This window comes from Coffea eugenioides, chromosome 2, assembly GCF_003713205.1.
Source record: "Coffea eugenioides isolate CCC68of chromosome 2, Ceug_1.0, whole genome shotgun sequence".
Classification (NCBI taxonomy): Eukaryota; Viridiplantae; Streptophyta; class Magnoliopsida; order Gentianales; family Rubiaceae; genus Coffea; species Coffea eugenioides.
In genome coordinates, this window is record NC_040036.1 from 635,065 (window position 1) to 761,014 (window position 125,950).

The window sequence follows — 125,950 nt, forward strand, 5'->3', positions numbered from 1 at the left end:
AAAAACTTTTATTTTCTTTTATGGTTAGATTTTAGAACCTATTAAGTATTAGGTCCGGTTGAATGACTCTTAGAATTCTTTCTGCAGTTAAATTCAGAATTCAAATTCAAATTCAAAAAAAAAAAGTTGTGGAGAGGGATGAAAGATGAAGCAAAAAGATACATTTGGATAGCGCAGTAAATTGCACCCGTATACATCAAGCTTAGGCAAATATCTTGAAATATTGCCTATTGAAATGGAGCATCTCTCTATCTTGAAATATTGCACCCGTAAAATAATTATTGAAGCACAAAAATAAATAGATAAATACATCACTAGTCACGAACAAAAGTACATAGATAGATTCATCACTAATCACAAACAATGCCGAGTATACTGATTCTGACCGCAGAGGTTTCACATTGGAGTCAAAAGTATCTCGAGTTGAGCCCTTCAATTGTTGCCTGCCGTATTCTCTTGTGACCCGTTCCCGGGACACGGGTCGAGCGATTGTCAGAAAAATCGTTCGGATCAATTTTGTATAAAATACACAAGATATAATTTACTTTCAATAACTTGTAATTATAAAATAAAATTTTATAAGTCCTATGTATAGTGTAAAAACGATATATAAAATGCAATCTACACTTTATATATATATATTAGCTAAATCTTGACCATGAACCTTCAGGAGGAACGGTTGCTGCCCACAAACCAACCGTTCCTGCCCTCCTCCCTCGTTCACATTCACCGTAAAGTCAGCTTTTTTTTTTCTTAAAAAAAAAAAAAAAAAACAAAGGGCCATGGACGTCGTGGCCAATATTTGCAACAAATAGCACCGTGAAGGGATTTACATGCAATTTTTTGCCTGAATGGCGCGGGTAGGCATTTATAAAAATGATACATAAATAAAAGGGGTTTTCTCACTCGTTGTGCCTGTTAGTCACGGCGGGCACAAGAAATGCCCACAAAATCTCCTCATCTTTTTATTTTGGACAATATTTGAAGAAATTTACCGTCAAGTTTAGCTTAATTTTTTGGAGATATATTTCTAGCAAAACAGAATTGCACCCCTTCTTTCCCCAACAAAAAAAAAAAAAAAGAAGAAAGAACAAAAAACACACACAAAACCAGAGAGAGACATTATTATAATACCTGTATTCCTCTGGAATATCATCTTGACATTTGACCCCTCAGTTTCGTATGGAATGCGTCAAACCCCAGCTCATCAATCGAATCACAATGTCTAGATTTTCCTTTCTTGAATGGAGAATTGAGAAGAAAAAAAAAAAAAAACTGTATCCACTCCGCAGCCCTCATTCTTGACAAAATCGTACACGTAGATACATTATGTGCATTCTCGTAGCTTTTTGATTTGGTGCGGCCATGTATACATAGAAAAGTTTCATTTTACGTTACGACTGTAATTTTAAATATATGACTTGCATTTATTTTTTTGATCTGATGCTTAATCATCCGATCTAATCTTGATGTCCAATTGTCATTCAAAGTAAAAATTTTTAATCAAATTTTATTATTGACAAATTCTTTTTGTAACTAAATTAATTTGACAAAAGAATTACTTTCTCTATATAACTATCTCAAAGCTTGACATGTTATTACCTTTTATTGAATTATATTTGCGAGCATATGATATGGAATCAACTCGTCATTTATCCCATAAGAACATAAAATAAAAAATAAATAAATTAGCTCGACTTTTTTTGTAGAAATTATATAAGAGAAATTTGGAAAAAAAAAAACAAAACACTGACATGAATTCGAGCTCTTGTTTCCTTGTGCCCTAGGACTAGTGAATTGCATGTCCACTTCAGAAAAACATTGGGCCCCATGGGTTTTGCTCCGTCATTCGGCCGACTGGCCCAGGAAGTGGGAGCAGCCATCCCCAAGCATATGGAATTGGACCACGGTCACGGATCTAAACCTCAACGAATTAGTGTAGCCCATACTGTCCTTCTCTAAAACAGACACATCGCAAAGCAAAATGAGGCCAACGGGCTTGATCCTCGATTGTACGGGGGTAAAAACAAAAAAAAAAAAGGCACTATGAGGCCAAGGCCAACTCAATTGATGAAAACGTTTAGTTGATGGTGGCCTAGGCCAACCCAATCGATGAAAACATTAATACTGCAGTTTTTAATTTGACACTCAAATTTTTTTTTCCCTCTCCCTTGTGAGTGTTAGATCGTCCCCATACTACTCTAAAGTCTAAATGAGTAAATATCCACACATCTATACTTAGTTGTTTTTTGGAAAACCAACTAAAACTTGCTTTAACTGTGAGCAACAAATTGCCCCATATTAAATATTTCCCATGATTTCTCATACCAAAATAATAAAAATAAGGAAAATCAAATAGTGTTCAAGTCATTAGAGGGAAAAGAAGAATTAAAAGGAGAGAGGACTGACGACTAAGGACAATAAGACAGCATCACGGGTTCAAGTCATTAATGAGAGTCAATGGGGCAGCTGTGGCGTACTGTGATAGACGGTAAATCAAGAGCAATGTGAATGATGATGATTAGCATAAATGATTAGCCAAGTAGCAGGCCGGCCTCGTCCAGTAAGTAGAAATCAGTAATAGAGAAGAAGTGACTGAGCGTAATTTTGTTAAAGGGCCCAAGTCGGAATGGAGGAAGAGAATTTCCAATTTCTGATCCGTAAGAGAGCCTCTAAAATTTCTGGTGGGCACCTAAAGTCTGAACCACAAAACAACGGAGTCACCCATCCATACCCCGCTCCGTTCATGGCCAACCAATCATCCCTCTGTCAACTTTGTCTCCAACCACCATCTTTACCACCACCGCCGCCGCCTAAACTACTGCTGCTGGCTGTAACTGAGCAATTCAATTGAAAAATTCATTCACATGTCTTCACATCAGTCACCACCACCACCACCATCTTTACCTCAGCCGCACCACCTTCAACTCCAATCTCCTCATCATCTCCCCAAAAAACCCATCACTTCACTCCCAGACTTCATCTTCACCGCCTTCTCCCTCTTCCTTCTCGTCTCTTCTCCCAAATCCCCCACCACCGCTTTCGTCGCCCTCCCCAAAATCTCTTTCCCGCTCAACCCTCGCAGGTTTCTCAGAATCCCCGACATGTCCCTCCCTTCTTCCAAATCCCCCAGCAACCCCAGCTTCCCTACCCCTCAATCCCTCTCCGATTGGCTCAAGCCCCGCTTGCCTTCCGACTCCTTCGCTTCCTGGGGTGTCAAGCCCGGCACCAAAAACGTCCACAATCTCTGGCTCGAGCTCTCCGAGGGCGAAACCTTGCTCGCCGATTCCTCTCCTCCCATTCGATCCCTCCAAGTCGTCGTTGTCAGGGTCATCGGCAAACATAATCGAGTCCTCCTCGAATCCCACCAAGAATTGTCCAACGGCGTCATTCGCCACCGCTGCAGGCCTCTGTCTGAGAAAATGAAGCCCGGGGAATCCGTCGAGGCCGCTGTTTCTCGAGCCGTGACAGAAGAGCTGGGCTCCGCGATTCGTGGAGATTTTGGTGACGAGGGCATTGTTAAGATTGTGCCCGATTCGTATTGCAAGAAGGTGGAGGAGAGGGTTTCTGCGTCTTATCCGGGATTACCAGCTTGCTATGTTCTGCACACGGTGGATGCTGTTGTGGAGGGCTTGCCGGAATGCGAATTTTGCACGGAAGAGGTTGAGGAGTACATAGATTCCGAGATGAAGAGAGTGGCCGAAGGTGCATTTTCGTGTAAAAAGCATTTTTGGAAGTGGGTTGATCCCTGTTCTGTTTAAACTTTAGAATCTTTGATGTGAGAGGTCAGTTTTGAGGTCTCTTGACCGGAGCAAATTTTGGTGCATCTAAGTTCTAATCCTCAAATAGGTTAGTGCTTGCCAGCAGCAGCTGAATGTATAGACACCAGCACTCTTGAATGATGGAACAATGACTGTCCTCCTTCAGCTTATATTCACTTCCTCAAGGATCTTGCTATTGGTATTTTGCTTGTGTCTGTTGTACAGTATAGGTAGATGCTCAATGAAGTCTTGATCGATTTCAAGCTAAACTGATGCTTTTACAAACATTATAGCGTTGAGAATGCTATGCCACGATTACGAACGTTCATTCCCCCTGCCTTAAATTGATTTTTTTAGTTTATGCTTCCTCAATGAGATGTCTGGTTCGTTCAAAAATAAATCAGTATGTTGTAGCTTGTGGCACAACTGTCACTAAGCAGCACAAGTTGCGTCTAACTCTGAAAATGACCCACCTGCCTGGAGGACTCAACCCACAGGGCGGGTAAGGGAAACTGGAGATTTGCTGTAAATGGCCTGAAAAATTGTGTACCACAGTGCTTGTTACATATAGATGCATAGCTAAATTAGATCAAAAAAGTGATTATCATCCTTGTGGATTCTCCAGAGTCTTGATGTTTCAAACATGATTGTTTCTTGATATATTTCCATAGAATTTTTGTGCATTTGGATTGTAGGAGCGAATGTATACAGTCGTCCACGCATGAACCAGCGGAAAATGAAATTTACCAGATTGTTACTTTAAATTGTTACTTGAACCTTTCCCACTTCAGACTTGCCAATTACATTTAATAGCATCTTTATCGTCTCAAGTTGGAATGAGAAAAATTGAGGATGATGAATGATGAGAAAGCCATGTATCTAGTCGATGATGAATGATGAGAAAGCCATGTATCTAGTCTTCGTTTTTCCCTTGTGGTCGTACATAACTGAATAGTGGGACTATTATTTATCAATTCTTACTTTTGCTTCATGTCACACTTAATTCGTAACAAGCAATTATATCCACAAATACTTCAAAGCTATTTACTTACAAAATGCAAACCAAAACTTGAAGCAAGAAAAGTTAAAAGAGTCGGGCACGAGGATGCTCATTGTGCTTCCCAGTAATAGATGACGTAGTCTATTCCATATGAGCTTGAAAAGGAAAACTTTACAGAGTAGGCAGGCAGCAGGCTTGATAGATATGCAGTCCTTGTTCAGAGGGTGATAGAACACTGAGTTCCTTGCTTTGTGCTGAGAGGGCCAGTTGGCAAGGAGGGACCAAAAGGCATGATGGCTATACAATTTACGTTGAAACGATACCTTCCGGAAACCCAAGTTCCAACCCTCCACCGGAGACGGCCATTTGCCTTGAGATTCAGTAGCAGATTCCCAGCAGATTGGTCGCGTCCTACCTCATAGCCAAAAGAAGGAGCCACAGGTAGTCCATTCCCGACCAAAGACGCTGAAAGGAGGTTGCTCTCTTCATGCGCTTGATAGAACGGTGGAAGAGAAGTATCCAGAGTGATTTGTTGGCCCTTGTAGGATGCATACACTTGTAGAATATCGTAGTAAATACCAACTTTTTTGTTGGGATTGTTGGACAGTAAAGTAGCTTGAATGGAAGAGTTGAGAAGGTGTGGACCTGAGAGGTTTAGTTGATAGATATCAGCTTCTTTGAGTGAAAATTGAGGTTTGGAGGGATGCAGAACGAGCCAGACGAGGAAGATGAGCGCTGAAAGAGAGAGCAGGAATGTGGAGAAGGTGTAGAAGAGCTTTTTGTTGAACTTCAATTTGTCAACTGCAAATCCTTGCTTATTAGCACAGTGTTTGGGAGATTTTGCATGGATTTGTGACATTTGCAGCAAGGGAGTAGTGAGGAGGGAGGGAAGCCAACGCCCGGGGGGAAGTTTACAATGCTAAGCAAAGGATAGGTTTGGGGTTTTAATAACACGAGCTTCCGGAGACGGAAAGAAGCAATTATTGTAGCCTTGCTGCTTTTGACCGGCAGCTGCTAGTGAAAATTTTGCCTCTTTTAACTTCTCTCGAATTCAATACTACTACTTTCTAAAATGCTGGGATTTGTCTGTATTATGTCCTATGAATATTGGGGGCGTTTGAGTAATTGTATATATGCTTTCGTGCGTGTTTGTGTGCGTGTGTGTGGTTGCGTGACCCTTTAACATCTGTATTAGCAGTAGTCTCCGGCTCTACGCATCTACGGGCACTTGGTGGTGGATTTGGTAAAGGCGATGCACAATCAAGAAGATATGATTAATCTTTTGCAAAAGCTGAGACTGAGCTATTTATTGTCTCACTTATTGCGCAAGGCATGAGAACTTGGTCATTTTCTGTACCCAGCCTTTTTGTGTCGAAGATCTGGACTTATGGTCCCTAATGCACTTGAATTTGCATTTCACCATGAAACAAACTAAAACTGCTGATGGACTATCAGAAGACAAGTTATAGTTGGCGGTTGGAACTTGTGATCATGCGACTCGCAAGCTGTCTCATAAAGGCTTCCTTGGTTGTTTTAGATGGGGTTTATCTGGAGTACACAGACTACCGTTTTTTACTCCCCCCCCCCCCCCCTCTCCTTTCGACAGCGGGGAGGGGGATCTTGTAATCTGCATTGCTTGGGGATCCACAGCTAAGTTTCAAGAAAATGAAGTGGTTTTGGCAGCACGAGCTATGAACGGGGAAAGCATGTGTGTTACATAAAGATATGCATGACTTTGAACTTTGCTAGCGATTGTTTATTGGTGGCTGAAACCTAAGTAAGAAGGGTTATTTCCCATCGTGAATATGCAATGCACTTTTGCTGAACATGCATGCTTTAGAAATATACCCTAAAATCATAGGACAGTGGTAAATCATACTCTTTATTTTTCTCGCCGTGGACCAAGAGGATTGATCAAAGAGGGATACAGGGGATATCTCTCTTTCAGCAGGAATCTGAGGGGAGCGCTTTCGGAATAATTGCAGAAAAAGTTGAAGCCTTTTTTTTAAAGTGCTAGTGGCAAAGATATGATAGGCTTTCCAATCAATTGGAGTTCAGTGACACTTGGTGCTGTGGTGTCCCCTCCTGTCTAATTTTGGTTAGTAGAATGATGAGTGTTGGAAAATGAACAGGCAGGCATTTCGTTTGGCTTATGGGATAATTTCAGAAAAATCCCTTGGGGGGTTTTTGTTGTCAATTTAACTTAGCACCCCTTAACTTAAAAAAAATGACTTGCCTCTCTTATTTTTAACTTTTTGTAACATTGTCAATCCATTTTAAAATATATTATTTGAAAACTCATTTTTATATAGAGAAGATGTTTTCATTCCAAATGTGCTCTTTGTTGTCTTAATTTTTTCTAAAATTAAAAGCATGTAATAGAATATTGAAAATAAAGACAAATTGTATTAATGTATAACTGTGATGGACACAATGTAACAATAGGTATATTAACGTACAAAAAATTGATTTTAAGAATGTATTCAAAGTGTTTCCAAGCCAAAAAGACTATTCCTTTTATTATGAAGTGTTTTCGGTCAATTTGAGGAGATTTTTAAAAAATTTTAAAATTTTTTGTTTAGATTTATGACTTGAAAATAATTAAAAAAAAAAGACAAAATGATTATATTTACAAACTCATTTGAGGTTTTCTCAACAGCAAAAATTATTTTTTAATTCAAAAGATGCTTATGGATATGTGTCTGTGTGTATATATACACACACATATACACACTTGTTTGAGGTGTTCTAAAGGTTCAAAATAGTGTGTTCCTTGTTGTAAAATTCTTGGATTAACTTTTATTGATTTTCTAAATTATTTAGAATCTCAAAATTTTTATTATATTTATTGTGTAGACTAATGACACAAAAGTTGTTAATAGGTTTTCCAACATTGTTAATTGCTCATCATTTCTAATTAAAAAATTGAATTGGCCAATTTTTTAAAAATTAAAAAAACTAGACTCATTATGAAATCAAAATGGTTCATAAGAAAAGGGCAATATTAGAATGAAAGCATATTCTCTATTCACTAACGAGTATTTCTATAATATATCTTGAAATGGGTTGATAATATTAAAGAAATTAAAAATAAGAAAAGCAAGTGATTTTTTCAAAATTTAAAGGTGCAGAGTAATATTGTTACAAACTTTAAAGAGATTTCTGAAATTGTCCCTTTCTTGCATAATTAACTTATGAAAGCCAAAAAGCAAGTGATTTCAAAATGTGTACTGTGTAGTTAAAAAATTTAGGGTAAAATACCAAAAACTTTATTGCGATTTGTCGAATGTTCAATCCAGGGGCGGAGCCAAAAAAAAATCTTAGTGGGGGCAAAACTAACACTAAAATTTTTTATCCACTCTTTTTCTAATTTTTAAGCAAAAAAAAAATAAATTCACCAACAAGTGCAAATGATATGTATATTACATGAAAAACATAAAAAGACAAACTCAAAATTATTAATGGAATAATAATTTTATTTCAAAAACAATCTAAACTATTTACAATTGTTCACGACGAGTTTTCATATTTTGATAACAGTTTACAACTTTCTCATTTTCAACTTCCCCAAGTAACTTCTTTTATTGTCATTTTTTGCACTTTCATTATCCTTGGCTTCTTCTTTATTAGATGACTCTTTTTCCATTGATTTCCTCTTGAAATATCTCTCCATAGCTAAAGAAATTAAAATCAATATATAAGATACTAATCCAATTAAAATATTAAATGTACAATAAAATCTATCCAAGAACTATTTTACAAGTTAAAGTTATTTATTAAATGACTTATTTATTCATTACTATATCAAATCATTAATCACAACATATGAACCTAATCAAGTTAATTAGACAAAAGGATCCATACAAGAATAATTTAAAAGTTAAAATATATGTCAAATGACCCTCTATTCATCATTACATTATCTCCATATAAGAAACTAATCAAGGAAAATAAAAAATAAATTATAAATCCATAAAATCACCATTTCACAAGTTAAAATATTTATCAAATAACCCATTTATTAGTTATTACATTAACTAATCAATTTTCAAATTTCTCTACAACAGTAATAGTCTCAAGCTCTAGAAATATATTTGCAAACAAATTTAAAATAATAATAATAAGAAGTAGTAATTGTTTAGAACCTGATTTTGATGGTCTTCCAAAATTGGTGAAAAGAGTTGCAAATCAGTGGCGGATCCAGGTCCCAGAAGATCAATTGATTCTGATGCAATTTCTAAATCGAACAAAGTGATCAAGAGAAAGAGTAACAAGTTTCGGTTGTGGAAGAAAAAGTGGCTCTCATATGTTGGGGAGTGGGGACAACCAAGAGCCAGAGGAGGAAAGGGAAATTGGGGAGTGGGGACAAATGAAATAAATGATTAATGATAATTGGATGAAGTGATAAAAAGAAAGAGTAGTTAGTTGGGTGTGGAAGAAGAGGAGCCGTGGGTTGTGAAGTGAAATGGGGGACCACAGGAGTAAAGGGAACTTGGGGAGTGGGGACCAAAAGTAATAACTGATATAATTGGTACTTGGCCTTGTTGGGGGAAAATGGGGACCAGAGGAGGAAAGTGAATGATATAAATTTTGTGACCTATTCTTTCACAATTTTTCTAAAAAAAATTCTGGGGGGCACCTTTAAAATTATGTCAAAATTATAGAAGTATTATAAGAATTTAAGGGGGCCAGTGGGGGCCCGTGCCCCCAGTGCCCCCCCTTTAAATCCACCCCTGGTTCAATCAAAGTCACTTTGATTTGGAAACCTACGTTATAGTGCAAGTTATGTAATTATATCAGTACCAACAAGAGAATGAATTTTCCTTGCAGCTGACATCCTATTTTGATGGAATTCTCCACTAATTCGTGAAAGAATTTGGGAAATTTTGAATTTAGGGTTTTTTTTGTTTGCTTTCACTCTCTCTATCTTTCTCGATTCTTCGGATTGCAAGTCTAAGAATGAAGAAAAATTTTCATGATGTAGTCATTTATAAAAGGATAATATTGATATTTTATGTGCAATCATTAGATTGGATGTTTTTCATGTAATTTTCAAGGAGCTACAGCGTAAATTTTCAAATCAGAGGGAGTTAAATTAAATATTCGGTAAACTACAATGAGCTTTTTTGATGTTTTACCAAAGAATTTGAACGGCGTGCCAGTGTACTCAATGGACCTTTCCCCGTAATTGCTTACATAGCTGAGATGGATTCTCCCTTCATTAGTATAGGATATTATAGGTAATGTCCCTTGTAAACTTTTTTTTTATTTAAAAAAAAAACCAGAATAAAAGAGGCGTAAACAGAAGAAAAGGGGAACTCGACTAGTGCAAAAAGGATATCGGTCTCGATGTCGCAAGTCATCCTTAAATTGATTGAGCAGTGGCCAGTGGGGACGAAGATTTCAAAAGATGGAGAGAAAAGAGAGAGAGGACATGGAAAATATGCGAGAGGAGTTGCTTTTAAGTTAAGAAAACGGCTTTACCGCTTTTACGCCCCCACACGCTTATTTTTTGTTTGTTTGTTTGTTTAGGGAGCCAAAGCTCAGCTTTGATTTAAGCGTTGAAAAGTAGCGAAGTGGTCTTTGCAGTTATTGAGCCCATGAGTCAATGAGGAGTCCAATCCAGGGCTGGGCGTGGCTGGTTGCAGGCCGTCTATTATGCCAGTGATTTCAAGTCATTCTCCATCTCTTTAGTTCTTTCCCCTCTGAGAATCGCAAATTACAAGTCGGGCCGTATGGGCCCTGCCCAACACATGTCCACTTTAGTCAGAGGTGGCGACAAAGTTTAAATCTATTTTTCAAGAAAAAGAAAGTTTAAATATATTTAAAAGTTAAAAAAAAAAAAAAAAAGTTTGTAATGAAGATTTCCGGCCTTTTGCTGATAAAGCAAAAGAAGAATCAGGTTTTCAATGGACGACCCTTCCAACCGCCACCACATTGCATGTTTGAGAGGTGAAAACGAAACAAAAATGGCCAACATAAAAGCAAACACAACTAAAGTTGCCAAGAGACTCTTATCTAGGCAGGAGTGGACTAGCAGTACTACCACATCCGCGTCCAACTTCCAAGCTCCCCACTTCGATGGACAGCGATTCAACAACTGATGTTATATTAAAAGAGGAGGGAGGAGTTTAATCCCCACTCCTCCATCTTAAATCAACATCTTATACCAAGTTTGAATGCCAATGGAGTTGTGCTGATTTTTTTTATGCCCTCCCCATCACTATTGGCCAAAGCAAAAATTGAATGGGACGCAACACTCATAGAGGACCTTTTTCTACTCATTTCACCTGGAAAGGGATCTTGAGACAGTGTCAGCCATTGTCAATTTCTAGTTCTCTAAGATCAAGAAGAACCAACAAGCGATCTCTTAGAGATATTAGCAACCCGCTCTATGCTACGACACGATTTCAACATGGTAACAAGCAGCAACAATAATTTGCAGTGACCAAGTAATCATCATAGCCACTAGACAAGGCTATCTACATATGAACTGGCACATTATGATTCTGCTAAAAACCGGATAACAACAAACTAGTCTTAATCAAATTCTAGTCATTAGCCAAGGAATTTGTAAGTGCCAGCAACTAGCTATCTTCCAAAAAACAAAGCATCTACAAACAGGAGGACAAAGAAAGGTTGGCAAACCCCTCCGAAATATAGAGCATGCCAGGAGGAAAGGATACCAAGAACTACTATGTTACAACAATAGCTTGACATTGAGTTGACTCCGGAAGAACATGTTGCGCTTTGTCATCGATTAACTTCTGGCACCTGTACATAATTTGAACTTCGACAACAAAGGTAAATTGAACTCTGAACTGATAGATCCTAGCCCTCTTCTCTGGTTCTGAATTTGAGGTCCTCCTCCATTTCATCTGACCTTCCATTCAGATGGGTTTACCTACTTATGGGTTTTCAGGTGGAAATTCATTGAGCACTTGGCGAACAAATTGTCCTTTCACCCTTGGACGCTTCTCAGCAAGTTTTTTCCTGCTTTCATATCGCACCTGTAAGAAGCTCAGGAGATAAATTAAAGAGGTGGAGGAGTAAAAAAAAACAGAGAGAGAGAGAAACTATTCTTAAAAAGTAGCTCAAAGTATGAATTTGCAGACTTGTAGAAAATCATTAAAAAGCCAATTCTTGTGATCCCTCTAAACAGCAGATACTGGAGAAACTTATACATGCATTTGGCAGACTACTGTACACAACCATCATATAGGAAAAAAAACGGAAGACTGCCCTGCTTTCTTGAATTTCAAGTCCTGATCCCCACTTTCAAACTGTTTTATTAATTCTTCATACCCACAACCAATCAAGCTTTCAGTTTAAATGATTGTAGCAAAAGTTATAACATATCTACCTTCTTCTCAAAGCATCTTTCCTTCCGTTTCAAGCGAAATTTCGTAAGCGCCGCTTCTCTTTGTATTGATCTGATGGAATTTCCATCCTGAACTCGGAAAGCTTCTTCACTACCGCATTCTGCCGCAGACCTGAAAGGAACTGTATCTATCTTCTCATTGCTTCCACAGCACAGGCTGTGCAGGTGATTTACTGTACCATTGCAGAAACTGCTGTTTGCACTCTGATCAGTGGCAGAAGAAACATGTCCTCGGTCTTCCACTTTATGCCCCTCATTGTTCTCATTTTGATCCGTAGTATCACTGGTGTTTTGAGTCATAAGGCCAGAAAACTGCTGCTGATTTCCTGGTTGATGATTTAGCTGGTAAATTGCATTCACTCCAAAGGAAACTTCTTGATGACTAACTGAACCTGGAGGCTGCACCGATGACAGGCCTGATTGCGTACCAAACGCTTGAGGTATCAACGAACCATAGGAGTTGTTTACCCTATCAAACCTTACACCCCTTACAGGAATTGGGGCAGGTAACGATCTAGGTTGAGGGCAAGAAAATCTAGCATCACTTTCTCCGGATTGACCAATAGCCCAATCGACGTGTTTTTGAGAATTTATCATTGGCCCATGAGTGTCAGAATTATAATCGATGATGTGATTAGATAATTGTTTATCAGAATTGCTTTTCTGTTCTTTCTGTTGATTGCAAGTGCTAGGCGATGTTGAGGGTTGAGGCTGCACGTTCCTGTTAACATACCTGCATATATCAATATTCCCATCAATCAGATCAAACAAGGTTTGCATGGTCAAAGGTTAACATCTCGAGAGCCAATTAACAGAGAAAGACATAAATCAAAATACTCGAGAGATTTCTATTGTTTGTAAAGTTTATACCCAGGAAGAAAAAAATAAAAATCCTTCAAGATCTAATTTTGGTCACAGCTTTTCAATTTTGCTCATCCTCTTGACAAATTATTCCCGATTTTGGAACTTGCTTACATTTCATAGATAAACTTGTTTCCATCGCGCCCAAGGTAATATGATTAACTCAGATTGCATTATTCTCATCATCAGCACAAGAGAAGGGAATGAGAATCAAGAAGAGGCTGACCAGTACCTTTCGTTGAGTATAACTACCCTGGAAGCATGGAGTGGAGAGAGTGATAAGTGATGTAGAAAACCAACCCTTCCTACGTGTGACGTGAGCTTTCCTAATTCATTTTGCAACTCCTCAATGTTTCTTACCCCAAAAAATTTAAATAAGGAAATTCCTCCCTCAGCGGACTCCCCCCCCCCAAAAAAAAAAGACGAGCTCTTTGTTTAGAAGCCCCAAAATGTTGATTGGCCCTCTTGACGTGGATTCTAATTTCTGACTTTTATCTGTCTACCCAACTTGATTTCATTGGAACATAGCTTAGTAATAGTGCATGACACTTGACTTCATTACTGAAGGGTTTTATTTATTTATTTTTCCCTGTAGTAAAAAATAATCCAACTTAGAGTGATTCCTATTGGTTCACATATTTGGATATTCTTTCTACTTAGTTTCGCCAGCTTTCGTCATTTATTGCTTGAATACATATGACAAAACGCAAACTTGGAAAAAAGATGGAAAACACTTTCTAGAAGACAAGAAAAAGATGAACCATTAAACATCACAGGACCCTAACTCCTGGAACTTTTTGCTCGGGAGGCTAACATGGAAGAATTCCCATACGGAATAAAATTAAAATCAGATTCCTTTCAAGAAAGATGCCCAATTCTTTTATGCATTTGTATAACACCTACGCTACAGTTCTGGGGTTCCTGACACTGGTGGTTCCTTCAGTCAAATTGGATTGAGAAATTCAGCAGATAGGAACAGTTATCAGATGACCACTGTGATACAAAACGATATAGTCCAGTGCTCTCTAATATCTTGAAACGTTTACTGAGCTGACAATGTACCATGGTATTGCAAATTTCTAGCTTTCAATCTTATCGCCGCCTCTTTTATCTTACGGACTGCTAGGACTAATAATGCATAAAGCAAAACATGCCTAACAATTAATAAGAAGTACAAAGAATAGGAGACACCGCAAATGGAAACTAACCTTGAAAAGGCTGATGCATCTGAGTGGTTTAATCTATGTCTTTCATCTGCAATTTGATTTACAGAGACACTTGGAAGAGATCTTCTCAAGGAAAGATCCAATTGTGGCAACAAATCAAACTTGTTTGTACCAGCATTTGAACCAATACTTCCGTCAGTGCATTTAAGGTAGTTATCAAAAGCTCCAATTAAGTCAATTGCTTCTCTAGCAGAATCCTTGACGTTATCACGACCATGATAAGTCACATGATAGCGTTCCCAATGGACACCTGAATTAAGATCTTCTCCCCGAGCCATTTTCCCTCCATCTTTGCCACTGGCTTCTTGTGATCCTGTATTTACATTAACGCAACTGTGAATCTAAATACTTTCCTGCTAAAAAGAGAAATTGTCTTTAAAAAGATTAGAAGTAACGGCAATAAGAAGAAGAAAAGAAATTACCCTCAGTCCCATTATCAGATGCTTGCACACTCTTACTCGCATTGTCACATCCTTCTTGTTGCTCTATGTCCAAATTACTTTGCTTGCTCCGTTGCGGATGTGAGAGTCCCTGCATGCATTCCATTTCTGCTCCTTCTGTATCCTGCTCTGGTTTTGTACAAGAGCTCTGCATAACCACAAAAATGGGGAAACTTAGTGTGGAACATCACTTAGGTGCTAAGTTTGATTGCTACAACAATTATCATCTTTGGTTTTAGGGATTATGGACAACATATTGACATTCACCTGATATTAATTGACTTATTTAAAGTGTACTGATGCTAAAGTCCATGAAGCAGCATAAAATATTTGTCATCCATAACAATTTTCTGAGCAAGAGAACGTAGCCCGTCTAATTAAGGTGACGTTTTGAACGCACAAGCATTAATAACTCGCACCCTGCATTGTAAAGAATTTTGACAAATATTTACCTGGGCATCACTTCCTTTCTCAAAGCATTCTCGGTTTTTCTGGATGCAGGCCATGTAATCACTTGAATAATTACTGACAGCGTTATTTTCAGCTGTGGCCTCAACCTTCTGTTGTGCAACACTCTCGTCTGGTGGCCCCTGTCCAGCACTGCTTGCCTGATAGGACACATCGAATCAAGTTAGGATTCTACAAGATTGTTAATCGTGAGTCAAAAAAATGAACTAATTAAGAGGTGAAGTCCTGCAGAGGAGCAATGAATATGCTTACAGCTTGTCTCCTCCAGACATGCTGCCACAAATTTCTCAGCTCATTTTTCCTAACAGGTTTGACAAGAAAGTCGGCAGCGCCTCTCAACATGCATTTGTACACAGTACTAACTGAATCCTGTGAAGACATCACTTCAGAAAGGGAATTGAACATTAAATCACCGTTCAAAATGAGATGCCCAGGAAACTGGCGCAGAGATCAAGAAAATAGCAGAGAAACAAAAATTATTCATACTTATAACTGGTATGTTTTTGCAAATCTCATGCTCCATGATTAATGTGAGGAGAGCAAATCCTGAGATTGATGGCAACTCAACCTCGGTCAATATGAGATCTATGTCATGCGGTCTTCCCTTCAGTACCTCCCATGCTTTCAGGCCATCAGGAACTGCAGCAACTGATCAGGCAAATAGAACGAAAAAGTTACTAATATTTCAATAGACATTTCTATGAGGTAGAGAGGAATTTGTTTCAAATGATCAGATTGTCAGTGAGTGGACATGTTGACAGCTGAGGATGCCAAAATTTATACAAAATGAGGTCATCGGACTGTAAAAAACTGCCACACGATGATATCTAGAGTTATAATAAACATGGAAATCATGTTCTTCCACATCATGAACTTCCGCAGATAAAGCACACTTTAGGAAGCTCAAAATACACGACGCTTGTCATTTTGACTGCACTTGTGATCTGTCCTTGAAACATTTAGTTGAGTATTTGATCTGTCATTTTGACTGCACTTGTGAAACATTTAGTTCACTATTTGCAAAGGATCTCTTTCCAACCGTACCTTCATTATTTGTAAGTGAAGGAAAAAGGATAAGTAAGTGCTAACAAGAAGAAAGGCTTGCCCATTACACATAGATACCAGTTAGTATTAATTTTCTCATGACTGAAGAGAAGAAAATTTGCATAGATTGGAAGAGGCGACATCTCTTTTGATTTCTAAAAATTAGGCAGCACAAAGATCAAAAGCTGCAGCTTGAAAGCCCACTGGCATAGCCGATAAGATCCTAAATTTGCATCTGATGGTCTATTGTTATCCTAGGTTGAGCAACCAAAATCGAAACTGAAACTCAAATCTTGCATAAACAGCAAAAGCTTCCCTGACAATCAGATTACCAAAATATTCAATGCAAAGCCTGAAGTAACTACCGTTTTCACAAGCTCGAGGACTTTATGATCATATAATACGAGCTCCAACAGTTGTGGGCCAGATGTTTTGTCAGAAAGAAACATCCATACTCTCTAGTAGTACCGATCAAGCAGTAGAAGCAGAAAAATAGAGGAAGCAAGAAAAAAGAAATACTCTATCCCGCAAAACCCCCCCCCCCCCCCCCCCCCCCAAAAAAAAAAAAAAGGCATCATCTTAATAAGACCCAAAAACATAAAATTAGGCACCCGGAAGGCAGCAAGCTACCTCTGTAATTGCATTTCCTGAGAAGAGCAGCAATAATCTGTCGAGTGGAATCATCAGCCTCAACCAGCAAGACTCTGAGCACCATTTTGGGGAGAAAGCTTTCCCACCTCACAATGGAAGAAGCAGGTGTCGCTGCAGCCGACGATGCTGAACCGTCAATATTGTCGTTTGTCCTTCCCTTGCCGATTTGTGCAGCAGCACCCTCTGTTTCCTTCACTTGCAATTCCATTGCTCCACCCCCATCATCACTGCTCACCACCACTTCACCCATCCAATCCAGTGCTTACAAGATGTATTAGCACTAAATTTTGTTGAAAGAAAAAGTCTTTACTCTGTCAGATTATTCACCCCAATGAACAGGTTTTTATTGAAACATATAATAAATACTAGTAGAATGTTTGAGGAGGCCAATGGGACGCAGAGAGACTTGTGAGTAGAGGAGCAATAACCAATGAGCATGAAAAACCCAACTTCAGTGGTGATGGTTTGAAAAATATTTAATAAAAATAAAGTTCAACGTTTTGGAACGAAAAATAGTTGGATGTTGGAACAGGTGCTAGTACTGTACTATGGTAGATAGAGCAGCATTCACATTTTGAAGGAAACCTCCTAAAAAATATCTCGTCAAATTTTAAACAACTCTAAAAAGCTCCAACGATGGTAATGATCTATCGGTTCGGTGGTCGCCCTTCGCTCTCATTTAACCGCCTCAAATCTGATGGCTCACATTACTCCTCCTCCTGTGCACGTATGAATTTTTTTTATTGCTAATAAATATAAATAATAAAAAAAAGAGCCAGTGGATTTAGAGATACTGCTGCGCAAATGGGAAGCGGACACAAAATATCCGGAAGAGTCATCCATGTGTATGGCCCAAATTGGCCACGTCGAACCCAACCCCACCCCCCACCCTCTCAAATCAGAGAAAAGTATAAAAAAAAAAAAAAAAAAAGGGGTGAAAGACTTATTTCCGTCCCCCCACTCCCTCTGCCTTTCATTCGCTTGGTGGCGCTCATTTTTTAAACGTCCATCAGCCAATGGGACAGCAGCGAGGTCTGACCAATAGGACGACTACCTCAATACCGAAAATTAGGCTCAGCTCCTCTAAGATTTTCCACTATTAGAGAAACACCTCTCGAGATTTTCTAAAGCTACAATAAACTATTAACGTAATTGTGAGCATGCCTTGATAGAGTCATTTCAAATTTTATTTAGGGTACGTTTGGTTCTACAGAATTAGAATTGAATTAGAATTGAAATTCTATAGAATTGGAATTCTATGAATTGGAATTTCAAGTCATTCCAATTCTTTCGTTTGGGAAATGCATAGAATTAATACAGAATTTATTTGGAATTCCAAATCCTTTGTTTGCATGAGAGAAGAATTCATTACGAATTAGAATTGTTTTCATGAAACATTTGCTTACATAAAATTTTTCTTTTTTTCTTTTTTTATATAATAATTTCTTTTTATCTTACACTTAGCTAATTTTTACTAAAGATTTAAAAGTAAAAACCAATTTGTGCCATTAATAATTTATTTTTTCCCACTCTTATGTCAATTTCTTTGGTGAACATTTCCAGACTTAGGTTGTGCTAAGCACAGCATTAACGAGACGTGTCAACCTGACTGCCTTCTTTTGTTCAACGTATGGTATAGATATTGGCATCCAACCAAAACTGGACCTCACCTCCTTAAAAGTAAACCCCCAATGACACTAGCATATTTCTTAAAACATGGTAGAATACTGGACAGTGAATTAGTCACTAATTAACTCAAATAGTACGTTTGTAAAACAATTTAATTAACATTCTCAACAAATAAATTCAATTTACTATTCGAATTCTGAATCTAACAGTTGATGGTGGAAAAAGGTGTGGAGAAAGGTGGAAGGACCAAAAAAAACAAAAAAATCCAACATGCCTGAGTTATACTGGACACCATTTTTTTTATTGCAGACTGCAGCAGTAATTCAAAAAAATAAGGATCCAATGGCTAGTAAAGGAGCCATTGACTGCATGAAAAAGACGAAGCACTGCAAAGCTTATTTTATCACCCTTTTAATACGTGTTGGTACTCATATGCATACTTACTACTGCTGCTATTTCTGCAGTCCTGCAGTGCACTACACCTCCTCTTCATGTAGGGCAGTGCAGCACTTAGAGGCACGCCACATCCACATATACTCATTCAAAGTTCAAACATCCACCTTGTCAATTGTTTTACAAACATACTATTTGAGAAAGAATGCAAAGGTTCATGCAGCTAAAGGACAAGTCAGGGCATCAAGCCATCAACACAGGCAGCTATGTTAATCTCAATATCTAAAATGCTAGTTCATCAGACAAAAGATCCAATGTTCCATTCTTATCATCTAAAAAACAGATAGAAAATTGCTGAAATACTCCCTAGAATCTTTCTATAATCTTGTTTTGATCCATTACATAAAAAACAAAGAACTCATCAGAATTTAAAAAGTCATGGATACACAATGGAGTAGTAACAACTTCTACTTGCTCTACTTGGGCTTCCAGCAATCAGCTCAACTTTTTCTACAAAAACAACTTCAACTGGAGATTACCAAAAAAAAAATCAATTACCAATGTGCATCAATAGCCAATCCTTTTTTAAGTCATCTTGGAGACCAGAAAAAGTGTCATACTTTGTCCTGTCATTCATAAGTAAATCAATACCCTTCAAAAATTGAAATCTATCCAATTCAATTTTAGATAACTCGTCTTCCACCATTTTAGTTGTAACTTTTGAGCATTCTGAATTTAAGTACTTATCCAGTGAATCTGCCATTCGTCCCAACACTTTGTAAAGTACTTGAGAGCTAGTTAGTTTTCTCTTTGTGCCACGATCATTTGTTGAAGATGAAGCTTTTGATTTTGACCGTTGTCGAGCTAGCAGTGCATTCATAACTTCATCTTCTAAAGATCGTGAATCAGTCTCAAATGATTCCTCTACATTAGCAGACTCTTCAACTTCAGCTTCAGTATTAGCCTCAAAAACAGTTTGGGCACCCTCTCCATTTGCACGATCTTGTGAAAACAGTGTACAGATGTCCTCCCAATTTTCAACCACAATTTTTTTTCTGTAAGGAAGAATTTTTGGATTCTCACTTACTCGAGCATTCCATACATCCTCATCACGAACATCAATTCTACCTCTAGAGTAGTCCCATATTATCGTAGACCCAGAGTTACAGGACTGGAGCAGTGGGTATAAGATGTCATAGTGTTTCTCCCATGTCTTGAAACGAGATATAATATTAGCCTTTGTCACAGATATATTGAGTTTATCGAATAAAGCATTCATTACTGCAGTGTAGGCTACTGTTTTCCATGCACATTTACCATCCAATTTGTTTCCTTGGTTCATTTGGTCAATAAAACAAGTGCCCATTACACGATCCATTTCAGGAGTCCAAGTGAAATACCCTTTGCCTTTCCCTTTTGACTGAGATGTTGCTTCAGATGCCATATCTGAGGCAGATATGCACCAGAAAAACATCACAATGTCATGTTCTTAAGAACATATTTAATAGCTACTGCATTATAGAACTAAAAATGAAAGGCAAATATGCACCTGAAAAATTCATACATATGTTAAATGAAGAAAAATTCGTTCAGTGCCAACAGATATGGCAAGTTATTTCAAAGATCAGAAGTCAATGTACTTAAATTCTGTTAGGATACCTAGTAACTACACCAAATAGCTACATGCAAACTAGAACCAAGTAAAACCCAAATGTCAATAGATAAAAGATGATCTGAAGCCGTTAGCTATAACCATGTGAGTGGAATTATGGGGTGACTTTTTCTTCTTTTCTGTGGGTAGGGGAGTTGGAACTTTATGTTTGTTTATCTTTTTGGCAACGGAGTAAAAAAAATAGTACTCCTAACAATAAAACAAAAGAAAAAAGGGTGTAATCTGCATTCTCTGTGTTTATGTACAAGTCTATGAGAAAACTAATACTTGTTAAAGTGTTCTAAACAATCTGACAGATCTTAAAAAAAAAAACCATTGAGAACGCAAATAATTGTAATATGAATCAATATATGATATTAATTACAACTCATGTACCCCAATACAAATTTGATCCGGCAAACTACATTTTAACATATCCCAATACATGGAAATAATACCTCATTCTCAAGTATCATTATAAAATTCAACCCCACAAACAAGGTCAGTGCATTTCAAAAAGTGGAAAAGAACATGAACTGGATGAATGAAAAACTTAAAATCAGATTAGCAGTTTAAAAGCACATCAATTTGATCTAAAGGAAACTGAAAGGACAGTAGTTTCAATGAACAGCTCACAACACGATAAGAACTGCAAGAAAGGAACAAAATCATACCGTCTTTAAGAGCTAGTGCAAATGCAATAACAATATATATTAAGCTGAATAATGTTGAAAATCCCAACCAAATCCTTAAAGCTGACATATCCACTCCTCTTACTTCACTCTCCCTGTTGCCCCTGAAAATCCCTAAGATGTCCAATTCCCTATTAATTAACCAAACTCTCTTGAAGAAACACATCAAATCACTCTCTTGTACAAAGATTTTGCCAGTCAAAGAAATTCAGAATTCAATATTCAATGCTGCAAAGTTAAAAATCGAAGGCAAAGGAGAGCTTTTAGTTGTTACCTTCCGAACTAATAACCCAGTTCGAGAAAATTAGGCACGGGTAAGTAGAGAGCACTCGGAGCAGTCTTGCGATTGCTGAGGTGATGGGTAAATGCGTGGCAGAGCGATGCCGGAAACGGTGGTGGAAGAGGCAAAATGTTAGGGTGGAGGTGAAGGGGAGGACGCAGAGCAAAAGCACTTGCGGTTGAGGAAAAGTGACTAATTAGATCGCGAGAGAGGCTGCTTACATAGTTGACCCGATTTTAATTTTTTACCCATTAGGATCCGCGTACTAACCCGAATAGGAGGTGAAATTATGGAATTGGAATTGTAATTCTTAGGTCTTACCAAAGAATTGAATTTGTGGAATTGATGGCTCATAGAATTCAAATTGAATTCTAATTCTCTCACATAGATAGCATCCAAACCGAAGATTTGGAATTGATGCTCCAATTCTAATTCTAAGCCTCCAATTCTGTAGGAACCAAACACACCCTTAGAATAATTATTATAATATTTTTTGAGATGTGATGTGTATATCAGATAAAAATATAATAAATTATTATTAAAAAGTGATTGAAAAACATATCTATGGTTCAGACAAACTAATACATATTTTAAAAAAATAATTTATATCCAAACATGCCTTGTTTCTTTACCACATGAATTTCTTTATATAACAACACAACAAGTCACTGTGGAATGAATTCTTTGCTGAGGATTTCTATACATAAAAGCAAACATAAATTTAATTGGGCCAAAAAAAAAAAGGAATGTTGTTTGTTTGAGTGGTAGACGTTTTGATTTGTAAGAGTTAAAAACCTATTTTAAAGCTAGATACATTAATAGGTAAAAAAAAAAGAATGTTGTATTAAACCAATTATTAGGTAGGGATTTTATTTACTCTTATGCATCCTATTTTACCAAAATATAAAGGTTTGAGAAACTAATTAGAAAAGTCGTAATAATTAATGTTTGTATTAAAGCAAAAGTGTGAGGGTGGATGTACGTAGTTTTACTGGAAGTCAGGGACGGGAGTACAATTAGGGCGGATGATATGAGACGCCCGCAGTAGCTAATTAACTGTACCCAGCCTGCCATCATACAGATTAATATCTCGAGATATTTGTGTGGGAAGAGAGTTGTTAAGGTAATGCGCGGGAGGGAATGGGTCCCAGGAAGAAGATATTTTGGAGCGTTAGGGGATCTGGACGCTCAGAAGTCTCATGGACGGAATGTTGCCAAGTGGAGACGCCATTTGGGATCTTTTTTGTTTTGTGGCTGCGAAGGTGTCAAACGCTATCTCTCTTTCCACTGCAGAAACCAAATTACGCGTCCCCAACCTAGTGGCCAGTGCTTGAGCCATATTAAAAAACGCTTCCCTATTGGGTGCAACTCTGCAAATCGGAATCGCACGCTAATAAGCCCAAATCATCAACCAAAAATATAAATAAATAAATAAAGGTCCTCTTTTTGATTCCGAATTAGTGGTGCTGGTTTGGTTTGGTTTGTTGGATGGCCGACTTTTAGTGGAACGCCCTCCTCCTCAGCCTCCTCCCCCACCGCTAATAGGTCCTGTACTTATCAACAAATATCTTTCCTTCTCCTTTTTTCCTATTGGGAGGCTCTCAAACGCCCTCAGGCACAAAAATAGAAAAATATCTCAGAGGTTTCCTTGCTGCTATTGGCCATCTAACGGTGGGCCCAATCGTTAATTTCTCTCCGGCTAGGATTGATTACGCGATCTCATCCTTGCTTGCCTCTTTCTTTATCCACTAAAAAATAAATACTACTACTGTACCATACTAGTCGAGTCACCCATGACTAGTGATCGCAATGAATCAACTTTGCTGAATATTTTAAAACAACTATGGCCTGGCCGTTTGACAACTGAATTTTTTTTAGGTGTTTATCTTAAATTTTATTGTAAAAATTATAAAAAAAATTTTAAAGTATGTAATTTTTTTAATATTTTGAAGCGTATAATTTAAAAATTTTTAAAAATTACTGTAACTAAAATTATTTAAAAACTTATAACAGATAAATTTAACAAAAAAAATCATTCTGCTGCGGCCCCCACACACAATTGTGAACGAAGGAGGATGGATGCGTCGCTCATTGCCGTGCCCCCTATTTCATAGACTTAAGGGTGTAGAATATATCACATGGGTTTTTAAACTCTTTAAATTGTTGCATGCCATTTAGTAATTTTATTTTTTTATTTTCACAAAAAAAGTTTAGATGAATATAGCTCTAATCAGTATCACGAGTCAAAACATGTCTCGAGATTATACGTCGCTTATAGGGTTTTTATATGTAGACATCCACATGTGACCTTTTTTATGAGAACGTGACCTGTCTTTATTAACTAAGCCAATTTGTGTATCCGCATTGCATGCCATTTAGTTATTTCATGTCGCGTGAATGTATATATCGTAGTGACAATTTTGGAAAAGCACGCGAGCCTATTCTTGATTTCTCCTCCATTTTTCTCCACATTGATAATAAGAACTCCATATCTCCATTTTACTTTGAAATAATCTTTTTTTAACAAAAAAGATTCATTCCTTCGGTTTTTTTTCCCCAACTTATAACTCAAAAAAAAAAGGTAGAAAAAAAGCATACATTTCTCTCATTGGGTCAAATTAAGTCTTAAAACGTTATTTGATCGGACACAGCGTTAGCAAATAAAACATTGGAAAATGTAACTAGGTTGAATTTGACCGTGGAATCAGAAGTTGAGTGAAGAAATATCTTACAGGACTAAACTCCAATTTTCTAGAAAATTTACATAAAAGTCAATTTAGACTCGCTTGGGCAAGGAAGTGGAGATTGATGCGGGCCACGCTTAGTGGAGGAAGGTGAGAAGTATAAATACACGCAATGGACTCCTTACCAATTTTTTGACGAACGTAAATCTAAAAGATAGCTTCTTTTTTTTTAATCTGCCATGAGATTTTTTTTTTTGTTTTTGTTTTGGAAGGACTGCCATGAGATTCAAGTAACTTTTGTAAGTGTAGTTTTCCTTCTCAAAAGTTAAAATTGAACTTAGTCACTCCTCCTGTAAAGTGTAGTGCCCAGATACTGCATAGGCATTCTCAAAACTTAAATTAAATTGGCTTCTTTCTTGGATCCTACTTAGTATTGTCCTTCGCTTAAAAATGGGCCTCAACTCCTGGGTTGGAGAAAACGAAAGGAGGCAGAAATAAAGAGTGGCTGGTTTGGGCCGACCACTGTGGGTTGACTGACATCACTGTTTGACATTGAAGATAAAACCCCAATTTTGGGAATGGTGGTGGAGGGGGACGGAAACTCAAAACTTATCCATTGAAACTTGGACACAAAGTGAGAGTGATGGGCAGAGAGGAGAAGGGGTGGGGACCATATTGGATCGGATGTTAGTCCTTGCTGTCACGTGTCCTTGTTCCATGACCCACCCCATCCCCTGCCCAAACCACGTCCGCCTCCTCTTCAACAAACACTCCAATAAATATTATCAGCAGTGTCTCTGTGTGCGAACACTGAACCGCTCCAAAATTTTTTCAAAATAAAAATGGCAAAATCTTGAACCTTACCCAAGCGGACTCTCTCCCTCTTTCTTTCCTGGCACAATTCTGCTCACTCACTGCTAGTAGTGTACTATTACTAAATACTACTCCTGCAGGGGGCTACTCGCCTGTCGCCGTTTTTCCTCATCCCCTCCTCCTCCTCCAAAAAGAAAAACCCAGGACATATTGCAGCATTTTTTTCTTTTAACGAGTAGTATTTTGTTAGCAAGTGGCACCCAGAATTGTATTAAAAAGGAAAAAAAAAGATTAGATTCTTCTTCTTAAGAGCCTTGCCTTTTGTTTGTTTGTGTTTGATCGAGTAATCTTGAAGAATCTGCAGAAATGGCAGCGGTTTCCCCAACTTTACAATCGCCTTTCCGCTCTCCCCACGTCTCCCGCGGTACTATTACTCCTTCTGCCTCGCTTACCACCAGCTCTTCCTCTATGCCTCCACTTCTTTGGTCATTGTCTTCCAGCACCTGTTACAGCTTCTTAAGCTCAAGGTTCAGGACCCTTGACACTATCGCTTTCAAGATTCCCCCTCCTCCCACATCCTTCCCCATCCGGATGTCTTGGGATGGCCCTCTCTCCTCTGTCAAACTAATCATTCAGGGCAAAAACCTTGAGGTATCCAACCCCCTCTTTTGAATCTCTTTTCTTTGGTAAAAATCACCTCTTTTATCTTTTTAATCCAATTGCGTTCCCACCCAACTTTAATATTTTCTTTTGTCTTTGCCCCTTTTGGTCCCAAGGGGGAGATGTGAATCTCACTGGCATTTGCAGTCGAACATTGATAATTTTTTCTCCCTATTTACGTGATAAACATTCAAGATACATTTTCTGTAATTGCAATGTATTCAGTACTGATACTATTGTGCACGCAGCAATTATACGCTTTCCTTCCTTTCGTATGTACAAAGTTATTTAGACGCTGCGTACTTTTACAGTTAGCTCCAGCAGTGAAGAGTCATGTGGAAGAGAAGTTGGGCAAGGCTGTGCAAAAGCACAGCCATCTGGTGAGGGAGGTGGATGTCAGGTTGTCTGTCCGAGGTGGAGAATTTGGAAAAGGCCCCAGAATCCGAAGATGTGAGGTATGCTGCAGCTCATGGGCAAATTTTCAACAAGTTTCTTGATCCCAGGAATTTCTGTGTTTGCTTTACTTAAAGTTGAGATTACGTTGTCAGGTAACCTTGTTTACTAAGAAGCATGGTGTCGTTCGGGCAGAGGAAGATGCAGAGACAGTGTATGGAAGCATAGATTTGGTGGCATCCATCATCCAGAGGAAATTGAGGAAGATCAAAGAGAAAGATTCAGATCACGGTCGTCACATGAAGGGTTTTGACAGACTCAAATTCCGAGATGTTGGCGGTGCACTACCAGCAGCAGCAGTTGAAGAGGGCTTAGAGACGGTTTCCGAGGCACAAGATAAAGATGAGGACATTGCCAATGAGGTTCTCCTCTCTCGTTTATATCGTCGTTGTCTTTACCCTGAGTATTCATGCTTGTTTCATACTATGATTTTACTTAACCGCTTGTTTCTGTTTTTGGTGATTCCAATACGTGCTTTACAAATTTAATCATCGCTGGTAAAGCAAAACACTACTCCAGTTAGAAATGTTTTATCTAGTTTATGAGCATAATAATGGCCAAGTATGTTGGGATTCCAGTTCCGTCCACAAGTAGTAGGTTTAGTGGTGGAGCACACCAAATCTGCCTTAGCTAATGAAAGGTAAGGCAAGTCTGTCTCTTTGATATTTTCTGTTCTTTCTTTCAGAGACAGAAAGAGATAGAAACAGTTATAGCTAATGATGCCTATATTCTACAGCGTTATCATTTTTTTTTCACTTTTATTTTAAGGCTATGCCATCCTGAGGTGCTGCTAAATGGATGGATCTTATTAAATCCATGAATGATAGATGATCGAACCGCCGAATCGGAATTGGGTGCTATCATATAGCTTTGTATTTTCTAAGTTCACGAGTTGGAGATAAGCGGACTCGAACCGCTGACATCCCGCAGGGTATTCATCATAGTTTCAATGCTAGCAATTATCTTTGCCACTTAGATAAGAGCAAACTCAAGTAACAAAAACAATATGCTGCATTACATTCCACGATGGATTGACTAGTATTAGTGAGCTAACTAATCAAGTATTCATGTACTTTCTGAATCTTGGTTGGGTGACTCATCTAGTCAAGAGAGCGTTGATGTGTCTTTACCTCTGCCTGCACCTATCTGATCCAGTAAAGCAGCTTTTTATCTTCAAGCATTTCTCATTATTCCCGACATGATCGATCAGGAGGGATTCTGTTTATTCTTTTTTGGTTCACATGTGTTTGGTTTTTAGCTAATTCACTTGAAAAAGATCTTTGGTTGGTGCTTTACATCTGTTGCTGGATGATAGTTAACGATTTTGCAGCATTGATAGATATTTCCAGTAGTTGAAGAATCCAGCAAATTCGTTTGTCCAACTAAATTGTGGGAGGACATAAACTGATCTTCAAATCTATTTTATGGCAAACCCCATTGCAGTGACTTCTGTTGCATGTGAAACAGTTTTATTATTATTATTTTTTTATCAACATGTTGTTGTCAACTGAGTGCACTAGATTAGGATGCTGTGCTGTGCGACAAATGTAACATATCATGACAGCCTCTCTGTATAAACTGGAAGGACTGTGCTATTGATTTTTTGTTTGGTCGTAATTAGATAACTGTCTTGTTTACTAGTTTGCATGCATTTGTGACTCATCCGTTGCAGACACGATACGAGTAGGTGTCAAATTCAGAGAACATAGAAATATGTTTTCATCAGTAGTATCGTGCGCTTTGAGTTGGTACCTCATTCATCTTGGTACCAACTAAAAATCTGACATCATGGATGACGTGCCATGTAAAGTGTAGCTTCTTGCGTTTTCTCAGAGAGTCTCATGCCTTGTACCGGTTGCAGATTGTTCGTACAAAATACTTTGACATGCCACCTTTGACTGTAAGTGAAGCGATTGAGCAGCTGGAAAATGTGGATCATGACTTCTATGGTTTTCGGAATGAGGAAACTGGTAAAGAATATAGGTTCTATACATTTTATATATGTTTTATTTTAAAATCTTAGCATTATGATGTTCCTCTTGTTTCTGATTGTTGTATCCCTTGTTGCAGGCGAGATTAACATTGTGTACAAAAGAAAAGCTGGAGGATATGGACTGATTATTCCTAAGGGGAATGGTAAAGCAGAGAAATTGGAGCCGCTGACAGTTGAACCAGCTAGAGAACCTTCCATGGCAGAGTAGAGGCATATGCTGTAAGTGATTAAAACCAAAGTATACTTTATAGCAAAGAGTGCAACTCTGAGTAGAGGCATTATTGTAGCTTACGAGAAGGAATTTTCTGCTGCAACTTGAATAGGGCCGTGTAAGATGATCTTGTATATAGACTGAGGAGAAACATTGGGTTAGGCGTCTGCCTTCTTGTACGGTGAGGTGCAGTGTGCCGTTTACTGCTTATGGCTGAAAGCAGGACCGCTTACGAAAAACTGGATTTGTTTCCTTCTGAAATTTTATACAGAAAGATGGATCTGAATTACTACTTTTTCTTCTCTTGATCCAACTTCTTGTACCCTCGTGTTTTCATGCATGCTTTTTATTTTGGTCTACTTTTTAGCATTTTTACCAACATTTTGCTAAAGAAAGTGTAAGAATAATCTTTTTCTGAAAAGCGCAAGTCTGTGGAATTATATAAGCAAAAAAGTAGTTACCAAATCCAAATGGGAAAGTTTTTAAATTCTTAAGAAAGTAAAATTGAATGCTACCCAGGAATTGTACCGAACGTTGTGTTCTTGCTTGCATTCCACGAGATTTTATCCCCGCGGCTACATGTCTACTAACCCTAGGAATGGCTCGGAAAGAAAAGGTCTTTGGAACTTATTCATTTCATTCTAACGTTTGGTATGGTTCGTGGGAAACTTCTTTCCCTTGGAATGTTTGTTGCAATTTTTTTTTCCTGAAATTTCATTCCTCAAAAAAAAAAAAAAACCTTGGGGAAAGTCCTTTCCACCTTCATCCTAGAATACCTAAATAGTAGAATGAAAATCAAATTTGTCCTCGTAAATTTTTACACTGTATCACGATATCTTGGGTTATTTATAAGCTCAATTAATATTTGAATATGATTTTTCATAATAATAAATTTTCCTTATATTTAAAATATTTTTGTTTTATACAAGGAAATAAATGCTTTAAAATACTTTATTCTTTGACTTTTGAACAATTGTGCAAGACTTTTTTTGAATCTTATCAAAATTGAAAATAGATTAAAAATAAATTATAATTGCTTGACTTCTTGTAATTTATATTTTACGTTTTTGGTTTTTTAAATTTTTTGCAAATTATATTATATTGCTAGTAAATACAAAATTTTAACTTAAAAAGCTATACAATAAAATAAATCAAGTATTACAATTGAAGTATTTTGATATGAGTCTTCATTTATTTTTGAAGTAAAAATATTAAAATTTCACGTAAATAGACAATTATTATTATAGAACAAATAAAAAAAAAGTAATAGGACATATATGTCCTATAAACTAATTCAGTTCGTTTGAAACGTAGTTGGCCATAAGCACATAAAAAAGAGCATAGGCTCATAATAAAAATTTTAAATTATTACCAATCCCGAATTGAGGATACTTTAGGGTTTTGCAGGCAGAGTTAAATCGGCGCACCTCTTATTTTATGCCCAAAATGTAGAATCCTTAAGACTTAAACTGAGTTTAAGCATGCAACAAGTAATTTAAGGGCAAATTGAGGGTTAAATAAGTCATTTGAGTTCAACATTTCTTTTGCTCTTGGTTGCGTAGGCGTGTTTTAGGTGGCTATTCTCTTCGGCTAATGCTAACAAGCTGACTTCCTGGAACATATGTGTTCTTTGAACCTGACTAAGAAACAAGATAAAATCAATCAGACAAAAGAATAAAACCTAAAAGCAAGCATGTAGAGAATAACTAATTTTGCATTACCGGAAAAAATGAGTTGATAAATGACACAATTCTTGAAATTTTCATAAGCACATATCAAATGTGATTGTTGCTGTGATAGATCCCGGAAATGTATTTTTAGGTATGCCTGCTACAGCTGCAACATGCTTTACAGGTCCTAGAATGTTTGGTTCAGTGAACATTCAACAACAGAAAGTCAATTATCTATATCTGATTCAAGAATGATTCTGGGGAAAGCGAGAGTCTGATTTCTTTTATCAAATAGGCGATGTAAGAGAATCAAGAGATCAATTAAGAAAATCTAGCAAGTCGAAACTTAAAAGAGTTTTTTCAATTCATCTAGGTACATTTTTCAGTATGAAAACTTGCTTCATCTGCCCTAGGAACTTTCATTGACTTGTGGTGCAGACACTTCAAAAAACAGTGGTATGGATGTTCAGGTTCTAGATAGAACACATCAGTTACACGTACTGGGCTCTAAACTGTGAACATTGTAGTGCAAAAAATGAACAGGCTCTCCTATACATGAAATATTAATTTCGGCCAGGTATAAATTGAACTTGAAACTCTTACTAATCAACAACAATCATGAAGATCTTCAATAAGGGTAAGTCCAATGTTATCCATAAAAAAAGGGCCTTTGGAGGAGACAATTCTCTCTCGCTGAAGAGTAACCATATTCATCATGTCTCAGCGCACCAGCCCAGACATGAAAGGGAACCAGCGTTCTTGTCTATTGGAATTTCCATTTCAAGGAAGCACTAGAAGTTTGAACAGGAGATATACCAATATCTATGTGATATAATCATTACTTCACTTCATGTCATCAATCAATGAAATCGTTTGTATCTTGTTTTTAGTCGAGAATCTAGCAGCTGAGACACTCAATAGCTTGTTGAGGGACATTCCTTCACCTAAACTACTCTTCTTCATTTCATATCTATGTTTAATCCTACCATCAAGCTTATAACCGAGGAATGCAGGAAAAGCCAATAGTTCCCCTACTTCACGACCCATATCCTCAATCAAGTAGTCCAGCTTCTCCTCCAGTGATTCATGGTTGTATTGCAATATCTGAGGATGTTTCTTGCTCATCTCCAGAATATCCTCACAAGTTAATCCATAGTTCAAGAAAACCCCAATCACCTCCTGCAAATTCTTGCAGCTAGTCCGGGTAACAGCACCCATTGCCATAGCCAATTCTCTGGTTCTGTTCTCATAACCAATTTTTACCAAGAAAACCAGCTTGCAAGCAAGATTTTCCTCAAATGACAGACCAATAAACAAAGGGGCTTTGATCAAGAACCGGCATATATCCTGGGAACTCAAACCACATTTTTTCAGAAAGTCAATCCTGGGGTGCAATTTCCTTTTCCTGCTGGCGCTAAACAAATTCGGATAAACAGCAACAATCCTGAATATCTCACTCTCAGTTAACCCGGCAAATGATTTGAGAAACTCAACATGATCGCTCAAGTGATCAAGACTGTAAGCCACAAGAAATGGCAGTTTACGCAACACAGTAGCAGTGGCATCCTCATTGCGCCCACTCAACTCTAAAAGGAACGTGATCCTCGGAATCAATTGGCTGTCCAAATCATAATTAAGGATCGATGGACGTTTAAGAATTAAATCAACCCCACCAAAGCGGTTCAAGAAAGCCAGCGTCCGACCAATTTCATCAACCGACTTAAGGCACAATGCCTTGGTTACGTTAGCTTTGTTGAGAACATGAACAAGCTTTTCTTGGGGAATCCCATGGTGAAGCAGCAGTCTTATTTTGTCTTCAAATCCCAGGAAGAAAGTTGGTTCCGTTGCATTTAGAAGGCGCTCAATCTTTGCAGGCTCTATTTTGCCTCGTATATCCAAATCGTCATTCCGAAGAAAAAAGTGCAATAATGAATCAATTTCTGGAGCGGTTAAAACTTCTGGCCTTTTCAAAATTAATCGAGAAAGGGCAAGGTGGCTTAACCCCAGAGCTTGTAGTGAACGTGCCCGGGATTGAATGGAATCGAAAGGGGTTAATGTGAGAGCAGGATTGCAGTTCAACAGGGCTTCTACATCTCTCTCCCTAAACCCCAATTGCTGGAAGAGGGACGAGAGCATTATTCCTGAGAAGATTGAGCATTATAACGACAAGCTTTGAAGAGCAGCACATTCAGGTGTGAATATGCAGGCAACGTATTCGAAGGTAAGTCTGAAAGAAGGAACGGAGTTACTTACGGCCGTTGGGAAAAGATTCAGTAGAGTTATGGTTGACGACGGCGATAGTGGTGGTGGTGCTGCAGAATCGAGGCAATAGAGTCGTCCGCAAACCCAAGAAGGGTATGGTGCAGTTTGATGATGTTGGTGCGTAGGAGGCACGCGCGCAGCTCTGTGCGGTTGAAATGATGAGTTTAATGGGTAATGATGGTCCTGAAGTAGAGTTGTTCGGTGCCCGGCAATTGTAACGAGAGATGGATGGGGTGGGCAAAGTAGCAAGGAAGTCCGCCATACTCGACTTCTTGTTAGATAGCAACGTTCGCTTTTAACTCTCTTCCCAACGTTCGCTTTTAAGGCCTAGTTTGGGAGTTCAGGACAAAAAGGCAAAAATGAAAAGAAGAGAAAAAATTACTATGAGAGAAGAGGAGACATAGAAGGAGCTTGGGAGTTTTGGAAAGAAGTGAAATGATTTTGGACATATATAGATTATAGGGTAATGAGAATTTGTTCATAAGCTTTTGTAAGAGGCGGGAATGCTTTCCTGTGGAGGATAGCTTTTGAACCCCCACCCCACAGTTTCAATAAATTGGTGGTTTTTTTGGGGGGGGGGGGGGGCGCAGCACAATTTGATGATTGAGATCCTTCGTCGATGACGGTGTCTCCCCTCTGTCTCCCAAGTACAAATGAGACATAAGGCCATGTCAATTTCATCTTTACAGTATCTTTTCATGGTACTTTCTTGGTTGTGCTTCTCACTTAGAAGCCTTCCGGTAGGTTGCAAAATTTGCTACTCTTTTCTTGGTCTATATTTTCCCCTTTTCTATTTTTGGGTTCTTCTATTTTTGTGACTCGTGAACACAAGATAAAAGAGTAATTAGAGGAGTGGGAATAACTATTAGAGTTCTACAGAGCTTGAACTTGAGTGATTGTGTAGCTAAGCATGACTTTAAGTGGAGGAAAATTGCTCTCTAATTCTTGTCAACAATATGCTAATCATAAGCAAGACTTAATCAAGGTAACAAGAAAGACTTATTTGATGCTCAAGTATAAGAATTCTTGTTACTTGGTTGCATATTTCTTAATTTTTTTTTCTTGATCATGTAGCGTGATAGCCCTACAAGTAAAAACAATAGGTTCAACCATGTACAAATGAGAAGACAATAGGCTTCAGGAGGCCATATTTTGTGAGTTCACTTCTTCATTGAAATTAGACAGTTGTGTGATTTCTTGTTATATTTTTTTACTGATTCCACCCAATTCTTGAATCTAATCCTCCCGAATTTACTCTTCAATTGTTTGTTACTGCTGTTATACGAGCCTTCAAATCATGGAAGCAGTCATTGCAAAGAGTTGTACAAGCCTAAAGTTGATGTCTTGTGCATTTACACTTACACCCCCTTACCTTTGTTAAAATAACAATTTATACTTCGATACTAGATTAACCAACAAACATAACATGTGTGAGCGCATTTGTTGAACCACAATCTATTTCCTCTCCTCAAACCAATTTTCTATTGTTTGTTTTCTTGAATGGGGTTGACTTGTTACAAGCTAATTACTTTTAGAGAAGGTATCTGAAATTTTTGCAACCTCGAGGGAGGCCAGTGCAAAACCTAGGAGAGGCTCCTGAAATTATCCCTTTTTGTTAATTTGGTGGTGGCTTGATCAGTGTTGTCGAGAGAGCAGGATGGTGCTGCAGACAAACAAGGAGGGAGTACCTTTTTTCCATTCAGTCACAGATCAGATATTCCCTATTCGGACTAAATTTGTGCTCCATGCTCTTCCCTGCAAGCGTAACCTTCCCAATACATGTGCAGTATCAGTTGGAAAAGAACTAACAAGTAAATATCCTGACCAAGAGAAAAAGGTAAGCCTATATCAATTATTTTCTCATTGCAAATAATAGTTTGCAGGCCAGTCTCAAAATCGGGCATCCATTCTAATATGCAGAATTTACCGATGAAGATTGGAGCTCCACAAGTCATAAGAGTATGCAACGGCAATCAAAATAGCGTGCCACATTGTTGTTATTCGTAGACCACAGAAAATGATACTTGACTCAGAAGTGGCACAGTAAATGGCGTACAGGAATGTGCAGCCTCAGTAATGAATATATGGGTGAACAAAACAATCTGATACCCTTCCCAACCTAACCCTCCGCCTTGTTACAAAAGATGGAGAGAGCGCGCGTGCGTGTAATAAATATATCAAATAAAGAATGGATAAATGGATAAACTGATTCTTTATCTTCTTCACCCCAGAAGGCCTTGCGAGTAGCTCTACTGCCAGAGCAAGGTCTTGTAATCTTCCATCAACCAAATAAGAGATCACAAAACTCGCACCTTCATCCTTGGAACTTATGAACGGCCAGTTTATAGCTTACACTTTGACTTGTCTCTGAGTTGATTTTGGACAACTTCTTGGACTGCTTGTTCCACTTTTCTTACCTGTGGGTATGTTTTTAATAAGAACAACTGATGAGCCCCCATTTTCCAAACTCCTGGGCAAAAAGCAATGCACCCATCAGAGCCATAAGTTCAGCAAACTAAAGTTAATTGATCAAGTGGATGAAAAGCAAAGGTATAAGAAGCCACATGTTCCTTACAAGGTTGATTGCTTCTTTTTCAGAGCCTTGCTAAAGGAATCCGATATCTTTCTGCTGGCTGTCCGTGATTTATCATTCAGATGATATTCCTGCATAAGCCAAAGAGGACACAAGAGGATCATAAACATAGAAACATGCTAACAGAATCCAGTTACAAGCAAGTATTTGTGGGTTCCCATAATCTCACAACAAAACATAGATAAAAATGAAGTCATCATAGCTTTTTGAACCTCTTTTATGGCAACAATTCCACTGGACATCTCATGGAATGCTGTAGAGAAAGCAATTTAAAAAAATCCTACTGGACTGGATAGCTAAGAAACAGAATCCCGCTAGACAAGGAATGCTGTACGTAATTGTGCAAGAACAGAAGAGGTACAAACTAAGTAAACATGTCACGCAGTTGGAAGAGTGATACTATGTGGCACCAAAAGTAAAGCCAAATTTTTAAAACAGGAATAAAGCTGCTGAAACAAGCACAGGGAAGGCACAAGTAAGCACAGACATTAACAAACCACAATCCATGTTTGCAAGCAAGTAAACACAACTCTGAACCGAAAGATGAAGATCTAGGGTGACGAAGCAAGTTTCTACCCAAGAAAATCAAAGTACAAAAACCATAGAAGGATAAGTAAGTCATACAAGCCCATATCACCACATACATTAAAATGTATTGCAACCAACCAGCAGCTTCAAATAAAGTAAAATTGTTAATGCCATCAGATTGATCCAAAAATAGTCATTCATAAACTGCATTTAAGTCGATGAAAATTGATAAAATACAATTCATCAAAACTTTTCACAAACTTTACTAGAATTACCTATCTAAAATATATTGTCTACAGCCACAATAAGAGAAACTCATAGGCAATACTAGAAGGAAATTTTTGCCCAAAAAATGATGGGAATCCAATGGAAGGAATTGAAGATTCATCAAGTAAATATTTATCATGAAGCTGCAGGGCACAAGATCAAGACAAACTATGTATATGATACCTGAACAAACTAGACGTGTGGTATCATGGTCATGCTTACCTCCCCGAAACAAATGAAGCTGTTTGTACAGGCAGCAAAAAGAAAAAAAAAAATTGAAAGCACCGTCTCTTGCCCCAAATTTGAGGCAATTCAAAGTTTTGCCTTTCAAATGCTCAAGATGTTATATGGTTGGCAGCAAGTCATCCAGAAAAAGTGATTGCAAATACAAGGATAACTACCGAAGAGAGTTCTAAGGTCGATAAGCATTCTTACTAATCTGAATCCACTCTCTGGCATGATTCAAGATCTCTATAGAATGTTACGTCCGAAAGCATGCAACATGAGTTCACAAAATTACTGCCAGGCACTCAAAAATGACTGCCTCCGTTGTCTTATTTATATGCTTACCTTAACTTGTCATCTTCTGAAACAATACAAGTTTATAAACCATCTTCTTTTGAACTTGAAAGGCACAAAACCGAAGAGATACAACCACCAAATGTCAGAAACTCATAGAACAAAGCACATTTATAGAAAATCATCAATGGGGCAAAAGAGAAAGTTGAAACATTCATAAGTTTACGATTACCAAATATACCAACTCCACTAACTGACGTTCAACTAACAAAAACACGAGTTATCAAATTTAAAGCTAGCGATAAAGTGCATAACTATGACGTGAAGTAGGAAAAGCAGGGGTAAGAAGCATCCAAACTTACGTCCTTAAATGCTCCATCACTTCCCTTTTTAGATAAACCACGTTGCCCACTAAAAGTCTTTGGCTTCTTGACTCGATGAAGCCCGCCACGAACATTTTCACTATCGACGCTACTCGCTTTCCTCTTTTTCTTCTTCCCAGAACTCATGAATTGACCCCTTTTGTCCCGGACTTTCCAAACATTCTTCTTCCTAAACAACATCTTGTCAAATTTCCAGCTTGCGAAGCTGGTATCAATCACCGTGACCTCAGTCCTGGAAAACCCGGAAAGATTGCCATAACCCATTTCCTCCTCCTCGTCCTCCTCCTCCTCCTCTTCCACCTCCCCTTCTTCAATACAAATGACATTTTCCACCAGCTTGACTTGCTGGTGATCAGCTAATTCCTTCCCCAGGCCTACTCCACTGTTGTCGTCGCTCACGGGAGAAGCGCTGTCGGTTTTGCTGGGCGCTGGCGCATTGTCGCTGATACCACCATAGTTGGCAGTATTATTACTGAAATCTGAAGGAGGATCGGAAGGAAGGCAGAACTTAGGGATGGTCTGTTTGCGGGAGCATTTCTTTCCGGGTTGGATCTTAAGGGAGGAGTCGCCCATGCAGAAGAGCTCAGCCAGCACATTGGTCACTATGGTGAAGAATGGGTTTTGTTGAGTCGGGTTTTGAAGTAATTGATCGGTGGGGTGATGGGTCTGGGGGTGGTTGCTAGGTTCTAGGTTGTCTGGGGGAACAGGGTGGTTGTGGTTTTGGGGGAGAGCGAGAAATTGCTCGAGATCGAGGTCGGTGGAGGAGGGGAAACCTTTAGAAGAACGGAGCTTTTCAAGCCAATTGGAATTGGATCTTCCGGAGGAGGAGGAGGAGGTGGCGGTGGAAGTGGAGGCAGAAATTGAGCAGAGCATTTTTCCTTTTTCCTTTTATTTTTTTTTATTTTTTTTTGGGGTATTATATAATTTGTATTGGAGGGGAGAAATGATGCGGGGAACTGGCGAACGGGGGTTGGTTTTCAGCAATTATACTTTGGAAAATTTGGGGATTGGTAGAGTGGTAGTAGGAGCTAGATGGATGCTGGTTATTGGTAAATGGCGAGAAGAGGCAAAGCAGGACGGACGGACTATATGGGCTTTAATATTTTTGGAGGTCTTTGATATTTTGGCTTCCTGTTGTTCCTACTACCTACTGCACTGCTCTGCTCTACTGACTGGTTAAGTAAGCAACTGCAACACGGAGAGGCTTTCCGTTCCCTTGGGAATTCCGTTTTCACCTTTTCTTTCCTTTCTATATATTTATCTCCCTCAGTTATGGCATACAAATTTATAAGCAAATTAAGGAAAGGGATTTAGAAAAGAACTTAATGGATGAATTTTAGAAAAGAAAAATTATTTTTTGTCAACAAATTAAGTGACTAATTTAAACTAAATTACCTGTGAATTTTAGCATCATTAGCCATTGTAAGCAAAATTAAGGAATGGTGCCGGAGAAAACGATGTACATGTTTCTATATTATGTTCTTCAAACTAGTCAATTTAATTCTATTTTTATACAATTGCAGAGAAGAAGACCAATAAGCAATTCTGGAACTACTATTAAAGTAAGTATAAAGAGAACTTGTACAAACGTATCTACTTAAGTCATTTCTATTTCAAAACCTCCTATAGTTCAGCCTACTACTGTTGTTCAAGTTACTACATCTTTTTCCATTAATACAGTTATAATCATGTACTCTGAAAATATTATAACAACAGCAGTTTTAGTACGTGATTTTAATGCACTTACTGCAATTTTCATTCAATAAAGATAACTTTACCTTATTAGTATGCACTTCTAATTACTTGTAACTAGACTTATCTAATGCTCAATAATTTGTGTTACCCCACAAATAGAGAGTTTTAAAAATGACATGTATTGTTTATAAATTTTGTTGCAATAATCTGGATATATAGTCATTTAACTAACAGTTAGTATCCACAGTTACTACATGTATTGTTGGTAAATTTAATTCAATTGCACTTATACCCCTTGAATTTTACTAATTTTCAATAACTTTTTATATTTTGTCATTCATCTGTTAATACAACTTAACAAGCAGCATGGAAGGCAAATTTGGTACAAATTTCTCAACTCACTTCTAAAATTTTTTAAAAATGGTAGCTTTTCTAGCATGGACCGAATTTGCAACACAAACCTTAAGTTCAAGAGTGATAAGTACTATTTTCTAAATCACAAGGGAGGTAAGTGATAGTGTCATGGGAGGTTTCTGCAATTATCTCTCAAGGAAAAAGTGACATAAGCTTTGGAAGTTAACTTGAATTAACATTAGTGTTTGGTAAGTTTTTATATACATACAACAAAGCAAACATGAGCGCAACAATTAAAATCCAAAAATGATACAAAAAACCTGTGCATAGTGTAGTAGGATTTAGGAAATAAAAGGGGTGGGGGTAAGGCTACAACTCAGTCGATCTTGCGAGTAGATCAGTCAGTTGCTCAACTTGAGCTCGATCAAAGTCAAGTTTAAGTTGAGTTCAAGCTACTCGATTGAGTTCGCGAATCAAACTGGACTAGGGATATTACGTAATGAAGAGCTCGTCGAGCTCTATCGAGTACCTGCTATAATATTTAATTAATATTTTAAAATAACTAAATTATTCCTTCTGTTGAAAATTCTTTGACGAGCTTGAATACTGACTGGATCTCCAACGAGTTGAGCTCGAATATCAAATATATTACTTCAAGTCGAGGTCGAGCGCAATATAACTAACTCGGTCGAACTCGAGCAGCGTGTTTGAGCATTGAACTCGAGTTCAAGTATAAAAATATTCAATTTCGATTCGATATCACCTTAGGTTTTGGAGGGGGGAAGGGGAGGGGGTTGTGTATGGAGCGAAATGTTGGACAAAATTAGCTGGGCCTGGTGCATTATCAGCCCAACCGTAGAAACTGGCGGATTCATCAACATCTTTGTCTTTTGCTGGGAGAGAGCCTACGTCACAACGCTATCCTATATCCTATCCTATCCATCAAGGAGGAGACGGCATCAAGGAGGAGTAGGAGGAGGATAACGATTAACGAGTGAGACGCCGACACCCCGCGGCCACAAAATCCAATGAATGAAACAGCTAACCAATGGCAATCGCAATCAGACGTACGAAAGCAGCCCACTCAGAACTCAGAACAGCCAGTCGTCCTCGCAAGCAAAAAAAAAAATAAAATTACTCCACCAGAGTAACAGCTAACCAACGGTGACCCATCTCTTCTTCCCCAACACTAACTGAAACCCTTCAGCCAATCTATTCTCCCATCTCTTCCTCATTCCTTCAAATTTCATTCATTCATTCCATTCCTCCCCCAACCAAATTACTACCGCCATAACAATACAACTCGGCATTGGCGGTGTGGGACTATTCTTACGTTGCCCATTCACCCCCCTTTTCTTTTTCCCTCTTTTGGGGTGTTTTCTTTGTCTTTTCTTTGCGAGGATCATTCGTACCCTTCTTAGACACGGTTATTATTTTCTGAGAAAGGGGAAAAAAAAGAAGAAGAAAGGGTGGAAATACAACAGAATATCCCCCAAAAAAAAAAAAATAATAATAATGAAATCAAAACTCAGCTTACCCAGAAGAAGAAGAATCTCCTTAAACTTCATTTCAGCCCTTCGTGTCATTTTCATTTTTTTATCACATAAAGTAAAATCTCTCTTGTCTCCTTCTCAGGCCTACAATAAGTACTAGCATCTCTCTCCTATCTTTTCCTCTTCCCCTCTCTCTTTTTCTCTTGATGACTGCTGGATAATCTTTAGCATCGAGAGACAGATCAACTTTTTTCCCTTTTTTTTTTCTTTTTTCTTGTATACTTTGCTTTTTCTTTAATTTTCTGTTTGTATACATGGTAAGTACTGCTACTATATTGTAATACTTCAATTATATATAAAAAAAAAAACAGCTGTTGCGGAGTTATGGCGGTAGCTGATGCATTCTTGGAAATTCTGACGAGACCCACCATGGGGGGAATGGTTGTAGGGGTGATTATGTTGTTGGGTCCGGTTTGGGTAGCTTTTCTTCTTGGTGTAATGCTAGGGTGGGCTTGGAAACCCAGATGGGCCAGCTTGGGCAATTGTAAATTTGATTTTTCAGCGCCTTCTTCCCCTTGTTCTTCTCTTCTTCCTTCCAAAGTTCTGAGTTTTGGTGCCCCTCCCCCTCCAACTTTTGCTTTTTGTTCCCCGGATACCTCTGTGGAGCAGAGACAGGATACTCTCCCCCCACCCACTGATGATGCTATTTCCAGGTAATCTATTGGCGTTTTAATTGCCAGAAATTCTAGCTTCCTCATGCTTATTTTTCCCCCTATTTGAATTTCAGTTCAATACTGATCGAAGAATGTTTAAGCTCGATACCTAATCGCTTTAAATATTGTCATTTCTCGGTTAATTGGCAAAAATGGACCAAAAAAGGCTTGAAGGTAGATAGGATAAAGACATGGTCAATGCAGCATACGAAATCCTAAAGAAACACAAGTTTGTTACGATGCATTTGATGTCCATTATGTTAATTTTGATCCATTCTTCTTTTTTCCTTCTTTTCTTCTATTTTAGTCTGGAGTGCACGAGGCAAATCTGATCATGTGCTTGTGATTTGTACAGTGGTTTCTCACAATTAAAAGAGGAAGTACCTGTAGCAGTTACGAACGAGGATTTGGAACACTTGTGCCATCTGGTTGGGAGGAGAGATGGAGGTCCCCCTTGGAAACATATGATGGAACGTTCTACATCAGAGATGAGCTACCAAGCCTGGCAGAGAGATCCTGAGGTACTCTCACTTGTAAAATCGATCTTATGCAAACAACTGTCTTGTTTTCTTGTTTAAATATAACTGTAGTGGCTATAGGCCTTTGTGTGCTTCTCATTTTCGTTTTTTGACTAATCTCATCTTGGTGGATATGCTAGACTGGTCCTCCTCAATATTGCAGCAGAACAGTTTATGAAGATGCCACACCTGAGCTCTTGAGGGATTTCTTCTGGGATGATGAGTTTCGACTGAAGTGGGATGATATGCTTATACATGCTGAAACCCTGGAAGAATGCCCTACCTCAGGAACTATGATAGTGCACTGGATAAGAAAGGTTAGGAATGCTCTGTTTTATCATTACAGCACAGGCATTATCTTTTCTTGCTGGTACTTATTTTGTTCACATGCTCTTTCTGGCAGTTTCCCTTCTTCTGCAGTGACCGAGAATACATAATTGGCCGTCGAATATGGGAATCAGGAAGATCCTATTACTGTGTCACTAAGGTTTGTGAGAGACTCTTCTTTTTGGTTGGTTTTCTTGCCTATACATTTGTGGAAATGCATGTCAGTCAATACATTTTAAATTTTTTATCTTTTCAATTTTGAAGTAGGAGCTGAAAGATTATTGAACTACTCAAATGAAAAAGAAGTACTTCAAGACGGTTAGGTCCAAGGTCAGGGAAGTATTTGATGGTCAGCTTAGATATTTGTTCTATGAATACATAAATGCAAAAAAATAAAATAAAAAAAAATCAAATAAGTGCTCTATTGGGAGATTTGGTAACCAAAGGATCAGTTGGCAAACATATAAGTGGAAGTAAAGGGACTGCAAAAATAGTAAATGATCTGCCTGTCTTTTTTAAACTAGAGTGACTTTGTTTCTGTCCTTGTTAAAGTTCCTTACAGTCATCTTAGCAACTTGTGCTTGACATGATTGAGGTGATGAAGAATGATGAAGACTATTGCCAAAAATTGTTTTGGCACTGATGCAGAGAGGAAGTGAAGGTGCTGGAAGAATGTTGGAAAGCTACATAATAGAATGTGGCTATCATGTTAAAAAAGATGGCCTTTTCTGGTAGCACCTTGTTGTTCATAATATCATCTGATCAAAATAAGGGACATCACTTCATGTCAAAGATGTACCTTAACGTTCTATAGATGCCTTTAAGAGTACCATGTTGTTGTGACGTTGTGACATATATAGGAGCTTCTTCGATTTTTTTTTTTTTTTTTTTTGTGTGTTGTGTGGGCATAGGTCATATAGGAGTTTCTTCGATTCTCTTTCTTTCTTAGTGAGGTGAAACTGGTCATAAGGGAGGAAATAAAAGCGGTGTTAGTTCTGGTTACTAACAATATTCAAAGCAGGCAGTGTGTACAGATTTTCTATGTTTCCCTACAGTTGCTTTTGTCAACTGTACATCCTCGTGGGTTTTGGATTCTAATGTGATTCCTGTCTTTTTTCCTTCTTCAAATCAGGGAGTGCCTTGTGATTCTATTCCAAGGCGGGGCAAACCAAGACGTGTCGACCTTTATTATTCAAGTTGGTACATACAAGCAGGTAAAAAAGATTTCTTCTTGTTTCCATTGGCAAGCATGCATCCACATAATTAACAGAACCCTTTGATTATAGTTCTGCACTGCTTTCTTTTGCAACGGTCTGATTATTTTCCAAGACAAAAATTACTTCTTTACACATCTTATTGTATGTATGGTAATTAGTGCAAGTGTTTGCTAGTTGCATAACTACTCATGGGTGCATGAAACAGTGGAGTCGAGGAAGGGAAATGGCCAATTAGATGCATGTGAGGTGTTACTCTTCCATCACGAAGATATGGGCATCCCATGGGAAATTGCAAAATTTGGAGTAAGACAGGGTATGTGGGGGACTGTCAGAAAGATTGAGCGTGGTTTTCGATCTTATCAGAGGACAAGAGCATCTGGGGCATTGCTCTCACATGCTGCATTTATGGCTCAAATTAACACAAAGATTGACCCAGACCACCTGAGGTCCTTAGAAAGTAGCGAAGAAGACTCGTCAGAATCTGAGATGCTGGAGTTAACTGAAAAGCCTAGGGGGATGATCATACCAAAGCTTCTAATTTTGGGAGGGGCTGTGGTTGTTGCTTGTAGTGTCGATCATGGACTCTTTACTAAGGCAATCATATTTAGCGTCGCAAAAACGTTTGCAAACATAGGAAGAAGAGCGTGTCCTAGGACATAAGACATATTTGAAAAGTGGTGTATAATTGCACCTGTCACTGCCGTAGCTCTCGGTTGGTGAAATTTTAGCTTTTATCCGGTTTTAGATTCTGTTTTCTTTTTGTTGGCGGGCTCTTCTGTGCGTCTGGCTACAATACTCAAGACATACGCACAAGTTAGAAAGAAGGATGTATAATTGATAGTAATGGCGTTTGTTGCCTCCCTCCTCTTCTGTCACACTCTTTTCTGGACTATTTATGTATGCTTAGGCTTTTATCGCGTGCTCTTTCTGCAATTCAAGGAATTTGGGTTTGATGGTTGTTCCGAGTTTATGTATACCATTTTGAACAAGGTAGCTTCATGCATATGGATGTGTGATACGCCACTTCAATCTGTAATTTTAGGTTAAGCGGGTCTGCCATGCACAGATGCTCTTTCAATCTGTAGTTTTCTGGACCAAAGTACATGGAACTAGCAAAGCTTACAGCCATTCGGAAACGCTGTGTTTATGACTGAATTTCAGGGCTCTATTCCCGGTTCCAGAACTTTCCAGTACAAGCACAAACGTCTTGGACAAATATATTAGCAGTATCATTTTACTAACGCGACAAATTGTGTCATAAAACTTTCAGTAGCACAACGAACTGGGATCACCGTCCTAACAATTTGACTGTAGGTGATAACAGCGAAGCACACTAGCGCTTGATCGCGCCAATCATCTTACTAGCACAAAAAGGAACTTTAGGGGAAAACCACAGAAAACCATGAAGCATTTATTACTAGCTCTTTTGGCTAACGTTTACGAGTATCTACCTATTATATAAGAAGAAAGTGGAGTTACTATAGCAACTCCGATGATTGCCAAGTGAATTCCCTCTCATTTTGACACGTGGTCCATTCCTTTTCTTTTTTTCATTTTGCTTTGTTTTTCTTTTGTTCACTTTATTTCCTTTCTCCTTTTTGATTAAGGATAATTAAACAAATCCTCATGTACACTGCAGGTTTGTTATTTAGTTTCCACTTTGTATTTCATTTTTTTCCCCTATCATCCTAATTAATCATTTATTCTATTTTTTCTCTATTGGATTAGTTGATGCATTTTCTTTCATTTTTGTCCATAATTAACTAAATGAATGATTTCATTATCGGAGATCAAGAATGGGTTTGATATTTCCTTTCTTCCATAGTCCAATAATTATGATTCATGATCTTCTACTTTTAATGTCTCTTTTTGGTATATACTATTTGATATTTTTTTTGTCATTTTTTGCGTCTTGATCAACAACCTTTGCTTATTGCTTTTCTCACCTATTTCTTCTTCATCTGACTTTCTTTTCTACCCAAAATAGGTATGTGATGCTGTGAATATTTTTCCCAAAATCTAAAGAAACATTTTTTTTAGTTTTTTATATTTTATTTATTCTGAAACTACTTTTTGATCTTTTTATTTTTGGAAAAGGCTGACAACAAGACGGGTGGTGATTACATGAAGAATTTTTAGGCTAACAATGAAAGAATTGTAACTACTTTTCCCTGATAAAATAAATAACACCATTATGCAGATTCATTCTAATTCTAATTTTTTATTTATTAAAATTGTTATTTGATAATAGGGTGATGGTACTACAGTAGAGGAGAAAAAAATCTAATAAATGAAAATCCAAGGTAAACGATGATCAGGAAGAAAAAAATGATGCCTATTAAATTAAAAATTAACCAGAATCTCTTAATTTATGGATAGGTAATTATATTTTAATTTATATAAAGTTTATTAATTGTGAAAAGTGCTTATAAACTGGATAAGGTGGATGACAGGTAAAATAATTGTTGGGGCTAGCAATTTAGAATGTGAAGATAATAATTTATATCTCTTCATTCAACATTTTGAATGACTAGCTTGTATCCATAATAGGTAGTTTATTTTCATGGTTTTAATTTTAGCAAATGATAGCTTGGAAATAAAAGAAGTGCAAAATTAGATTTCAAAATCTTTTACTTAAACTGGTTCTATATGACTTTGTACTCTTATCCCTTTTTATTGCCCATAATGATAGATAATGTAATTAGAGTTTGAGATGATTGTTAGGCATAGAACTGGACATATCATTACCATTTGGCTAAAGAAGTTAATAATATTTTGTCGATTTGACTAGCTAAAACAATTGCAGTTTTCAAAGGAATGCATTTGGTGGGAAGTTAGTATTGAGGCTTTTAGCTTAGAGTGTCACTCTACAAAATATTATTAGAAAATTCTATTTTGATTAGGAAGACATATTTGCAATCAAACAAATTGTTGGATTTGAATTTGCATATGTAGATTTACAAATATGGCAATTCATGTTTTTATTTAAACTTGCGGTACGTATTCTATAACTATTTGGTTAGATAATGTTTTCATCTATTTGTAATGCTATTAGAGATGATTTAAATGGATAGATTAACTCGTTCTTTCTCTCAAAAAAGAAAGAAAAATATGCAAGTTTGTATTTTTTTTTTATTGATGTTGAAGATAGTGACAGGTTTTTGTGGCTTTCTATATTTTTTCTAATTATTAAAATGTTAGAAACATTATGACTACTCTTTATTTAATTACAACTAAAACTATGTTGCTATTAAACCAATAATGCACCCATAATGGATTTGCTTTCTTTTCTTTTTTGGTATCATTACGTACACATAATATTGGTTAAAAATTCTTTTTCCAAATCACAATAAATTGGGGTTAACTTTATATATGAAATTTTTTTTCACAGCAAATTTTAATTATTTTTATACTTAATTTTTTTGCTATATTTCTATTCATTATGTACTAAAACATTTGTTACTATATATTTAACTAATGTTCTAGAGGGCCCTGGCTGTGCGTTGCACAGCCGAGGTACCTCTAGTTATTATATCTTATATAACGTTTACGAGTGTCATAATGGGGACTTTGACAAACCCAACCAGCTTTTTAAGGAGATTATGTATCTGCTTTGGGGAATGATGGTGTGTTGGGACGGACCATGGTACCAATAAGATTCAGGAGCAGTCCAACAGAAAGTGAGAAAATAGCGGTAAATAAGCTATAATTAGAAACAACCAGGGCCCCGGCGTGTGGCTCTGCCTTGAAGCCTCCATGCCTCCTGAGGCCTTCAAACAGAGAACCAACTTTACTGGACAGCTACAAATTAATTTAATTATTGACCCACCATCAGGGTTTCAAAACAGTGTAAACCGTCAAATTCAGGTGCAAACTTGGGGATTTGCTGGCCCTTCGGGTTCGGTTCGTGGTTGTAGTCCCAGTTGGGGGAGAGCCACATCCAGGGATCGAGTGGATTTACTTGGTCGGTGATGTTGGGCAGCCTCTTTCGGCCACGCAGTGGGGATTAGTTGGGTCGTACGGTATTACTAGTCCATGGACCCAGATATCCCACTGCGTTGACAAAAAAAAAAAAAAAAACTTGGGGATTTGCTGATTTGACTCAGTCGTCCCTTCATTAACTCGGGTTATACAATTTGCCTTGAGAGTCTGGAGTCTAGTTAATCCATCTCTTACTTCCTCCTGATAAACAAGAGACATGCATACAATGATGATACGTACCCAAACAATGAGCCTAATTAAACAATATGAAACAAAAGGCAGATTCAAATGAGAAGAAACACGGAGGAAGGGATGGATTGGACAGTATGAAAGAAGGAAATGTAAATAAGAGATTTCGAGTTCGAGACCTCCCATTTATATTAAAAAAGAAAAAGAAAAAGAGAAGAAACATGTACTACTATTACTAGGAGGAGAGTACGGTGAATTGTAGGGGCGAAGCCCCGACCTTGGTGATGTTGGCATGGCGAGGGTATCTATCCACGAAATAAAGCCCTGCTGCTGCCGCCGCAACAACAACAGGTGCGGCCACAACCATGGTTCAAAGTATCGGTCGTGATAGCGGTCACGGCCTAGACCGTTCCACATTGGTCTCGGCATATCGGTCGCGGTTTCGTCGAGACGCAAATTTTTGAAATATTTAATATTCTAAAAATTGTAAAAAAAATATGATTAAAAAATTAGCAAAAATAATAAAAATTTGAACTGATTCAAGATGAATCGGGGCAACTCGACCGTTTTTTATATGTTTCGGACGAGTTCTTGACGATTCATTATCTCAAAATCATCTCGTCCCGATATCGGATCGGGAACCCCTATTCCGGTGACGACTCGGCCGAGTCTTTGAACCATGGTCACAGCAGCAATTGCACCCACACAACCCATTTGTTGAACAAGGAGAGGCCAGCTGCCAAACACAGCACAGGATTATTAGTCCTTTAGATTTGGTAGCAAGACGACGATAGAAAGGAGGAGAGGGTAGCACACAAGTTATTTTAATGCTTTAGTGAATGTTCAGATGCCACCGGCTTATTGTTGGAAGTGGGACGCAAGAAGTAAGGAATGAATTTAAAGACAAGTAAAGCCAGCCAAAAAAAAAGAAAGAAAAGAAACCGTCTATTTTTTACTTTTACCACTGTCTAGAAATTTAAAATACTCACAAGTACTACAGGTGAGGGATATACGCCAGTTGAGAGGAAGGAGTAGAAAATATCTTAGGCCTTTTGTTGCTTTTGGATCTCTATGGGTAATTTTGGTTTTTTCTTTCATTGAAATTCGTTTGCTAATTATTCTCCAAATGTTTGCAAGTGCAAAACGCATCCTCCTTATTAGGACTGAGACAACCTTAAATTACTTGCAAATTGAAACATCGATCATTTTTCAAGCTTCCTTCTCTTCGGATGAAAAAAAAGATGACGTCTTGGGCGGGATTGGTTTGGAAAATGGAGAAGGAAAGGATAAGGCTTATTATTATGTTGTCCCCACGTTTCCTCATTAGTGATGATAATGGGTTTTTTTTCTCACGGTACCTCCAACAGACACTCGTTTAAGACATCAATTCCACTCAATTTATTATATATATATATATATATACGCGCGCATAATAATAATAATTATTATTATGCTTCTTTACATTTATACACATTCTTTGATTAATCTCATCTTCCTAACATTTAGTTGATTTTAACGAGTGTCTAATAGATACACTTTATAAGAGCATGTGAAATAATACCTAAAACATGTGTCGAATGCCAACCACACCCACCTCTCCCACATTTATCTCTTCACGGACCAACTTCCAGTTATAAGATGATCAAAGGCAGAAATTTGGGTAGATCTAATTTATTTACGAGATCCATCAACATGGTGCATTGGACGAGATCCATCAAATTTTGAATTACCAACTTCACTGATTCAAGTATTATATGCACAATAAAAATGTGACGAAATTTGGACCGTTAAATCTATTAGAGCAGATCCATCCAAGTTTTTGCTTGCCGTACCCAAATAGAGTACTGTCAATTTCTTTCTTCACTTTATTTTCAGTCTATATCTCTATACATCATCTTGTTGTACTAGTATATCACGTTTTCTCTCCGGCACTCCAATTCTTTTTCCAGGAATAAAGAAGAGATCCCCTGATTTCCACGTGAAAGAAGTTCCTGAATTATTTCGACCTTTAATGTGACGTATCAAATTTCAGATGCCACAACAAAAAAATAATACAAACAAAAATGGAGTTATAATCACTAACTAAAGAGGGCTCTACCCAAGCCAAGGGAGAGGAAGAAAGAAAGAAAGAAAAGAAAGGGGGTTTTGTTTTGGGCTTTCGTCCAGGGGATTATCCTTCCTTCACTCCTCAGGTACAAGCAGTTTAAACGTTTAGTTGGGATGTGTCTTATATATTGCTAAAAGCGATTTACCACCTCTCTTCAGCAAATGTTAAAAGGGTAAGGTTCGATTAGTTGGCTTTGTAGCAGCAACCACAGATGACTTTTTCCTTACAGAAGAGAGAGAGCCTGATATCATCATATGTGAGACTAAAGAAAGCCAACGAGCTTAAAAGGGTAGAGTACTGAGTTTGAGATTCACTCTGGCAACGCAACCCCCTCTAAAGAATTAGCGACCAAACGCATATCAAAAACTCTTAAAAATTACAAAAATAGTTTTTGTGGGTAAGCTTAAGGGTGTCTCCCCTGCTGTTGTATTTTGAACGTCGTGGGTTAATATAAGTTGCTTCTTTCGGCAGTCTCTCATCATATTGGTTCAGGAGCAGCAAAAGAAGATCAGTAATAGTATATGCAACAGTAAAGACAATCCGCAACAGGAAATCGAAGAACGAAAAAACAGCAGCAACTCCATTGATTCTTGAAAAGAAAAGGAAAAACAAAGAATGCTCAGACTAGTGGTATATCAAATTGACAACATCTATACGCACTTAAAATGAAGGGGATCGGATAAAGAATCAAAATCTGTTTCTGCCACTACCACAAAGTAAAATCAATAATCGATTAATAGGGGATGATGGTTTCGAAACAGTGCACCCCATCCAATTCCACGGCGAACCTTGGTCTCCTTTTCTGCTGCAACGGACGATGACGATCACCAGACTTGTTGGCCTCAGGGGATGACGGCATATTTCCTTGTTTGCCTTTGTTCTTGCCGCCAGCATCATCAAGTGACACTAGGCCTGCCGCCTTGCGCTCGGAGGAAAGAACAAGAGGAGACCCTGACCCTGACCCTTCTTCTTGTTGTTGATGGTGGCTTTTAGAAGCACCGGGTGCCCATGACTTTTGGCCGAAGGATTCGGCACAAAGGGCATCAAAAGAACTGAATAAAGACATCAACATGACTTTGATTATGCTTATGCTATCTTCTTCTTGGCAATTTTTTTTTTTTTGGGTTTGGGAGCAAGACTAATAAAAAGAGGACTGCAACAAAGGGAAAGAGCGGAGAGAGAGAGTTTTAATTCTGCTGACTTTGGAGGAATTGGTTTGTGTGTGGATGCGGTTGTGAAGAAAACAGGGGAGAGAGGTGGTTTATATATGCAGACACGGAAAAGGTACTTCAACTGTTAGTGATGAGAGAGAACTATCCGGAACCCTGAACTTAGACCCCCGAGGCGACGAAGAATGGGAAGTTTCTTTGTTCCCAAGTTTGTCTAATGGCAAAGAACTTTGCGCGTGCCAAGTCAAAATTCAATCAACAGCGAGTCTGGAAAGCGCTCCAACCAACTGGAGAACCCTTTGTCATGGTTGTATACTTTCTTTATTTTCTGTTTTGACAGGCGGGACGTGGCTAGTTTTCTTTGGCTGATGTTTTTATTTAAAAATATATATATATATATATATATACATATATATTCAATATTCAGACAGTGGATGAGCAATTTGATTCTTTCCATAATTGTTAGATCCCGATTTACCATCTACAATCCGGATCATGGCTAATGATTCATCAAAAATTAACCTTAAATTAATAAGATCAATAGGATCATGATTCGGATAGTAGAATTCTATGATCCTGAGTCAAAACGGATGCGGGACCTCACCGTGCTTTCCATCGCATCTTCGATGAGTCCGGACTACAACTATTATATTAATTGAATAATTGGATTTGATTTTTACTAGTTTATCTCAAAATTAATACCTGCTCTACTAATAGAAAGAAGAATTATTTATTTAAAATAAACAATCCAACCGACCATTGCCTGGCAGTAGCAAGAAAGGCACCACTTGCAGTAGAAGCACCGAGTCCGAGTCAAACACGGAGGTCAAAGTCGCGTTGTCCGGCCGGCGTTCGTGACCACTCACCACTGACCTGGCCCTCCGTTCCCGCCCCCCCACTTGCTTGCTCTGCACGCAGCCCACTATTTGACGCCACTTGCTAATTTCTGTTCGGAGCGATTTTACATTTTCTTTCAACCATGTTTGCTTAAAATCAAGTCACACTTGCAAATATTTATTTCACTTAAAAAAAAATGAAATACTACTACTACTACTTACTTATATACATTTTTCATTTGGCCTACGAATTGACAACTGCTCCTGTGTTTATGTAATATATACAAACAAAAGCTAACACAAGAAGAGCCCATCCGAATTAGTGGTGGTGATTCACGGGAGGTCATTTTTAGTGGTGACTTACAGCTGAATTACCTCTCTAATTTTTCGCATGGAAAATTCCTGCGAAGGACCCATCCGAATGGATTAGTAGAGTGATTTCACGCAAACCACAGGTTTCTTTTCGCATTATTTTCCTACAGATGGTCCGGAAGTTGAGGTGATAGCGATTCAACACTGGTCCGTCGATCCACAACAAAAGCTTGACAATCCTCTAATATCTACTACTACTATGACAACATTTGGAATCTCAAATCCTCTCTCTCTCTCAACAAGAACATTCGAGGACTCTCCATGGGACACATCTCTCGTCCAAAGTTAAAAGACTGTGTAAAGGTAGCAAGAATAATAATTTCATCACTGCTGCAACTGATCGCTCAAACCCTATAAAACTCGGTTCATTTGGCGATAATTTCATTCTGATACATCCTTCCCAACTACGCAGCGTCTGAAACAACCGACTCTTTTTTCTAACGCAAGGCGCTTACTTAACCAACTTCAAACTCTCATACCTCAGTCGCATTGTGCTTCAGTCAAATCACGGTAGAAATACCGGAAGATATTCAATTATTTTCCAGAAAAACATCGGTCCAGTTGTGCTACAGTTAAACCATGGTTGCAATACAGGAGTTTTTATTTTTTTTTAAAACACGAATAAACCAGAGACACCTGAGAGAAGGGTAGGGTACTTGATGCTTGTTTGGTACAAACATACACAGCGAATCCCTCCTCTCATCAAGTAACGTTGCAAGACGAGACCACCATTACCTGGTGAATCCGATATTCACTGTAAGAAGTTTAGTCTGAGCCCATCTCTTCTTCAGGTACATCCACTTCAATCCCACAATCACCACCACACACAGGCTTTGGCTATTAATACCACAGATTCACAATATGTGCTAAAAATCTCGCTTCTTAAAGAAAACCAATATATTCAGTCTCTTCTCACTAGGTGAAGTTTCAATATGGTGGACTGCGATCAATGAGTTTTCATTTGCCCTAAACATGGCCACAAAACCATGATGATGCCCTTATGCTAAGGTTTTCAGTTTGACAATCATGTAATGACGCTAGTGCAGGCATCTTATCAAGAGAAAGATCTTGGTTAAACGCTATCATACTAGCCCCCACAACTTTCACATAGCCGAAGAAATCCCCTTAAATGACGAAAGGAATGAAACTGCATCTCCTCAAGAAAACCGCAAAGGGGTCACAAAAGCCATCATCAATCACTAAGGAGGGCCAGGAAGAATATAGAATTGAAATAAAAAATCGTAATGAAAAGGTGATCACATCCACTATGTTTGTTTGCTAAACAATAAAAAAAATCAACTAAACCAACAGAATTACTGCAGGGACTTGTCTACTTGGTCCATGCCCAAGTTCAAGTAAACCGTGTTTTATTTCTTGGGAAAGTTCATTTCTGGTCCATTAAATAATGGTTCAATGAAGAGCATAAAACATACTAAAAAAGCAATTTTATAACCCACTTCCCAGGAAAAATGAGCTGCATACAGTTCTAAGCAGCTTGGTAAAAAGTAATAGGGTGGAAAGTTTGCAAAAGAAGCCAGCAAATAATAAAGTCACAATTGCAGATAAACTAAGTCCAACGGTAAAACAAATCCAACGGTAGCATGGGCGTGAAAATCTAGTCCACAATACAAGTGAATTCGGGTAAAACAAAGGCCAATATAATGACAGAATGCGAGAAATAATAAGTGAATTCCGGTAAAACAAATAAAATGACAGAATGCGAGAAAATCATGGGTGTGAAAATCTAGTCCACAATACAAGTCCAACGGTAGCATCACTAAGATGTTGCATAGTTCGACAATTAATCTCAACAACATGGAAGATTAGGAAACTACTTTGAACAGTTGTTTCAGGGCATGATAATAAGTGGAAATAAGTTGCATTTTATGCTATAAGACAAGAAGCAATTAGCAAGAAAGAAGGGAACATTCCACGAGGTCAACACCCAACTGGAACAACGAAAACCATCCCAAATATAATCACAAAAGAAAATGCTTCAATGGATGAAAATATAGAACACTTTTTGCATCATAGTTATCCGATCAGTAACTGACATCATAAAAGTAAATCAGAATCATCTTTAAATAACATAAAAGTATACCAAAAAACTTCCAACTGGTTGATCCTAATTCTTTTCTTCTAAGAGAATAAGCTTGAGAAACACCTAATCAAACAAGCTGAATCCCATATCATCATCACTCTCTTCCTTGGGCTCCTCCTGAAAAAATGACATTTGCCCATTTAATATCGTCAATTTTGCTCCCTATGAGTACGACTACAGTGTACTACTGCTATCGGTTTTGATAAAGTTAAAACTACACATAGGCAACAAATAGTACAAAATAAAGGTACCTTCTTCTCCTCTGCGGCGGGAGCAGCGGCGGCAGGGGCAGCACCACCAGCGCCGGCAGAAGCGGCAACGGCGGCAGGGGCAGCACCACCGCCGCCACAGCCAACGTTGACGATAAGATCATCGATGTTCCTCTTCTCGCAGAGCTTGGCAAAGAGACTAGGCCAGTAGGATTCCACGGTTAAATTCGCAGCCTTCACCAATGTAGCAATCTTCTCTGCCTGTGAAAAAACGCACTAACAATTAAAATAAAGCTCACAGAATAACACATCCGAAAAAAAAACCCGAAAAAACCAATGTCGAATGAAGAGAAGAGAATAAAAGAAAAGAAAGGTTACAGTGACAGGAATGCCATCGTCGTGGAGAATCAAAGAAGCGTAGGTGCAGCCGAGCTCTCCGACCGACATCTTTTTCCCTGATGATAAAATTGATCTGCAGAGAACGTACGAGAATGAAAATTCAAGAATTAATCGAAACAAAACAAACGACCCAAAATGGCGGAAGCAAAGGGTTTATTAATTTTCTCTGCTCACCACCTGACGACTGCGGACGGGGACCGGGGGTTAGGCCGTTGGGTTTAGGTGGTGCGGTGATTCGCCGAGTTCGGGACGTTTATAGTATCGCAATTAGGGCACACCACAATTCAAGAGATGGGCAGTCTTGAGAGATACGGGCTCCTTTTAACCATTGGGCCTACTTCAAAGCGGGCTAACCTTTGTACTCCTTTAACCATGGGCCCATTGCAAAAGAAATAGCTGTGACACACACACACACACTAAAGCACATTAAAAAAATGCAAAAGAATGCTAAAATTCCAAGGGGCAAATGCAAGCGATTAATTATGACAACTGAAGTAAAATATACCTGCAGAACATGACGGCGGAATGGGTATATATATGGCTTATAAGGCCTATCATACACGCAGCAACAAAATCGTTTTCTCATTTTTTTGGATGGAAAACCTACCGAGTACGACCAAGTGGTAATTATTAATCATAAAAGGGATGGCACACAACTAGTAATTATTGAAATAGTAGTAGAAGGCTAACGCAAACACAAAAATAAAGTCAAAGGACCACATATTACCGTCTATATTTCTTGCATGGATATTAAAGCAGGTACCCTATGGGCACCGCTAAAGTATATTTCAGGTGTTAGATTTTTAGAAATATTAGGATTAATTAGGTAAAGCGTATAAATGTGAGAGGATTAATTAGGAAAAGTGTATAGCTGGAAGAAAAAGTAGTAATTGTTGGTATGCGTATATACATGGTAAGTTAAATAGAATGTAAGTATGTTAACAAGTGTTCATAGTGTACCTCTTACAAAAATCCAAAAAAGAAAAAGAAAAAGAAAAAAGAAATAGTCAACCCAGGCCTTTCCATTTGAGTCCACTCCCACATGCATACGTACTTATAAGTTTTGCTAAATAACGCTAAACTGATTCCAAAAGTTTTTTTTTTTTTTTCCTTCAAACGAGCAATCAAACAAGGATATGAGATATTCCGGGAAGGAAATTACGTGGAGATCTAAAATTAAGGATACTGTTTTACTCTACTAAAATAAAAGGTACAGAAAAACATACATTGGCAATAGTTGGTTTATTTGTTCATCAATTCGGTATTTTTTGTTTTTCTTTTTATTTTAAAAATTGCCTTTTGCAAGAGCCTAAATTTTCAGATAGATAAAGAAGCAAACTTTTGAGAGAGATCAAGATTTCCTATGAAAAATCAAGAGATCGTATGAGTGAATAGCTTTTTCTTAAATTCTTTAGGGTCAAGGTATTTTAGGAAGTTAGCTATGAAATTGAGGATGTCTTGGTCATAATTTTTTTTTCCCATTAGGGATGATTTGGTTTTTAAATTGTGCAATAAATTACAAGTTGAACGTAATCAAGTGCTGAATTTTTCTTTGTGAAAAAAAGTGCTAAAACGAATAGCTAAGGTCGCAAAAATATAATACAAGAATAGTTGGGGTGCAAAGTGCAATTAACCCTTTTTTGTTCTTTTTGTTTTAGGGTCATAAAGATAGGTAGAGATACAACCGAGTTAAACCAAACTCAAATACCCATATGCTCAAGCTCGAGTTTGACTCTAAAACTCTCACCATAGACCTGAGCTTGACTCGTGTATGACTCGAGCTCGTACTTGAGCTCAATTGAGCATCCAATTTCTTTTTTTTTCCCCCCTCAAAACTAATGTCAAACCAGTTTCCAAGCTAAATGGAACTCCGATGGAATGATTTCAAATCCAAAACCAAAATCTATGATTTCAAGAATCATAATTCAAAAAATTCATAAAACAAATACCATGAACAGAAATACAACGCAAATATCCAACGCAAATCTGTGAACTATAAAGCAAATAATACAACGCAAATATCCAAAGACAAAACAGAAATCAAATCAAATACGGTCTTCATTCGATGATCCCCAAAACAGCGAAGCTGAAAAAGCAAATAAAGCTTCAATCTTGTAGCCTTCAACAATCAGACTTATCACTTTGGGATACAAGATCCAAGAAACCGAAGTTTTGGGAACTAGCCAAAAAAAAAAAAAAGAATTGATTAAAGAAGCCATCAAACATGAAGATAAAGAATATGGAAAGAAAGAGGGGGCATACGGTCTGCATAAGGGGGAGAAATAGTCAAAGAAGAAAAAGGAGAATTTTTTTTTCTTTTTGTCGTACTCGTGAAGAAGAAATAGTGACAGCAGCAGATGGAAAAAAAGTAGTATTATAAATACAAAAAACATATTTAATATATTTAATACATATGTGCGATTAAGCTTGCATAATTGAGCTTATTATTTTGGAGCTTAGGCTTGACTCAAGTTACTACTCGAGTAGATTACTTGCTAAAATCGAGTTGATTGAATTCGATAAAATCGAGTTGAGCCACTCATTTTTTGAGTAGAGTTTGAGTTACTTGCTATGACTTACAGGCACAGCGCATCAATAACCCGACCGGGCAAGCATGCGAAATGAGCGACCGCGATAAATGTTGTTCGGACTCCAGGCCATAAGTTCTATGGAGGATAAATTTAACAGTCGAAAGGTGCAAAGCATAGTTGATAAAATACGAAACGGATATAATACAAGATATTATATGTACATATATTTACAAATTTTAAGTCTTATCCTTGTGTACAAGACATTACCACTTTTATGTATAAATTTACAAAATTATGTTATATGTCACTAGGCAGATAAGTCATTCTCTCGTTCTCCTACTCAAATTTTAAAATTTTTTTCAAAAATTGAAATATAATCATCCTCGCATATAAGACACTAAATTTATTAAAAATTTTTCACTTTTACACTTGTAAATTTTACAAAGTTAATTGCAACATATGACTATTTTTTAAAATATTTTAAAATGTACAAAATACAATTTCTTTTTGAATTATACATACAAACACGTAGTATTATATGAATATAATACGAGTCTTTGCTCCTTCTTCTTTCGAGAAACGAAAATTTGACTAATTAAACTATAATACGAGTCTTTGCTCACTAGGGTGCAAAGTGCATTACATATTTTTTAAAATTATTATCATCATCAGGTAAGCAAAATCTGGAATAACTTTTTGATTTTTTTTTTTTTTTTGGAGCTGGAAGACTAATTACATAATCACATCCAACATCAGGGCATACACATAACCGCCATTCAACCTCAACATGCAACTCTGACGAGCACCAAGGCGTTCTGCAGAGTGCCCAGAAAGCAGAAACAAGGGAAGTTCAAGAATTTGGACTCTTGCCCCTCTGAACTCTAAAAGCAGCAAAAATTAATATGGCAAAACCATGATGAAAGCTAAACCGACATAAGTAACCCATGATGAAAGCAAAGACACTAAAATTACTAAAAACAGACGCATCATGACTAGTGATTCAACGAGGGCAAGTAGAATAAAACTCATAAAGGAATATCCAAGGAGACATCCAACATTCAAAAACTATCAAATCAACACTACCGAGGACACCAACAGAACCTATGCAGTCATCCTCATATGTCACATCTAAGCACCAAATGCATAAATATTAAATTCTTTCTCAGATGAATATAAAGCATACTTAATAAGACCAACGAAGCCAATGAGACATGAGACATATAGTTTAGTCATTAGAAGGTTTCCTTTGAAGGATGTCATCCACTTTCCTGTCCACTTGAATCCATCTAAGACAAACCTCCACACTCTCCCAGCAAGCAGACTAGCATAGGTGACAATGTAATCAGCCACTACCAGAGCGTGCCTGTCATTGGATGAATTAAAGTTAATTAGATAAAGAAGGGACACTTCTGCTTTAATATTCTACACCAAACTCGAGAATTTTAACCACACAAACCACCAGAGCAACAGATTTGCTCACCGGGTGAGGGGATGCAGACCTTGACCTTGATTTAGCTCTGCAAATTTGAACAAAAATGTTTGCCTGAGTGTCAGTAAACATGAAAAGTAGTGTGGAAGACGGAAACAGCAGATTAGCAGAACAAGCAACACACACCTTGAAGACTTGACAGGAGAAGCAGATCTAGACTTTGATGGCGATCTAGAAGCAGATCGCTCCAGCGATTTGCTGCAGATAGAAACATCTTTATTGAAGGTACGGAAGCACTGGCTAAATAAATCCAAGATAACCACTAAAGTTAATACCTCCTGTTCCTTCTAGGAGACCTGCTTCTACTGCGACTCCTACTTCGGCTTCGTGATGGACTGCCTTTGTACTCCTTTACCTTTATGGAAAAAAATTGGGACGAGAATCCAAAAATATATATTAATGACAGAGAAATAAGGAAACATTCACCATTCAGACATATTAAATCTACATTTTTGCCATTTAATCCACATGACTGCAATCACTCAGGATGAAAAAAATTCACATCCATATTGTCTCATCAAGCAAGCAGCAAGATTACCAAAGCATTTTTTACCAAAAAACCAAATAGCAAAATAGGAAAATACTATATTTACAGGTTTAAGCAGGGTAAGAAATTACAATGAAGAAGGATAAACTACAGATGTGGTAATACTCATACTTCCTTCAAGGAATATAACAAGGTATCTACTGTTAGTGGATTCACACATTACTAGATTAGACTAAAGGTAAGATCCCAATACAGAATAAGGAAAAGAAAACTTGCAAGACAACACATACGCGTGCATGTGCAAGTGTGCTCACATATGTAACATATAAAGCAAGTACAACAAAATCAGTAGTAGTACTAAAATGCTGTCAATAAAACACGAAGAATGCAGACACCTTCATTGCAAACTATGGATGCACATATTATCATATATACCCGGATATAAGTTCTTGTCCAAGGATTTCTGAACTCGCTGTCATCAAGTTTCCGAATCTGGAGGGGAAAAAAATTGAAGTTCCCAAATTAAATCATTTGGAAAAGCATATAAGCACCTATGAGTCATATAATAGCTTACAGCATATTTCATGTCCTCATAATTAGTGTAGTCAACCAAGCCAAAAGTTCCTGCAGGCAACAAAAGTATGCAAAAGAGTAAATTTAATGCCAACTTATACCAAGAGACAAGATGGAAGAGTATATCAAGTAGTACCCTCCCCATCACGAGAAACTTCTGCAAAGCACACATCCCCAGCTTTCCGCATATGATCCTGAAACAATTCCAGGCAGAGTTGCTACCACACCTTCCCAAGCACTAGAACCAACAATTATGAAGTCTGATGCACTTTCTTACCTTCAAATCTTGCCAAGAAGCAGATGATGGAAGCCCACGAACGATAACTGACCAAAGGCAAACAATATTAATGCACAGATTCCACGACATTAAAAGAAGAATTCCACATTGTGCAACCAAAAAAGAACGAAAAATTCATGTAGCAAAAGCACCTCGAAATTCTGAATGCCGAGAAATACCATAGCGACCTCCTCCACCACCACTACCACCACCACCACCACCACCACCACCACCATAGCCACTGCGTCGATCACTTGAAGATGATGGTCCTCTACCCCCATGTGCAAGCTCTACCTATTTTGCGCCCATAACAAGTCAACTACAGAGACGACAATGAACTGCATAAAAAAGTGGTTAAAGAGAACCAACTATTCTTACCCTCAATCTACAGCCGTCAAAGTTATATCCATCTCGACCCCTAATAGCATCTTCTGCATCACGGGCATTCTCAAACTACATCAAATAATTTATCCATGTGAATCACAAAATCCACATAAAACTGCAAGACTAGTAATGTAACCAAGTTAAACATCATAGAGAGAGAGTGACTAAAATAGACAAAAAGTTAATTCATACCTCAACAAAACAGTAGCAAGGAGGACGAGGTGGAATCTTCAATTCAATATCTAATATGCGGCCATACTGCAGAAATAAAGCAGAAAATGCACTAGGTGATCAAGCAGCATTTCAAGCCTTACAGCACATAGGAGACATTTGAAAATTGAACCGATTAAAACGAAACTCCCATTTGATCTTACCTTCAAAAGTGAGAGCATGAAGAGAGTAAGCATAAAAATAAGCATGCCAAAGGCTAAGGAAAGTAGTAACATAGATTGAGTGGCGTCAGGCACATTTGCCACCAGCAGAAAATAGAAAATTGGAAGAAATGTATAAAACTCCAGTTTGGTTACTTGCCAGACTTCCCCATCCCCCCCCCCGACCAGACTTAAAAAAAAAAAAAAAGGAAAAAAGTGTAAAAATCATCAATAACTGAGAGAACTGCAATGATAACCATATGGTTTACTTGAACTGCACACTCATGTTGAATAAACAAAGGATTCAATGGACAAAAATTTACTGAGTTTTGAAAATTCTGCTAAATACTAGTTCGATAATTTTGACACATAAAACTTTTGTTCTCCTATAAAAAACACTAGATTGCTAATGCTATAGCCACTATGCAATATTCCTGGCATAACAACTGAAGCTTCTCGTCACTATCATTGCCACCAGAGATATACATGATAGTTGTGTGCTACAGATTGACTCAGAATTCACTGAAATGATTTTCAAGCATTCGATTATTAAACATTAACTCATAATAAACTGATTGTAGTCCAAAAGAATCTGTTTGATTTCACTTTAGGAGGAAATTAGAAAGGTGAATGTTCTGGGAAGATTTTGAAAAAGAAGAGCAAAATAAAGAAAACCAATTGAACGATGGTGCAATAGCACAACCTTTAGAGAAATAGTAATTAAGATCATTGTCAATTAAAAAGATGCTAACTCACACCTTATAGAAAAGATCTTCAACTTCCCATTCTTTTATATCTGAGGGCAGGTTACCCACATAGATCGTGCGAGAAAAACGGCCACTCATCTTCAGTTCCCACAGAAGTTATTCAGCAATCTGGTCTCAGCTGCAATATTGCATAATAGAAAGTTAAAACTCAAGATCCAAAAAACACAACAGAGGCACAATTCTGAAAAAACAACCTAAATAAAGGTTTCTAAGGTATGTTATTAACATCATTTAGTCAACTTCACAATAAAAGAATAAAAAATCAGAACAAAAAACTATGAAGCAAACCAAGAGAGCAATCCTTGCGGTGAGCGGTGCTCCACAAGCTCCATTGCTCATATGCTCCAAGATGCTCCAAAGCAATAATATATTCCAAATAAAATTTGTCTCCTCATCCTCTCTAAAATTTTTGCAGTTGTATAGCTCTTCAGAGATTGAGCAAGAACCTCCAATTTTATATAAATACACACAAGTCCACCCTGACTCCTCCCACTCCCAATCTACATCCCTATGTATGATTCCAAAGCTCATATTTGTCCAAGCGCTTGACATCTATCATAAACAAAGCATGTATGTCATAAGATGAAATAAGATTTCCATATACCAATGCATTACCTTGCTCAGATCTATTTAACTGCACTGAAGAATATGACCCTGGAAAATATGTAAATTACCCCTCAGTAATTTGCATTGACATGAATTGACTGCAATTAAATTGCCTGTGGTGTGTTAATATCATTCTCCTCGTTTTCTTAAAGTTTACAAAAGATGAGCATGGAAGCAACCTGATGAATGAAAAATTTAGATCTGACATGAAACTAGGTTAACATGATTCATTGTATTACAAACTAAAAAGTAACAACAAGGTTAAAATTGTAAAATTTCTGGCTTGAACAATAGGTTCCAAAACGTTTGAGAAGAGGTTTGGCAACTCAAAATTGAACATAATTCCATGCATCAGCAGAAGGCCAATTATAGCCTGATACACATTCAACACATGAACCAACAGATAATCTAGCATCATAACTCCCCAAACCTATTGTCCATTCTCACCATATTATCATAAAAAGGACTACGGAAAAAAATGTTATTTAGTATTACCAAATACAGATTGCATAAGATGCTCAGAAAAGAGGGTTAACGTTTTATTGGCAGATGATGTATACACAAGTGAATGAGATGAACTCAATAAACATGAAGTCCCAAAATCATTTTGGACAAAAAGATAATAACTACAACTGACCAGCGATAGAAGACTGGATTAAACTTAAAAACAATAATAATTTCAAAAAATTCAGCGTAGAACTTGCTTCCTAAAAACTGCACGCAACAGTCTAGAATGAAGAAGGGAAAAAAGGTGAAGGTGATAGGCAAGATCTCTATAGAGAAAGAGGCAAACTAAGAGCCTTTGGTTACAGATTATTCAGACATCCACGGCTTCCAGATTTCTTTGCTGCACCTCCCTCTCCACCCTCCGCCACCCCCCCCCCCCCCCTTCTCCACAATAAACTCCAGAGTTAAAATCACGATAGACATTAATTATCTAAACCCCACCGAAGAATAGTCGATGATTCATACTGGTAAACTGGCAATTATTCACCGCATACAAGACTGCCGAGTAGACTTTAGGTAAAATTAAAAGGTAAAAATATAGGCAAATCCAACAACATACCAGAGCTAAGAGCGAGCAGAAAAAAAGGACGCCACGGCAATTTGGAGCTTCTTGAACAGTAGCAGAATACAATGATGGACCTAGGGTTTCTTCAGCTCTCTCCCTCTAGTTAAGTGAACAAAGAAACAAGGACTTGAAAGTCTATATCACATTAGAAAAATGAAGAAGAGAAAGAGAAAACACGAGACAGAATTTAGGAGGTGCGAGGCAGAGTTCGCACCTGTGCCGATTTTCGGATTGAAATTTGAAATGCGGCCGGAATCCGAGGGGAAAATGCCTGCAGTTGAGACTAATCCAATTGCTCGCATTTTTTCCCCTATATAACTCACCCAACGATTGGTTTGGTGTGGACCTTGGAAGGCCCAAAGGCGCCTACCCCACTTGACCTTGTGAGGTACTGAGGTTTAGGCCTGATTTTTATTATCCTTGACTTGTAGAGCTGTTAATCGAGCCGAGTACTTGGCTGCCGAGCTCGACTCGAGTTTAATTCGAGCCGAGCTCTACTCGAGCTCGTTAGGAAAACGAACTTTAAAATGTGTTCGAACTCGACTCGTTAAATGTACATGTGGCTCGAGCTCGAGCTCGAGCTTGACTCGTTTATCACAAACGAGTCGAGCTTCACGAGCTCGAGCTCGAGTTCGTGCAAATTAACCTTAATAAAAATCTATAATTTTTAATTTTTATAATTTTGATTTCTAAAATGACAAATATGCCCTTCATTAACGAGCTCTAACGAGCTACTCGAGTATCAAACGAGCCGAGCTTACTCGGCTCGTTAACTAAACAAGCATGTTTCGAGCTCGAGCCTTAACGAGTCGAGCTCTAACGAGCTTTCGAGCTACTCGATTGACTTAACAGCTCTATCCTTGAGACTACAAACGTTCTGTAATTTCCAAGTGATACGTTAGGTTTTAGTATTAACAAAATAAAAAAATAAATTAAATATACTTATTTTTATGACACTAATAGCGAATTGTTGACAAATTTTAAATTTGATAAATTATTTTTACTATAATTGATCTTTTAACTTCTTATATTCGGGGATGAGATAGATTGGATGATACGGGAGAAGAGAATGTAAATAAGAGGTCATGCATTTGAAACTTCTCGCTCAGAATAATTATTGATAAGGATAAAGAATAAAAATAAAGAAAATTGAAAGTAAATCATTAATTTCTATTATTTATTTACTATTATTGAACAATAAAGAATTATCAATAAAAATGGTATTTACATAGAATAATTTTTACTAGATGCACACTTTTTTAATGTCTTATGTTAATTTACTATGATTAAATATTTTTCTCGAAAAATATAAAAATATTTAAGCAAAATAAAAGAAATTGCTAAATGAAAGCATTCAATGTACGAGGGCATAATTGGTTTTTTCCCATTCTTTTTTTGGTAGGCCTTATATGCAAAAAGTTTAATTTCATGCTCGACTAGTTTTCGTGGAAGATCTGTATGTTACATGTTGCCTGGATTGTAATTGAAGGAGCGGAAGTCACCTTCACTGAAGGAGCTGAAGCCGCTTCGTGGCACAAAAGGTAAAGTGCTTTTTCCAGCATTATTAAGATTTAATTATTTTTGGCATAAATAAACCTCACGCGGGGAGACAAGAAAAAAGAGGGGGAAAAACTCATTTGGGAAGTAAAGGATTTACAAAAATTTGTATTTACCTTGATAGATTATATAAGGATATGAGGCCGTTCATCTCGTCCCTCCCCAATTTTGCGATTGGGTGAGGTGACTTTCACGAGTCACGCGCCACCTCGGCTCATTGCCTCACCCCATAGGGCCGGCCTCCGTCGCCCCGAAGTGATTTCACGTCAGCTCGATCTCTCATCTTCGCCCTAACATCTGATATCCCATTGGAAAAACTGATTCTACATGATAGAATGACATGACCATTGTCATGTCCCTTTCATTAGGTCTAACTCTGACACTATCAGCTTAAAGTCCACGGAAATTGGAGTTCATCATTCTTCCCACCATATTGTCTACTATAAATACCTTTTCATCTATAGGAAAGATACGCATATACACACATACTAGATATTCTTTATCCATTGCTTTTAGTTTGTAATTGGATACCCAAACTGACTTAATCGTCGAACTAGGATCGGAGGACAAATTCCCGTACACTGTGTAGATTTGACAGATGAATTCCCTCAACTCGGTCCAACCATCCGGAAATCACCTGTTTAGGATGCACCAACGGTTTCTACTTAGTAAAAATCTGTTGTATTTCCAGTTAACGGTACAATATACGATGGCATGCTTAGCAGGAAATTGCCCTGTTGTTTTGCTACTGATTGTTGTGTGCTAATAGGCCATCGTCTTCATCAGAACAAAAGGAAAAGGCGGTACCCGTACACCGTTTAAAATTGCTACACAAAAAAGGGGGGGAAAAAAAAAAGATGGCTTGCGTAGTGAGAGGGATAATGGGAGTAGGTCCAAGAAGCCATTAAACGACTGAAGAACTACGACCAACAAGCAGTTCGTGCCTGAGATCGGCTGCCTGCTGCTTTTTGAGCATTGTACGCTCAGATTCAGATTCGTGACAGGTTTCTGGACCCCACCAAAACAAAATGAAAAATAAATTGATAAGACATTTTTCCGTTGGTGGCGGCGGGTAAGGTCAGGAATCGCAAGGACGGATGAGCACCTTTCCATTTTTACTATTTTTTTTCCCATTTTGGGAAAGAAGAACTGACATGGAGCCTGGAGCATAACGGTGGCCGCAGCCTCGGTACTCCAGTTACCAACCTTTTTTTTTTCGGCAGTAATGGGGACGAAAATGTTGGTGTCCAATGTTTAATGGGGCGTGATTAGTCGAAGTGGCCATTGGTAACTTTACGCCCACCATCATTGCTCCTCTGCATCATTTTTCAGTGACCCTGATTCCACAACCGGCTGGTAGACACTAGATGACGACCACCGCAGTAGTTTCGATGGTTCACGGTGTATTAGCTTCTCCATTTGCCAAACTATCAATTTTTAAAGGTGAAATAAAATATCGGCCTGTTTGGTAAGTGAATTTTTTGGGTGTTTATTTAAAATTCTACTGTAGGTTATTGTAAAAGTTTTTAAAAAAATTTTTCAAGTGTATTTTTTTAAATATTTTGAAATGTATAGTTTAAAAATTTTAAAAAGATTTTTAAGATTACTGTAGTTAAAGTTTTTAAAAAACTTGTAGCAAATAAACTTGACAAAAAATTTGTCTGTCAAACAAGGCCATCATTTTATTCTCTTTCTGAGACAAGAGATTTGTTGCTTTGGGAGGGGATTCGGGTCTATTTGTTTCACACACACATACATATATATATATATATTATACTGACGAGATGTTCATCAATGGATTACAATTGTTTGGTTACTTAAAGTTCAATTAATATTTGGTTAGTTTAAGAAAATCTTTTATTTAACATCAAACTATACTTGACCTCAATTAGTTCAACCTGCCATTTTCTTTTGTGACTTTAAATATTGGATTCACCCAATACCCGAAGTTCACATACCCATTAAACCCCAAAAAAAAAATTTTTTTTGGCTGATGTATATTGGGCATTGACCCCACAGTTTACACATTAAGCTAGTACTACTCCTGGTATTCGGTTAGTTTAGTTATTGACAGATACAGCATAATGATTTACTGTTAAAATTTTCATTAGGCTGATTAGGCTGTTATTCAGTTATCGGATTTTAGAAAGTAATTTATTTTAAAATTTTCATAATATTTGATAATGAACTTGAGACATTTGTTCTCAAACGTTAACCTTGGGATCAGCCAGACGGTGAACACCGCCATCCCGTTGACTGAAGACAAGAATAGCGGGGCCGGGGGGGGGGGGTTGTTCTGCGATGGGTTGACAAAAAACCAATGCGTTGCTGATTGAGATTCATAAATCACAAAGGTGTTTGCGTCTTCATTACTTCATTTACAGCTCCTGCTCCGAGCCATGCATGAGTTGACCTATTGCACTCGTCCTTTTAGTTTGAAATGGTAGAAAAAGGTCCATTATTTTTTTTAAATTTTTTTTTATGGTATGAAGGGTATCCGGGAATCACCGAACTAATCCCCTGGGCAGAGCTTGCCCCAAAGATGCCCCTTGTATGGTTTTTCCATTTTTGTAGCAAAGGAAAAAGGCCATTGGCTATATTTACTTGCCTGGGATATCTATTAATAAGCCAGTATTTAGTTTAGATTAGATCTTTTTTCGAAAATTTCCCCACAACAACTCCTGCTTTTTTTCGATCAACGGCCAAGGTAGACTGCTAGAGCAGTAGATTGATGGAGTGCAACTAATAAGGAAAATATTTGTAAAACTTTTTTGAGTTTTATTGAAATTGTTTTTAACAAAACTGGCTTTATATTCTGATAAAACATATGTTGAAAATTTAAAGAATAGTAATTTAGTAGTAATTTGTAACCACAATTGATAGTTGCCAATGAAAATTAAGATTTATTAAATAAATTAAAATTAGAATAAGAAAAAATACATGTTACTTGAAAGAAAATTATATTGATAGTGGGCAACTACAAATGATAGTTTATGAAGTATATATAAAGTGATACATTTTTATTTATACCAAAAGCCGCCTCTTCCTTTATACATACATACATATATATATGTATATGATAGTATAGATAAGCAGCATCATAAATTATACTTTAGTAGCTTTGAACCGAGCAAAACATCCATAGGAAACCATGCACCAACATTTGCAATGTTTTGAAAACCGGACCGGATCAACCGGATCGACCGGTTGAACCGCGAACCGGTCATGGCTCCGGTTCGATTCAATGTCATAGTTGACTTTTTCAGAAAATCGGTCAAGAACCGGTCGAACCGTAAAAATCGCTGTTGAACCGGTTTTCAACCTTCCTCTTTTTTTTTTGCAAAATGTAGCTATCAAGATTCAAACTCAAGACCTTTGTAATAGAAGACCAATGTATTAACCGTTGCACCATCACATCGTATTAGTTTTTTTGATAACTTATTTATATAAAGCAAACACTCATATTTCTTTTTTCCATTTTTCTTACAAAATCTCATTTTCTCATGGCTATTTCTTTTTAATTTTCAACTCTCTATCCTCTTTTCTTTTGTCACTCCCTTTTTAATCAAACCTCTTTATTTTTAATTTATTGATGTTTTCTTCCATCTTTTAATTTTGTTTTTGTCCATTAAATTGAAAAAAGTTAAAAAAGAATTATTTTTTTAACCCAAATTATTTAATGCCACAACCACTCACTTTTATCTCATTTTTTGTTTTTTATCAAGTTTACATTTCTATTTTCGATTTTCTTGACTTCCTTCGAACTCCAAATTTTCTTTTTTAAATTGCAATATCTAAATCCCAAAACGTAAATTAAAATTTAAGTTCATAATATTTAAATTCTCATAGACGTGAATTTTGTATAATTTCAAAATATTGTGATATTTTTGGGTTGGATTTAGATATAATTGAAATTGAAATGAAATTTACTTGTTTTAACTTATAATTTAAAAAATTTATTTTTAAAAATCCAAGTTATTAAAAAATAGTAAACTTTTCATCATATAAAGTATTAAATTAGTCCATTACATGTCTTATTTTGTACATATATATATTTATATAAATTATTTTAAAAAAAATTCATTGAACCGAGGTTGAACCGGTCCGACTAGGGATGGCAATGGGGGCGGGTGTATACTCCCCCGCCCCGCCACCCGCAAAAAAAAAAGTATATATATAAATAAATATATATAATATGTAATTTAATTAGTTATAAACTTATGATAATGATATTATTAGTTAGATGTATTATATAATGTATATTAATGTATGTAATATAATTGATATTATCAATTATATGAATAATTAGACATGTCTACTAATAGAATCTATTAATTAGTTATACTAAATTTACTAATACATTTATACTAAATTTCTAATTAAACTTAATAGAATAACACTTTTTTCTCAAAAAAAAGCACAAACACAATAATGAATTAATGATTGTATTTGTACCAAAAGTGAAAACTTGACTATTTTAGTTGTATTTATTTCATCATGTTGGATTGTATTCAAATAACTTTTGTTTGATTGTTTTTATGAGTTTCAATTGTAAAATTACAATGAATAATAACTTGATGCTGTGTTGATATTTTAGTACTTGATTATTTATTAAAATTTAACTATAATAAAATTTTATTAACCCCGCGAGAACAATTTTATTAACCCCGCGGGGGAAGCGGGGCGGGGCGGGGGGAGTGGGAGGCGGGGGACGGGGCAGGGGTCGGGGGAATTAATAGGCAACGGGGCGGGGGGTGGGGGACCCCTCCCCCACCCCAACCCTGCCCCGTTGCCATCCCTAGGTTTGACCGGTTGAACCTCGACCCTTTCACTTCACCGGTTCAATTAACGGTCCGATTTTTAAAACATTGAACATTTGCTAGATAATTAGTGTCCCAAACAAACCCGCAAGGCCCTACCATGCTGAGGAAGAGCTAGGTTGCTTGGAGGCCCCACAAGACGAGCAGCCCAATTTATAAAATAATTTGATTATTATATCCTACGTTCCTACTCAATAGCATGCTCGTATGAGAGAATGATTTCTTAAGTAAAATAAAATAAGCAAATTCCTTGCTAACTGCCACTATAATAATTTCAAGTGCTGATATATTTTTGGTATTTTGCGTGTAGGTGACGGGGACGGGGTAAAAATGTCAAGTAGCTTTTATGGTTCTACTTCTACTAATTGTTGGATCCATCTCAAGTTTAAAAATTTTGGCCTTTTTTTTTTGGTAAGCGCACTCCTAAATGGGACTGTAAACGAGCCGAGTCGAGTTATAGATTTATTGAGTCGAGCTCGATTTAATAACAGGTAGGCTCGAGCTCGACGTGCCAAGAAAATTGAGTTCAAGTTCTACTCGACTAAGGAAAAGTCAAGCTCGAACTCGAGTCGATAAGATTCGTGAACTGTAGCTTGATTTCTCACTCGCAAGCAGCTCGAATTGTCAACTCGTAATGTAGCTCGAATTTTTGACTCGTGAGCAGCTCGTTAGCTCAAGTTTCTGAAAATTATTCTAATAAAAACAACAAATAATTATTTTTTCTTAATAAATAATAAAATATTAGAAATATATGTGTAATTTTACTATTAAAAAATAAAATAAAATAAAATATATATATATTAGAGCTCACGAGTTAACGAACTTAATATTTTAAACTCGAGTTCGAATTCGAATTCGATTTGGCCAGTTCGAGCTCGAGTCGAATTTAATATTGATCGAACTCGACTTGAGTTTTGACTCGCAAGCGATTCGATTCATTTGCAGTCTTATTCCTGAACACTAAAAGGGGCGACGGTGAAACTCTGGATGATGCTCGATCGGGTGTATGTGTATCCCATTTAAGCAATTTGGCGTGGCGGTCGCTTATGACGTTCCGTTTTAGCTTAAAAAAGAGAAAGATTGTGTTGCGCTATAATTCTCTCTTCCAACCAAAGATTGAGTTGGGCTCAGTCCCTGCGGGGCCGTACCCAAGCGTACATGAAGAAATGGAGATAATTTGCAAATCATATAATTTTGAAGAAGCGCGACTAAAACGCGATTGTAGTTTGCAGAGGGAAAATCGCCAATTTAGTCCCTAAACTTTATTTTTCTGTCGATTTAGTCCCTATACATTATTTATAGCCAATTTAATTCCTAAACTTATATTTCGGTTCCAATCAAGGAGTTTTGCGGCGGCGCCACCACATAATTTCCGTCAGTTTCCCAATCGAGCAACAAGAAGGGGTATTTTAGGAACTTCCATTCTAAAGCCTTAACCAAAATTAAAAAAAGGTGCAATCTTGCCGTTTCTCATAACTCAAGATTCAATTCTTGACTTCACTTGGATGTTGTGAATTGGAGTTTCGAATCTACAGCTCAATTCAATCCAATTGAGTTTCCATCAGATTCTGAATTGAGCTCAAACCAAATTCAATTGAGTTCTCAAAATCCAATGAGTCTGAATTTGGTCCTTGCTTTTCAAATGCGGCATAATCTCCCGAAAGAATTGGCGATGGAAATTATGCCGCAGAACCAAATGCAAATCTCCCGAAAGACCCAAAACCCAATTCAATGGAGAAATACCCACCCAAAATCCAAATCTCCCGCAAAACCCAATGCGGCGGAATTATGCGGTGGATTTTCAAAGCAAGGACCAATGCAGCAGAACCAAATGCAAAACCCTCAAGCCGATGATGGCCTCAGCTCATCCTTTGGAGTCACCTCTCATCCTCGTGAGGAGTCCATCGCCGCCGCCAATCCTTCATTCACCGACGGAGTTGCCACCCAGGACATCCACATAGACCCCTTGACTTCTCTCGCCCTTTGAATCTTTCTTCCTGACTCCTACCATGATTCCGCTTTCATGTCCCAATCCATCAAATCAAGGGCTAAGGATATTCAACCATTCGATTATTTTGATCCCAGGTCTGATCCAAACCAACTTCTTCTCCGGCGGAACAGCTATGGCTCTGCCAATGGAGTCACTACCACGACGCCGACCGTGACCATCCGGAATTAGAATCATTGGAGAAATAGCTATGGTTGTAGTAGTGACGATGTCAATTTGAAATTGGATAGTGGGGGTTTACAGAGGATATAATCCTAGAAACAAATTGTCGAAAATTGCCCGTCATGGGGGTTTACTGAAGCAATTTCACGGTGGAGTGGGGGCAATGCTTTAGTGGCGAATGATTTGTTTTGCAGGCGGATTGCTTCAGTGGAGATTGCACCTTTTTTTAATTTTGTAGGCGGAATGCTTCAGTGGAGTTTGCACCTTTTTTTAATTTTGGTCAAGGCTTTAGAATTGAAGTTCCTAAAATACCCCTTCTTGTTGCTCGATTGGGAAACTGACGGAAATTATGCGGTGGCGCTGCCGCGAAACTCCTTGATTGGAACCGAAATATAAGTTTAGGGATTAAATTGACTATAAATAATGTATAGGGACTAAATCGACAGAAAAATAAAGTTTAGGGACTAAATTGGCGATTTTCCCGTTTGCAGATATAGATATAGGTACGTATGAATGGTGGAATGAACGACGGTAGGGGCGAACAAGTTCCAATTAATGATACTTAAACATACGATTGATCGGATTCGTTTATTTTCCGACACTAAGGCGGGGGAAAAGAAAAAGAATAAAGAATAGCGAAAATTTAATGAGGGCTGGGGGGGCCCAACGGTAGATGCGGCAGAGTGGGCAAGGAGTGTTGTAACACGTGGAAGTCAAAGAGCAGCGGGGTCCGTAAAACTTGGCAGGGCAGCAGTGGTAACTGGTAAGTGGGTGGATGTGTGGGCGTACGTTCGTACTAGCGAGTAGTTGGCAAAGCTAACATCTACTTCACCATCGGCCATCGGCCATCAGCCACCAGCAGCAGCAGGCAGCAGGCAGCAGGCAGCAGCAGCAGGATGATGATGAGAAGAATACTTTTTTCTCATTCTCATCTCAAATTCAATAAGTGAGGGGAGGCTGAGGCCCAGGCACAGGCCGCGGCCGCGGGAGGGAGTAACCAATGTCCATGCCACCTGCCACCACTCCACTCGCAACGCGCACAACCACCATCAACACTCAAGAGAGTAAACAGTAAAGACTGGTCCGCCCTTTCTAGTACTTTCTACTTCACTAGGGCCTTGGCGCATCCTGGCAATAATTGCATCTATCCCTATACTATATATATGCCTTCGGAATTTGTTTTTATTCGACACCTATTAATAACCTCCTTACACGTGTCGCCCCCGTCCGAATCCATGCCTGGCTCCAACCCCAGCTGACATGCGACCACCCCACTTCTGTTCTGCATCACACATTTACATATACTATAGTACCATGCCCCGGATATACCTCTGCAACTGCGTATGTATTTGTTGTTAATGTTACTACTGTTAATAATCTTTTTTTTTTTTTTTGTATCTTTTCTTTCGGTACCATAGACGACGGACGGGTTATTGAATTCATTCCAAGTCTTGTATCCTTGTTTTTTTCGTTCTGCATCAAAAAACAAAAAAACCTTTTTTTTTCTTTTCTTGTTGGGTTTATTTCTTAAGGTGGCTGCAACAAATTAGACTATCTTGTAATCCCAGTTTATCCCTCCCCTCCCCCTCCCAAAAAAAAATAAAAATAAATGTACTCCAGAAATCACAAGTGATCAAATTAAGTGAGCAGTAGTCCTTTCCAAGAGGGTATGTGTCGTCGACGGACTAGCTCCATGAGAATTGCTTTTTCAAGTCGGTACTAGCTGTTTCAGATTAAAAAAACGATGATGTATGAGCATGTATATATACATACATATATATATATACATACACACACATACGCTGCACTGTTCACGTTTTACTTATTTTTACTTGGATATTAATTGAATCTGATTCCCGCAAAATGATACTCTAGTACAAGTGAGTGTGCAAGATGCTTTAACTAATGATCAAATGACGAAACACATGTAAAAATACCAAATAGTACAAAAAAAAAAGTAGTAATTTAACAGAGGGTCGAGATGAGTTCAACCATTTGACTTGTCCTTTCAATGATGGCTTGGAGTTTGAGCCGGTCTAAGTATTCCTGAGCCATGTCTCTGCTGCATGTGCTTTGTGAACTTGATTGTAAAATCTTCACTCTCATTGTACCCACTTATTTTGCTTGTTGGGAAGGCCAATGTGCCAATATATAACTGTAGATTGACGCTCCAAATTAACGCCTCATTCATGGGTTCTACTGAAAAGAAAAGAAAAGAAAATTTTTATTTCAATGGTCTGTTCTGTTGTTATGAACGTGACTTTCCTCTTTGACTTTTTATTTGCAGCTTGAATGGACAATTATGTGGTTTCTTAAGACCGTGCGGTGGGTGCTAATTTAAACTACTACTAATTTGGACGCTGTGAAAAAGAAAAGAAAAGAAAGATTACCTAAAAGCGCTGCTATAAAACACAATACAAGAATATATATATATATTTTTTCGTCTACTCAAGGGGCATCCAGGTTTCAGGTAAGCCGGATCCGACTAATTTTCCTGAAATCCGAGAGGAGAGGCCCCATCCCCTCGAATCGATAATCACTGGAACTCGATCCCTGATGAGGGAGAATGGACAACGGTGCCTAAGAAGGCTCCCGTGACCAACTAAGCTGCCCAGAGGGGCACAATAAAAGAATATAACCTGGGTGCCATATCCATATTAAGTTAGAATCACGGAGATGAATGGTGAAAGCAAAGACAGAGAGAGGGTAGGGCTTGGGTGCGCAACGTCAGGTGCATACATTATATATAGCAAAGGCCACAGCAGATGATGGGATGTGCGCATGAATCATGCGTCTGTCTGTCATTCAATCATCCATCCATTTTCACCCAAAGAAAAAATCATCCATCCATCGTAGTAGTAACAATAAACATATGTTACTTACTTACTACAGATACTACTAAACATTGTTATTAGTTTTGCTACTAAACCTAGAAGGACATATCTATCAGAGAGATGTAATTGATACTTACTTACTACAACCTGCAATGAAGTGGTTACTTAAAAAGTACTCAGATCCGTTTTCACTGCTTGAAAACTTTTAAACTACTCCCCCCCACGCCGACACAGGGAAAAAAAAAAAAAAGGGAAAATGGTACTGCAGTAGCAATCATTTTGCATTTTGGTGGGTAGTGGAGGGAAGAAGGTCAAAGAAAGGATATCTGTAATGTAATGTGGCCAAAAACGGACGATCCCAAGGCAAGATGATGAATTCTGTCCTCCATCCCTCCCTCCGCATCTGTATTAGACCCTATACACTGTATACTTTTGTCCTCTCTCTCTCTCTCTCTCTCTTACTGCTACTATACTTTTGTCATAGTCTTCATCCTGCACTCTCTCTCATTAGTCACTACAACTCCTAAAAGTCTAAAATAAATACTGCTAATTAAAACTCTGCTGCTAAATAAATACTTCTGGGCTTTACACAGAAAAAAAAAAAAAGGAAACATAAAAAAATACTACTACTGCGTACTAGTAGTACTTTGGTCAAAAAAAAAAAAAAATACAATACCAGTACTACTGTATACAAGAGAAGAAAGAAAAGTTGGGGTCTGTTTTGTTGGTCTTCTTTTTTTCTTCTTCTTCTTCCTCTTCTTCCCCTCCTCCGTCTTCTTTGATTTCTCAGCTCTCGCCTCTTCTCTTCCTTCAAATGGACACCATTTAAGCCCTCTCTTCATCCTTCAAGGTACGATTTTTTTTTTAATACCAAATTGTATATTTATTTACATATATCTCCTTTTCTTAGAGGTTTTTTTTTTTGTTTTTACTCCTCGAATTCATCAAAATACTCCCTCCCCCAAAAAAAAAAAAAAAAAAACGAAGCCCCCCTTAATTGATTAGATAGCAATAGCTACAAGCTTTTCTTTTCTTCCTTTGTTATTTTCAGGACCCAAAATAAATTAAAAACAGTAAGATAACCCAACAAAAAAAATTTTTAAAAAAAACAAGAAGAAGAAGGACAAAAACCTCGGCCGAGGAGAGTGTCAGTGGATTTTGCGAGTCCGATCATGGCGGTGGTTGAGAATGCTGGAATCAACGTGGTCGGTTCATCCAATCGTGCTGACTCGAATGGTGCTGCGCAAAATGACGTCGTCGGAGGCGATCATCACCACCACCTCCACCTTCATCATCAGTCCACAATGACCACGCCGCCGGCCGCCAATCACCCCAACCCAAACCCTCCGATGCTCAGGTCAACGAAGCCACCGCCGTCGGCTGCTGCCGATCAAACCTTCATCAACCTCATGGTCCAGCAGCAGCAGCAGATGATTGCTGCCCACCAGACGCCTTCTAGTGCTCCGCCCGCTGCTCCTGCTGCTACCAATCAGAAGCCCCTTCCTAACTCGGGCATTCAGCATCACCATAACATCAACGGCAATGGACTGCCTAACCGGAATCACAGTGACAATAATAACAACGGCAATCAACATCATCATCACCACCAGAACATCAAAGGTGTCGATATGAGGAGGAATGGTGGAGTTGATGACGACGACGACGACGATGGTGGTTCTGATGACGGTGGAGAGGGGTTTAAGAGGGAAATGAGGGATTTGGAGGAGATGCTCTCTAAACTCAATCCCATGGCCGAGGAATTTGTTCCTCCGTCTCTAGCCGCCGTCAATCACCATCACAGGCTGTTGCCCCCAGCTGCAGGGCACTTTGGTTTCAATGCTAACAATTTTTTGATTCACACCAACTCCGGGATTCCCACTGCAAATTCAGCTAGAAGGGTACTTCAACTAATGATTCATTTCCTTTTTCATTTTTATACTTGTCAGCAACATGTAGGGTTTCTAAACAAAGGGGTGCCAAAAAATTCAAAATTTTTCTGAAACATATTGCAGCACCGTGGCTCAGATTGTAATAGGTTTGCCCTTGTTCAGGTGGGATGACTCTTGAGGTAAATGATTAGGATTGTTTAGATTAGTTGAGTTGTAAAATTTATGGAAATGTAAGGATACGGCAACTGAACTCTCTTCCACTTGCAGTTTATGCATCAAAATAGGGATGGGATTCCTTTTAAGTTATCATAGCAACTTGGCTGGTGGTCAGTTTGAGTCATGCTGATTGTTTTGGTTATTTATGGCATGCACAGAAGAAGAACAACTATAGTCATGGAAAGCGAAGAATGAACAGCAGAACTAGTATGGCTCAGCGAGAAGATGTAATTAGGCGGACTGTATATGTATCTGACATTGATCATCAGGTTAAATAAAAATTCTGCAGTACTTTATCATTGATATTCAGGGTATTCACATGTTCTAATGTTGTGCCTCTTCTCATGTTTCTAGGTTACTGAAGAGCAACTTGCTGCTCTCTTTCTTAGTTGCGGACAGGTTAACCTGTTTCTATATAGCTTGTCATACTTGAGACGTGTTGAATAACATAAAATACTTTATCTGTGTTCATTTGATATTGTCCATTATTAACTTCTTGTTGTGTTTGATCGTAAAGGTTGTGGATTGTCGAGTCTGCGGTGACCCTAACTCTGTACTTCGTTTTGCCTTCGTTGAGTTTACTGATGAGGGTATGTTGATTACCTGTTCTTGCAATCGAGCGCTTGTCAGGTTTCATACATCACAACTGCTTACATTATTGTTTCCACTGTTTCTGGCAGAAGGTGCAAGGAATGCTTTAAGTCTGGCAGGCACCATGCTTGGATTTTATCCTGTTAGGGTTTTGCCTTCCAAAACTGCAATTGCTCCTGTCAACCCAACATTCTTGCCCAGGGTGAGATTTTTATTCATCTTTGGCTACTTTGTAAAGTGTTGCTTCAAGCTTGCTGTTGTTGAGATGCTGATAAGTGCATATTGGGACATGCTATTGCACTTTTTAATATTGTTCCCTTGTGATTTTTAGTCTGAAGATGAAAGGGAGATGTGTGCAAGAACTATTTATTGTACAAACATAGACAAGAAGGTACTTTGGAAATTATAATCCATTCTTCTTGTGGTTTACAAGCATTTATATTAAGGATATGGTATTGGTATTCTGGTTTTTAATGCAGGTTACTCAAGCAGATGTTAAACTGTTCTTTGAGTCCATATGTGGAGAGGTTAGTGCCTGCCCTTTTGGTTTATCTGGAAGCGTCATTGCTTCTTCAAGTTCCTGCCTTTAACCCTTGGACTCCCATCTCTGCCACAGGTTCATCGTCTAAGGTTGCTGGGTGACTATCATCACTCAACTCGTATAGCTTTTGTTGAGTTTGTGATGGTAACCGCCATTTTCTTACTCATTTTGCTTTTAGTCGTTCTCCTCCACTGTGAACTCATTTTCTCTTCTATCTTGCAACATGAATTCAGTTTCTCTTGCCTCTGCCTTATTTTCTTTTCACTTTCTGTGATTGATTCTCTTTTTTAATTTGTGAAATTTATGCTCGGTTAAGTTTCAATTTTGATTCCCTTATGTGAAGCTTGCTTTTTTTTTTGGGTGCGTGTCACTGAGGCTTGGATTTTGGGACAACTGTGCGGATAGAAATGATTCTCCTTTTGCTGGTTTTATGCCATCCTCTCTAAAAGTTGAAGCTGGATTATTCTAATTATGGTTTCACTATGTGCTATATTGATTTTTCTCCGGTGCCGTTGTGGTACAGCAAGCTGGCTTTCTCAGTGATGCGCATAAATGCTAGCTTGTAAGCTTGTGGCTAACATGAGTGTGACTTTAAAAAGCTGGTAATTTGGCTGTAGAAGTTGATGTTGGACTGGAAATGTCTAAGATTCTTCATGTCAATCTGCTTTAGGATCTGCTTGTCCACTTGTCCATAATAATAAAACTTCCTTCTTGATTGTCTGGCGAACTTTGAGACTGCCTAGATATACATTAGTTGTCTCAGTTAAAGGAAAAGAGGAAAAGAGGTCTATTTTCTTGTTGGCGATTTCTTTCATCATCTCTTGCCTTAATAATATGCGTACAATCAGCTACCTGCCATTGCAGTCTAAAATCAGAAAGTGGTTTCTTTGGAGTGGTCTTCGTGAAGATTGGCCATATGGTTATCTGCTTATTCTGGATTTCATAGGTAGTGGTTTCAGTCACTTCCACTTATAACCCCCATTAAGGCAGTAATCTCTGGATTTTACTCTTTTTCTTTGGATCATGTCAATGCAGGAAGAACCATTAGTTGGTAACAATATACTTAAATTTTTGTGTAGAATATTCAAAATAGGACCATAATTGTTGGTGTATATCTTGTATTTGTTTCTTCATGTTGGAATCGTCACATAAGATTTCAGGATACTGTTCTTTGATGTTGTCATCACATTTTGGAATTCCTCTTTCAACTCACAGGGACTGATCAAATTGAAGTAGTACATTATTACGCATTACTTTCTTTTCATGTCCATCTTAAAGCGTCAAGCTTGGAAGACAATAGTGGACATGCAAGATGCCTGAATTTCTAGTTTAAGGAGACAAATTCAGTGGACAAACCTGATGTGACTTTGCTTGTGTAACTCTTAATTTCTGATTTGGTTTGGCTTAGTAGATAAATATTTGTGTATCCGCACATGTAGCCTGCACACCATTTCTGACTGGAGTTGGATATTTGATTGAGAAGCGTTTCTTTTGGGATCAATAATGGGTTTGACCTTCTCTCTCAAAACACACATAATTCTTTTGATATTTAAGAGAGTGTACATGCAAACTGTACTAATCTCGTGATGATGGTAATTGAGAAATTTAAGCTTCTGAAGTTTCACATTCTATCACTATTTTATTTTGGATTTTCTGAATGAGGGAAAGCTTATTTGAGGCTTAAGAGGAGAGAGAGTTTTTGGGGAATAATGAAAACATTGTTCTAGGGACGAAAAGATAACTTTCTTTGAATCCAGTCATGAGGTTGCTTGTAATGCATATTTAAAGATGACATCAAGATCAATTTTGATGCCCAGCCCCCAAGAACTTGTCAAGAGAACTATATTAGTAACTACGTGTTCAGATTTTTCTTAGTTGATAAGCTGAGACATCAGAACAACTTGATCAAGTCTTGTCATCTTGGAAACATTGAGTTGTGTGGACTGCTAAGCTGGATGTTAATGTTGTTTGGAACCTTGCTTACCTTAGTTAGCCAGTGGTGGTGATGCTGCTTGTGTTTCCTGCGAAGAGTCAGGAGTATGAACTGTGTTAGTCCACATTCTTTGTAAGGGAGGCTGGATGCTGAATTGAAACATCTTGGGCTTTTTAAGAAATCAGTGTTGGATAGTGTATTATTGGCAGCTTGGTGATTTAATCCATTATAACCTTGAACTATATTATCTTCTGATTGACTCAAGTGGATGGAAAGATTCATTTGGATATGCATATCATCAATCGAGGCCATTCTAGTTTCCTAATAGTACTTTTTATGATTGCCTAGTTTGTGAGATTGCTGTGGTTATGTTACATTTTAATCCCTCATATTAATTAATAGTTTGTGAATAACTTCTTTGCCTAGGATTTTGGCTTTTAAGCCTTTGCCCTTGTATAGTTCATCTAAGGAAGTATATCTTTCTTGTCTCAGTAGCTACTATTGCTCATATTTGGCCACCATCAAAGAATAGTTATGTAGTTGCAGAGGCTTCAGTACCTTGCAAAATTTTCAAGGTTTTTGCTGTATTTGAGTTACCTTTTCCTTGCCCAATTTCTGTGTGACCACCTTTCTGCTAGGTAGTTGACAAAACAAGTCTTTTGTGAACATCTATGGAATCATACTACCATCTTCCATGACCAGTTAGTGATCTATTGTGGGGTGAAACGTGGATTTTCTGTCTTAGTTAAGACAGCATGTTCTCAATTTGTGGAAAACTTTTATGTCCTTTGGAATGGGGAGTGATGCCTTTCCTGAATATTTATGGAATTCTCTTCGTTTGCAGGCTGAGAGCGCAATTGCAGCTCTGAACTGCAGTGGCGCAGTCTTGGGTTCACTTCCGATAAGGTTGTTATCATGAGGCTTTCTGATTCTGAATTTGCTTTCCATCTTTTTGTCCTTTGTGTCTTTCTGAACTTTCCCTATTGTTGTTATCCATGCAGGGTAAGCCCGTCAAAGACTCCTGTTCGACCGCGTGCTCCTCGCCCACCTATGCACTGAAGTCCTTGGCACTTGCTTTATGCTGATCTTCTGCTGATGAATATATATATATATATATATATCTCCATATCTATATATATGCATACATAGATACAAACACATTTTAAGGTACTTTGTCACGTTTACGTTTATTAGTTTTGTTCATTGCATATGAGCTGGGTACCTCCCAGCCTCCGGGGGAAGGTATTGATCGTTGTCTGCTTTTAGCTTGTAGAGTTGGACGGGGTTGAATGGTGAAGTTGGTTTAATTATCATGTTACGTCTGTGGCCAGTGCAAAACTCTTTGATGTTTCTAACTCAAAGATCCATGATTTAATCTTACAAGCTTCTTTCATTGTTTATCAATGGCCAGCCTCTCGTTTGTGGTCTTTATGTTGTCTCCTCAAAGTTTGATGGTTAACGAGAGAGGTGAATATTGGGATCACTTCAATCACAAAAGAAGTCTCGTTTCTTTGGCCAGAAACCTGTTATGGCGTGGCTGGTTTTGGACGACTTAAATGGACAGGACAGGTGTACTTCATGGTTGTTGTGAGCTAACAAAACGTGACACATAAATAATAGCCCTGCCGCATCCCTCGGAAATGGGCTTGCTGTCGGTACCGGGCCCAATTCTTTATGGAGTCAGAATTCCATCGATGACCCTCGGGCTATTTTTCCCGTTATTTTTATATTTTGTATTTCTTTCTTTTTCTTATAGTTCAATCACGATATAAATAACTTTTCTATCCAACAAATGTGTAGTATTTTAATAAGTTTTACGGAAAGTTTATTCTTAAAAGAATCCAAAAATAATAATAATGCCACAAAATATCGGAGGCTGAAATAGTTTTGCCTCATTGAATCTGCTGCGGCAGGAGGTGGGCTACAATGGACATGTATTATGGGGTGATATGTATGTTTTTTAACTGGCATAAGGAGGAACTAGAAGAGAGGGAGCCCAATAGTGTCATAGAAACGGTGGATTGAAACACGGGCCTTTAATTGCACGGTGCCGGAATTCTCAATTAATTGATGAACTATTTTTTAATGATTAAACGCAATTTCTCACGAAAGGAGATTGACATCCTACAGCTGATTCTCTTTTTTTTTTGGCTTGAGGATCCAAATGGGAAAATCTTTTGGGGTAAAACCTCTTTAAGTTTATCTTTGAACACCTATTGTATTGAATAAGAAGCTAAGACAGACTATGAGTGAGGGGTGAACTTTCAAATCAGATAAGTGCACTGTTATACTCTTTTAACGGGAGAATTCTAAGAAACTCTCCCTCGCAGGTCATTAAACCAAAGACCAATGGTTGGACTTAGCCAAGTTGGAGTATTAACACTTTGTGATAAATAAATAACACTTGGAGTGAGGTCAGGCTTCTCTTCTTGTAAACTTTTTTCAAGTAAATAAATAAATAAAAAGAAAAAATGCATTTCTTCATAATATTGGTTCCAATTGGGCAAACTACAATGAGGCAAACAGTCGGGTGAGATGGCCAGTTACAATATCGTATCTTTTTTATCTTTGATTCAGTTCATATGATATTGACTCTTATTTCATTTGGTGCATTTTATGGAAAAGTTTTTAGAAATATAAAAGTATAACATGTTTTGAAATGTAATACATGTGAAATAAAAAATGATTTTAAAATGTTTAAATGCAAAGTTTCAAAAAATTAGGAATTAATTGACCATAATTGAGACTAGGAGAAAAAAAAACGAAAATATGACTGTCTCCAAATAACATGCTACAAATTGAATTTTATTCTCAAGTATAAAGAAAAAGCTGTTCAAAATGGCCCTTGTATTTTGCCAAATGAATTTTGTCGTCCAACATGCCCAAACTTTTTTGCTTCAAACCCGAGAACGAACGCCACGGGCTCAAGGCCCAGCTTAGAAGTACTATAAGATTGACCTCGCTTGCATTAACTTATTCTTTATTAATTAATAAACTAGTATTGCAACCCGTGCAATGCACGGATTAACGTTTACTATAATAATAATAGTAAATAAATTATTTATATTAATTACAAGAAAAAAGATTAAAAAAATCAAAAGAGTACTATTTTAGCATCTAATTTATATTGTATTTATGTACCTTATCTAAAACTTTAACGTATACTAAAAAATATGAACAAAGTCACAAAAATATCTAAAAAATACTAAAAGCACACCAAACATAAAATCTTACTCCTCCCTACCATGTTCTCTTTTTTTGCGCCACTTCTCATTAACTTTTCCCTATTTTTCATTACCCTCTTCCTCATCTTTTTAACCCAAACTTTTCATATCCCTCCAACTCTTCTCTCTCCTACAAACTCTACCTTTATTTTCCTTCTACATTGCTTCTATCAAATTATGTAATCTCTTACCGAATTTTGCACCCTATTTACCTTATATCCTATTACTCTCCATATATAGTTGTAAACAATGACCAATTTTTCAACTTGCTCTTCAACAAATGAGTATGGGTGTATAATTTTATTAACTTTAAATAGGTAACCCAATTAAACTCATTAATTAGTGGCTATTAAATAGATAGATTGGGACTACCTATTTGGACATAATTAAATTAGACTTAAATTCAAATTCATTAGTAACAAATTCAATAATTATATTCTACTTTTTGCAAAGGCATACTTAACATTCTTTTCATGTTTTTTAATTTTTGTTAAATTTTATCCTACTTCATCCCTCCCTTCTTTCAAAGTTTTAATTAACTCATTGAGTATAAATTGATTTATTGCATTCATACCTAAATTATTTGAGATTTTTGTAGAGTGACAAAATTAAAACTCCTTATGATCACCACTATGGATTTATCTGTGTAATTTTTTAGGTAAAAATTTATTTATTAATGCAATGTGTTCTTATTTTTGTTGATTACAATAATATATTATTTTGTTGCTCAAATAATATGGGAGAATAAATAAATAAATTTTTGCAGTGGATTGTAAATGGGTAAGATAACCAAAATCACATAAAATTATGTTCATTTATCCCACATAAATAATCCATTTTGATAGTTTCATCCCAACTCACAACTATAGCTTCCTTGATTTTACCCTCCCAAATCCTATACTTCTATCTTTATACTCCTTTTACTACTTAAGATTCATTACCCTATTTTTACCCTTCTCGGCCCTATACTTCAATCTTTCTATTTCTTTTATCATTTAGAATTCATTATCTCACTCTTCAATTTTTTTCCCAAATAAAGAGTTAGAATTATAGTTATGAAGGAAAAATAATTAGGCATAATTTTGGTGAAATACTACTATTTTTTGTGATGATCACCCAAGATAATCGTTTAAACAAATATTTGTTTTAAAATTTTTTATAAACACTCCAAAACACAAACATCTAAATGCCCTTTTTATTAATTTATAATTCATATCAAAATTTTGTTTTATGTGCACTTTCGGATGTACGCGTTATATGTGAAATTATCCAGATGAAATTTTGCGTATGTAAAAAATTATCTAGGTGACGTTGTATGTCAGAATGTTTATTTCATTGGTTGGAATCATCATCTAATAAGATAAGTTTAAAGCTAAAAAAATTAATTTAGTTGCAGAAGGTAAAATGGTTAAAGAATGGCTATAATTGGATATGTTATCTGAATGTTTGACAAATCTATGTATATACTTGGAAGGACAGTGCTAAAAATGTTACTATATAAATTATTAAAAAATGAGACTAATCATATTATTCCTCAGATTTGACAAATCAATATTGTTTATCATGGAATAAAATGGGCCAAAGTGATAAAGTTGTAATGGGGGTGAATGATTTTAATATGAAACTAATCAAATATCCAAAATTATTTTCTTTGCTTATGGAAGAAAAAAGGATATAAGTTTGAAAACAAACTATAAATGATTTATTAAGCAATCATTTTAAGTGGGAAAGAAAGTTTTAAATTTTAAATTTGAATTGTTATAGGATTAGTTGTAAATCACACTATTTCAAAATTTTTAATTGAATTTATTTATTAAAATAAATAAAAAATTTAGAAAAAAATATGGAAGATTTGGAAGACATCAGGACGCCTTCATTAAAACCTCTCTTGCAATAATATATATAGATTTGCCGCATCAGCCCCTCGAGAAATCTTGGGTCTTTTTGCCCGTGCGAGTGGAGAGGAGGCTCTGAACTTAAAACTGGAGCGTCCAAGCTAGCTGGAGGAAGAAGAAGACAAGCCCTGCTGGCTGGCTGCTCAAATCTGAGACCTATGCCATGTTGAGTTCTCTTTCTACCTCCTCCTGGGTTGTCGTATGCAGGCAACCCCTGAAAAAGATCTCAATTTCTGCGGTGTCCACGAGTTGGAGGCCATTTTATATCAGGTTTCTTTCAAACTATTTTCTTAGTTATTTCTCTCACTGCCTTGTGAAACACTATGACTTCTTTTGTTTCGGGAAGCTGGGCCTTGGATTGCGTTTTTCTGGTTCTTAAAATTTTGAGGTTTAAGCATGAAATTCCTGTGCAACCTTTTTCTTGAGTTAAATCGACTGTAGAACGTGTGTACGCTCTGTTGACATATGGGAATTGTTTTGTTTGAGTGCAACGAATATTATGAACATTTTGCTTTATTATCCAAATGCAACTATTTCAGTATTTTGCACTTAAGAGATATCTGTTCCAAGTACTGCAGGCAGGACCTTTGTTCAGGAGATAAAAGTTTTATGTTAAACTTGCAAGGTGGACTTTGTGGATTTTTACCACAACTATGTTTTTTTATAGGTTTAATAGGCATGAACCAGTTTATTCAATATTATAAAAATAAAATAAAAGATCGTGTCTAGGTTGGTATTTAGTTCATTATCCACAATAGTTATCGAGTCATCTAATGGTGTAAAATTATAGAATAGTTAATAATACACGTAAACTATAAGACGTAGTTTCTGATATATACAATAAACAATTAATTTGTATTTAGTCAAACGAATAATTAGTTTGCTTGTAATTCATATGGTTAGACATATAAGTGGAGTTCAATATTAAGCAAATAAGATTTATTTGAAAGGGAATACAAATAGCACCATGTTTTGTTTTATGGTTCCATCATAGAAATGGTGAGGGCAGCTGTAAAAAATTTCATACTTTCGAGGGCAATGGTGGAAGAACCAGATAGAATATTTTGAAATTCCTCCCCCCGGGGGTGGGGGAGAGTGGGGCAATTACAAAAACTCTAAACTTTGTATAGGTTTGTATGGGTTGTTCTATAGCTTTTAAAATATTGAGGTGAAGGCAATATGGCTCCACCCCTGACTGCAAGGTTGAGATATGTCTTTAGCCAGAAAAAAAATGGAAATGACTACATCTGTATGGAGCAATAGAAAAAAAGATTGAGATGTGTCTGTAGTATGTAGCATGTGTGGATACCTTTTATCTTGGTTAATTGGTCCATAACCCACGCATCATGATTTATTACTTCAGGACTCATTCTCGATCTCCTCAGCGAGTTCTTGTTTGCTGGGCAAAATATGGTGAGCTACTGAAACTTTTTACCTCTTTCTACACGACACCACCATCAAATAGGCTAATTCATCCTTGGTTTACTTGCATGAATATGTTAGTTCATCATTGACAGAAGAACATTCTTATATTGGTTTCATTAGCCGCTGAATCTGGAGTAGATGGATCATTCAGTTTGAGGATGGTGCCTCCTAGCCTGTTAGCTGCAGAAAAAGAAGAAGCCAAGGCTGTACTGACACTATTCTTAAAGAAGCAAGGGTTGAGAAGTGCACTGGCTGCTCGAGTAATTAATAAGTCAGATGCTTTTGTTGATCACCTTGTCTCGCAACTTCATTCTGTTCACAAATCTCGCTACCTAGTAGGTTCGATCTTAATGTTGTTATTGCTTCTTTAAAACGAAATTGGTTCAGTTCTCCAGTGCATGGAGAACTGCCTTCAGTCTCCCAAACTAATTTTCCTTGACACTGCAGGACGAGAACTTACAACTCTTGAGATCAGGGATGCTCTTATTCCTTACCTTGAAACCCTCCTTGAGGAATATGGAGGAATCCTGGTGGATGTGGTAGAAAACTTCCCAAACCCACCTGTGAAAGAAAGTATAGAAGCAAATTATCCAAACCCAATTACTGAAGAAAATTTGGATACATTAGTTTCTCCCTCTAATGCCACCCTTGATAGCAAGAAGCTGAAAGCCTTGGCTCGGGTAAGTGAGATTAGCCCAGCGGGAAAGTTTCCTGCACATGTTTGCTATCTAGTTGAGCTTGGAATGGACCTGGAGGCAATTAGGGAGGTAATACGCAAATTCCCGGCTTTTGCCTACTATAGTTTGGACAGAAAAATCAAACCACTGGTTGAGTTCCTTCTTGATCTTGGCATATTGAAATCAGATATTCCAACCATCATTAGCAAAAGGCCTCAACTTTGTGGGATTAGTCTCTCTGAAAATTTAATCCCCACCATGACATTTTTGGAGAACCTAGGGGTGGATAAAAGGCAGTGGGCAAAAGTTATATACCGCTTTCCTGCCCTTCTTACTTACAGCAGGTCAAAACTGAAAGGATCTGTTGATTTTCTTTATGAGGTTGGTCTCTCGGCTGAAAATGTGGGTAAGGTTCTAACTCGTTGCCCAAACATTATAAGTTACAGTGTTGAGGATAAGCTACGGCCTACAGTTGAATACTTCAGCTCATTGGGGATTGATGTTGCGCATCTTCTTCAACGGTCTCCTCAAACATTTGGACTTAGCATAGAAGCTAACTTAAAGCCTTTGACAGAATTCTTTCTGGAAAGGGGTTATAGCATAGAGGATGTGAGAACCATGATTTCTAGATATGGGGCTCTGTATACTTTTAGCGTGGCAGAGAACTTGGTCCCCAAGTGGGAGTTCTTTCTTACTATGGACTATCCCAAGTCAGAGCTGGTTAAGTTCCCTCAGTATTTTGGTTACAGCTTAGAAGATAGAATAAAACCTCGATACGCAATTGTGAAGGAGCATGGGGTTAGGTTACTACTGAATCAAGTGTTATCGCTCTCTGGTCCCGAGTTTGATAAGGCTTTGAGGAGAAAAGTGAAGAAGAAGCATAACAACTAGTATTCTCGTTGATTGGAAGGAAGACCTCAAATGGACTGTATATAACATCTTATTGCTAACTTCCACCTTTTATGGTCTTGAAGACAGACTTGCTGCACTATGTACATCATGCATGCTTTAAGAGATGATCGAAATAGCAATCAGCATATGCTTGTCCAGGTTGAATGGTTGAAGCAAGGAAGGAAATAATGCAACAGCTAAGTCTCCTTCCCCCGCCCTATTAACGTCTTGTTACTTTTTTAGGCCTTGAAGGTGCAAGACGTAATTTGGAAATGGGAAAAGTTGTATGTTGTGAAAGGGAAATAACATTTTCACGACTGCATTTTTAATTTTTGAATTGCTGGAGCTGCTATTGTGTGTGCGTCCAAAGTCCCTGTATGCTTAGATATTTGCCTTTTTCGTTTGCTCTTATAAGCTACGGCTGTGTCATTCACGTGTATCTAAGTGCGAAGGAATAACTTTTATTAAAGAGTGCAAGACCACATATAACATCAGTGGGCTATTCTACTGGACGGAATTTAGAACTCAATGTGCGGAGATATTTTTTTTCAGGATTTGATAATAGTCGTTGCATTATTAGAAATGTTGGAATTTATTCCCTTCTGTTCGGTTATAATAGCAATGTTGCACTCAAGTTGCAGCAACCTCAGTTTTTCTCTGTGCTTCCTGAATCAGATAAGTTCATCAGAAAAGATTGTATTCTCTCCTGCGGAGGACTAGGTGCTTTTTCCCCTTAATTTCCTGTGAAAATTTACACTTTTTAAGGATCCACTCTGATGATTGACCTTATAAGGATGCTTATGTGATAAAACTCTGGAACTAAGGTAGCCCAAAATATGTTTCCTGAATGAGCTTCTACTCTGTGCACAAAAGTCCCTGTCGAGGAATTTAGCTCGATTTATTTGGACAAATAGTGAATGTGTTCTTTTTGTTAATCGGACAGTTCTTGATGTCTTCATTATCCAGGAAGGACTTGGATCAAGCGGAGGAGGAGCAAGTTATCGGGGCGATATTATTGTAGATAACAAACCTGCATACTTTTTACTTTTTGTACATGCTAAAAAGTACAGCAGTGTGCATGCCATGGTAGTAGTTACATGCAGATATCCAAAACTTGAACCACCTCCGCTGACTATTATACCTTTCCAGTAGTATATCACTAGTAATAGCACATGATTGGCAACCACGTATAATAAACACGACACCTGAAGCTTTTCATTTGATCTCTACGTCAACGACCTTTCTCTCCACCTGTCTCTTAGGAATGGAAATGTAAAGAACTCCATCCTTGAGTTCTGCTTTAACTTTGTCGGTCTCAGAGTCTTGTGGGAGTTGGAGGCGAGTGTCATATGAACTGTAACTCCGCCGAGTCCATGCATCATCGTCTTTTCGGTCTTCCTTGCTGCGCTCGCCTCTGATAACGAGGATATCATCATCCTCCACGGAGACTTTGACGTCTTCCTTGGAGAGTCCAGGCATGTCAAAGCGCATCTTTATTTCACGTTCATCTTCGTGAATGTCCCAGGGGGAGCGAACCTGCCCCCCTGCCGCCCCCTCGTTAATTCCCATTCCGGGGAATGTCATGGCGTCGTCAAATAATCTATCCATCGTGTCCAGCAATTGGCGCATGGTTCTCTTGGGAGATAGCGGATCGAGAAAACCTGTTTAAGTTGTTAACCACAGAAGGCAGGGAATCAAACCAGAAAGGGAAAGAGAGAGAGATTAGTTTCCTTTTCCCCCTTTTAAACTTTTACAGAAGGCCAAGGGTGAAACAGGGAATCATGCGGTAGCAGTAGTACTACTTACCGAAGGGGGAGATGTCAACGGGCGCCAACCTGCGAGGCCTTCTTTGGACGGCGATGTCCTGATTTTTGGGTTGGCTACTGACATGTTGCACGTCGAGCGCGGCATCTTTATGGTCGCCGTTGGCCTGAACTCTCACAAGAGAGAGTCTGGATGGACTCTTGACTCTAAATGGCGCAGGAGATGGAAAGAACACAGAACCCGAAGGAGCAGTGGCTAGTCTTGAAGAGCGAGCGGCAGGAGCGGCAGCAGCAGGGTTGTTATGGCGTGCCAGGGGAGAAGAAGAACATGCAAGAATCTTGGTAGCCATTAAAAGTTCGCAGTTCAAAAGAAACTGAGAAATGGGAAGTGATAGTGAGCTCTTTTTTAATATCAAGCAATCAAGTTGGACCTTGTTTCTTCTACTTTGGCTGAGGATGAAGGGGAGGGGAAGGTAAACAAATTTTATAGCGGGGAATGAGAAGAATATCGAGGAATCTTGAATACTTGAGAATTCAGAGTTGATTAGATGGACATGAAGACTCTGGACTCCCGTGTCCAGCTTCTTTGTCACCTTGTCCACGTAATAAAAATTTTATGAAATCACGTTCCTTCGCGAATAATCGGACGATTAGCGTCGAGGGACACCCTCTTTCCCCTTTGTCTTGTAATCTCGTCGTAGTCAAACGTATTATCATTATTTCTTTTTCAGGTCCTTTATTCCTTAGCCGTTGCTTTAAACTTGTCTAAGCCATTTGTTAAACTTTTCAGCCGATTTTCTTTTGGTACCGCGCGAACCAACGCTTTACGCATCTAAATCCACTAAGTATGTCTGGAGGAGCACTGGAGTCTCTCTCTATTTTTTATAATATATATCCAAATGTACGGGTGATATGTGTTTTCATTTAGGAATAATTTCAGAAACCTCCCTTGAGGTTTCAAACAATTTCACTTGGCTGCCTTCAAGTTTAATAAATTACAGGTAGAATTTATTCTCTGCTTTTGAGATATTAATATTTTTCAGGTCATAAGATATTTGTAATGGTGGTTTTAGGCTATATTAGCTTGTATTAAAAAGGTATTTGAGTATTGAGATTTAATTTTGGGGTATAAAATTGGCTATCAATGGTATGTGTCTGTGTTTGTGTATTTTTTTTGTGTTTGTATCTTTATTTTTTTGCATGGCAAGCATTGATGTTGTATATGCAATTTGAGATCTTTTAAATAGTTATTTAGATTTGAAACTTATGGTTGGATGGTTGTTAAGAATTAGGTTTGTTGATTTGTGTAAAATGTGGAAGAAAATGATTGAATATACTATATTTTTCTTTCTTAGTTTTGTGGAAAAGGACAATTTAGGATTTTTGAGAAAAAATCTAGCTTGTTGGACTTACATTGTTATATAAATAGTAAAAGTAAGGTAGGTATATGTAATTTTTAAAACTTTAGGGGAGCTCTCTGCAATTATTAAAAATTTTAGGGGAGATTTGTGAAATTATTCCTTTCATTTATTAATAAAAGTTAGGATTAATCAAACAAAAAAGATCTTTTTTTAATAAATGAAGACATTTATCATGCATTTAAATGTGCATCGTAAGAAATGAAGAGAAAATACACCGAAGAGAAGCATTCGTGAATATGGCAGTGGTTCAAGGATCAATGCATATATGTAATGATATCCATTAATTCCGAACTAGGCAGAATGGCGGAACGCTATTATCCTTGTTGAGTATCTAATTTAGAATGCAGTGGCCTCATTTCCTTTCTTTCTTTCTTTTTTTTTCTTACTCTTAGGAAAGTCTGGAACTTTCAAGTAGGATAATTTCTCCCTCCTATTTAAACTCTACATTTGTGGCAACTTGGCAAGGGTAGGGGTGATGAAAGTTGACAGGGAGTAGCTCGCGACCAACTTGATTAACAACTTGATTCGAAACTCGTCGTTGAGTACATGAATTTGTTTAGGCTTAAATGAGATTTTGAATCGAGCTTTTGAATTAAGCTACAATTTTATCGAGTCAAGTTCGAATTTCGCCTTAAATGCTCATTCAAATTCTAATTGGAGCTCGAATATCTCAGAAAAATATCGAATTCAAGCTCGAGTACACCCTTAGGCTAATGATAATCAAGTAACAGAAAAAGTCAAATCCCGACTATGGACTCATTCAATAATACATCCGTTTATATTTTTTGTCCTCCTACTTGGCCAATCCCTCAAAGTGATCCCCAGCCAACCCGATTTTGCATGAACCTTCAACCAGCACTACTAGTGCAACTTTAGTTATTTAGGCATTGCAGGTCATTTATTTCGAAAATCCCCAAGAATCGCACTAGCATTGGTTTCCAAGCCCTTCATCATCTCATAGCACGTGCAGCAGAATTTTTCAGTTTTTGTATTTTTCAGAGCCACAAAGGAAAGCGTTCGTTCATGCTGTGATGTTTCTCTCACAGCTTTCAGCAGTATCGAGGAGAACAGGCATTCTTTCTTTCGTGTTTGACGAGTAGGTAACATTACACTGTGAGTCCTTTGCAGTTTGCATGCCACAGAAGGCAGTCGACAATTTTCTGCTTTCGCAGCTGGCCAATTATTAAAGTTGCAATATGCAATTTCCGTTCCTATATACCGGGGACTGCAATTCTTTTCGCTCGCTGGATCTTATTTCCTTCGGAGCCCATAGATTCCCTCCATTGGACCAGTAAACTTCTTCAAATTACAAACTGTGCATGGGGAAGATTGGAGGAACTTCTTGGTTAAACGTGGTGAAAAAGGCTTTCACATCTCCTGCAAAAGACCGACACCAAGATGAGAAGAAGAGCGGCAAAAGAAGGGATCAGGAACATGACCAACAAGAAGAAGAAAAGGTAAACAATATCAGATTAGATCTCATACAAGCTTGACGGAGGTCAAAGTAAATGGTGATTGCAGAGTTAAAATCAAGTGCTTTTCTTCTTTTCTTGTTTCTTCTCAGAAGAGGGGAAAACGAAGATGGATTTTCCAGAAGCCTTGGTCTTGCGAAACAACAATACAGCGTGATGAAACCCAAAAAATGAACTTGGCCTCAAATGCATCAGCCAATATGTCAGGCGCAAATCTGGCAGGGACTTCTGCACCAGAGATGGCCCAGCAACAATGTGCAATTGGTGTGGCTATGGCAACAAAAGTGGCTACTGAAGCAGCAGTTGCGACGGCAGAGGCCGCTGCAGAAATTTTGAGGCTTACTAGGCCTTCCATTTCAGATGGACAGCGGCGCGCAGCTATTTTAATTCAATCAGCCTTCAGAGGGTATTTGGTAATCTACTACTCCCATTTTGCACGTTCTTGGAAGTTCAGAAACTAAAGCAAGAGCTGATGAATATATTCCTGTTTTTAGGCAAGACGGGCACTACGTGCACTTAAAGGGCTTGTAAAGCTGCAAGCCTTAGTAAGAGGCCATAATGTCCGCGAACGAGCAAAGATGACACTCCAATGCATGCAAGCTCTTATCCGCTTGCAAGCTCAAGCGCGTGATCAACGAAAGAGGCTATCATGTGAAGGATATATTTTTCGTAGTGATGCTAACAGCAAATGGGGACCTCTTACCACGGCCAAGAAGGTTAATGTGATTCCTAAGAGATGTCAATAAAATCCTCTCATGCTCCTGTTGCTTTGAGATTTTGATTAGCTCTTTCATAACTCTGCGTGCAGTCCAGGGATGCAAGGGGTTCAGTTGATGGTCAATACCCACCGCCAATGTACATCCATGACCTGTTGCAGGAAACAGAAGAAGTTGCTTCAAAACCTGGAATGCATCTTTCTCGGGCCTTCTCTCGACAGGTTTTGATCTATTTCTGTTTTTTCCTCGACATTTTTTTTCATCTTTTGGTACGACATTCTTCAGCTGAAAGTCTTAAACAATGCATCTTACCTCTCAATACTTTGAAAAAAGAAACCTCTAATGTTGTCACGAATAGATGTGGAAAACTGGCAAAGCTCAAATTTCAGTGGACAAAGCAGCATATGAAGAGAACCCCGTATTATACGAGTCCTTTGACAGGATAAATAAGCAGCCCAAAGAAATCAGCAGAGCCTCGTGTGATGAAAAAGATTCCGTTAACATTGTTGAAATGGACAGCAGCATCCGACCTTGCACTTATACAGCTCAGAATCTCCCAACAAGACAAGCTTGCAATTACCAGGACTGTCGACACTGGCCATCCTCTTTCACAACTTCATCTCCTCTCCATAGGATGTCCGAGTTGTCCATCCAACCACCTGTTCCTCAATCCCCAGTGAGAATAAAACCTCTCAAAATGCACTCAGCTAGCCCACGTTGCCAAAGAGAAGAGAGATACAGTCCAGCAGCTCACACTCCAACTTGCTCCAACTTCTCTGTTCCTGCACATAAACCAAAGTACATGGCAGCCACGGCATCAACAAATGCTCGAGCTCGGTCATCAAGTACGCCAAGACAAAGGCCTTCAACCCCTCAGACTGAAAAGAGGGGATCAGCGAAGAAACGACTGCTATTCACAGCTCCAGATCCATACAGCGATGTAGATATTACTCCCAGATGGCATCACTCGTCGAAGAACCCCATATGTACCAACATTGTGACCTGTGTTCTTGAGGATCAGCAGAGGTCATAGATGTGTTCTTGATGCACTGACGAGCTGAGAGACCTCTCCAACTGATGGAAGTAAGGAGATAGCTCAGATCAGCTGATCAAAGCCGCCAAAATAACATGCAGGGAGAAGAGTTCAGACAACTGCAACTTTAGTTGATCAACAAAAGCGCGAGTCATTGATTTTCGAATTGAGAGTGTCAAAGATTTTCTGCAAGTGGTTTGGGGATGCATGTACAACTGAGCACTAAGTAAGTATTAGGCCTGTTAGTGTTAGCACTCATAAACTTCTCGATTCTAGTTACTTGTTTCTTTTAGCTTTAGACTTTAGAGAGTGACATGTGAATTCGTTAAATTCCTAACAAACCAAAGTTGTTAGACGCATTGTTCTCAACCTTATTCCACAATGAGTATTAATCTTCACGGGATGAACCAGCCAAATGATGATTAACCTGATGTCTCGAATTCAGATCCTGAAGAGGTTGAAGTTTCATAGAAGAATTTAGTACAGGCATCCACACTAGTCTCAAGAACGTGTATCAAAGGCTTCTTAAGAAGCAGCAAAAATACAACGTTCATGTCGAATTGAGGAGTCAAATTAACGGCCGACTAAGCTAATATATATTTGTTCTGCAGCAAAGTTTGAAGTTTATCCTCCTCAAACTTTTGACCACCAAGTTTCCTCGATAGCAAGCCAGAAGGTTAATAAGTAGAAATTGCGAATTAATTAAACAATCCATATTCAGGTGTGATCTTGGAACCTCGTACATGCCCAAGTCGGAGTGGAAAGCAAGTAGCATGCAACGCTCAAATGTCTTAAAGTTGTACAATGGAAATGCAATCCAGCCACAGGGCAAGTGATTCACAATCAGAATAGTCAAATGGACGAATATGCAAATTGTGTCGTTCGAATTTAATTAATTTAGACTTGCAGCAGTCGATAGAAGTTTTGGTATGGTAGACGACAATCTTTCACTTTCAGTTCTCTTTTTCGTCTTGCCCAGAAAATCATCTATCATTTCCATAAAACAGAATCAGAATAGAAAAATAAACAGATGCTGGAACGATTCTATTATTCACGGCACACCTAACGGTGTCCTTGAGAAACCATCAGCAGTTAACAGCCCTACAGCTAAGATGTAGTAGTATATAGTACGCGAAACGAAATGGCCCCCATCCACTCCGTACATACGACTTTTTCTCACCCATCAACTCTACATTTCCGATTTTTTTTTTTTTGGGATACCTAAGAAAAGATAGTAGTGAGTGTGGGAAAGTGAAGAAAAACAAGAGAATGACTGAAGTAGTAAGCATAAGCATCAGAACAGTTTCAAAACCATCCTTAGCAGTTGTTAGTAGTTAATACTACTCTTATTAGTAAAAGGGTTGGTTTTGTTTGGGTAATTATATGTCCCTACAGCAAAAATCCTAATTTGTGTCCGCGACATCACAAAGACGCGACTCAACCTTCTGAGCCCAAATATGCTTTGCATTTGATGCCACACAAGTTGCTTGTGCGCTTACTATTATTAGCAGCAGGCTAGCAGCAGCATCACACAAGTTGTCTAGCTAGTTGGATAGACAAACTAACTACAAGCCTTCATCACCTATTTTGTTCTACCACACCAATTTTGGATATACATATATATATCATGAAGAACATTTGATCAAGTGATGAATCATCTCTTTAAAATGCAAATAATAAATTAATATTTATATTAAAATAAATAGAAGTTAGAGAGAGAGAGAGAATTATCCAAATAATTTTTACAAAGGGAAGAAACTAGCATCATGTCCCTCGGATATGGAAGAATAAAAAAGAAAAGGAAGAAAAATGGATAAGGAAGCGCAAAATAGTTAATTCAAGTAATACCAAAGGGTATAAAAGACTTTTCATCATGCTCTAAGGAGGGCAAAACCAGACGCCAACGCGTACGCAGAAGCAAAAGGGTAGGTAGATATTTTGCAGACAAATAGCACGTCGTCAGTGCCCCGTTTGCATCTTATTTCGCAGTAGCCTGAAGCCTGAACTTAACGGGGCGCTAGCCGAAAAAATGTATTTTTCAAATCCCCCAAAAATTCACCTGAAAAACCCCCATGTGGCAGTCAGATATCGAACCCTGCTGCGGGAGTTCAACTCCCTGACCTTTAACCCCCACATGGCTAGTGTTGGTTCTCTCTGGATTCCAGCAACAAGCATGTTTTTTTTTTTTGGGAAGGCAACATATTTGTTTATGCGCTAACGAAGAACCATGTTCAGTTCAGAGTAGGGGGGAATATCTTACCTAGCCTGGCTGTTTTAGAACATGTTCAGACTCATCCATTCATGCTTTCCAAGAAGATTCAACTGGAATTGCTTCCCCAATATGACTGCACCAGACGTGTCAATCTTCTTAGCATCCAATTGGCTCTTTTCTCACCAATGTTTTTTTTAAAAAAAGAAAACACTCTCTCGTCCCACAAGGGTTAAAGAGCTACGAGAAGATCAAATATTACAAACATCAAGCACTATACAAAATCATCAACACTCAATTGTAATAGCTTTTGGAAACACCAGTCGCTTGCTCACCAGGGATTTTCTTCCTTTTTTTTTTTTTTTTTTTTCTATTATAGCATCTGTATCTGGGAGCCTTTTTAGAAACCAAAAGAAAAGAAAAGGTTCGTTAATAGCTAGATTGTATAGCCCGACAATTGAAGCAAAACGCTATTAACTACCTTTACACCACGGAAATTAAGAGAATTCCAGAGGGTGCACACTAAGACGACAAAGGAAGCATCAAGAAATGCATCTTTCCAAAAAAAAAAAAAAATCTTTAAGCCTAAAAAACTCGTCTGAGAAACCGAAAGCAACCACAACTAAGGAATCAAAGTTATAGACTGTTAAGAAATTAAAATGCTTGACCATCTTTGCAGCCCCTTAAACTCTCAATTAAGCCACTGGAAAGCGACGACCTCTGGTGGAGCAGCCGAAGCCGCTAGAGTTGGGCTGTTGCAGACGCTGCCATCAGAGTGAGAAAACAACGCTCTTTGGAAAATGCCAGTCGGTGATGAAACCGTGGTTGCCGGAGGGCTGACTGAGTCGCCGTTACTAGCGTATGGAGATGCTGGATTTGATCCACAAGCGACGGAGTTAGGCTGCAAAACCTCAGCCAGTGGCCCACCTGGAATGAGAGGCAGCCAAGAAACAGGGCTATCTTTGGGCGTGGGCATACGGGGACGAGAATCTTCGTCCAGTCCCATCCCTTCATCAAGTGCATTTCCTGCCGCCATAGCCATCGAAAGCGTGAGAGAAGAAGGGGACAGGCCATACCCTTTTGAAGATGGCACCGAGGAGGACTCGTCAATTGTCTTTAAATCCCCATTTGACCACGCATCAATAAAGCCCCTAGGAGGACAGTGCTGGTCTATCTGAGGCTGCTTCGATGCAATTAAATCAGAGTTCAGGAACGCATGGTAGTACTCATCATTCCGGCTGTGGATACCCCCCGGGTAGGCAATTTCAGTAGCATAAGAAAACAAGTTCAATGGCCCCTCTTCGCCATAGCCCTGTTGCAGAGTGGAGGCGTTAGTGCCGTAGATATAGCCCCGGATAGGAGCCAATCCCTCTCTTCTTCTGGTGTCCATCAAATGCAGCGACTCTTGCTCAACCCGATTTGCTGCCATAACTTCCCCATCCACGGCCCAGCCGAAAACCCTGCGAATTACAATTGATATGAGCGGACAAAAGACTATAAGTAGAACCCAAGAAACTTAGACGAGGTAACAGGAAAGCCAGACACAACTTAAATGAGTGAAGGAACCTGTTGGATTCCTTGTAATTGCAAGAAGATGCAAAGATACTATTGAAAGCAATTGATGCATCGAGAAGTTGAGGGTCCTTGAGCTGCTGGATGGTGCCGGTTCCTTGAAACTGTGGAGAGGAATGGTTGTTTGGTTGAGCAACAGTGGGGTTAGGGTGAAGGGAGGTGTGGTGAAGGCGGGACTTCTTGCTAATGTTGTTGTTGGGATTGTCGTCGGGAGATACGGACGAAGACTGAAGTTGTTCCACAGGCTTTCTTGAACGGGGACGGCCTCTGTGCATGTGGCGCTCGCAGTACTTCTGATGAGGAGCCACATCTCTAGAGCATCTCCATTTCTTGCCATCCGTTCTTTTGCACCTTCCTGGCTCTAGATCTCTATTCCCATATCTCAAGTTGTATATTGAACCACCACCTCCATGACTCCCCCCGAGGAGCACTGCTGCCCAACAACAAGCACGTTTTAAGAAAATATCCCTAGTTTTTTTTTTTTAAAAAAAAAAATATAAATTAGCTAGTAAAATTAAACAAGGAGACAAGAAAATAAAAATTAAAAACAAAAAAAAAAATTTACAGACAGGGAGCGGCAGTTGGATCTGCAGGTAAGAGAAGATCGGAAGGTACGGGTACAGATGCTATCATATATTTGTAGATCATAGCTTGTCTTTCAAGCTCCTTCCATTGAACCGCTGTAAAAGGAAAACCCAGAGCTGCTGAAGCTGCCGCCATTCCAAGCCCTCCTCCTCCTCCTCCTCCTTAATCAGCAGCAGTACAAAAAAATCAAGTTGTATTCTTTCTGGTCCATTTTCTTGCCAAGTTTTTCAGACTAGAAAATTAAAATTAAACGAGTAGTGGTGCAGCAGGTCGTGTCGGTAATAGTAGCATATTAACAAAATAAGGGGGTGAATTAGTTAGGGATGAATTGACTTGTAGTTGTAGGAGGAAGAATAATAATAATAATAATAACAATAGTGGTGCATATACCTGGGGATTTGGAGGCGGTGTTGGTAATAGAACAAGGAGAGTCAAAAGGCTGCAAAGTTGTTGCTGCTGCAGCAGCGGCTAAGCCAGCAGTTGCACTCCCATTGTTGGTAACAACAACAACATGGTCAGGGAAGACAATACCAGTACTAGTACTAGTAGTAGTAGCGCGGCTGCTGCTGCTGCGGCTAGGGCCGGTACTAGAAGAATGATGGCAGCTGTGATTGGGAGGCTTTGGTGTTGGTGTTGGTGCTGGGGAGCGCTCCACCTCGTTAGGTCCGCTGTCGTTTTGAGAGGGACCGCTACCACGGCCACCACCATCATCTTCATCATCATCATCAGCACCGTTGGCCGATGATAGCAATGGACGGTGATGATGATCCATCACGCTGTTGTTGGACGGAAATGATTGGGTACGATGCGACTCGGTTGTGATACCAGCGCTACTGCTGCTGCTACTACTTCCTTCCATGTTTGGGGTTGAAACGCTCAAACGACTTGGTCTTATATTATTATATTATTGTTTCACCGTTTCCCATGTTGTAGATAATAGTAATAGATTAGATTTAGATGTGTATTCCTCGCAGACCATACTGGGGGGCATATACGTAATACTGAGCCCCGCTCTTTCCCAAACTGGAATCCCACGCATCCCTTCGGTCCCAAAATGTAATTCCCTTGCCAAGTCTTATTACTCTTCAACAAATTCTAACACGTATGACAAGTCATGTTACATGAATTGAGGGTCAAATTCTAACACGTATAATAATTTATGTTATATGAATTGATCTAAGTGGCATCGCGATTCTTTAAATCTTAACACGTATAGTAATTCATGTTATACAAATTGATTTACATGACCTCACGCGACACGTGTCAAAATTTGAAAATGATGCTTCGTAGGGAAACCTATAGTAGAGTTGAGAGTCTGAAGTGATATTATAATATCATCTTCAATAACACTTTAAACCCGCTCAAAACTATTTATGGTTACTTGGTAAATTTCATTACTTTCTTAGTACTAGTAATGTAATTTCATAGTAATCAAGCCTTTGATTGAACTCTTGATTTTGAAGCGAGTAATTTGGTTAAGTTACACACCCATATAACTAAAAAACAAAGAATGGGTCAATCACTCTCTTCCTCTCACAATCTGTTCTCAAAAGTCTAAACACCAGTCTTCCTTGTGCGTTCGTAAAGGGAAAATCAAAAACAAAAAAAAAATAAAAGAAATGAAATTGAAGCCCGTTAGGGATAAGGTGGGGGGTACGCCAGTTACTTGTTTCTTGTTTGTGCGTTTGGTCTTCCTTTTGGGCAGTGGGAGATGAGTAATAAGTTGCGGGTGTCTAATGCAAAAATAAAAGGCTCCGTCTGAATTGCTTTTTTTTTAAAAAAAAATATTGTCAAAAATTGTATCATAGCATTTTGATATATGTAAAATAAAGAAACGATCAAAAAAATATGTTTACAAAAACTATAAAAAAAATCTTTTTTTTTTTTTGTCTAATGCAAAAAAAATCTTTGAAAGAGTACAGTCCAAATGAGGCCCAAGTCATTAATGTGTGAGGAAGGTACGGGGCATGGGCGGGGGGCTTTTATGAAATTATGAGTTAGTAGTTGGGCAGTGGCAGACTGGAAGTGGTATCTCTTGGAATTTAATTTTAATTATTTTTACTTTTTTGCGTGGGGTGGGGGGGGGGGGGAGGGGTGGGAGAATAGAATACGTGTTTTGCCGCCATTCTCGGCCTTTGCTTTGCTTTGCTCCCATGCTTCCAACATTCGCACCGCAACGGTGTAGAGAAATCTCTACTGACCACAATAAAGGCACTCAGCTTCCAACGTCTCCCTCTCTCAATTCTTCGTTCTTCCCTCTCTCCCCTATAATTTCCACTACAGATCGTTTTCTGACTCTGACAAAGCTTGACCACCGTACCAAGTCCCCACTGTTTTCATTATTTTATTCCAAACAAGGATCAATCCTATTTAATTTATTTCTGACGAGGGCCACAGCGATTTATCTGTCTCCAACTCCCATTCCTCTCTCATAAGGTACATGAGATGCTAATAAAAATAAGGGATAGTATCAGAAACCTTCCCTCGGGTTTTTCTTAAGGGCAAATTATCCAATTGGCCCTTGAACTCTTTGTCTAAGTAAAAATAAGCCCCTATCTATTTTTTGCTGACTCTAAGCCCTCGAACTTGTAAAATTGGGAACCGGTGGCTCTTTTAGCCAGTTTCTCCGATTTTGCAACCGGAGGACCAATTCACAAGAACGCCAGTGTGGTTCTTCAAAGGGCATTTTTTTCCGCATATTCTAAACAAAAAGGGCATAACTCCTCCTCCTTCCCTCCACTGGCTTAGAAATCAACGGGGAATACAGTGGCCAAAATTTCCCCAAATGCCCGCCTAGACTCGTAAACGGATTTCCCAAAAACTACTGAATTGGGTAAAGAAAAATAAATATGCTCAAAGATGCAAGACTTAGGCTCCGGATGAGACATCAAACAAAGGGGTCCAATCCCGTCTTTATCCACAACCAATACCTCACCAGGCATCACCTCTATCTCGTAAGTAGCTTCTATCAAATCCAAAACACAAGTCTCCGAGGCAACGAACGGCTGGACGTTCTTCAGCATGGACGCGCCTGCGGTGGAGTATCTGACATGGCCAATGGCCATGTCACCGGGAAGCTGGGATAGCTTGGACTCGTTAAAGACATCAGAAACCAAACCAACTCCAGTAATCGATTTGAGGACGTTGCCATGGACGGAGACGATGACGGCACCTTCTTGGTGCGGTGTTGGAGCGCGTGGAGAGCTAAACAGCACAAGCAAGAAGCTTCGGGGTCGCCATAAATGCCCACCACGCCGCACTCCTCTCTGGGTTTGTCGTCATAATTGTTGGAGACATCGGAGACGATGTCGGAGATAGGATTCTTGGAAGCGGCTGAGACTACCGGTCCAGTGGACTTTGCGGGTGTGGGTGACGGGGGTGGCAGGGTTTTAGGAGGGTTTTTGAGAAGGAAGAACAGAAGGGTTTGTCATGAGGAGAGGTTGTAAGCGGAGAGAGCTTCTGGGAGGCCGCGGTTGTTGCAGTGGCGACAGAGACAGCCATGGGATTGCGTGGGGGTTGCGCAAGGAAGAGTAAGGGAGGTGAGGGAAATCAAATTATGTGTGCCCTTTTTGCTTAGAATATGCGGACAAAAATGCCCTTTGAAGAAGCACACTGGCGTTCGTGTGAATTGGTTCTCCGGTTGCAAAACCGGAGAAACTGGCTAAAAGGGCCACGGGTTCCCAATTTTACAAGTTCGAGGGCTTAAAGTCAGTAAAAAATAGATGAAGCGCTTATTTTTACCTAGACAAAGAGTTCAAGGGCCAATTGGATAATTTGCCATTTTCTTAATGTCATTTGACACCTTCGGAATTGTAGAAATATCACATACCGCTTCTAGTCATTATAAAAAGATTATATTAACCTTTATTTGACACATAATTCACAACATATCAAATAAATAAAGATAAAAAATAAAAATAAAAAAGAAACGAAAGTCACTTACTTATTTTTTCTCTTTTCTTCCTCATTCTCTCTTACTCATTTTTTGGACGGTTATGCAATATTTTATTTGTAAGTTATAATAAATTGAATTTTTTTTATTTTTTTATTTTGTGTGATTGTGATAAAAGTGGAGTATGATTTATTTGCTTATTTTGAGTTGATTTTTATAATGATTGGTGCAATTTAATGATTTAAGCAAGGGTTGATAAGATGTTGAAAAAAAATATAAATTCATAAGAAATTGATTTTGAGCATATAAAGTTAAATTGATGCAAGTGTATTTCTTTTCATTTCTTTTCATTTTTTTTATTTTTCAAATTTATATTTTTATGGGTTATAACATTATGATGTGGTAACACTATACTACAAGAAATTGTTTCTGAGATAATGATTTTCTTGAAGTGAACAAAATGATTTAGGAATATTTTTATTTAGCAAGTGAAAAGGGTAGTTTATGATTTTTAAAAAATTTGTTACACAAATACAAAAGTAAGGGAGGTAAGTGATATTTTTAAAATCTTAGAGATACCATGTGATATTAAGAGAAAGGTCAATGGAGGTTTCTAATATTATTCATAATAATAATATGAAAGTTGGGGCTCCGTTTTAAGTTCAAATGCTGCCATGTCTGAGTTTGGATTGTGATATGTTTAAATTACTCTTGCTATTGTAAATTCCTATCAATCTTATAAGAAATGAAATATGATTGATGTTTATCAAAAAAAAAAAAGATAGTATGATAGATGATTTCTCTCTCTCTCTCTCTCTTTTTGGCCAAATGATGGATGAGTTCATATGCAAACTTCTTTCATATTACATTATACATAGGACACAAATTTAATACTACTTTTATTAACTAAGGTAGGTGAGGATGGTTATCCCGGCTGGGTCTTATCCGAAACGACATTCCAATCTGGTCTTAGGTTTAACCGCAACGTTCACCTCGGCTACCTAGTGACCTTGGAAGACCAAAGTGAACGTGATATTTTCTGTCACCTTAAAAGCGAAGTGATGAAGTGACGACCGGGTCGTGTCTCAGGATTTGACAACTGAAAAGCAGTGGATGTGACCTCTGACACTGATCACTGCTCTGACGCACTGCCTACTGCCCAAAGTGGTCTAATCAAGAGGATGTGCTGTCTTAATCAAATGTTTAGGAACCTGGACCGCACGGTCTTTCCCTCCAAATTGTCCTCTATAAATAGGGGAATCTCCCACTGATGAAAGGGGGGGATGATGCTGGTAAAAAGCCTAAATTATTTCCAATCATCCTTGTACTATTTTCTACTCCCGAACTAACTTAATCTTCGGAGAAGAACTGGAGGAAATAACCCCGTCTCTATCCATCCAAGCAGGTGATCTTCCCTTGGCTACCAATCCGGCTCAGTGATTGCTCCAGATATCCGAAGCAACTCACCTGGTCATAAATCACCTCTTCAATTGGCGCCGTCTGTGGAAACTTGAAGACATCAAAGAATGAAGCCTACGCGTTCTAAGAGCAGGAAGGTTCTCACTGTTGGAGCTGAACCAAGTGGTGCAGCTCAACAAGGGGATGTCCCCGAAAGACAAGGATCCCGGGGAACTTAGCCCGCGAATGAAGAAGTCATTACCCGAATGGCCGAGTTCATGGCTGAGAATCCTAATATTTTCGAAGTGTTGGAAAGGTACTTTAAGGGACAAAGCAAACAAAAGGCTGAATCCTCAAAAAGAAAATCAGATGGATCTCCTGAGATCCCATTCGATGAAAAATCTGATAGGAGACATTCTATTATAAGCACCCTGAAGCGAGTTTCATCCAAGGTTACTTTCAAGATTGCCTCTCTTACCAAGGTGTTTTCACGCGGTTTGTTGGGGAAGCGAGCCGAGAAAGAACCTCGGCATCCGGGAAGGCTGGAGGTAGACTATATGAGGACTCCACCTTTCACGGATGACATCAATGAGGAAAGACTCCCCCCAAACTTCAAACTTCTAACCATACCCTCTTATGATGGATCACCTCCATGCTTTTATCTTAGCCTTCCGGCTATACTGTATACTCGACCCGATTATTTGTCGGGCCTTTTCGGTATTCTTACAGAGGACTGCTTGAAAATGATTCTGGGGTTTAGAATCTAGGAGCATATCATCCCTGGGAGAGTTGGTGGATAAATTCCTCCACCGGTTCGTCTTTTTCAGGCCGGTGACTAATACCTCGGCTATCTGCTAAATATATAGCAGAATTCGGGGGAGTCCCTCCGTTCCTATGTACAAAGGTTTCACGTTGAAAGTGTACAGATACCTAATCCCAATGAGCAGGTCAATATAGCCACTTTCACCAATGGGCTCATCGCCAAAGTGTTCAATATTGGGGTACACAAGAAATACCCCCGTACATTTCGAAAACTCTGATGAAAGGTCGAAAAAGGCATACAGGCTGAAGAGTTGAATCGCATGAAGAGAGAGACTCAAGTGGCTCGCTCAGGACCCGATTCTCGAAAGAATAAGGAATCAAGTCGAAATGATGCTGGCACCAGCGGCGGTCTCCAAAGTCCTAATCGAGATCATCGAAGCGTTTTCGACAGGATAGCCAAGGGAAAGTCATCTATCCCAGATTCTGAACTAACTTCCTTGAATGCTAGCCGGTCTCGTGTACTCTTCGTGATGGAGCAGAATAATCTCGGACGTGTTCCTCCAAAGATATACGGGAAAAGGGATAAAAGGAACTCTAACTTTTACTGCCTGTACCACCGAGATGTGGGGCACAAAACTGAGGATTGCAATGATCTTAAGAGGGAGATAGAGCATCTCTTAAGTAGGGGCACTTGAAGCAGTTTATCCGCCGAGACGGGAGTTACAACCGAAGTGATTCCCGTCATGAAAGTCGACGGGACGATTGGTGAGGACAGAGAGGTAGTTGTCGACCTCCTGAGGATCTTAGGGAGATAAGGCCTCCCCAAGACGGGTCCCCAGGTCATGGATCGGGTTATGAGCCAAACATTACCGGGGTCATTAACACCATAGCTGGAGGTCCGACAGAAGGATACAACCAAAGCTCCCGGAAGAGGACCTACAGGCAAGCTAACCTTGATCAGGCTGAGCCGAGCTCCCGCCTAACCGAGGTGATCGCCTACGGACCTAGTGACCTCGTCCTCGCTGCTTCCAGTAGTCATGAGACTCTCGTAATCGAGGTGCTCACCAATAATTACATTGTTAATAAGGTATATGTCGACCCGAAAAGTTCGATTGACGTCATGTATTTTCAAACTTTTGAAAGCCTGATGTTGACCAAAGAGCAGCTGACCCCCATCAAAAACCCCCTTATAGGGTTCGGGGGATACGTGGTACACCCTGAATGGATGGTCACACTGATGGTGACTGTAGGCTGTCACCCCCGTTGTCGTACCATTCCCGTCAATTTTATCGTAGTTAAGGCTGACTCTCCTTACAACCTACTCATGGGCCGACCTACGCTCAATGCTCTATGTGCGGCATATTCCACGTACCATTTAAGGTTTAAATTTTCAACCCCGGCAGGCGTTGCCGAAGTGAGTAGTGATGTTTGCGCGGCGCAGGAGTGTTACTTCGCTACCTTGCAGGCCGTGTCTATTTCAACTTCTGAGCCAAGGGCAGAGAAGAGTTCAAACATTCTTTTGATCGATTGTCTCCACCTTCAGCAGACCTGAAAGCCAAAGAGGCTGGAAACCGGAGATGAGGTGAAAGATATTTCCTTGAATCCAGCAAAATTTGATCAGACAGTTCGTGTCTGCATCCACTTGTTCGAGCCTCTTAAATGCCAGATGGTGGATCTCCTCAGAGAATATCGAGATATTTTCGCTTGGACTGCCGAAGAGATTATAGGAGTGCCGCACCATCTCATGGTGCACGAGCTGAATATTGACCCTCAGGCACGTCCAGTTAAACAAAAGAAAAGACACTTCGGCCCGGAACATAGTGAAGCCATTGACGAAGAAGTGAAGAAACTTTTGCCGGCAAAGATGATGAAAAAGGTGCAATACCCAACCTAATTGTTCAATCCCATCATGGTAAAAAAAGACAGGGAGACATGGAAGATGTGTGTGGACTTAACCGATCTGAACAAGGTTTGTCCCAAATATTGCTACCCATTGCCTAGAGTCGACATCTTGGTGGACTCAGCAATGGGATACGAAATCCTCTGCTTCCTTGATGCCTTCAAAGTTTATCATCAAATAGGGATGAGCGAGGAGGACCAGGAGAAGATGACATTTTTTTACAAATCAGGGTGTGTATTGCTACACTACAATGCCCTTTGGGCTGAAGAACGCTAGAGCCAAATATCAACGTTTGGTCAACCGAGTCTTTAAGTTTCAAATAAGTTGAAATGTCGAAACATACGTGGACGATATCCTCTTGAAGAGCCAGGAGACCTCAGCCTTCTTATCCGACTTGAAAGAGATTCTTGGAATCCTCCGTGATATTCGGATGATGCTGAATCCCAAGAAATGCATGTTCGGGGTCACCTCGAAAAAATTTTTGGGATATCTGGTATCACGAAGAAGTATAGAAGCAAATCCGGATAAGGTGAGGGCAATTCAAGAAATGTCATCGCCTCAGTGTACCCGAGATGTGCAAAGGTTAACAGGGCGATTGGTGGCTCTGAACCTGTTCTTGTCGCAGTCCGCCTCTAAGGCGCTACCCTTCTTCAAAGTGTTGAAGAAGACTGACAAGTTCTACTGGACAGAGGAGTGCCAACAGGCCTTCAACCAAATAAAGGAATATTTGCACTGCCTTCCAACACTTACCTCACCTCGGCTTGGGAAAAAGTTATATCTATATTTGTCTGCTGCTGATGAGGCAGTGAGCGCCGTGCTGATCCGGGAGGAAGGTGTCCAGATGCCATTTTATTATGTCAGTCGGGTCCTCCGAGGGCCCGAGATCAGATACACCCAAGCAGAGAAGCTTGTGCTTGCCCTAATCCATGCAGCTCGCAGGTTGAAACCTTATTTTCTGACTCATCACATTTGCTTAAGAACGGATCAGCCCTTCAGGCAAATCTTATCGCACCCTGAAGCTTCTGGGCGTCTCACTAAATGGGTCATTGAACTGGGAGTGTACGACCTATCCTACGAGTCTCGGACGGCTAGTAAAGCTCAGGCTCTAGATGACTTTCTAGTCGAGCTCATTTTTAACAAGGACGAGGAGCCCACTTCGGACTCTGCCAAGCCTCAGCGATGGCTTTTACACGTAGACGGCTCGTCTAATAGTGAGGGCAGCGGAGCATGCTTGCTCCTGGAGGACCTGCAAGGGGAGTTGTGTTCATACGCACTTCGGTTTGATTACATCGCGTCTAATTACGAGACCAAGTATGAAGTAGTCATCGCCAACCTACAACTAGCTCACAAGTTCGGTGCTCGGCATATTTTGGTTAATAGTGACTCCTAACTCGTTGTGTATCAGATACTTGGTGAGTACGAGGCCCGGGAGGAAGTCATGCAACGCTAACTCTCCAACGTTCATCAATTGACTGCCCACTTCGAGTCCTTTGAAATTCAAAGGATATCTTGGTCACAGAACAAGCGAGCCGACGCATTTTTCCGGCTCGCTTCTACCTCCTTCTTCTACCTAAACAAGACTGTTCTCGTCGAAGTTCTAACCGAGTCATGCTACTCAGGAGAAATCGTGTGTCTCGTTTATCCTGGGGGAACCTGAATGAGTCCGCTGGTTCGTTTTCTCGGCCAGGGAGAGCTTCCAGAGGATCGAGTAGAAGCCAGAAAACTTCAACGAAAAGCAGCCCGATACTGTTTCAGAGACAACCTCTTGTACAAAAGATTTTACTTCGAACCCTAGCTACGGTGTATTACGGCGAAAAATGGGAAAGAATTTTTCAAGACATACATGAGGGGCTTTGTGGTGTTCACGTCGGCTATCGCATGTTGGTCAAAAAGGCCCTCTTACTTGGGTTCTTCTGACCTATCATTCGGCGAGATGCCCAACTCCTAGATCTCGGCTGTCCTTCATGTCAGCACCACGCCCCCGAACACCATCAACCGACCAACCTGATGATACCTATCATTTCACCATGGCTATTCAAACAATGAGGAACACATATAATCGGCCTATTCCCTAGAGCCACCGACAATCATGCTTATTTAGTAATGACAGTCGATTATTTCACAAAATGGGTTGAAACCGAATCCTTAAGGAGTATAACCGGCTTGACTGTCCAGAAATTCTTTTGGAAGAATGTGGTTTGCCGTTTCGATTTGCTCGAGTCATCATCTCGAATAACAGAAGGTAATTTACAGATAATCCCTTCAGGAGATGGTGCAAAAATCTCGGAATCAAACAACATTTCATCTCGGTGGGACATCCCCAAGCTAATGGACAAGTAGAGAATTTCAATCGCACATTTCTCTATGACTTGAAAATCAGGCTGCACCGAGTCGGGTCATCTTGGGCAGACGAACTCCTCAGTGTCTTGTGATCCTACCGGACCACCCCGAGATCCGCTACATAGGAAACCCTATTTTCTCTAACCTATGGGTCCGAAGCGGTGGTTCCTGCCGAATTCATCATCCCGAACCCATGAATAGCAGCCTTTGCCGTCGAGGTTAATGAAGAAGAACGACGACTGGACCTCGACCTTGCCGAGGAAAAACAAGACACCGCGACAGCTAAAGTGGCTTTGTACAAGAACATCCTAGCTAGTTACTATAATGCGCGAGTTAGACATCTCCGATTCAACCTGGAAGACCTTGTTCTCCGGAAGAATTCAGCTAGCCGAACTGAGCCTCAAGACAAATTAACCCCTAGATGGGAGGGACCTTACCGTGTCGTTGAGTCTAGTTTGGGTGGTTATTGTAAATTAGCTTATCGATATGGCACTTTTATGCCACGGACTTGGCATGCTAAAAATTTTCGATTGTATTATTCATGAAAAATACATTACCCTAGATTTTTGTTCTTCTAGTCGTATTATTCTTTCATTCCCCTTTATCAGTTGATTGGTCGAAAAAAATAAGAGGACAGGTAAAAGAGAAACAAAGAACAAAACAGAAGACAAAAAAAGTACGAGATAATAGAGAGAAGAACAAGTTGATTTGTATTAAGGTGGAAATCTTGAAAGATTACAAGTACGGAAAGCGCTCCCTGCCTCGGTTCCCCTCGTATTGCCACCCCCTTCAAGTTCGGTAGCACCCTCCGCCTCGGCACCTCTTTCAGGCGAGAGCTCAAACTCCGAAAGCCATCGGTTGAACTCTTTTCGGCCCTCGGCCAAGTCCTTCCTGGCCTGGATGCCCTTGACAATGCGGTTGCACAACTCTTTAGCATCCTCGTTATAGCTGACCTTTTCCTTAAAAGAATCCAACTCTTCAGATGGGAGGAGGTGTGCGCCTTCGTTAATGGCCGAGGCATACCTGAACATATAACTCGGTAGAGTCAACTCGCCGAGGTCGCAGATGAAGGTCTCGGACTTGCGGAAGACTTCTAGTGCCGAAGTCCCAGCCCTCTCAATAGCCTCCTAAGATGATTGTTCCTCCTGGGATCGCCTATTCTTCTCCTCATCCAAAGCCGTCCTCAAAGAATTGGTAGTGGCTTCGGACTGCTCCAGGTCGGCTCTGACTTTGTCGCGATCCTTCTCGGCCACCTTTAACTTCTTCTCCAGAAGCGAGATTCTGTTCTGGGCATCAACCGAAGGCTGTTGGTTCTCGGAGAGCTGGGTGTAGTAGCGTTGAGACATCTCCGAGAAAAAGGCCATGATGAAGGCCTACGCCACGGAGGCACTTTGCATCAGCTCTTGCGGGGTCAACTTTCTTGCATACGTAGGGTCCCTCGGTAGAACGGAGTGCACTATCAACTTATGGGCCACAAGAGAGTTGTTGCACCGGTCGTTGACTAAATGTCCCACTCCGATCACCAGTGTGCGTCGTGGTGCCTCTTATCCTCTCCGACTTCCTGAGGCATCACGTGATGGAGATTTCACGAGGTTGAGCCACTGATTGGGATTTCAGGCACCGAAATGCTTTTACCTTGGCTCGGAGGTAAGGAGGCCACCGTCACGCCTTGGGTTACCAGCTTCTCGGAAATATCCGAACCCTTGGGGGCTCCTTCACGGATAACGACCGGGGTGGAACGGGTAATAAAGGCCGCGGTGCTCTTCTTCTTTTTCTGCTGAGCAGTAGAAGTTTTCGCGGCCCCTTTTTTCTTTGGCGGTACCTCGCCGGTTCCCGAGGTGATCAGGTCAAATATCTTCACCACTACATAAGAAGAAGTATTACTACTCAGAATCAAGTGAATAAAAAGCACAAAGTATGAATCGAAAAGTACAATGCTTCTGGAGTCTAATAGAAAAATAAGGAGGATGGCCTGGGCTGATGAGAGTTCGGCTGATTTCATCTTTGACTAAGATTGCCTTGGGATAGGCCCAACTGTTAATCCGAAAGCCTGACCCAAGGAGTTTCTGGAAGTTTTTTTCTTCTACATCTCCCGGGGGAAGGATCCTTAACCGCGGTGGGGGGCCTCCACCAGAATCCCCTGGGGAAGTCTTCGGCAGGAACAAAGAAAAAGTTATGTTTCCACTCCTTTATCGAGGAGGGAGCATCCATAACTAACTTCGGCACACTGGAATTTCTATTGCCGAAATAAAACCACCATTCTCACTCCCGTTGTTCTTGATGGTGTAACAGCGGCGGAAAAGATTGGCCGTGAGAGTCAGCTTCAGTGCTCGGCAGAGCAGCTCGAATCCAATAAGGATTCGAACTGCGTTCGGGACCAGCTGGGTTATCCTTACCCCTCAGCATCTCAGCACGTCCGAAAAAATCTGGTGGTCGGCATCCTCAATCCGGCTTCCAGCTGATTGAGGTAGATCGCCACCATTCCTTTTGGAGGCCGTTCAGCTGATGATTAGGCCGAGATGGATACATACTGTAGTTTGCCGAAATGGATATTTATGAATGATTTCGCCGCCTGGACCTGGCCGATTACACTATTGAAACGAGGGAGTTGATCGAAGTTCACGGCTGAGAGATCCGGAGGAATAGCCAGTTCGGGTACCCCCTCGTCAAATGGTACTTCGGACCCAAGATCATCATTATACAGAACCTCGGGGCTAAAGTATCCTTGTTCCTGCTACGCTTTCGACGCTGCCGACTCGCCGGACTCTTCCCTCGGACTGGAAGAAGTACTCACCTCCTCTTCGGATGGGTCAAGCCTTTCCACCGTACTGTAGGTCGGCCTTACTGTCTCCTTGTGCGTACGAGCTGTTTTAGCCATAATTAAAAAGAAAAGGAGGGGGTGGTAAACTTACTCTTGAAGAAAGTCTGGATTTCGGGATTTGCCGAAGTGAAAAACACTATGAGGTTTTGCTCTGGGGTGATTAGAAATTCTTGCAATAAAAAGTAAAGGGTGAAAGGGTTCCCCTATTTATAGACCGATAGTGGGGAGTTGGAGGGATGACACGTTTGGAATTCTCAAGGGGACTCTCTCTCTCCTCATTAATGAATCACCGCCAATCTAACCGATAGACGCACGTCTGTTCAGAGATCTGTTATTAAAGCTGCCAGCCGTCCCATCACCTCCCCCCTAACCCCCTCTACACGCCTATGACGTGTCATCATCACAATTTGAGTCTCGAAACCATTTGGAAGCCTCGGGAAGCGGCGAGTAAGTTCCTTCTCCCCGAGGCTTGAGGGGCTTAGTGAGGATGGCCATCCCAACTCGGTCTTATCCGAAACGGCATTCCAATCTGGTCTTAGGTTTAACCGCAACGTTCACCTCGGCTATCTAGTGACCTTGGAAGACCGAAGTGAACGTGATATTCCCTGTCACCTCAAAAGCGAAGTGATGAAGTGACGATCGGGGTCGTGTCTCAGGATTTGACAACTGAAAAACAGTGGATGTGACCTCTGACACTGATCACTGTTCTGACACTCTGCCTACTGCCCAGAGGGGTCTAATCAAGAGGATATGCGGTCTTTTATCAAATGTTTAGGAACCTGGATCGCACGATCTTTCCCTCCAAATTGTCCCCTATAAATAGGGGAATCTCCCACTGATGAAAGGGGGGGATGATGTTGGTAAAAAGCCTAAATTATTTCCAATCATCCTTGAACTATTCTCTACTCTCGAACTAACTTAATCTTTGGAGGAGAATCGGGGGAAATAGCCCCGTCTCTATCCATCCAAGCAGGCGATCTTCCCTTGGCTACCAATCCGGCTCAGTGATTGCTCCAGATATCCGAAGCAACTCACCTGGTCATAAATCACCTCTTCAGTAGGCAAGTGTAAAAAAAGGAAAAATAAACCTGACGCAGGCGAGTTTTGCTACCGAACTTTTTTGTGTATTTTTTCTGTTTATGTATTTCGACGAAAAACACCGAGACGGACAGGATTCAAAATTTTAAAATTTGGTGAAAGAGACGAGATACAGGAATAGGACTCAGAAGCCAGAACGTGAACGTGAGGAACGAAAAGTTACAAAAAGGAGAAAACAGCTGTCGAATAGGCCGCGGTCCCCCAAATATATACTGCAAAAGAAAAAAAAGATCAGTGAGAGGACTACCACCCCGTTGCTCCATTCCCATTATGGTATTATGTTGAAGCCACGGCCTATTTGAAGTTTTGGTATTCTACCATCATAGTAAAATAAAAGTGGCGATTGGCCCGATGTTTTTTTTTTGGAAAAAAATAACTATTAGAATATTCCCATGACATGCAGTCCAATTTTTTTTTTTTTTTTTTTTTGTTCTTTCTATCTCAGATACAGAATTGTACATGTAATTTTTTTTAAACCCAAAAAAAAACACTTCCAATTAAAAAATGTAATCCAAAGCAACACTCAAGAGGGGATTGTCTCCTTGGGGGGTGGTAGCTTTCGGGCTATTTTTGTGGTCCAATGGGCTATGGACGGCTATTTTACGCATTTGTTGCTCACTCGGAGACGCGCAAACCGGAAAAAGACGGAGCCACGGCGATACTCCTTCATTGTCTCAGTACGGATGGACACACAATCGAAGGAGAGCCCATTTCTTGTGTTGTAACTGTAATGCATTTGAAGCAAGTAGAGGCGTCTTTTAAATTCGAGTACTTTTTTTATTTATTAAAAAAAAGGGTTATAACCGCAGGCATCATGAGTTTGTTTGGATAGAGAGAATTTGGATGATTTATTTGAGATATTTACTAGTTTGTTTTTTACCCAACTAGTATAAGGACTCCAATGCCCGTTGGGATGAGACGACACTTCTTTGAGGGGGGGGGTTGCCAGGTAAAGTAAATGCTACCCGTCTAACTTCTCTTAGTACACCACAGACCCCCATAAAAGACAGGAGTGGAGTTGGGATTCAAATGCAGATATGAAATAATCGCAAATGCACACATGACATCCCAAGATTCCCAACCCAAGTGGCTGTGTGCCGAAAAACAAAACACGAGATTGACCAAACTAGCGGCAATTTAGTCAAAGGATCTAAAAGAGGGGATTGCAAACTTGATGAAAATGCCCATCAGAGCTGACGAGGGGTTGGCAAACTCTGTTGCGGCTGCTGCAATGATGACTGCGGGTTCTGGGATCGCCTTCGATTGCTCCAGCGCTTGCCCCGCAGACAGCGGCTTTGGTGTGGGACCTTGGTACTTATACGCTGGGAAGTCACTAGCAACCAAAGTAAGGTTTTGTTATAAGAACCCACCCCACCAATGGCCACCTAGAAGCATTGGGAAATTGGGCTGCGGTTAAGGGCGCTCAGCCTTTGGGAAATTGGGAATAATGGAGAGGCGGTGTTCTATTCAGAGACCATGAAGGCTAATTGAATTACAGGTTTCGCAAGATGTTTGGGTACAACTAACACTACTGTCATGGCAAAATTTACATGTGTTGGTGTGTTTGGATTGCCATTTTCTGCAGAAAATTGCGTCGGAAAATGCAACCTAAACGGGGATGCTGTTTGAGTTCTCTAGTAGCAGCAGTTGAAAGTCAGTCGTCCATATAGGGAAAGAGAACAGAGGATCACATGCACTTTGCTTATATGATGATTTGAGGATGACTTTTTGATACGTGTCCTCCTCTTATAGGAGTATACTAAATGATGATTCTAGGGTAGTTCGTTTCCCAAGAGGACGGGAAAGGCGGTGGCGGTCAAATTGTCTTGCAAATTGTTGTATATTTTTATGCAAACAAAAAATTCGAGGAAAACTCTGTCAAAATTATGACCTGCTTTCTAAGTCTGTCTGATAAATTGTAATCTAATCATGTTTGCAGGACCAATCGATAGACACAATTGAGTTTACTTTTACATGCATGGAAAAAGAACTGGTGCTGTTCCATCCCACAAACTGAGAGGCGGATGTAAACAAGTGAATTATTCAGCCAACCCTAAATAGACAGAAGGGATGAGCACCTAAAGAGGGGACAAGATGTACAGTATCACCGAATTCCTAAGCTAAATTTAGGGGAGCACAAACAAGCCTCAGAAAGAAACTAAACTGGGCAAACAACATGATGATTACAAGGTTGAACTATAAAAGTATATCTATCAACATTCGACCACAAATCCGTTTTATGCACAACCAATATGCAACCTGAAAGTCAATTACACAGAACAAAAAAAAAAAGGAGGAAGGAGGGGAGGGGAGGGGAGGAAGTATAGAGGGCTCAACATTCCATAGTTTGGAGACCTACCTCTTTAAATGCAAATTGTGGAATTCATGAAAGAATGGCTCTCTCTATGTCATTCATTACAAGTCAAAAAGCAAAAATAAAATAGCCTGCACTAAACTTATACTGACGAAAACAAATGCTCATTATTCATCAATTTTACATAGCTCTCTGCACCAAACGTATACTCACAAAGAGAGTGTAATGCTTCACTGTTTTAATTCTAATCACAAGCTACCCAGTGCAATGGTAGACAAAGTAATGGTGGCAGCATTGGACCTCAGCGATTGCAAAGTATCTACTGTTTGAACCAAGGAAACAGCCCCCCTCCTCACCCCAACAGCCCAAAAAAAAAAAAAACGAGAGAGAGAGAGAAGCAAATTTATGGTATACATGATGACAAGGATGCTTACTCATTGATGTTGGAGAAAATATAGAAACTCTTGTTAAACAAACTTCCATCCTCATCCTGTTAGTAGATATCCCTCAAGACTGCACGTGGATGGAAACATCACAACTCAAATTCATCTTCAAGCTTGAGTTGCTCAGCAGCAGCTTCCTCCTCTTCATCATCAATAGCAAAATACGGGTTTTGCACCTTAGGTCTGAAATTATAGCCAGTAAATAGGTAAAAGGCCAAGGTAGCCAATTCAGCAGCCACAGGACCAGTCCACTGAAACTTGTACGAAGTAATAGTCTCCAAGGCATAAACCACAACTCTGGTAAAGTATATATACGAGATCACGATGATGTAGTACTGTCTGAACAATGTCAACTTCATCAAATTCACTGCAGCCTTTCCATCCACTTTGGCAGCCTCTCGCAAGTTCTTAATCGACCAAACAATGGGAAACAATACAGCACAACAACAAAGGATGTCTACAAGCAAAAAAACCTTCTTCCAAGTATCAGAATTATGGCCAAAGGGGCCGGTCTCATCTATGGCAACCTGAGCAACATTGGCGACGACTTGCAACGGGATAACAATTATGAGCACCTTTTTCTCCTTATCTTGCAAGTATGGCTTCAAAAACGACCATCCAGTCCCAATCAAAACGATCAGAGTGAACAACGTGATACCCTTCAAGAAACTAAACAAATAAAACAAAACATCCCACCCATGAGCAGCCCCGGTCCGCTTAATATAGGATTTATCCTCGGCTTCACACAATAAATTCAAGGCTTTTAAGATGACAACGGAGAGCATAAAGAAGTGAATCTTATAAGCGGTCAATCGGTTATTGTAGAGGGTATAAACCCAAACAGCCGCCATCGCTAAGTAAGCCAGGAAAAACAAGAAGTAAACAAGAGGCAAACAAGTTTTGCCGGCGGATAAGAAATCAAGCTGACCGGTTTTGGGGTTGAAATTGTACATGACGGAGTGAACGTCCATGGAGACCTCCAAATCGGGCACGCAATTAGAGAAGAGAAGAGTGAAGAGATTGGCATCGGAGACTTTGACGGACGCATCGGAGACTTCGAAGGAGTGGAGGGTGGGATTGTGATCGGGTTTGAGATGATTGAAATTGAAGACGGGTTTGATGTGTTGGGACCGGAGGGGGCACTGGATGTCACCATCTTGGAGTTGTTGGACGACTTGGGCCCAGGAGTCGCGGGTGCAGAGGTAGAAACCCAGTTGAGAGAGGTGGAGCTGGGGTTTGGAGTTGGAGAAGGAGATGCGGGTGATGGTGAGATTGAGGCGTCCAGATTGGGTGAAACCGAATTCGTCAAAAGGGATGGTGGATCGCGAATCGGATCGGATTTCAGTCGAACGGATCTCGGCCAGAGAGGTATTAAGGAGGAAGAAGAAAATTACTGCTCCTACCAAGAAGAAGAGGGAGGACCTGGAAAAGCTCGACGCCATTGACTTGTGATCTGAAGCCGCCGGTGAGGAACGGATCTTAACACTACTAGTAGATGTCTAGCGACGTGGCCGACAGAGTACTCTACTAGTAATAAATCTACTGAGTCTTGTGAAATGGGCTGAGTTACTAAAATACGCTACTATTATTGCTACTATTTACCACTAGTGGTACGGTGGGTATATGGTTTTGACTGTCAAGGTCCTGCCAGTATTTACTACTGGTATATTCTATTCTTTTTATCGGCTCGATTATTCCCTGTAGCCCGAAAGGAGAGATCCAATCCCCTCGAACGCGTTATCCCCGAGACTCGAACATTGGTCGCCGTATCCTAAAGAGAAGTAACGAACCACTCAAGCTATCCCAAGTTGGGCTAGTATATTCTATTCGTGCCATTGAAATTGTAGTACTTTTTTTTCATTTTGGGATATCTCTCTTTTTTCAATATTATTTCAATATTTATTTATATTTTACACTAAATTTAAAATTTTGAAAATAAATCCGTTAACATCGATATCAATTTATTATTCTTAAAAGGGTAAAAAACAAAAAAGTCCCCTGTGGTAAGTCTAATACACAGAAAAGCCCTCTATGGTTTCAAAATATACAACACGATACCTCATGCTTTGAACTAAATTGTAAAGGTGACGGAATCCGTTAAATTTAACGGAAATGACTTATTGGAACCTAAAAAAAAATTTTTATACTTAATTTTTATCAAATATACCTATTCTACCCCTTAACCCTCAATTCTCTCTATTTAGAGAATAAAACAAATGATTTTTTTGAGCTGTCTTTTGCTTAATTATATCAGGGTATTTTGGTCATTTTGTCCATTTCCGTTAACTTTAACGGATTCCGTCACCTTTACAATTTAGTTCAAAGCATGAGGGGTCGTGTTGTATATTTTGAAACCATGGGGGGCTTTTCTGTGTATTAGGTTTACCACAGGGGGCTTTTTTGTTTTTTACCCTTCTTAAAAAGTTAAAAATTTCAAAATAAGACATACATTTCAGAACTAAGGGAATAGTATATTGACAAGGCAAATAAGATAAAAATCACCTTATTTGGCTTGAAATCATTGCAAGTGGTGGTGTTAATGGCGTTATTATCTTCCCAGTTGTATAGGAAAATAACATTAATATATAACGGCCTTGATTGGCAAAGTGAGTATTTGTCAAATTTTAGTTTTTTTAACCATTTTAGTTATAACAATTTCAAAAAATTTCTCAAAAATTTTAAATTACACACTTCAAAATACATAAAAAATTTATTTCTTCCTTTCTTCTTCCACCTCAACCCACCACCACCTCCACCCCCGCCCAAGACAGGCCAGCGCCGGCAACCCCTTCCGACGAGCCACCTCTTTTTTTTTTTTTTCCCTTTCTCTCCTCCTCCCCTCCCCTCTTCCCTCCCCATTTCCTCTCCTCTCCCCTACCTCTAATGAGATAATCGACGATGGCAAACAACATCTCATGGACGTCAAAACTATTATTGGGGAAGGGCATTTGCAGGAAGTTGCCACAAACAACTTCGCACAGGGAATTGATGTTGGCTTTCTCATTGTGCATCCCGACTTAATTTACGTAGTACTCGTTAATGGTGATACCGACGACGTTGGCACCAGAATGAGCAGCGATGGTGTGCATTGGGCCATCGACCCCACAGCCGGCGTCAAGAATGTGGGCGCCCTTTTTGGTGCCCAAGAGGTCGATAACCATTTCCTTAAGGATTCTGGTGGCGTCTTGGTAAGACTTGCTGGAGATAGAGGGAGAGAAATGGAAGGATTGACCCCAACCCCACTCCTAAACGTTAGTGACGAAGTTGTAGAAGGTGTCGACAAAAGTGGGGACTTTCTTGGCGGTCTCGATCTTCTTGGGGCGGCCGAAGAAGGACCAATACTGTTTGTACTTGTCTTGGACTTTTCTCTTTATCGATGGAGCCGCCAGAGAATTGGATGGCATGCTTCCCTTTTTGTTAAGTGGAGAGAGAGAGTGTGTGGGAGAGTAAAAAAAATAAAATAAAATTTCTACTGCAGCTTGTTTCGATTGAGGGAGAGAGAGGTGACAAGGAAGAGGGAAAGGAAAAGAAAAAGAGAGGAAAGAAAAGAAAACAGAAAGAAAAACAGAAAAAAAAGTTTTCAATCTTAAAATTTTTCTGCAATTTCTATAGTAAGTTACAGTAAAATTTTAAACAAACACCCAAAAAATTTATTTGCCAAACGGGGCTAACATTATATATATATATAATATTAATAAAGTGATGAGTAATAAATTTAGTGAAATATCATTCATATTCCATTTTTTATTAATTGCATTCATGCTATTTGTTTTTATCATATAATTTAACAAATGAAGATTGTATGATTAAAATAATAGTAAAAGTGTGATTAATGAAAATGGAAGTGCCAAAAATATTTTGCTAAATTTAACGTCTTATATACAAGAATAAGAGTTGAAATTAGTAGAAATATACTATAATATTTGAATAGCAATTTTACCCGTGTTTTTAGTTTCATAACTTTGAACAAGTATTTTGTGTGTGCAACTTTCAATTGTACTTAAAAAAAAAATTGTATACTATGCCTACATATAATATATATATTTTTTTAAATATAAAATTTTGAACCCGATGCATCCTATTTACAATTTGTTACACTTTATTATTCAATCCAACCCAACGTCCTCCACCCAATGCCTCCTATTTACAATTTGTTATACTTTATTATTCAACTCAATCCAACCCTCCTCCATATTATATCTCATGTTATACATGTCCCATATTTTACTAAATATACTTATTATCCAATGTTATTAGCTATAAATCAATAGTTACGATCCCAACATTTGTATTAACCATTTGCAAAATTGGGAATGTTACATAAACTACTCTTAGTCACTAAAATTTCTAACTTTGTTATTATCATATCTCCTTGTCCTTATATTTTAGATATTATACCAGTATATTTTAATCTAAGACAAAAAAAAAAATCTAAAATTCCAACCGGTAAATGAAAAAAACATTTTTCTAATTATGTACATGGTAAGCATACCCCATGAGTGGGCTAAGCCCGCTTTCCAACATTAACATTATCTGTGTACATTCTCGCCTTGAAAACACAAATTTTCATAGACAAAGAATAACTATCAATGGTTTTATTCGGATTGTATTTTTCTAGATTTTTATAGAAAAATTATTGTAACGATTTAATAAATTACCGTAAAAAAATGATTGAAAAATATGTTCACAGAAAATTACTTTCCAAACAAAGCTTATGCTATCCCATTGTCCCATTGTGAACAAATAAAACAACAATAATAGCACATATGTATAACGTTCCCTTGATTGTTAGCACATATCTATAAGAACCAGATGGTAGTGTGCGCCCTTCGTTTAAAAAGAGAAACAAGAAAGGTTTTTCCAAAAAAAAAAAAAAAGAGATAGAGAGAAACAAGAAGAGAAAACGCGTGCCCTACGCTGATAGGAAGCAAATTGCATCGATGCACCCACCCCGCATCGTAAAGTCGTAACAGGCGCCGCCCCCCTGGCTGCTGCAAAGTGCCCAATACGACGTTGTTTCTGAAGGGACAAGCCGTGTACAGATGTACTACAGTGGAGGTCTTGGTCTTCCGCCAAAGTGTTTGGAACTTTGTATAGTAAATAATTATATTTTATTTACACACTGATTTACTTTCGTTCTTAACACATTTTTTAATTATTTTTTTATTTTACATACTTATATATATATATAACAATATTTTTTTACAAAATTACCTCAAATAATTTACAATTCAATAAATTACATTTACTGCCATTTCTCACTAACTCCTCCGTTTGACTTAGACATCATCCCACACATATACGATACATGTTTCTTTCTTTCTGGCCCGGCCTCCGCAAATCCGATCATAACGCGCTTTTTCTTGTCACTTCTTTCACTTCATCTTAAAATCAAAACCAAAGCTTTCTTAGGGTTTAAGATTTGAAGAATCAAAAGGAGGAGCTGTATAATTTTCTATCAGACCAAAAGAAATAATTTTTTTTTTAAAAAAATGCAGCAGCAGCAGCAGCCAACGCCGGCTCTCACTTCTTCTCCTCCTCCTTCCTTGCCATTTTCTCCTAATTCCATCACCACTGAGCAGATTCAGAAGGTACATTTTCACTTTTACTATTCCATCTTTTCCAAACCCTTCTCTTTTCCAACCATCAAGAAAATTCCTTTTACTTGAGAAGATGAAATTTATGTCAAGGATTTGACAAGATTTCCCGATGCAGCTTTGTTCCTTGAGTTTTATTACTTTTCCGGTTGGCTGGCTTGGACATGGACGTCCTCTGGTTTTTCATTACCAAATTTGAAGTCATATCCTTCCTCCTCCCATTCTATCGAGAAGAAATGAATAATCTGGATAGCTTCTTTCTTTCGGAATTTTTGTCTTGAAAATCTGATGCATCTTAGACGTCTTATTATGCCCTATTAAGTTTTTTACCCCCCAAGAAATAGATGGATAAATTGGTACCAATATCTTTATTATTTTCGCGATTAATAAATACTAGTATTGAATTACGTGACTACTGAGTGTGTGTGTTGATGACTGATGCAGTGCTTGGATGACAACAAAAATTTGATTTTGGCTATACTGGAAAATCAAAACCTTGGCAAAGTTTCAGAGTGTGCCCAGTAAGTTACTATTTTTTTGAAAAAAGCGTATTTGTTTGCATTGATCGTACATTGCCTCCCTCTGGTGTAAAGCTTCTTTTCTTCTTCTTTGCTTTCTGTTGTGGGATACATTTATCATTTGGGATAAGCCCTGTGGCCTTCAGCTGATGAATCCCTGAACTAGTCATCAAGTTTTCTTTGAGCATTTAGAGTCCTTGAATTGTCATTCTAGTTTCTTCTCTATAAAATCTTTCACGTTATGAATCGTATGGTATTCACTCGAAGTGTCCTCTTTAGAGCTTGAATCTATGCCACTAGATCCCTAAAATTGTCACGGGAAAATAATGTAGCTGAATTATGGCGTACCCAAATGATGTGTGATGAAGATAGTTATAGTAGTTGCTGGCACCAAGTACCTCTTCTATTCCACCCCCCCCCCCCCCTCTCTTTTTCTCTACCAGGGATAGGACCGTTTCAAAGTTTAGAATTTCAATAAGGAGAAACAAATGGAAACATTTTATTGTGATGCTTTCTCACATGAAAACAGTCCCATTGTTAAAAGTGCATTTTTGATAACGAGGTTTGACAAAATGTAGTTTAAATTTGAGTTCATCTATCAATCCTCATGTTACAGTCTCCATCTGTGCCTGTTACTTGTTTATAAATGTTGGAGAAACAAATAAGAATATAGTGGAACGAGCCAAACAGTTGTATAATTGTTGATGTGTATCTTGAGTAAAAGATCTCCAAGGATAGGCATCTTTACTGCTACTCATATTAGCATCAAGATTTGCTGAAGATGGGGTTGTTTAAAAATTAATAATATAATACATTGAGACCAGGGACTTAAATTTCATTAATAGTTAAACTTTCCAGCCAGCATGATATCACTAAGCAAAAATTGGTATCAGTAGTTTAGAATTGTATGAGTAGTTGAACTATGAAGGGTTGTTTTATCCAGCTGATATACTTGCTGAACTTTTTTATATATCAGCTATGCTAGTTTAAAGTTACCAAAGAATTATATCAGATTCATTGGCATTAAACCATTTTTTCCTCAGATGTCGAACTTTAGTAATTTCACTTTGAAATAAGATCTACGCTATTCTCTAATTTGCTGAATTTGTGTACAAGTTCTGTGTATGTCCTCTGATTTTGTCAGCTGCTTGAATCTGAGAGGAATTTGAAGTGCTAAGCTTTTAGCCTCCTTTGCCAGTACTTGTATTCAAGCAGAGCGTTCTTGACATCATTGTGACTTTGTGAATGATTAAGGTATCAAGCAGTCCTGCAGAGAAATTTGATGTATTTAGCTGCCATTGCTGATGCTCAACCACAACCATCAGCAACGCCTCCACAGGTGGGTTAAAGTCATTTAGTCTCATTGTTGATATAACTTCTTTCCAACGTCTAAGAATATGTTACAGCTTCCTTCAAGTTCTGGTGCTCAACAAGGAATTTATGTGCAACAAGCTCAAGCCACAACAATGCAGCAGCATCAAGGAGTTCCTGTTCAGAAGTTGCCCTTCCAGCTTAGTGCTCTCCGATCTCAAGATCAGCAACATCAATTGCTCCATTTCCAGGCACAGCAACAATTCCAAGGTCAAGGTGGTTCCAACCATGGCATGCATCAAATCATGCAAACTGGGCTTTCTAATTCAGGCAGTTTGATGGAGGGACGAGGCAGTAAGCAAAGTTCCTTGGATGCAAATTCTGGTGATGGCCAAGGAAAATGAGCTTTGGAACATTCGAGTCTTGATAGGGCTAGGGTTGAGAGCTTCGAAAGAATGACCATTTCATGTTAGTTTGTATTTAACCAGAGAATATTGCATCTTCTTCTATTTCCTTCATGAGTAAAATTCCCATTGGTTCTGCATTGTTTGCTCAGTTATGCTTTTCCTCCATTCTTTCTCACTTTTGAGGGGAGGTGGGATGGGCATGCAGGGTAGTTTGTTATCTTACAATTGCTTTGAAAAGAATACCAACTCCTCCTTGTTTGCTCTTTACCCCAGATAAACGTTGTCGTATTACCTACTACTATTGTTATAGATGCTTTGAAAGGTGGGATGGCTGACCTTGATTTACAGATGAGATGGTTATTCTCATGTAGGTCCCCCTAAGTTCTAAGACAAGATGCCTACGGCACGCCCCTCCTCTACTTAGGCCCTGACTACGCTGGCCAGAAGTCTAGAACTAGCTATTTTTACTGAGTAGGCAAACGAGTTGAGTTGATCCCAAGCAATGTCATGCTTGACTTCGAGCTCAACTTGATACAACAATGTTTGAGATCGAGCTCGACTTGGTCAAGTATGAATTTCTATGATTAAGTTTGATTTGCTAAGCCCTATGAGGCGTTTGAGATCGACTCGTTTGGGATCGAGTAAGCTCAAGTCTATTATATGTAATTTATACTATGCGTTTATATATATATATATTATAATACGTAATGCTTGATAAGGTTCGTCAAACTTTCGAACTTAACATATCAACGCTTGATATTCGACTCGTTTGACTAATCGAGCACTCGAGATCGACTCAAATTTAGTCAATGTCAAGTTAAGTCGATCATTTAACCAAACTGCTTACGAACAGTTTGGTTAGTTTATAGCCCTAATTCTTGCCAAATTTCCTTCATGAAGAATAGTAAGCCAAGATGCATGAATTTATGGCTTGTTTTCGATTGATTATTTTAGCTAATTATGATCTTTGATTTTGGATAATCAATTTTTCTAATATTTTTATTTACTTTTGTGTTCAAATTATAGATTTTTTTAATAACAAAAAAAGTTGAAAATCCATAATCAATAAAAGAGTAGCTTTAGCTGATTTCTAATTATTCTCCATAAACAATTTTGTGAAATATAAAATAATAGAGAGCAAGGCCTTACAAATTTGTTGTTGTTGTTGTTGTGCCAATTGTCAACTCTTACTCTAACCTATTTAGGAGAGGGCCTAACTAAGTCAAGGGAAGTTAGAGGGAGTGGTTCCTACCTCCAGAGCAAAGGAGATGTGCAATATTTCAGGAAGGGTCCAATTGAGTTAAGGGGAGTTAGAGGGAGTGTGTAAAGATTCAAACTCTTGACTTGCAGTTAGATTTATATTTTATGCTTTACCTGGTGACCAGCTCCTCTAAAGCGAGTTGGTTCTTAGAAGGTAGTGATACTCGAAAATTTTATTATTATTATTTTTTTGGCATTAGTGTTAGCAATGCTTCATATTTATCAAAGAATATAAGTGGATCACCAAGAGAGATTTAAAATTTCTTTATGAGCTATGGTAGATGGAGACTTCAAATCCAGCATCCTGCAGCTAAAATAATTAAAATAATTTAGAGGGTGCATCATTGCACCTTTATGGTTTAACTGGGCTATTTCCCCTTTAACCCTTGTACAATTTAGTTGATCTTCCTTTTTTTTTTTTTTTTTATCGCTGGGTATCGGTCACTCCGGACCGGTAAGACCGTCTGTGCCACAATTTAGTTGATCTTCCTTTCTGTTGAAGTTGAGTATTATAACTGTTGCCATTGAAAAACAATAATATTAAAATTAAAGAACAGAAGCGCTACACGTGAGTCTATTTGCATCTGAATTGTTTAAACTCAAAGTAATCCATATGACTTTCACCATCAACTCTTGACAAAATTTGTTTGTTTCATTAGTCTCCATCCTGCTCGTGACTGTATTGTTCAAATTGCTTTCTTCCCTTCTAACAATAGCTAAATTTCATAGGTACAAAACCCGGCCTGAGCTTTAATCCGCAAAGGTGAACGGTTCATTCGATTGCTAGTTCAATTGCAAGTTGATCGGTTCAACCAATAGCTATATTAAATAATGCAATACTATATTCTAAATTATAGAAATACTATAGGGAGTGTTTGGATACCAAAATTATTCCAAATAATACTTCGCTTGCATCACAAACACATTTCCCAACCTACCTTTTTATATTCCCAATCACCTTTTTATCTCATGTACATCATATCACAAAAAATGCTACAGTAATTATTTCAAATAATACACTATCCAAACAATTTTTTTGAAATAGTGGTTCAATCAATAGTTTTTTTAATTTTATCGATTGAACCGTCGAATCATTAACTGATCAAGAAATTTATGACCTATCCGATCTAACTATCAACCCAACCTAGTTAGATGGCCAATTCACTTGATTGCCTGTTGAACCACCACTCGGGGCTGGTTTTTTTTACCATGCTAAATTTACCCGTTAATACTAATTCCATCCGATATGCGTTCATTTGGAAGGTCGTGATGCTTCACGGTCATCCAAAATTATCTGCATCTGAAATTGCCCAAACAATTCCTATGCCTTTCACCAGCAATCTTCAGAGAATTTGCTTGTTCCATTAGTTTCTGTCCCGTACATAACTTTGTGATTATTTTTTACTTTGCTTTGTTTACAGCCCGACCATGTCTAATTTTACCCGTTCATTCTATGCGAAGCTGGTGGCTCAAGTAAGTTAACTCCGGTGCCAACCTGTTCCTTAAGTTTGATACCGTTGTATCTAAGTTTCCTTCGCTCAGTAAATTGGCATATGGTAGCTCGGTACATTGGATATCTGTTTGCATACCATAATCAACTTTGTCTTGAAAAGGTTCTCCAATGAGATGGTAAAACCTCTCAGACACAAGCATGCCGCAGGATCAGCCAGCATATCACATCTTAAAAATAACTATGCAACTGGAA

General features: G+C 38.7%; 17 protein-coding genes across 25 annotated transcripts; 7 read left to right on the forward strand and 10 right to left on the reverse strand.

The window, feature by feature from the left end:
* The first annotated feature begins 2,568 nt into the window (after positions 1–2,568).
* LOC113761129 lies at positions 2,569–4,133 on the forward strand. Its single transcript, XM_027303984.1, has one exon. It carries the CDS (start codon positions 2,868–2,870, stop codon positions 3,759–3,761), a length of 894 nt encoding a protein of 297 aa, XP_027159785.1. The 5' UTR covers positions 2,569–2,867; the 3' UTR covers positions 3,762–4,133.
* A 572-nt stretch (positions 4,134–4,705) lies between these two features.
* On the reverse strand, positions 4,706–5,838 carry LOC113761994 (NDR1/HIN1-like protein 26). The gene has a single exon (XM_027305220.1). The coding sequence runs from the start codon at positions 5,618–5,620 to the stop codon at positions 4,979–4,981; it is 642 nt and encodes a 213-aa protein (XP_027161021.1). The 5' UTR covers positions 5,621–5,838; the 3' UTR covers positions 4,706–4,978.
* A 5,339-nt stretch (positions 5,839–11,177) lies between these two features.
* Positions 11,178–17,432, reverse strand: LOC113761192 (two-component response regulator-like APRR5). Its single transcript, XM_027304061.1, has 8 exons — positions 16,812–17,432; positions 15,624–15,785; positions 15,390–15,520; positions 15,122–15,277; positions 14,652–14,817; positions 14,212–14,542; positions 12,125–12,875; positions 11,178–11,771 (listed from the first exon to the last, which is right to left on the reverse strand). Exons 1-8 carry the CDS (start codon positions 17,080–17,082, stop codon positions 11,670–11,672), a joined length of 2,070 nt encoding a protein of 689 aa, XP_027159862.1. The 5' UTR covers positions 17,083–17,432; the 3' UTR covers positions 11,178–11,669.
* Positions 17,433–19,404: 1,972 nt separating this feature from the next.
* Positions 19,405–20,298, reverse strand: LOC113761960. Its single transcript, XM_027305169.1, has one exon. The coding sequence runs from the start codon at positions 20,296–20,298 to the stop codon at positions 19,405–19,407; it is 894 nt and encodes a 297-aa protein (XP_027160970.1).
* Positions 20,299–24,963: 4,665 nt separating this feature from the next.
* On the forward strand, positions 24,964–28,580 carry LOC113761953 (ribosome-binding factor PSRP1, chloroplastic). Of its 2 annotated transcripts, XM_027305158.1 has the most exons (6): positions 24,964–25,625; positions 25,946–26,089; positions 26,183–26,449; positions 27,949–28,057; positions 28,158–28,299; positions 28,404–28,580. In XM_027305158.1, the coding sequence occupies exons 1-5, from the start codon at positions 25,341–25,343 to the stop codon at positions 28,286–28,288; spliced, it is 936 nt and encodes a 311-aa protein (XP_027160959.1). In that variant the 5' UTR covers positions 24,964–25,340; the 3' UTR covers positions 28,289–28,299; positions 28,404–28,580. The 2 variants fall into 2 exon arrangements, with proteins under 2 accessions (XP_027160959.1, XP_027160957.1); XM_027305156.1 differs by having other exon boundaries at positions 28,158–28,580.
* A 1,823-nt stretch (positions 28,581–30,403) lies between these two features.
* Positions 30,404–32,649, reverse strand: LOC113760521 (transcription termination factor MTERF8, chloroplastic). The gene is made up of 2 exons (XM_027303136.1): positions 32,215–32,649; positions 30,404–32,102 (listed from the first exon to the last, which is right to left on the reverse strand). The coding sequence occupies exons 1-2, from the start codon at positions 32,483–32,485 to the stop codon at positions 30,805–30,807; spliced, it is 1,569 nt and encodes a 522-aa protein (XP_027158937.1). The 5' UTR covers positions 32,486–32,649; the 3' UTR covers positions 30,404–30,804.
* Positions 32,650–34,067: 1,418 nt separating this feature from the next.
* On the reverse strand, positions 34,068–37,647 carry LOC113763768. The gene is made up of 3 exons (XM_027307685.1): positions 36,493–37,647; positions 34,799–34,887; positions 34,068–34,693 (listed from the first exon to the last, which is right to left on the reverse strand). Exons 1-3 carry the CDS (start codon positions 37,384–37,386, stop codon positions 34,573–34,575), a joined length of 1,104 nt encoding a protein of 367 aa, XP_027163486.1. The 5' UTR covers positions 37,387–37,647; the 3' UTR covers positions 34,068–34,572.
* Positions 37,648–40,170: 2,523 nt separating this feature from the next.
* On the forward strand, positions 40,171–43,800 carry LOC113763959. Its single transcript, XM_027307960.1, has 6 exons — positions 40,171–40,768; positions 41,124–41,289; positions 41,427–41,603; positions 41,690–41,773; positions 42,746–42,827; positions 43,036–43,800. Exons 1-6 carry the CDS (start codon positions 40,440–40,442, stop codon positions 43,488–43,490), a joined length of 1,293 nt encoding a protein of 430 aa, XP_027163761.1. The 5' UTR covers positions 40,171–40,439; the 3' UTR covers positions 43,491–43,800.
* A 9,637-nt stretch (positions 43,801–53,437) lies between these two features.
* Positions 53,438–54,488, reverse strand: LOC113761649 (60S acidic ribosomal protein P1). 2 transcript variants are annotated; one of them, XM_027304724.1, is made up of 4 exons: positions 54,371–54,488; positions 54,173–54,266; positions 53,837–54,055; positions 53,438–53,702 (listed from the first exon to the last, which is right to left on the reverse strand). In XM_027304724.1, the coding sequence occupies exons 2-4, from the start codon at positions 54,239–54,241 to the stop codon at positions 53,649–53,651; spliced, it is 342 nt and encodes a 113-aa protein (XP_027160525.1). In that variant the 5' UTR covers positions 54,242–54,266; positions 54,371–54,488; the 3' UTR covers positions 53,438–53,648. The 2 variants fall into 2 exon arrangements, with proteins under 2 accessions (XP_027160525.1, XP_027160524.1); XM_027304723.1 differs by having other exon boundaries at positions 54,368–54,487.
* A 3,184-nt stretch (positions 54,489–57,672) lies between these two features.
* On the reverse strand, positions 57,673–63,062 carry LOC113763164 (serine/arginine-rich splicing factor SR34A). 3 transcript variants are annotated; one of them, XM_027306901.1, is made up of 15 exons: positions 62,965–63,062; positions 62,745–62,849; positions 61,361–61,624; positions 61,064–61,190; positions 60,127–60,192; positions 59,929–60,003; positions 59,703–59,844; positions 59,551–59,597; positions 59,410–59,467; positions 59,275–59,324; positions 59,136–59,192; positions 58,489–58,568; positions 58,340–58,411; positions 58,205–58,241; positions 57,673–58,087 (listed from the first exon to the last, which is right to left on the reverse strand). In XM_027306901.1, the coding sequence occupies exons 4-15, from the start codon at positions 61,148–61,150 to the stop codon at positions 58,067–58,069; spliced, it is 792 nt and encodes a 263-aa protein (XP_027162702.1). In that variant the 5' UTR covers positions 61,151–61,190; positions 61,361–61,624; positions 62,745–62,849; positions 62,965–63,062; the 3' UTR covers positions 57,673–58,066. The 3 variants fall into 3 exon arrangements, with proteins under 3 accessions (XP_027162702.1, XP_027162701.1, XP_027162700.1); XM_027306900.1 differs by lacking the exon at positions 61,361–61,624 and adding an exon at positions 61,688–61,726; XM_027306899.1 differs by lacking the exon at positions 61,361–61,624.
* An 11,819-nt stretch (positions 63,063–74,881) lies between these two features.
* LOC113760963 (polyadenylate-binding protein-interacting protein 12) lies at positions 74,882–80,705 on the forward strand. The gene is made up of 11 exons (XM_027303734.1): positions 74,882–74,981; positions 75,183–76,029; positions 76,395–76,505; positions 76,591–76,635; positions 76,754–76,826; positions 76,917–77,029; positions 77,159–77,218; positions 77,307–77,354; positions 77,444–77,512; positions 80,146–80,207; positions 80,303–80,705. Exons 2-11 carry the CDS (start codon positions 75,304–75,306, stop codon positions 80,358–80,360), a joined length of 1,365 nt encoding a protein of 454 aa, XP_027159535.1. The 5' UTR covers positions 74,882–74,981; positions 75,183–75,303; the 3' UTR covers positions 80,361–80,705.
* Positions 80,706–84,473: 3,768 nt separating this feature from the next.
* On the forward strand, positions 84,474–87,767 carry LOC113754279 (transcription termination factor MTERF5, chloroplastic). The gene is made up of 4 exons (XM_027298661.1): positions 84,474–84,690; positions 85,784–85,833; positions 85,966–86,184; positions 86,293–87,767. The coding sequence occupies exons 1-4, from the start codon at positions 84,584–84,586 to the stop codon at positions 87,411–87,413; spliced, it is 1,497 nt and encodes a 498-aa protein (XP_027154462.1). The 5' UTR covers positions 84,474–84,583; the 3' UTR covers positions 87,414–87,767.
* Positions 87,768–88,401: 634 nt separating this feature from the next.
* On the reverse strand, positions 88,402–89,702 carry LOC113762602 (small heat shock protein, chloroplastic). Its single transcript, XM_027306133.1, has 2 exons — positions 89,220–89,702; positions 88,402–89,074 (listed from the first exon to the last, which is right to left on the reverse strand). Exons 1-2 carry the CDS (start codon positions 89,524–89,526, stop codon positions 88,629–88,631), a joined length of 753 nt encoding a protein of 250 aa, XP_027161934.1. The 5' UTR covers positions 89,527–89,702; the 3' UTR covers positions 88,402–88,628.
* Positions 89,703–91,792: 2,090 nt separating this feature from the next.
* On the forward strand, positions 91,793–94,173 carry LOC113761975 (protein IQ-DOMAIN 14-like). The gene is made up of 5 exons (XM_027305190.1): positions 91,793–92,054; positions 92,162–92,482; positions 92,564–92,785; positions 92,878–93,006; positions 93,144–94,173. The coding sequence occupies exons 1-5, from the start codon at positions 91,917–91,919 to the stop codon at positions 93,816–93,818; spliced, it is 1,485 nt and encodes a 494-aa protein (XP_027160991.1). The 5' UTR covers positions 91,793–91,916; the 3' UTR covers positions 93,819–94,173.
* A 2,279-nt stretch (positions 94,174–96,452) lies between these two features.
* LOC113762136 (growth-regulating factor 8-like) lies at positions 96,453–99,055 on the reverse strand. Of its 5 annotated transcripts, none has more exons than XM_027305432.1 (4): positions 98,575–99,055; positions 98,169–98,300; positions 97,594–98,032; positions 96,453–97,487 (listed from the first exon to the last, which is right to left on the reverse strand). In XM_027305432.1, the coding sequence occupies exons 1-4, from the start codon at positions 99,041–99,043 to the stop codon at positions 96,719–96,721; spliced, it is 1,809 nt and encodes a 602-aa protein (XP_027161233.1). In that variant the 5' UTR covers positions 99,044–99,055; the 3' UTR covers positions 96,453–96,718. The 5 variants fall into 5 exon arrangements, with proteins under 5 accessions (XP_027161233.1, XP_027161232.1, XP_027161231.1 ...); XM_027305431.1 differs by having other exon boundaries at positions 98,169–98,333; XM_027305430.1 differs by having other exon boundaries at positions 98,169–98,336.
* Positions 99,056–114,755: 15,700 nt separating this feature from the next.
* Positions 114,756–116,684, reverse strand: LOC113761095 (protein GPR107-like). The gene has a single exon (XM_027303932.1). It carries the CDS (start codon positions 116,592–116,594, stop codon positions 115,242–115,244), a length of 1,353 nt encoding a protein of 450 aa, XP_027159733.1. The 5' UTR covers positions 116,595–116,684; the 3' UTR covers positions 114,756–115,241.
* Positions 116,685–120,485: 3,801 nt separating this feature from the next.
* On the forward strand, positions 120,486–123,133 carry LOC113762186 (GRF1-interacting factor 2-like). Its single transcript, XM_027305507.1, has 4 exons — positions 120,486–120,743; positions 121,194–121,270; positions 122,522–122,606; positions 122,674–123,133. The coding sequence occupies exons 1-4, from the start codon at positions 120,645–120,647 to the stop codon at positions 122,980–122,982; spliced, it is 570 nt and encodes a 189-aa protein (XP_027161308.1). The 5' UTR covers positions 120,486–120,644; the 3' UTR covers positions 122,983–123,133.
* Positions 123,134–125,950: the final 2,817 nt, after the last annotated feature.

What these genes read in the sequence shown, in the direction of transcription:
- LOC113761994 (XM_027305220.1), bottom strand. Translation starts at nt 5,620, where the DNA reads ATGTCACAAATCCATGCAAAATCTCCCAAACACTGTGCTAATAAGCAA.
- LOC113760521 (XM_027303136.1), bottom strand. Translation starts at nt 32,485, where the DNA reads ATGGCGGACTTCCTTGCTACTTTGCCCACCCCATCCATCTCTCGTTAC. An exon ending in TGAATCTTTTCCCAACGGCC is followed by an intron (nt 32,103 to 32,214) that starts GTAAGTAACTCC and finishes CAATCTTCTCAG; the next exon opens with GAATAATGCTCTCGTCCCTC.
- LOC113761095 (XM_027303932.1), bottom strand. Translation starts at nt 116,594, where the DNA reads ATGGCGTCGAGCTTTTCCAGGTCCTCCCTCTTCTTCTTGGTAGGAGCA.
- LOC113761953 (XM_027305156.1), top strand. Translation starts at nt 25,341, where the DNA reads ATGGCAGCGGTTTCCCCAACTTTACAATCGCCTTTCCGCTCTCCCCAC. An exon ending in TTCAGGGCAAAAACCTTGAG is followed by an intron (nt 25,626 to 25,945) that starts GTATCCAACCCC and finishes GTACTTTTACAG; the next exon opens with TTAGCTCCAGCAGTGAAGAG. An exon ending in ATGAGGACATTGCCAATGAG is followed by an intron (nt 26,450 to 27,948) that starts GTTCTCCTCTCT and finishes TACCGGTTGCAG; the next exon opens with ATTGTTCGTACAAAATACTT.
- LOC113760963 (XM_027303734.1), top strand. Translation starts at nt 75,304, where the DNA reads ATGGCGGTGGTTGAGAATGCTGGAATCAACGTGGTCGGTTCATCCAAT. An exon ending in TCTTTCTTAGTTGCGGACAG is followed by an intron (nt 76,636 to 76,753) that starts GTTAACCTGTTT and finishes TTGATCGTAAAG; the next exon opens with GTTGTGGATTGTCGAGTCTG. An exon ending in TTGAGTCCATATGTGGAGAG is followed by an intron (nt 77,355 to 77,443) that starts GTTAGTGCCTGC and finishes TCTCTGCCACAG; the next exon opens with GTTCATCGTCTAAGGTTGCT.
- LOC113763164 (XM_027306899.1), bottom strand. Translation starts at nt 61,150, where the DNA reads ATGAGTGGCCGTTTTTCTCGCACGATCTATGTGGGTAACCTGCCCTCA. An exon ending in CTTGCTACTGTTTTGTTGAG is followed by an intron (nt 60,004 to 60,126) that starts GTATGAATTAAC and finishes TATTTGATGTAG; the next exon opens with TTTGAGAATGCCCGTGATGC. An exon ending in TCTCCTGTCAAGTCTTCAAG is followed by an intron (nt 58,242 to 58,339) that starts GTGTGTGTTGCT and finishes TCAAATTTGCAG; the next exon opens with AGCTAAATCAAGGTCAAGGT.
- LOC113762186 (XM_027305507.1), top strand. Translation starts at nt 120,645, where the DNA reads ATGCAGCAGCAGCAGCAGCCAACGCCGGCTCTCACTTCTTCTCCTCCT. An exon ending in CCACTGAGCAGATTCAGAAG is followed by an intron (nt 120,744 to 121,193) that starts GTACATTTTCAC and finishes TGACTGATGCAG; the next exon opens with TGCTTGGATGACAACAAAAA. An exon ending in CATCAGCAACGCCTCCACAG is followed by an intron (nt 122,607 to 122,673) that starts GTGGGTTAAAGT and finishes AATATGTTACAG; the next exon opens with CTTCCTTCAAGTTCTGGTGC.
- LOC113763768 (XM_027307685.1), bottom strand. Translation starts at nt 37,386, where the DNA reads ATGCTCTGCTCAATTTCTGCCTCCACTTCCACCGCCACCTCCTCCTCC. An exon ending in GTGATGGAGCATTTAAGGAC is followed by an intron (nt 34,888 to 36,492) that starts GTAAGTTTGGAT and finishes TGGCTTATGCAG; the next exon opens with GAATATCATCTGAATGATAA. An exon ending in AAAAAGAAGCAATCAACCTT is followed by an intron (nt 34,694 to 34,798) that starts GTAAGGAACATG and finishes CTTTTTGCCCAG; the next exon opens with GAGTTTGGAAAATGGGGGCT.
- LOC113762136 (XM_027305433.1), bottom strand. Translation starts at nt 99,043, where the DNA reads ATGGAAGGAAGTAGTAGCAGCAGCAGTAGCGCTGGTATCACAACCGAG. An exon ending in CACCGCCTCCAAATCCCCAG is followed by an intron (nt 98,346 to 98,574) that starts GTATATGCACCA and finishes CTGCTGATTAAG; the next exon opens with GAGGAGGAGGAGGAGGAGGG. An exon ending in AGATCCAACTGCCGCTCCCT is followed by an intron (nt 98,033 to 98,168) that starts GTCTGTAAATTT and finishes GTTGTTGGGCAG; the next exon opens with CAGTGCTCCTCGGGGGGAGT.
- LOC113761129 (XM_027303984.1), top strand. Translation starts at nt 2,868, where the DNA reads ATGTCTTCACATCAGTCACCACCACCACCACCATCTTTACCTCAGCCG.
- LOC113761975 (XM_027305190.1), top strand. Translation starts at nt 91,917, where the DNA reads ATGGGGAAGATTGGAGGAACTTCTTGGTTAAACGTGGTGAAAAAGGCT. An exon ending in ACCAACAAGAAGAAGAAAAG is followed by an intron (nt 92,055 to 92,161) that starts GTAAACAATATC and finishes GTTTCTTCTCAG; the next exon opens with AAGAGGGGAAAACGAAGATG. An exon ending in CAGCCTTCAGAGGGTATTTG is followed by an intron (nt 92,483 to 92,563) that starts GTAATCTACTAC and finishes TCCTGTTTTTAG; the next exon opens with GCAAGACGGGCACTACGTGC.
- LOC113763959 (XM_027307960.1), top strand. Translation starts at nt 40,440, where the DNA reads ATGGCGGTAGCTGATGCATTCTTGGAAATTCTGACGAGACCCACCATG. An exon ending in TAGTGCACTGGATAAGAAAG is followed by an intron (nt 41,604 to 41,689) that starts GTTAGGAATGCT and finishes TCTTTCTGGCAG; the next exon opens with TTTCCCTTCTTCTGCAGTGA. An exon ending in CCTATTACTGTGTCACTAAG is followed by an intron (nt 41,774 to 42,745) that starts GTTTGTGAGAGA and finishes TCTTCAAATCAG; the next exon opens with GGAGTGCCTTGTGATTCTAT.
- LOC113761649 (XM_027304724.1), bottom strand. Translation starts at nt 54,241, where the DNA reads ATGTCGGTCGGAGAGCTCGGCTGCACCTACGCTTCTTTGATTCTCCAC. An exon ending in ACGATGGCATTCCTGTCACT is followed by an intron (nt 54,056 to 54,172) that starts GTAACCTTTCTT and finishes GTTTTTTCACAG; the next exon opens with GCAGAGAAGATTGCTACATT. An exon ending in CCGCCGCAGAGGAGAAGAAG is followed by an intron (nt 53,703 to 53,836) that starts GTACCTTTATTT and finishes TCATTTTTTCAG; the next exon opens with GAGGAGCCCAAGGAAGAGAG.
- LOC113761960 (XM_027305169.1), bottom strand. Translation starts at nt 20,298, where the DNA reads ATGGCATCTGAAGCAACATCTCAGTCAAAAGGGAAAGGCAAAGGGTAT.
- LOC113754279 (XM_027298661.1), top strand. Translation starts at nt 84,584, where the DNA reads ATGTTGAGTTCTCTTTCTACCTCCTCCTGGGTTGTCGTATGCAGGCAA. An exon ending in TGGAGGCCATTTTATATCAG is followed by an intron (nt 84,691 to 85,783) that starts GTTTCTTTCAAA and finishes TTATTACTTCAG; the next exon opens with GACTCATTCTCGATCTCCTC. An exon ending in CAAATCTCGCTACCTAGTAG is followed by an intron (nt 86,185 to 86,292) that starts GTTCGATCTTAA and finishes TTGACACTGCAG; the next exon opens with GACGAGAACTTACAACTCTT.
- LOC113761192 (XM_027304061.1), bottom strand. Translation starts at nt 17,082, where the DNA reads ATGGGTGAAGTGGTGGTGAGCAGTGATGATGGGGGTGGAGCAATGGAA. An exon ending in AGAAAGGAAGTGATGCCCAG is followed by an intron (nt 14,818 to 15,121) that starts GTAAATATTTGT and finishes GTGGTTATGCAG; the next exon opens with AGCTCTTGTACAAAACCAGA. An exon ending in ATCTGATAATGGGACTGAGG is followed by an intron (nt 14,543 to 14,651) that starts GTAATTTCTTTT and finishes ATGTAAATACAG; the next exon opens with GATCACAAGAAGCCAGTGGC.
- LOC113762602 (XM_027306133.1), bottom strand. Translation starts at nt 89,526, where the DNA reads ATGGCTACCAAGATTCTTGCATGTTCTTCTTCTCCCCTGGCACGCCAT. An exon ending in CGTTGACATCTCCCCCTTCG is followed by an intron (nt 89,075 to 89,219) that starts GTAAGTAGTACT and finishes CAACTTAAACAG; the next exon opens with GTTTTCTCGATCCGCTATCT.